This window comes from Bufo gargarizans, chromosome 3 (assembly GCF_014858855.1).
Source record: "Bufo gargarizans isolate SCDJY-AF-19 chromosome 3, ASM1485885v1, whole genome shotgun sequence".
Lineage (NCBI taxonomy): Eukaryota > Metazoa > Chordata > Amphibia > Anura > Bufonidae > Bufo > Bufo gargarizans.
Window position 1 is genome coordinate 118,439,882 of NC_058082.1, and position 133,224 is coordinate 118,573,105.

The 133,224-nt window shown below is 43.8% G+C and overlaps 1 protein-coding gene across 1 annotated transcript; it reads left to right on the forward strand.

The window, feature by feature from the left end:
* Nucleotides 1-33,687: 33,687 nt before the first annotated feature.
* Nucleotides 33,688-97,300, forward strand: LOC122931240 (retinol dehydrogenase 7-like). Its single transcript, XM_044285286.1, has 5 exons — nucleotides 33,688-33,824; nucleotides 59,679-60,010; nucleotides 62,659-62,914; nucleotides 96,708-96,871; nucleotides 97,013-97,300. The coding sequence occupies exons 2-5, from the start codon at nucleotides 59,698-59,700 to the stop codon at nucleotides 97,231-97,233; spliced, it is 954 nt and encodes a 317-aa protein (XP_044141221.1). The 5' UTR covers nucleotides 33,688-33,824; nucleotides 59,679-59,697; the 3' UTR covers nucleotides 97,234-97,300.
* Nucleotides 97,301-133,224: the final 35,924 nt, after the last annotated feature.

A 133,224-nucleotide genomic window follows, 5' to 3' on the forward strand; every position in this document is an offset into this window, starting at 1 on the left:
AGGAAGAAGTCTGCAAGGTAAGAAAAACATGATTTTCATGCAGGACAATGCTCCATCACACGCGTCCAAGTACTCCACAACGTGGCTGGCAAGAAAGGGTATAAAAGAAGAAAATCGAATGACATGGCCTCCTTGTTCACCTGATCTGAACCCCATTGAGAACCTGTGGTCCATCATCAAATGTGAGATTTACAAGGAGGGAAAACAGTACACCTCTCTGAACAGTGTCTGGGAGGCTCTGGTTGCTGCTGCACGCAATGTTTTTTTTTTTTTTAAATTTTTTTATTTATTTCTTTATTTAAATTTATCAAAACATTACAAAAATAAAGAAAAGAATACAATTCCCCCCCAACCCCCCCCCCCCTCCCCCCCTGCCTGTGGTGCGTCAAAATAGAACCCCTATAATAAAACAGTTTGACCTCAACTAATCAATCCTCCATCCACCCCATATCTTAATCCACTGGTCCTCAACTTCCCTCTGTTTGTACATAATTTTCTCATAGTTTTTTACCTTATCAATTAAATTTATCCATGTATTTATATCTGGAGTGGATCGGGCAAACCAGGTCCGACTGATCAAAACTCTAGCCAACATCAATATTCTGCTCAGGAAAATCTTTTGATACTTATGATTATTTAATTTGGAAAGATCACTAAGCACAAATACTTGTGGTTCAAAAGGGATTTGAATTTTTAGTTTATAGATAATACAATTATTGATACTATTCCAGTAGTTTATGAGTTCTGGACAAGTCCATATCATATGGAGAAAGTCCGCTCCTACAGTGTCGCATTTGGGGCAATTGGACGTGTCTCTTAACCCACATTTATTCATCCATAGGGGAGTAATATATAATCTATGACAAATATAAAATTGTATTAGAACATGGTTGAAGTTCTGGGATAGTGAGAGTAAGTTCCCAAAAATATTCTCCCACCCTTCTATTTGTAAATTCGGACAATCCACCTCCCATGCTTTTTGTCCTGGTGACTGTGTATCACTAAACCGTGCCTTAAGTAATAACTTATATATATTTGAGATTTTTATTCTAGAAAGTGTACCCCCTACCCAATCATTCAAAAAAGATGAATTATCTATATCCAACACCCATTTATCATCCAAGCTGGATAGTACTGAGCGCAATTGAAAATACCTAAACCATGAAAGGTTTCCTATATTATGTGTCATTTCTATAAATGGTTTAATTTCTCTATCTTTAACTACCTGTGAGATATATAAAATTTTATTCTTCTGCCAAAATGTGTCTGCTGCAATCTCCTCCAGCCTTTGTAAATATAAATTATGCCAGAGGGGCGTAAATGTGAGTGAACCCTTGACCTTCAACCATGTCCTAATTGTAGCCCACACTTTCAGGAGTAATTTTATAGTCTCTCTATAACCACGCTCATAACTCTTCAATAAACCAGATTCCAACAATGTAAAAATATTATTGTGGGCATGACTAGTTACCAACTTCCCCAGCAATGCACTGTTCTCTGATTCATAACACATCAATAACTGGGCTGCAATAAAATACCCTTTAAAGTAAGGGAGATTTAAGCCCCCGCACTCCACTGATTTGTACAAATATTCCAGCTTTATTCGAACTCGCTTTCTTCCCCATATTAAATCATTAATTATTCTTTCCATGAGTTTGAAATATTTATCTTGTATCCAGATAGGTGTATTCCTGAGCACGTAAAGAAATTGTGGTAGTATCACCATTTTAACTAGTGAAACTCGGTCAGCTCTAGATAGGGGAAGTCTCAGCCAGATCCCTATTTTAGCTCTAGTCTTTACCATTATGGGGATCAAATTGAGTTGTACAAAATTTTCAACCCGAGGCGATATAGTCAAACCCAAATATTGAAAAGTGTCAACAATGTCTAACTGTGTCACAAGAACCTCTTTCTGTGGCAGTGGGTCTATTGGCAACAAACTGGTCTTGGCCCAGTTTATAAGAAGACCAGACACCTCACCAAATGCTTTAACCATTTGAATAAGCCTAGGAAGAGTAGTATCCGTATGGTCTATAAAAAACAAAACATCATCCGCATATAGGGAGATACGGTCTTGTACTCCTAACGTACCAAATCCTTTGACCTGATCATCCTGCCTGATGGCCATCGCAAGGGGTTCGATATAAATATCGAATAACAAGGGGGATAGTGGGCAGCCCTGCCGCGTGCCTCTATTTAAGTCAAAACTACTACTCAAGATTCCATTAAGACTCAATTTTGCCCTTGGAGATCTATACAGGGAGTGCAGAGTTATTAGGCAAGTTGTATTTTTGAGGATTAATTTTATTATTTAACAACAACCATGTTCTCAATGAACCCAAAAAACTCACTAATATCAAAGCTGAATATTTTTGGAAGTAGTTTTTAGTTTGTTTTTAGTTTTAGCTATTTTAGGGGGATATCTGTGTGTCCAGGTGACTATTACTGTGCATAATTATTAGGCAACTTAACAAAAAACTAATATATACCCATTTCAATTATTTATTTTTACCAGTGAAACCAATATAACATCTCAACATTCACAAATATACATTTCTGACATTCAAAAACAAAACAAAATCAAATCAGTGACCAATATAGCCACCTTTCTTTGCAAGGACACTCAAAAGCCTGCCATCCATGGATTCTGTCAGTGTTTTGATCTGTTCACCATCAACATTGCGTGCAGCAGCAACCACAGCCTCCCAGACACTGTTCAGAGAGGTGTACTGTTTTCCCTCCTTGTAAATCTCACATTTGATGATGGACCACAGGTTCTCAATGGGGTTCAGATCAGGTATACCCTTTCTTGCCAGCCACGCTGTGGAGTACTTGGACGCGTGTGATGGAGCATTGTCCTGCATGAAAATCATGTTTTTCTTGAAGGATGCAGACTTCTTCCTGTACCACTGCTTGAAGAAGGTGTCTTCCAGAAACTGGCAGTAGGACTGGGAGTTGAGCTTGACTCCATCCTCAACCCGAAAAGGCCCCACAAGCTCATCTTTGATGATACCAGCCCAAACCAGTACTCCACCTCCACCTTGCTGGCGTCTGAGTCGGACTGGAGCTCTCTGCCCTTTACCAATCCAGCCACGGGCCCATCCATCTGGCCCATCAAGACTCACTCTCATTTCATCAGTCCATAAAACCTTAGAAAAATCAGTCTTGAGATATTTCTTGGCCCAGTCTTGACGTTTCAGCTTGTGTGTCTTGTTCAGTGGTGGTCGTCTTTCAGCCTTTCTTACCTTGGCCATGTCTCTGAGTATTGCACACCTTGTGCTTTTGGGCACTCCAGTGATGTTGCAGCTCTGAAATATGGCCAAACTGGTGGCAAGTGGCATCTTGGCAGCTGCACGCTTGACTTTTCTCAGTTCATGGGCAGTTATTTTGCGCCTTGGTTTTTTCACACGCTTCTTGCGACCCTGTTGACTATTTTGAATGAAACGCTTGATTGTTCGATGATCACGCTTCAGAAGCTTTGCAATTTTAAGAGTGCTGCATCCCTCTGCAAGATATCTCACTATTTTTGACTTTTCTGAGCCTGTCAAGTCCTTCTTTTGACCAATTTTGCCAAAGGAAAGGAAGTTGCCTAATAATTATGCACACCTGATATAGGTGTTGATGTCATTAGACCACACCCCTTCTCATTACAGAGATGCACATCACCTAATATGCTTAATTGGTAGTAGGCTTTCGAGCCTATACAGCTTGGAGTAAGACAACATGCATAAAGAGGATGATGTGGTCAAAATACTCATTTGCCTAATAATTCTGCACTCCCTGTATATATATATATATATATATATATTTTATTTTTTTATTTATTTATTTATTAATATAAGATGTACGGTATTTTGTTCTTTAAAATCTCTGCTCTCTCTGCTTAGGGGCCAAATGAGCTGTGCTACTCAGAGACAGACAACCTTCTCTGCCTAGCTGTGCACACAGAGGTATTTGTAAATCACTGGTACGATCACCCACTGTACCCCTATACATAGAAATACCAGATGCATAAGTAATATTTTATAACCGACCACATGTCCAGAGTTGTAGTTGTATAGAGTTGGAGAATCACCCACCTTACAAATGAGCTGAAGTTCTGCAGTGTTTCTATATTTAATCTGTAAGTAATTTGTGATTTTTTTTCCCCTCTTTTTATTGCCCACAGATGCCCAGGGCTTATTTTATCTAACTGGCACGGCCAGCAACAAACTGTACCATGTCACAGACTGTATGGAGCATGCCTTAACTGCTGTACATACCTGTACAAGATATTCCCCTGGCCTGTATAGCAAGCATTATTACATACCTCTGTCTTACCTACCTACTGTTTTATCTGATTATGTGATGTGTCTAGGGATGAGCGAACTCGAACTGTATAGTTCGGGTTCGTACCGAATTTTGGGGTGTCCGTGACACGGACCCGAACCCGGACATTTTCGTAAAAGTCCGGGTTCGGGTTCGGTGTTCGTCGCTTTCTTCGCGCTTTTGTGACGCTTTCTTGGCGCTTTTTGAAAGGCTGCAAAGCAGCCAATCAACAAGCGTCATACTACTTGCCCCAAGAGGCCATCACAGCCATGCCTACTATTGGCATGGCTGTGATTGGCCAGAGCACCATGTGACCCAGCCTCTATTTAAGCTGGAGTCACATAGCGCCGCCCGTCACTCTGCTCTGATTAGCGTAGGGAGAGGTTGCGGCTGCGACAGTAGGGCGAGATTAGGCAGATTAACTCCTCCAAAGGACTTGATTAACTGATCGATCTGCAGCTGTGGATCATTGAGCTGCTGATCCTCAATTGCTCACTGTTTTTAGGCTGCCCAGACCGTTTGTCAGTCACATTTTTCTGGGGTGATCGGCGGCCATTTTGTGTCTTGTGGTGCGCCAGCACAAGCTGCGACCAAGTGCATTTAACCCTCAATGGTGTGGTTGTTTTTTGGCTAAAGCCTACATCAGGGTGAAGCTGTCACACCAAGTGCATTTAACCAGCAATAGTCTGTTCATTTTTTGGCCATATACAAAATCAGGGGCAAGCTGCGCCTGTCACCAAGTGCATTTAACCCTCAATGGTGTGGTTGTTTTTTGGCTAAAGCCTACATCAGGGTGAAGCTGTCACACCAAGTGCATTTAACCAGCAATAGTCTGTTCATTTTTTGGCCATATACTAAATCAGGGGCAAGCTGCGCCTGTCACCAAGTGCATTTAACCCTCAATGGTGTGGTTGTTTTTTGGCTAAAGCCTACATCAGGGTGAAGCTGTCACACCAAGTGCATTTAACCAGCAATAGTCTGTTTATTTTTTGGCCATATCCCAGTCTAATTCTGTCACTAAATCCATACCGGTCACCCAGCGCCTAAATACTAGGCCTCAAATTTATATCCCGCTAAATCTGTCCTTAGTGCTGTAGCTGGGCGAGTTATTTAGTGTCCGTTCAAGCACATTTCTTGTTCTGGGTTGAAATACAATTCCCAATTTAGCAATTTCATAATTTAGTGGTTTCTGCTATATCAGAGCTATTTGAAATCTATCCCTAAAAGGGTATATAATATTCAAGGTGCACATTGGGTCATTCAGAATAACTTCACACACACCCGCTACTGTGTATTTCCAAGTCTAATTCTGTCACTAAACCCATACCTGTCACCCAGCGCCTAAATACTAGGCCTCAAATTTATATCCCGCTAAATCTGTCCCTAGTGCTGTAGCTGGGCGAGTTATTTAGTGTCCGTTCAAGCACATTTCTTGTTCTGGGTTGAAATACAATTCCCAATTTAGCAATTTCATAATTTAGTGGTTTCTGCTATATCAGAGCTATTTGAAATCTATCCCTAAAAGGGTATATAATATTCAAGGTGCACATTGGGTCATTCAGAATAACTTCACACACACCCGCTACTGTGTATTTCCAAGTCTAATTCTGGCACTAAACCCATACCTGTCACCCAGCGCCTAAATACTAGGCCTCAAATTTATATCCAGCTAAATCTGTCCCTAGTGCTGTAGCTGGGCGAGTTATTTAGTGTCCGTTCAAGCACATTTCTTGTTCTGGGTTGAAATACAATTCCCAATTTAGCAATTTCATAATTTAGTGGTTTCTGCTATATCAGAGCTATTTGAAATCTATCCCTAAAAGGGTATATAATATTCAAGGTGCACATTGGGTCATTCAGAATAACTTCACACACACCCGCTACTGTGTATTTCCAAGTCTAATTCTGGCACTAAACCCATACCTGTCACCCAGCGCCTAAATACTAGGCCTCAAATTTATATCCCGCTAAATCTGTCCTTAGTGCTGTAGCTGGGCGAGTTATTTAGTGTCCGTTCAAGCACATTTCTTGTTCTGGGTTGAAATACAATTCCCAATTTAGCAATTTCATAATTTAGTGGTTTCTGCTATATCAGAGCTATTTGAAATCTATCCCTAAAAGGGTATATAATATTCAAGGTGCACATTGGGTCATTCAGAATAACTTCACACACACCCGCTACTGTGTATTTCCAAGTCTAATTCTGGCACTAAACCCATACCTGTCACCCAGCGCCTAAATACTAGGCCTCAAATTTATATCCAGCTAAATCTGTCCTTAGTGCTGTAGCTGGGCGAGTTATTTAGTGTCCGTTCAAGCACATTTCTTGTTCTGGGTTGAAATACAATTCCCAAAATAGCAATTTCATAATTTAGTGGTTTCTGCTATATCAGAGCTATTTGAAATCTATCCCTAAAAGGGTATATAATATTCAAGGTGCACATTGGGTCATTCAGAATAACTTCACACACACCCGCTACTGTGTATTTCCAAGTCTAATTCTGGCACTAAACCCATACCTGTCACCCAGCGCCTAAATACTAGGCCTCAAATTTATATCCCGCTAAATCTGTCCTTAGTGCTGTAGCTGGGCGAGTTATTTAGTGTCCGTTCAAGCACATTTCTTGTTCTGGGTTGAAATACAATTCCCAATTTAGCAATTTCATAATTTAGTGGTTTCTGCTATATCAGAGCTATTTGAAATCTATCCCTAAAAGGGTATATAATATTCAAGGTGCACATTGGGTCATTCAGAATAACTTCACACACACCCGCTACTGTGTATTTCCAAGTCTAATTCTGGCACTAAACCCATACCTGTCACCCAGCGCCTAAATACTAGGCCTCAAATTTATATCCCGCTAAATCTGTCCCTAGTGCTGTAGCTGGGCGAGTTATTTAGTGTCCGTTCAAGCACATTTCTTGTTCTGGGTTGAAATACAATTCCCAATTTAGCAATTTCATAATTTAGTGGTTTCTGCTATATCAGAGCTATTTGAAATCTATCCCTAAAAGGGTATATAATATTCAAGGTGCACATTGGGTCATTCAGAATAACTTCACACACACCCGCTACTGTGTATTTCCAAGTCTAATTCTGGCACTAAACCCATACCTGTCACCCAGCGCCTAAATACTAGGCCTCAAATTTATATCCAGCTAAATCTGTCCCTAGTGCTGTAGCTGGGCGAGTTATTTAGTGTCCGTTCAAGCACATTTCTTGTTCTGGGTTGAAATACAATTCCCAATTTAGCAATTTCATAATTTAGTGGTTTCTGCTATATCAGAGCTATTTGAAATCTATCCCTAAAAGGGTATATAATATTCAAGGTGCACATTGGGTCATTCAGAATAACTTCACACACACCCGCTACTGTGTATTTCCAAGTCTAATTCTGGCACTAAACCCATACCTGTCACCCAGCGCCTAAATACTAGGCCTCAAATTTATATCCCGCTAAATCTGTCCTTAGTGCTGTAGCTGGGCGAGTTATTTAGTGTCCGTTCAAGCACATTTCTTGTTCTGGGTTGAAATACAATTCCCAATTTAGCAATTTCATAATTTAGTGGTTTCTGCTATATCAGAGCTATTTGAAATCTATCCCTAAAAGGGTATATAATATTCAAGGTGCACATTGGGTCATTCAGAATAACTTCACACACACCCGCTACTGTGTATTTCCAAGTCTAATTCTGGCACTAAACCCATACCTGTCACCCAGCGCCTAAATACTAGGCCTCAAATTTATATCCAGCTAAATCTGTCCTTAGTGCTGTAGCTGGGCGAGTTATTTAGTGTCCGTTCAAGCACATTTCTTGTTCTGGGTTGAAATACAATTCCCAATTTAGCAATTTCATAATTTAGTGGTTTCTGCTATATCAGAGCTATTTGAAATCTATCCCTAAAAGGGTATATAATATTCAAGGTGCACATTGGGTCATTCAGAATAACTTCACACACACCCGCTACTGTGTATTTCCAAGTCTAATTCTGTCACTAAACCCATACCTGTCACCCAGCGCCTAAATACTAGGCCTCAAATTTATATCCCGCTAAATCTGTCCCTAGTGCTGTAGCTGGGCGAGTTATTTAGTGTCCGTTCAAGCACATTTCTTGTTCTGGGTTGAAATACAATTCCCAATTTAGCAATTTCATAATTTAGTGGTTTCTGCTATATCAGAGCTATTTGAAATCTATCCCTAAAAGGGTATATAATATTCAAGGTGCACATTGGGTCATTCAGAATAACTTCACACACACCCGCTACTGTGTATTTCCAAGTCTAATTCTGGCACTAAACCCATACCTGTCACCCAGCGCCTAAATACTAGGCCTCAAATTTATATCCCGCTAAATCTGTCCTTAGTGCTGTAGCTGGGCGAGTTATTTAGTGTCCGTTCAAGCACATTTCTTGTTCTGGGTTGAAATACAATTCCCAATTTAGCAATTTCATAATTTAGTGGTTTCTGCTATATCAGAGCTATTTGAAATCTATCCCTAAAAGGGTATATAATATTCAAGGTGCACATTGGGTCATTCAGAATAACTTCACACACACCCGCTACTGTGTATTTCCAAGTCTAATTCTGGCACTAAACCCATACCTGTCACCCAGCGCCTAAATACTAGGCCTCAAATTTATATCCAGCTAAATCTGTCCTTAGTGCTGTAGCTGGGCGAGTTATTTAGTGTCCGTTCAAGCACATTTCTTGTTCTGGGTTGAAATACAATTCCCAATTTAGCAATTTCATAATTTAGTGGTTTCTGCTATATCAGAGCTATTTGAAATCTATCCCTAAAAGGGTATATAATATTCAAGGTGCACATTGGGTCATTCAGAATAACTTCACACACACCCGCTACTGTGTATTTCCAAGTCTAATTCTGTCACTAAACCCATACCTGTCACCCAGCGCCTAAATACTAGGCCTCAAATTTATATCCCGCTAAATCTGTCCCTAGTGCTGTAGCTGGGCGAGTTATTTAGTGTCCGTTCAAGCACATTTCTTGTTCTGGGTTGAAATACAATTCCCAATTTAGCAATTTCATAATTTAGTGGTTTCTGCTATATCAGAGCTATTTGAAATCTATCCCTAAAAGGGTATATAATATTCAAGGTGCACATTGGGTCATTCAGAATAACTTCACACACACCCGCTACTGTGTATTTCCAAGTCTAATTCTGGCACTAAACCCATACCTGTCACCCAGCGCCTAAATACTAGGCCTCAAATTTATATCCCGCTAAATCTGTCCTTAGTGCTGTAGCTGGGCGAGTTATTTAGTGTCCGTTCAAGCACATTTCTTGTTCTGGGTTGAAATACAATTCCCAATTTAGCAATTTCATAATTTAGTGGTTTCTGCTATATCAGAGCTATTTGAAATCTATCCCTAAAAGGGTATATAATATTCAAGGTGCACATAGGGTCATTCAGAATAACTTCACACACCCGCTACTGTGCATTTCCAAATCTAATTCTGTCACTAAACCCATACCTGTCACCCAGCGCCTAAATACTAGGCCTCAAATTTATATCCCGCTAAATCTCTCGTTACCGCTGTCCTGTTGTGGCTGGGAAAGTTATTTAGTGTCCGTCAAAGCACATTTTTTGTTCTGGGTTGAAATACAATTCCCAATTTAGCAATTTCATAATTTAGTCGTTTCTGCTATATCAGAGCTATTTGAAATCTATCCCTAAAAGGGTAGATCATATTGAAGGTGCACATAGGGTCATTCAGAATAACTTCACACACACGCTTCTGTGCATTTCCAAGTCTAATTCTGTCACTAAATCCATACCGGTCACCCAGCGCCTAAATACTAGGCCTCAAATTTATATCCCGCTGAATTTGAATACAATACATTGGGCCAAATAATATATTTGTTGTTGTGGTGAACCATAACAATGAGAAAAACATCTAGTAAGGGACGCGGACGTGGACATGGTCGTGGTGGTGTTAGTGGACCCTCTGGTGCTGGGAGAGGACGTGGCCGTTCTGCCACATCCACACGTCCTAGTGTACCAACTACCTCAGGTCCCAGTAGCCGCCAGAATTTACAGCGATATATGGTGGGGCCCAATGCCGTTCTAAGGATGGTAAGGCCTGAGCAGGTACAGGCATTAGTCAATTGGGTGGCCGACAGTGGATCCAGCACGTTCACATTATCTCCCACCCAGTCTTCTGCAGAAAGCGCACAGATGGCGCCTGAAAACCAACCCCATCAGTCTGTCACATCACCCCCATGCATACCAGGGAAACTGTCTCAGCCTCAAGTTATGCAGCAGTCTCTTATGCTGTTTGAAGACTCCGCTGGCAGGGTTTCCCAAGGGCATCCACCTAGCCCTTCCCCAGCGGTGAAAGACATAGAATGCACTGACGCACAACCACTTATGTTTCCTGATGATGAGGACATGGGAATACCACCTCAGCATGTCTCTGATGATGACGAAACACAGGTGCCAACTGCTGCGTCTTTCTGCAGTGTGCAGACTGAACAGGAGGTCAGGGATCAAGACTGGGTGGAAGACGATGCAGGGGACGATGAGGTCCTAGACCCCACATGGAATGAAGGTCGTGCCACTGACTTTCACAGTTCGGAGGAAGAGGCAGTGGTGAGACCGAGCCAACAGCGTAGCAAAAGAGGGAGCAGTGGGCAAAAGCAGAACACCCGCCGCCAAGAGACTCCGCCTGCTACTGACCGCCGCCATCTGGGACCGAGCACCCCAAAGGCAGCTTCAAGGAGTTCCCTGGCATGGCACTTCTTCAAACAATGTGCTGACGACAAGACCCGAGTGGTTTGCACGCTGTGCCATCAGAGCCTGAAGCGAGGCATTAACGTTCTGAACCTGAGCACAACCTGCATGACCAGGCACCTGCATGCAAAGCATGAACTGCAGTGGAGTAAACACCTTAAAACCAAGGAAGTCACTCAGGCTCCCCCTGCTACCTCTTCTGCTGCTGCCGCCTCGGCCTATTCTGCTGCTGCCGCCTCGGCCTCTTCCTCCGCCTCTGGAGGAACGTTGGCACCTGCCGCCCAGCAAACAGGGGATGTACCACCAACACCACCACCACCACCTCCGTCACCAAGCGTCTCAACCATGTCACACGCCAGCGTTCAGCTCTCCATCTCACAAACATTTGATAGAAAGCGTAAATTCCCACCTAGCCACCCTCGATCCCTGGCCCTGAATGCCAGCATTTCTAAACTACTGGCCTATGAAATGCTGTCATTTAGGCTGGTGGACACAGACAGCTTCAAACAGCTCATGTCGCTTGCTGTCCCACAGTATGTTGTTCCCAGCCAGCACTACTTCTCCAAGAGAGCCGTGCCTTCCCTGCACAACCAAGTATCCGATAAAATCAAGTGTGCACTGCGCAACGCCATCTGTGGCAAGGTCCACCTAACCACAGATACGTGGACCAGTAAGCACGGCCAGGGACGCTATATCTCCCTAACTGCACACTGGGTAAATGTAGTGGCAGCTGGGCCCCAGGCGGAGAGCTGTTTGGCGCACGTCCTTCCGCCGCCAAGGATCGCAGGGCAACATTCTTTGCCTCCTGTTGCCACCTCCTCCTTCTCGGCTTCCTCCTCCTCTTCTTCCACCTGCTCATCCAGTCAGCCACACACCTTCACCACCAACTTCAGCACAGCCCGGGGTAAACGTCAGCAGGCCATTCTGAAACTCATATGTTTGGGGGACAGGCCCCACACCGCACAGGAGTTGTGGCGGGGTATAGAACAACAGACCGACGAGTGGTTGCTGCCGGTGAGCCTCAAGCCCGGCCTGGTGGTGTGTGATAATGGGCGAAATCTCGTTGCAGCTCTGGGACTAGCCAATTTGACGCACATCCCTTGCTTGGCGCATGTGCTGAATTTGGTGGTGCAGAAGTTCATTCACAACTACCCCGACATGTCAGAGCTGCTGCATAAAGTGCGGGCCGTCTGTTCGCGCTTCCGGCGTTCACATCCTGCTGCTGCTCGCCTGTCTGCGCTACAGCGTAACTTCGGCCTTCCCGCTCACCGCCTCATATGCGACGTGCCCACCAGGTGGAACTCCACCTTGCACATGCTGGACAGACTGTGCGAGCAGCAGCAGGCCATAGTGGAGTTTCAGCTGCAGCACGCACGGGTCAGTCGCACTACAGAACAGCACCACTTCACCACCAATGACTGGGCCTCCATGCGAGACCTGTGTGCCCTGTTGCGCTGTTTCGAGTACTCCACCAACATGGCCAGTGGCGATGACACCGTTATCAGCGTTACAATACCACTTCTATGTCTCCTTGAGAAAACACTTAGGGCGATGATGGAAGAGGAGGTGGCCCAGGAGGAGGAGGAGGAGGAGGAGGAAGAGGGGTCATTTTTAGCACTTTCAGGCCAGTCTCTTCGAAGTGACTCAGAGGGAGGTTTTTGGCAACAGCAGAGGCCAGGTACAAATGTGGCCAGCCAGGGCCCACTACTGGAGGACGAGGAGGACGAGGATGAGGAGGAGGTGGAGGAGGATGAGGATGAAGCATGGTCACAGCGGGGTGGCACCCAACGCAGCTCGGGTCCATCACTGGTGCGTGGCTGGGGGGAAAGGCAGGACGATGACGATACGCCTCCCACAGAGGACAGCTTGTCCTTATCCCTGGGCAGCCTGGCACACATGAGCGACTACATGCTGCAGTGCCTGCGCAACGACAGCAGAGTTGCCCACATTTTAACCTGTGCGGACTACTGGGTTGCCACCCTGCTGGATCCACGCTACAAAGACAATGTGCCCACCTTACTTCCTGCACTGGAGCGTGATAGGAAGATGCGCGAGTACAAGCGCACGTTGGTAGACGCGCTACTGAGAGCATTCCCAAATGTCACAGGGGAACAAGTGGAAGCCCAAGGCCAAGGCAGAGGAGGAGCAAGAGGTCGCCAAGGCAGCTGTGTCACGGCCAGCTCCTCTGAGGGCAGGGTTAGCATGGCAGAGATGTGGAAAACTTTTGTCAACACGCCACAGCTAACTGCACCACCACCTGATACGCAACGTGTTAGCAGGAGGCAACATTTCACTAACATGGTGGAACAGTACGTGTGCACACCCCTCCACGTACTGACTGATGGTTCGGCCCCATTCAACTTCTGGGTCTCTAAATTGTCCACGTGGCCAGAGCTAGCCTTTTATGCCTTGGAGGTGCTGGCCTGCCCGGCAGCCAGCGTTTTGTCTGAACGTGTATTCAGCACGGCAGGGGGCGTCATTACAGACAAACGCAGCCGCCTGTCTACAGCCAATGTGGACAAGCTGACGTTCATAAAAATGAACCAGGCATGGATCCCACAGGACCTGTCCGTCCCTTGTCCAGATTAGACATTAACTACCTCCCCATAACCATATATTATTGGACTCCAGGGCACTTCCTCATTCAATCCTATTTTTATTTTCATTTTACCATTATATTGCGATGCTACCCAAAGTTGAATGAACCTCTCCTCTGCCTGTGTGCTAGGCCTAAATATATGCCAATGGACTGTTGCAGTGGTGGCTGACATGAAGCCTGATTCTCTGCTATGACATGCAGACTAATTCTCTGCTGACATGAAGCCAGATTGTCTGTTACGGGACCTCTCTCCTCTGCCTGGGTGCTGGGCCTAAATTTATGACAATGGACTGTTGCAGTGGTGGCTGACGTGAAGCCTGATTCTCTGCTATGACATGCAGACTAATTCTCTGCTGACATGAAGCCAGATTGTCTGTTACGGGACCTCTCTGCTCTGCCTGTGTGCTAGGCCTAAATATATGCCAATGGACTGTTGCAGTGGTGGCTGACGTGAAGCCTCATTCTCTGCTATGACATGCAGACTGATTCTCTGCTGACATGAAGCCAGATTCTCTGTTACGGGACCTCTCTCCTCTGCCTGTGTGTGTGCTGGGCCTAAATATATGCCAATGGACTGTTGCAGTGGTGGCTGACGTGAAGCCTGATTCTCTGCTATGACATGCAGACTAATTCTCTGCTGACATGAAGACAGATCCTCTGTTACGGGACCTCTCTCCTCTGCCTGGGTGCTGGGCCTAAATATATGACAATGGACTGTTGCACTGGTGGCTGACGTGAAGCCTGATTCTCTGCTATGACATGCAGACTGATTCTCTGCTGACATGAAGACAGATTCTCTGTTACGGGACCTCTCTCCTCTGCCTGGGTGCCGGGGCCTAAATATCTGAGAATGGACTGTTCCAGTGGTGGGTGACGGGAAGCCAGATTCTCTGCTATGGAACCTCTCTCCAATTGATTTTGGTTAATTTTTATTTATTTAATTTTTATTTTAATTCATTTCCCTATCCACATTTGTTTGCAGGGGATTTACCTACATGTTGCTGCCTTTTGCAGCCCTCTAGCTCTTTCCTGGGCTGTTTTACAGCCTTTTTAGTGCCGAAAAGTTCGGGTCCCCATTGACTTCAATGGGGTTCGGGTTCGGGACGAAGTTCGGATCGGGTTCGGATCCCGAACCCGAACATTTCCGGGATGTTCGGCCGAACTTCTCGAACCCGAACATCCAGGTGTTCGCTCAACTCTAGATGTGTCGATTATCACCCAAACCAGTACATGGCCTTATATAATCACCTTCCCACCATTTTTCTATTGGAGATAAACTATTATGATGACTCAATCAACCATGAGATTAAGGTCACATAGGTCCAGGTGATTTGAATCTAGAATCATGTTACTCTATGAAATCAGCCCTTCATTCGGAACATTAGAGGAGTCCATATTTGTCTCACCCCACTGATGTCATCATTATGATGTTTATGTTTGTCATAAAAGTTTACCATGGGGGAAAATAAAAAACTTTAAATGATGGACACCTATGATGTGTTAAAGATTATTTTAGTGATTACCTTCAATAAAGAAAAATATGTTTAATTCAGAAAACTTCATTCCTTCATTCATTTTCAGACTCCTTCCAATATTCAGTTTGCAACCTGCTCCTAGTTTTATCATTTTTCTCATGTATATGTGTCCCTCCCAGTAATACATGCTGTGCCTGTGTGTCCAGGATGCTGCTGCTATTTCCCTGCACACTGTTTTAAGTGTGCCCTCTTTCCTACCCACAGCGTGTGATCTGCCCTGTCTCCACACACTTCTGCCCTGTAAAACCTACTGATGCTACGTCTAAGACTTCATGCACAAAACTGTATATTTCATCCATGTGCCAGTAGTATTTTTTCTGGATAGTACACTCATACCCATTCATTTCTATGAGGTCATGCACACATTCATATTTTTTGCGGTTCCATATGGCTAAACTGCAAATTATTGAACATGCTCCATCATGGTCCATATTGCAGACGGGAAATGACCGTTTCTATTGGTGGGAGTGAGAAAAGGGTTAATTACTCTTACTGGTAATTGGATTTTTCCAAAAGCCTCCACAACAGCACTGACAGGAGGGTGTCCCCGCCTCCCCAGGACAAGAAACAATGTAGGAACTCAAGTTTAAAAGACCCCTCCCTTTTAGTTAATGAGATGGGAATCGGTAGTTATGCAAAGTGAATGTATTGAAGAAAAAAACAAATTACATACATTACAATTACTGGTCATAATACATAAAAGGGTGGGAAACCCCAGTGCTGGTTTACTGCAAATCATCCAGGTATGTGGTGATAAGAGATGTAGAGAGCTTGTTACTTCTGCCATAATTTTAGAGAATATACCTGGGGCTGGTGAACCCGAAAGCGAGAGCTTGAAAGTGACGAATCTGGCCTTTCAGGTATAGTGCAATTCTGAGGTATCTCTGAAAATTCTTGTGAATAGGAACATGGTAATATTCATCTGAGAGATCCATGGTTACCACATAGCAATCCTGAGATTTTCGTTGGACCTGACTGCATCCATTTTAAATTTCTTGTAACTGATGAACTTGTTTAGGAGTTTTAGATTTATTATCAACCTGTATGATCTGTTTGCTTTTTTAACGAGAACCCTTCCCTGTACTGATCTTCTGTAACAGGAATTAATACTTGTTTTTAAGGTAGAGTAAGTAAGTATTTCTGATTCTAGGGTTAACTGTTCTCTGTGAGGGGAAGTGGTCTGTTCAATATGAAGTGTTTTGTAGGTGTTAAAATAAACTCTAGTTTGTAGCCTTCTCTTATGGGTTTTGAATAAATGGAGAAGTTGTAATATTCTCCCAGACTGAGGAAAAATGTTTGAGTCTGCCCCCCACTTGAAGCCTGGCACCATTATGTGGATTTTGAGGAGCTTTCTAGATTAAAGAGAAACCCCTTTTTCCCTTTCCTCTAGAAGACTGCCACCTTCCTGTACCTTCTTTTTTTTTTCTGGTGTGGTCTTAATTTTCTTTGGTACTGAAAGGAGCATCTCATTGTAACATGGTAACATTGTTTATAAGGCTGAAAAAAGACGTCTGTCCATCCAGAAAGCCTGTTATCCTGCAAGTTGATCCAGAGGAAGGCAAACAATAAATAAACTGTGAGGTAGAAGCCCATTTTCCTCATTATAGGGGAAAAAATTCCTTCCCGACTTTAATCAAGCAATCAGAATAACTCCCTGGATCAACAACCCATCTCTAGTAGCTATAGCCTGTAATATTATTACACTCCAGAAATACAGCCAGGCCCCTCTTGAACTCTTTTGGTGAACTCACCATCACCACCTCCTCAGGCAGAAAGTTCCATAGTCTCACCGCTCTTACCATAAAGAATCCTCTTCTATATTTGTGTACAAACCTTCTTTCCTCCAGAGGCAGAGGATGTCCCCTTGTCACAGTCACAGTCCTGGGTATAAATAGATGATGGGAGAGATCTCTGCACTGAATAACCCTAATTTTGATAATCTTTCAGGGTACTGTAGTCCACCCATTCCAATTATTAATTTAGTTGCCTTCCTCTGAACCCTCTCCAGCTCTGCTATGTCTGCCTTGTTTATAGGAGTCCAGAACTGTACACAGTACTCCATGTGTGGTCTGACTAGTGATTTGTAAAGTGTCAGGACTATGTTCTCATCAGGGGTATTTATGCCCCTTTTGAAGCAACCCATTAATATTATTGGCCTTGGCAGCAGCTGCCTGACACTGGTTTCTACAGCTTACCCTGTAGTTTTCGGTTCACTAAAATTCCTAGGTCCTTCTCCATGTCAGTGTTACCCAGTGTTTTACCATTTAGTATGTACTGGTGACTTGCATAATATCTTCAATTTGCATAACATTACATTTGTCAGTGTTAAAACCTCAACTGCCAATTCTCTGCCCAAGCCTTCAATCTATCCAGATCCCTCTGTAGCAGTATATTGTCCTCTTCCATGTTAATTACTTTACACAGTCTAGTGTCATCTGCAAAAATTTATATTTTACTGTGCAAGCCTTCTACCAGATCATTAATAAATATATTGGAGAGAATAGGGCCCAATACTGACCCCTGAGGTACTAGTGACAGTGACCCAATCTGAGTGTGTATCATTAATAACCACCCTCTGTTTTCTATCATTGAGCCAGTTACTTACCCAGATAGACATTTTTCCCCAGTTCAAGCATTCTCATTTTATATACTAACTTTTTATGTGAAGTGCAGATATACGACATCCATTGATTCTCCGCGGTCCAGTCTAGAACTTACCTCCTCATAGAAACTGATTAAATTGGTTTGACATGAACGATCCCTCATGAAGCCATGCTGATATGGCGTTATATGCTTATTTTCATTGAGGTACTCCAAGATAGCATCTCTTAGAAAACCTTCAGTTTACCCACAACAGATGTTAAACTTACCGGTCTATAGTTTCTGGGCTCTGTTTTTGGACCCTTTTTGAATATTGGCACAATATTTTCTATGTGCCAATCCTGTGTAACACTCCCTGTCATTACATATCAGAAATAAGGGTCTGGCTATGACATTACTTAATTAGTTTAGGATACGTGGGTGTATGTCATCTGGTCCCAGTGATTTGTCTATTTTAAAAGGAAATCTGTCACCAGGATAATCGCTATTGAAGTAAAGGCATATCCTAATAGCACTTAGTACCTCATTTCTAGATGTGCCTTTGTTTCAGCAATAGATGTTTTCTATCTTCTGAAAATCCAGAGGGGCGTCACTCTTGCAGTGCCCAAGCCCGCCCTCATGCTGGTATCAGAGAAAAAGGAGGCAGAGTTATGGCTTGAATGTGATGTAGGAGGGATGGGTGGACACATTGTGGCATATTTAATAGCTTTGCTTTCTCTTTCGCTCTCTGCAACTCCCTCCTCATTACTCTGTAAAGGGCCGACACCTTCAGATGTATACTTTTTACCATTTATATAATAGAAGAACATTTTCTGTCTCATCTTTATCATCTCTGTTGATAAAAACTAGATTTTGAGGGAAAGCCTTTTTTCTTATCTGATGCCTTGTCTAGAAGATGATCTAGCACAGGGCCAAAAAGCCCTGAACTGGCATCTCTTCACACGACCTAAAAGTTTCTTTTTTCAGGGTCTCTCCATTCTCAGGCAATAAAGGGCTTCTGTCACCCCATTAAACCGTTTTTTTTTTTTTTTTCTTTACTAATAATCCCTACACTGCGATCTCATCATACATAAGCTAATTAATGATTTTGGTTCAGTAGAATTTCTTAAAAATCGATTTTTATAATATGTAAATTACCTTGCTACCAGCAAGTAGGGTGGCTACTTGCTGGTAGCAGCCGCATCCTCCGATGGTAATGACGCCCCCTCTGCTTGTTGATTGACAGGGCCAGGGAACGGGATAGTTCTCTGCTGGCCCTGCCTGTTTTGATTCAATATCTTGCGCCTGTGCCGCGGCCGTACCTCTCTTCAATCTGCGCAGGCGCACTGAGAGGCGGCCACTCACTCGGCCGCTCCATCCTCAATGCGCCTGCGCCGGGTGTAGATGTGACCTACACCCGGCGCAGGCGCATTGAGGATGGAGCGGCCGAGTGAGTGGTCGCCTCTCAGTGCGCCTGCGCAGATTGAAGAGAGGTACGGCCGCTGCGCAGGCGCAAGATATTGAATCAAAACAGGCAGGGCCAGCAGAGAACTATCCCGTTCCCTGGCCCTGTCAATCAACAAGCAGAGGGGGCGTCATTACCATCGGAGGATGCGGCTGCTACCAGCAAGTAGCCACCCTACTTGCTGGTAGCAAGGTAATTTACATATTATAAAAATCGATTTTTAAGAAATTCTACTGAACCAAAATCATTAATTAGCTTATGTATGATGAGATTGCAGTGTAGGGATTATTAGTAAAGAAAAAAAAAAAAAGGTTTAATGGGGTGACAGAAGCCCTTTAACATTTAAATGTTATTATGGACTGGAAAAACTATTTTCCTCTCCCCCAACCCCTGGAACATCATACCCTGCATAGATTGAGACTCTTTAATGTCGTCAATTTTTATGGTGGCTCTTATGGTCTTTAATAACCTTTCAGTATCCTCTGGAAGACAGAGAGGTTTACCAGAAGTATCTTCTGAGGATTTAACATCTGATAAGATTTCCCCTTCATCTGAGTCAAATTCACCCAAATATTCAGAAGTCTGTGACTTGTGGGAGGTAGATGGCTGAGGAGAGGATGGAGGTAATCTTGTAATGACCGGCAACACGCACAGGAAGGAAAAAGGGAAAGTCCTGCCCAAGGGAGAGGGAAAGGTGGTGACCCCTGACTCACCTTGCGGCTGGCACCTGACTGCCCTGACGTCCCTAGATGGGTTCCTCACCCGTGCGGCGATCATGTGCCTAAACCCTGGCTTTCCCTGAAATGAACCCTAGATAATGAACGGCCGGTGGGATCGCTAGTTCTCACCACTGCACTAAGAGGGAAACACCAGGGAGAGGACAGACAAACACAGACAAACACAAACACCCAGGTGGACTGTCGGGTATATAAAGCAAATGAAAAAGCACAACAGGACGACAACAACAGTCCACAAAGGTCCAACAGAGATCCGGAGGGTAGCGTTCTAAAGCAACAATCAGAGAACGCAGCAACACAGCTCCAGTGGGTCAGAATAGATGTCCACGGCACTCAATATTAGATTATCAAAAATAGTTCATTTATTAATTGTCCATCCCAGGTAGGATCATTTATAATGCAAATGGCCAACAATATCGTTTTCGGTCCAGATAGAATATCCAGATAAAAGGATATTCTATCTGGATATTTTGTTAATTTACTAGATTTATATATTGCCCATCCATGCTATGTAATATGTCCTTACTTATGATGTACCAAAACACTAAATTATGATGTACTTATTTCAGGCCGTGAACAAGGTCCTGCTGGACCGAAACGATATTGTTGGCCATTTGCATTATAAATGATCCTACCTGGGATGGACAATTAATAAATGAACTATTTTTGATAATCTAATATTGAGTGCCGTGGTTTCTATATATTTTGATTGACCCTTTCCACTGAGCACCAACAGCGACACATAAGGAGTGCCATCCACTATAATTTCTCAGAATAGATGTCCAGGCAGGAAGCTCTATATCTGGCAACCAGAGAAGTGTGAGAGGGGAATATAAGGAGGATTGGGAGTGCTGGACAAGGAACAGCTGAGAGAAGGAGCTACGGATCCCTGAGTGAGCCAAAAGGGTTTGCAAAGCAAACCCAGAAAGCTACAATAAGGAAACATCCCTATCTTACATAGAGCGTGCAGCCAACCGCTGCGACCTCCTGACCCCGGGTACAACGGAGTCAGGCGTGGCTCTTGACACCCTCGTGACAAATCTTAAGTCCACTATAGCTTTTACTTTTTCCTTTAGACTCTTTATGGAATCTAAGAAGAAAGAAGACTCCTCCATAACTAGTTTTTCTGTACGTCTAGGGCATAATGGCTAGAGATGTCGCGAACATAACATTTTACGTTCGCGAACGCGAATTTCCGCAAATGTTAACGAACGTGCGAACCGCAATAGACTTCAATAGGAAGGCGAATTTGAAAACCCACAGGGACTCTTTGTGGCCACAAGGGGACTAACACCTGTACTGTGCTGGAGGGGGATCCATGGCAAAACTCCCATGGAAAATTACTTAGTTGATGCAGAGTGTGGTAAATTGAAATTGCAATGTGATTTATAGAACTTGAATTATTCGCATTGCGATTTCAACTTTCTCAAATCCGACAGTACATTCTAGCATGGAGTCATTCCCATGGTGTCACAAAGTTGTAATCGCAATGCGATTAATACAGGTTATATTAATCGCATTGCGATTACAACTTAGAGCTGGGTTCCTAATGGTTATATTGATAGAATATAACGAAGATTGAGAATATAGTGCTATATTCGTTGTCAATTCTAGCAATACAACCATTAGGAACTCAGATCTAAGTTGTAATCGCAATGCGAATAATGCAGGTTATCTTAATCGCATTGCGAATTCAACTTAGAGCTAAGTTCCTAATGGTTGTATTGCTAGAATTGACGAATATAACGAATATAGCACTATATTCTCAATCTTCGTTATATACTAACCTGCATTAATCGCATTGCGATTACAACTTTCTCAAATCCGACAATACATTCAAGCATGGAGCCGTTCCCATGGTGATGGGGACACTCCATGAGCACGGAAGTCGGCAGAAGCTCTAAGTTGAAATCGCAATGCGATTTATAGAACATAATTAATGGTTCCTAATGGTTGTATTGCTAGAATTGACAACGAACATAGCACTATATTCTCAATCTTCGTTATATTCTATCAATATAACCATTAGGAACTTAGCTCTAAGTTGAATTCGCAATGCGATAAATATAACCTGCATTATTCGCATTGCGATTACAACTTAGATCTGAGTTCCTAATGGTTGTATTGCTAGAATTGACAACGAATATAGCACTATATTCTCAATCTTCGTTATATTCTATCAATATAATTATTAGGAACCCAGCTCTAAGTTGTAATCACAATGTGATTAATATAACCTGTATTAATCTCATTGCGATTACAACTTTGTGACACTGCAGCTTTAGAATTAATCTAAGATGGATGCTGTCCTTGCTTTTTGATAGGCGGTGGGAGGGTCTGGGAGGGAGGGTCTGCTGCTGATTGGCTGGAATGTGTCTGCTGACTGTGAGGTACAGGGTCAAAGTTTGCTCAATGATGACGTATGGGAGGCGGACTGAACATCGCATATGTTTGCCCGCCCTGGCGAACGCGAACATTCGATATTCGCCGGTAACTGTTTGCCGGCGAATAGTTCGGACATCTCTAATAATGGCCGAGATTCTCATCTGGGGCAAAGAACTGGCCGTACGGTAACAAAATTTGCTGGCATGTGCAGGAGAAGCTTCAATGTGTATCCCAAGGACAGGAAACAGCAACTGAAGCAGGTAAAGGGAGGGAGTCATTGAAATTTGAGCTTCTACATTGTTTCCTGTCCTGGGGAAGCAGGGACACCCTCCTGTCAGTGCCATTGTGGAGGTGGGAAATGCGGAATGCACATGGAAGATACAGTATCTGAATTTTGTGGATCAGTGGTTTGCAGACTGAAATACCTATATGGTCTAGCGCATGACGAGAATAGAGGGAGAGAGCAGAGACTGCAGACAAAGACAGAAGCCGTCTAAGATTCTGAAGCATCACCAGCTAAGAAAATGGCTCACACAGACTCTACAGAAACAAAATGGTAGGACATTTTCAATTAAAGCCAGCCATGAACATGATTCATTGATTGGGTATGTTGCAGCCAACCAGGGAGTCAGGTTTAAAAAAAATAAAAAAAACTCCCTGGTTATTGCACAGATTGAATAATCAAGATGGTGGTGCCCGCCGATAGCGAGCAAATAGAGGAGGTGGTACATATGATTTTTTGGGTTTTTACACCATTTCAGGTTAAATAGATTCGGTACTACGAAGCACGAGTAAATTCTGCTTCGCGGAAATCGAATTTATCCAGAAATTCGTATCGAATTCCACTTCGTTGGATTTGATTGCTCATCTCTATTAGCATTTAAAAAAAAATCACAGTATGCAAACATTAGATGCTAATTCTCAGATAGTACTGCTTCTGAGCTTATACCTGTAGCTAGGAATTAGGCTTAATATACCACACATAAATTGGAATACTACAGGCCATAATATGGTATGAGATTTATAGCATTTTTAAATCCACCGAAGCTGTATCACTGGGACACTGAAACAAAAATACATATATTTTTTCTTAAAAACGACACCAATCCTGATTTGGAAATTTACAGTATGATATTGCAGCTTGGCCATAATCATATCTGAGGCAGCAATACCATACATGGCGCCAAAATTTTATAGGCTTCTCTACAGGATAAAAATACAAGTAAAATATTGTATGAATAAGAAACTCCATCCACAAGAAAAAAAATCCTTGGGAAAACCACAGAAATGTTATGCCTTTGTTTGTCATTTTAAATCCATTGCAGGTGAATTTACATGTAGGTGACATTTCTTCAAATCTCATCCACTTGGCTGGTACTGTAAAATGCTGTGGATTTGCTACATACAAATCTGTGGTGGCAGCTTCCCAGCCTTTTCATCCCATGTGGCCGTACCCTTATAGTGGAATTCCTGGGGAAATGTGCACTACCCTAGTGCAGGGGATATCTGCAAATGGGTTTGTTCCTAAACGTTATGTCATGTATTGTATTACCATGTTATGCATTACACCCAATATAGTGTTTATGGATGGCACACTCAGGGTTAAAAACCCTGACTCAGCCCTCGTAGTAGGTTAGATGTGGACTGCCTCCCCAACCCACCAATCTTTTCGAGAGAGTATATTGAGACTTCATAAAGGGCGGAAGCAAGTTTATGTGGTCCTTCTCCTTAGGCCTGAGGATCCAGAGACTAACCAATCTCTGTGAAAGTTACTGCTTCTGCTACAAGAGCAAAGTGAGAAAAAAAGTACAACTTGGAATCTGCATGGCGAAGCATAGGAGTCAGCAAGGCAACCTGTGCCTATAGCTAACCAGACTTTGCTGCTTGTGAGGGAATACTTGTCACACTTAACCACGTCATGTGTCTCTAAAGACCTGCACTCGGACACCACAGCCATAACTGTCAGTAACCTGTCAGAGATTCTATTGAGAGAGGACCTTTCAAGCTAGAGAGGAAAGAGGGCCATAACTCTCATCCATGACAAAATCCATACACTACTATCTGGGAGAGAATTGCACTGTGTACCTTTGGAACTGTGTTCTTGCTCTAGTTGGATGTACTACTACTCCTATTTTGCACTGCATTAAAGAGATGTTTATATTTCCAACTCTGCTCTGATTTTCCTGTACCTAACATTACAGGCACCCCAGCTATCATAAGGAAGGAGCCCCAGAACCAGGGTATGAGCTGAACTGGCCCTACGGAGCAACTGTGATAAACTGTTATGACAAGAGCCAGTACAACTCCCATCCTCAACTCCAGCCCCTCAAGGGCTCACTGTAAATGTAACAGCTGTCCATGTGATGCAAGGACACGCTGGGTCTGCCAGTGGAAGAGGGTGTTTTGCTGATAAGAGCAAGACTTCAAGCTTGGGTACTCTTTAGGGGGAGACTCTTAACTGCTAGTATACTTCAAACGAAGGTTAATATGATTTTATGAAATATAATGGTATATACATATATGGATATACCATAATGTCCTTCTTTTGGAAATTAAGTATATACGAAGGATAAAGAACTTACATCACCGATTGAGTAAACATCATCTGACAGGAACACATCAGCTGGGAAGCCCTATCAGCGAATACATTCAGAGTCTCTATCGGGAAAACCACCAGTTCCTACACAAGGTGTCCTATCGTGAGCTTCAACTACCCCTGAAAAGTTCCAACTTATATACTGTGTAAACCAAGAGTTTCATTCCCTAGTGTAATGTAGCCAGTGCTTACGCTCTATAATGGTCACAGTGTACGTGTTGTTTATCTGTTATCACCCCAGACCTTTTCCTAGATCCACAATGAATCAGAATCCCTAAAGAGACTTGAAAAAATATGCAGACAAAGCCTCACTCCCTTGCACAAGCAATTTCAATTCTGTAGGTTTAAAAGTGCTTGGTATTTTTTAGATTCAGCACATTTGACAATGCTCACTGCCCTATGATGCAGACTATAGAAAGCGGAGATAATGTTCTTTTTCTGTTGCAAATTCTAACATTAGTGACTGATGGGTCAACAAGTTGAGCAGCTCTGTGGCACCATCCTCTACTCCCTAAATGACAGTAGGGTTCATTTGAGGAAACTGTACCTGTGAAGCAAAGTTCTGCTCAACACTGTTCATGTCAATATCATGTGACATCACCGACAAAATAAAATGCTGAGTGAGACATTCTGCAATTGCTAAACATATAATCCAAGGGCATTATGGACCCAACAGCTGTAAAGCTAGCAAAAGAACAGCAGTGGTTAATGAAACTTATCTTCTGCTCTGGGTTGCTCACGATGAGAGGCAGTTCTATGAAAACATTAGCCAAGCACCAAATTAAAACACAAAGTGGGATATTCGGCAATATTGTGTAAAGGAAAACTGGTTTAGTTGCCAATAGCAGAGCTCCTCTGGAAAATGAAAGGTGGAATCTGATTGGTTATTATGGACAAGTAAGACAGTTTTCCTTTACACCAGTTTGACAACTCTCCCCCCAAAATTTGAAGATTTTGTATTTGTATTAAAGCAGATAGGTTGGCTTCTAGATTAAAAATGTCTGATGACTGACTTAGGCTACCTGCATACATGAACATTAGGGTGTTTCATTTTGTACTGGAAAAATTAAAATGTAAAATTTTTGCAGACTTTGCTTACGCCCCGAGTCTCAGTGATGTAAAAGATATACAGTATATGCCAAATTTCAAGAAGACTGGATAATATTTAGAGGTTGCACACTTTGATCAGTTTTGTAAAAGTAGGCCAAAAAAAAAAGTTTTCAATGTTAATTACCGTATTTTTCGCCCTATAAGACGCACCGGCCCATAAGACGCACCTAGGTTTTTAAGGAGGAAAAAAATAAATAAAAAAATTTGAACCAAAAGGTGTGCCTAATGGTGTTATGTGGGATCTGGGGATGGCACTGTTATGGGGGGGTCGGTGGATGGCATTGTTATGGGGGTCTGTGGATGGCACGGTTATGGGGGGTCCGTGGATGGCACGGTTATGGGGATCTGTGGATGGCACGGTTATGGGGATCTGTGGATGGCACGGTTATGGGGATCTGTGGATGGCACGGTTATGGGGATCTGTGGATGGCACGGTTATGGGGGGCACTGTGGATGGCACGGTTATGGGGGGCACTGTGGATGGCACGGTTATGGGGGGGACTGTGGATGGCACTGTTATTGGGGACTGTGGATGGCACTGTTATGGGGGATCTGTTGATGACACATAAATAGCATTTTACGCTATGTGTCCACAGACCCCCATAACAGTGCCATCCATAGAATGACCCCCAATAGGGATGAGGGGCCGGCATCCAGCTCTGTAATTACAGTGGGCCCGGTGCAGTCACTGTATTCTGCTACACCGGGCCCGCTCACTGTAGGAATCCTAACTGCAGGCAATGCTAACAGTCTTTTATCCAGCCTGTACTTACGATACTAACTTTCCGGCAGGCAGCGGGCAGGAGCCTGAACTGGCGGGCGGGCGCTTACAACGTAACTCACTATGTCATGCGCCGGCTCTCCCTTCTTCATTCATAAAGTGGGCGGAGCTGGCGTGTGACATAGTGAGTTACGTTGTAAGCGCCCGCCCACCAGTTCAGCCTCCTGCCCGCTGCCTGCCGGAAAGTTAGTATCGTAAGTACAGGCTGGATAAAAGACTGTTAGCATTGCCTGCAGTTAGGATTCCTACAGTGAGCGGGCCCGGTGTAGCAGAATACGTAGTTACAGACCTGGATGCCGGCCCCTCCTCCCTCATCCATGCCCACTAATACACCCGCCACCGCGCTGCGCAGCATGCGGTCGGCGGTATACAAAGTCAAGTATTCGCCACATAAGCCTTTCCCCCCAGTATACAAAGTCAAGTATTCGCCACATAAGCCTTTCCCCCCACAATTTTTTTGGGGAAAAAGTGCGTCTTATAGGGCGAAAAATAGGGTACTTTTATTGGGAAAACTAGAAATCACAAACTTAAAAAAATATTAAAACTAGACACTAAGAATAATAGGTAGTATGATAGGCAAATCATGTGTTATATTAATCAACTTTTAACGATGCAATCCCTTCTTTTGTCAGCTTGGTGATGACTTTTCTGTGATGCTCGACTACACTAAACAAGAATTGTTTTTGTTGTTTGTCCCTGACTGATTCGTGAAACTTTTTTATCAGAGCAATTCCTCTTTCTGCGGTATCATTGACCACCTTAAGAGTGTTCGGATGGCTTATTAGAGAATCACTGCAGTATTCTGTCACGTCGTGGATCCCAAACAATTCAAAGAACGTCTTTGTTTTTTTAGTAATGAAATGGCATAGGTCTTTTCCTTCAAAAACTAGGTTTTTACCCTCTAATCGTTTCATTTCCTTTTTCTTTGCAGGTTTAGTTTGTAATTTTTTGGTCATATTTTCCTTAACAGCCTGAGTAATACAGTTGTGTTAAAAATAATAGCAGTGTGTTTAAAAAAGGTGAATAAAGCTCAAAATCCTTCTAATAGCTTGTATTTCCATACACACAAATGCATTACTGAACACTACACATTCTATTCCAAATCAAAACATGAAGAAAAATATATCAAATTTGTGTTGTTCCTCTAAAAAATTGAAGAAAAGTGAATATTAGACTATTTAAAAAATTAGCAGTGTTTGTATTCTTCTTTACAAACATTATCTTTATGTAACATATGTTGGCAGGTCGACAACACTGCTCAAAAATATCTCTCCCAGTTTACATACATGAAACTGTGTCCATGATAATATTGGATACAGTTTCAATAAAGTAACAATACACCATCACATTATATGGATACTTTTGATCTTTTGATCTCAGGAGGATATTGTCCTGGTATTTCCCTCATCCTCTACCAGAATGAGAAACTATAAAATAAAATATATACATATACATACATATACATATAAAATAATATAAAGTAAAACAAAATAACATCTGCAAACTCCCACTGCACCCATCACTGTGGGGTATTCGACAGATGTGCAATGAGGCAAGGAACGCACCTAATATTAATAGTAATAATAATGATAAGACTACACAGTAATTTTACACTGTATATACACATCCCTACTCCCTATCTTTTAGTCTTATCCATTATTATTACTATTATCTTTATCCCTATTTTAATAGTCATTGTGACCATCTATTATCCCCTATATACTAGTTTTTAACCATTTGATATTCCTTTGGTCAATCCCCTGTAACCCTCTCTGAATGCAAAATAAAATAAAATAAACCACCATGCTTTACACTACGCTGGCCCCTGGCAATAAAGCAGGAGTATGAGATCCATCCTCTCGCAAACATCCGATAATAAGGTCATTCTGAACCCCTCTAGCCCCGTCATCTTCCAATATATACTAGAATATAACCACACGTTTGTTGTAACATATTTTACTAGCAAATAGGTCTGTAGGAAGCTAAACACCATAAGACTTTATTCTCCATTGTCTGGTACACACGCGCATCCCCCGCCCTCTCCCCTCCCCATTCCCCACCTCTTTTGTTCCTTACGCGCCTTTTTTATGTTTAAATAATCGCTACTTGTGAATGCCACTTTATGTTGTATACTGTCCTGATGAAGGGGGTTCTCCGCCCCGAAACGCGTAGACTGAAAATAAAAAGTATTGTTTTATCAATACCTACCTGTTATCTGACTCCTGCTGACAGCGCCATCAAAAAAGGTTCAGTTGTTTTCTCTTCTTCTGCACTCTTTACAAACTCAAACATTCACTATATAAACTGTAAAATGTTTGAAGATTTTGCTTTCCTTTGAATTGCTTAACTAATATTTAGTTGTATAACCACTGTTTCTGAGAACTGCTGTACATCTGTGTTGCATGGAGTCAACCAACTTCTGGCACTTATGAACAGATATTCCAGCCCAGGATGATTGTACTACATTCCACAGTTCTTCTCTATTTCTTGGTTTTGCCTCAGAAACTGCATTTTTTATGTCACCTCACAAGTTTTCTATTGAATCAAGATCTGGGGATTGGGCTGGCCACTCCATAACGTCAATCTTGTTGGTCTGGAACCAAGATGTTGCACGTTCACTGGTGTGTTTGGGGTCGATGTCTTGTTGGACCACCCATTCCAAGGGCATTTCCACCCATTTCAAGGGCATTTACTCTTCAGCATAAGGCAAAAAACATGACCTCTTCAAGTATTCTGATGTATTCATGATCCCTGGTATGCGATAAAGAGGCCCAACACCTTAGTATGAGAAACATCCCAATATCATGATGCTTGCGCCACCATGCTTCACAGCGTACTGTGGCTTGAATTCAGTGTTTAGGGGTCATCTGACAAACTGTCTCCGGCCACTAGACCCAAAAAGAACAATCTTACTTTCATCAGTCCACAAAATGTAGGCCAGTCAATGTTCTCTTTGGCAAATTGTAACCTCTTCAGCACATGTCTTTTTTTTCAACAGTAGGACTTTGCGGGGGCTTCTTGCAGATAGCTTGGCTTTACATAGGCGTCTTCTAATTGTAACAGTACTAACAGGTAACTTTAGACCTTCTTTGATCTTCCTGGAGCTGATTGTTGGCTGAGTCCTTGCCATTTTGGCTATTCTTCTATCCATTCAAATGGTAGTTTTTCGCTATCTTCCACGTCTTTCAGGTTTTGGTTGCCATTTTAAAGCATTTGCGATCATTTTAGCTGAGCAGCCTATTATTTTCTGCACTTCTTTGCATGTTTTCCCCTCTTCAATCAACTTTTTAATCAAGGTACACTGTTCTTCTGAACAATGTCTGGAACAACCCATTTTCCTTAGAATTTCAAGAGACAAAGAAAAAAAAAAGAGGGAGTGTTGGTGAGGAGTGAGCAAAGGCAGGGAGGGGCGCCAAACGATGCCTGAAAAAAGGGGGAGGGGCTAGAGAGTCAGAGAATAGGTACATGAGGCTGCTTCACACTGGACAACGGTCTGACAAGCAGGCCATAGTGTACAGAATTTGTTGAAAAAAAGGGAAAATGAGGGTGGTGGAGCGCCAGGAAGAGGTCAGAGTAATAGATGCTGAAGAAACTAGATCAGTCGGAAGGACTCCCTGATATCAAAATAGAGACCTTAAAATTCCCAGGTTGTGTGGTTAAACAGTTATTAGGCACCTGTTGTTAGACAATTGTTAAACACCCACTAAAGAGTGATAGATGCCAATTATCCATGTACTATCAGAGGTGGGGTACATTACACAAGATAAAATAAAATAAAAAAATCACTTACAGAGTTATTAACAATAAAATGAAAGTTTATCTGTATGTTCAGATCACAAAAGGATCCATACACACTTAAAGAGGGACTCACTTCACCAGGGAGGGAGGCGCAAGATAAACTCAAGACACTTGACGCCGTACCCTCCCTCGCCCAGATCACAAGTAAATTGTCTAACAACACATGCCTAACAACTGTTTAACCACACAACCTGGACATTTTAAGGTCTCTATTTTTGACATCAGGGAGTCTTTCTTTCAACTAATCTAGTTTATTCAGCAACTATTACTCTGACCTCTTCCTGGCGCTCCACCACCCTCCTTTTCCCTTTTTTTCAACAAATCCTCTGAATTTCTGAGAGAAATGCACTGTAACCAGCATGTACAACATTTGCTGCCTTCCTTCCTTAAATAAGGGCAATAATTGCCACCTGTTTTTCAAAGAATGAATGGCCTCACTCATTGAACTCCACACTGCTATTATTTTGAACATGCCCCTTTCAATAAGTGATTGAATTACAGAGAATCAGCAGCATGCATGTCATGACTGTTGGGTCTGTTGGGTTTCTATTACTTTACTACACCTGCTAGTCATTTATTTGCCATGTAGAAATATAATTTCTACCAAAAACAGTGATTGATCAGGTTAGTGATGTCTGACTGCTATTATTTTGAACACGACTGTATGTTCCTCCAAAAAAGCCAATCCTACGCTTGTTTGACAGATACCAAAGGTGTCTTTTAGCAACTGTGAGAGCACTTTTTTTACATCTGCATCTGGGTAAGTGCTCAGAAGCTGTAGCATATCCAAATCATTCTTTGGAGCCCATCGACTCACAATTGCCTCATGCAATAAGGAAACATATATGAGGCTGACAAAATGTGCAACCCGTTTCATTCCTTTCAATTCTCGTTGAGGAATATTCAACTGTTTAGTGAAGAGGACAATTTTAAGTGCATATATTGCCTTCGCCATTCACCTTGCTTGATGCAGAGCCCATGGGATCCTGAAACTGAAGTCATTTTTAGACCAACCTCCTAGGTACAGGAGTAAGAGTAGTAATAAAAGTGATCAATGTGTGCAACCCCTAAATATTATCCAGTGGATCTCAAAATCTGCACCACAGGTCAGTTTTGAGTGGTACATTTCTACATTGTGTAGATCAGATTCTCAAAATCTCAGCTACTTAGGTACTATATTAGACTGTGGATTTGTCACACTATAGTTCATGTATTATCTACGCATAATATGCACTGTGTGTGGGTACCAATAGGCAGGGTGCTGTTTTGCAAACAGAAAGTGGATTTTCGTGCTGATTTCTCTGTTTCTACACCAAATCTGCACTAAAATTTGCATGTTTTACTTCCAGATTTTGGGCAAAGGCTGCATACAGGGTTGCATCTGGCCTTTCTGCTGCCTTAGGCAAAAATTTAAATTGTGCCCCCCCCCCCATGCCAAATTCTCAACCTAATCCCTTTCCTCTTAACATTACATACAGCGCTACAAAATATAAAAACATACAGGGGTATACAGTGTCATGTACCCCTTACATCTAGTGGCATCTATTCTGATATAGATGTTCTCTATCCTCATCTTCTCCATTTGGACCAGAGCGCCATGATGCCTTCTTACAGCTGTGTCTTATGTCTGCAGAGTTTGACAATAAGACATCTTAGTTATCTACTTTTCCATCATCCTCCCACCTTCTGAACATCCCATCCTGCCGCCCCCAATACTGTGCCCACTGTGCTCCCCAATACTATACTACAGACACAGATAATCTCCCTGTAAATACTAGTACCACACAGATAGTGCCTCCTTCAACAATTATTGGCACATAGGGGTCTGACTGCTCTCCTTATATAGAGGTTCTAGCTGAACTAGAACCTTCTAGCGGGAGGGGTGAAGCTGGATATTCACAGCCTTAAATGAAACAGTGTTACAGTTTCTTTCATAAACTTGTATAGAGCTTCAATTCAAGTCTATGGGTAATGAATAAGCATTTTTTTTTAACTCCCACGGTGAATGGAGGGTGACCACGCATGTGTGGCTGTTCTCCGTTCACTTTGGGACCCTTGATCTAGCTATTTATTTCCTTTAAAAAAAAATCTTTTGTGGACTGTTAGGGTACCTGCACAAGGGTGTGGGCGAACGCACAGAAGAACCACACAAATTTCCATATTTCTGCACCCAGGCCACAACAAAAACTTCAAATTCAGTTTTTTTTTTGGTGAGGATGTGACGTGGTTTTGCTGCAGATCTCACCCTTCATTAGAAATGGGTGAAACCCGCAGCTAAAACCACAAGTATAATTGACATACTGAGATTTGGAAATCCTTACGGCAGGTCAGTTTCTGCACAGAACATGAGATTTGTGTAATCTCATACACCACGTACTACACTGTGGATTTTCTACACGAGAATCTGCACTGAAAAACCACACATATTCCGTAACATGTGCAGGTACCCTTAGTAGTACAGAGGATTATTTTACCAACATAGTAGATGCACTTGTGAAGGCAGCATCTATTAGGGCTCATTCACATGACCGTATATATTTTGCGGTGCGCAAAACACAGATCCACAAAAAATACGTATAACATCCATGTGCATTCCATATTTTGTGGAACGGAACAGCTGGCCCTAATAGAACAGTACTATCCTTGTCCGTAATGCGGACAATAATAGGACATACAGAAACTGAATGCACACGTAGTATCTTCAGGTTTTTTTTTGGGGGGGGGGGGGACATTGAAATGAATGGTTCCGCATACGGTCCGCAAAAAAAAAAAAACGGAACGGACGCAGAAAGAAAATACTTTCATGTGCATGAGCCCTTACTGGCGAGGTACTGAAAACCGACATTATATCAAAAAGCCACCATATGGTTACTCCCCACAATGTTCTTGATCCCGATTGGGCCCCCCAACCTCTGGGCCCCATTGCAAGTTCTGTAGTACAGTTACACCCATTGTAAACAGTAGTTTTCAGCCCCTGAAGTAAAATATATATTACTTTCACAGTTATATTTGATCTGGCCAGGTTTCAAGCCACAGCTTGGATCTCTCTCCACCCATTCCTGCTGCCAGTAATGTGCTAGTTTTTAGGAAGCAGCACACCCAGCTCTATCCCTTTGAGCGTGTTCTGTACGTTTTCTTCACAGGATCACCTGAAGCATCTTCAAACTATTCAAGGTGAGTGATCACACCTTAATTGCGGGTTAATGACGTCAGGTAAAGCATTTCACAATACAAAGCTTTTTAAAAAGGCTTTATGCAATAATGTACAATGCAGCTCCTTTGTCATTTTCTTAAAGAATCAAGTTCATGTTTATTCCAAGCTAGTCTAAACCCGTCTGCACCATGTTATATAAAGTGTGATTTAATGGCTATGCATTTGTCCCCACAGCACATACTGTAGCTTTATCATTCAGACACTTAGGATACACCTAGCCTTAGGAAGTACAAGGCAGGCTATATTCCAGCACTGATAGTAAACGCAGGTACCTCTCCTGTCCGTACCAATGTGGCATTACAGCTGCTAGGATTTTTACTGCCTTGTATTTGTCTGACTCCATCAATCGCTGTAATAGAAATGAAGGTCCTCAAACCTACAGTTTTTAATGCAGAGATCTACTTTCTTCTACGGGTTTCTCAGGTCTCTATCTCTTTTTCACCCAAACTTGTAATGGATTTAAACAGGATGATGATGATAGAAAACCTTTTTCCTCGTGCTGGAATACAATCCAAAAGTGACTCCTTGAACAAGCCCAGAGGCATAACTAGAGAAGGATGGGCTCCCCAACTCCTGCCCCTGAGCATAAACATTTACGACGATGCTTCTGACAGATACCATTCAGCGACATTTAAAGGGGTTGTCCGAGTTACCATCCTGAACCCCCCCTGTTCCAGGGACATACCCATATATCGCTCATAATGGCAGCAGGCACTCAGTGGCCTCAACAGTATATGGCATAAAACAACTGAGGCCAGTGATCGGCTGTAAAAGTCACATGCGGTATATGGACATGTCATTGCTGTAGACAGAGCAGCAAATCCCAGCAGAACTGAGGGCGTTTGGGACAGAATATATTTTTTTAAAATTTATTATAAAATTTGCTGACAATTAAAAAAAAAATGTTATATCACCCCTTTAACTGTTGTATGAAATGCTGACATACCTCAGCAAGACAGGGTCCAAAAGGACACTCTGTTGACCTAGTTTTAGTATAACCCTATGAACATGTGTACTGTGTACTATGGGCAGCTTTCCCAGCTTATACACTAAGCACACATCACAAACAAGCCTATAACTATGAGACCAGTGTATTCTTTCGCTGCTGCTGATTCAGTGTTTGTTATTTAACCCCTTCAGGATCCTGCCATTTTTCATCTTAAGGACCAGGCCATTTTTTGCAAATCTGACATGTGTCACTTTATGTAGTGATAACTTTAAAACACTTTTACTTATCCAGGCCATTCCGAGAATGTCTTCTCATCACATATTGTACTTCATGACAGTGGTAAATTTGAGTCAAAATATTTCACTTTTATTTAAAAAAAATATATACAAAATTTACCCCAAAAATCGTAATTTCAATTTCACTGCTTTTAAAACAAATAGTGATACCTCCTAAAATAGTTATTACTTTCCATTTCCCATATGTCTACTTCATGTTTGAATCATTTTGTAAATGACATTTTCTTTGGACGTTAGAAGGCTTAGAAGCAAATCTTAAAATTTTAAAGAAAATTTCCAAAACCCAATTTTTAAGGATCAGTTCAGGTCTGAATTCCCTTTGTGGGACTTACAGAATAGAAACCACCCATAAATGGCCCCATTTTAGAAACTACACCTCTCAAGGTATTCAAAACTGATTTTACTAACTTCCTTAACCCTTTAGGTGTTCCACAAGAATTAAAGGAAAATGTAGATTAAATTTCAGAATTTCACTTTTGGGCAGATTTTCCATTTTGATCCATTTTTTCCAGTAACAATGCAAGGGTTAACAGCCAAACAAAACTCAGTATTTATTGCCCTGATTCTCTAGTTTACAGAAACACCCCATATGTGGTCTTAAACTGCTGCACATGCACACGGCAGGGCACAGAACGAAAGGAACGCCATATGGTTTTTGTAGGGCAGATTTCACTGGGATAAGTTGTCATGTCACATTTGGAGACCCCTGATGCACGACTAGAGTAGAAACTCCCAAATATTACCCCATTTTTTTTAACTACGGGATAAGGCTGCTTAGGTGGCAGTTTTGTTGGTACTATTTTAGGGTACATATGATTTTTGGTTGCTCTATATTAAACTTTTTGTGAGACAAAGTAAAAAAAAATAGCTGTTTTGGCACAGTTTTTCTATTTTTTGTTATTTACAACGTATATCTGACAGGTAAGATCATGTAGTATTTTTATAAAGCAGGATGCAAAATACCAAATAGGGTAACTTTTTTTGGTTTGTTTGTTTTAGTTTTACATAATAAGGCATTTTTGAAAAAAAATAAAAAATTTTAGTGTTCATATTCTGAAAGCCAGTTTTTTTTATTTTTTGGGCAACTCTGTTATTTAGGGGCTTATTTTTTTTCAGTATGAGATGACGGTTTGATTGGTACTATTTTGTGGTGGATATGACTTTTTGATCGCTTGGTATTACACTTTTTGTGATGTAAGGTTACAAAAAATGGCTTTATTTACACCGTTTTTATTCACCTAAGGGGTTAGGTCATGTGACATTTTTATAGAGCAGGTTGTTATGGATGTGGCAATACCTAATATGTATACTTTTTTATTTATTTAAGTTTTACACAATAATATAATTTTTGAATCAAACAAAAAAAATCATGTTTTAGTTTTTCCATAGTCTGAGAGCCAAAGTTTTTTTTGGGGGGGGGGGCGATTGTTTTAGGTAGGGGCTATTTTTTTGTGGGATGAGGTGACGGTTAGGTTGGTACTATTCTGGGGGGCATACATCTTTTTTATTGCATGGTGTTGCACTTTTAGTGATGTAAGGTGACCCCCCAAATTTTTTTTAGCATTTTTTATTTTTTTTTATGGTGTTCACCTGAGGGGTTAGGTCATGTGATATTTTTATTTTTATAGAGTCGGTCGATATGGACGCGGTGATATTTAATATGTCTACTTTTCTTGAACTTTTTTCCCAATTTTTTTTTTACCTTATTTTGGGAAAAGCACACTTTTTTTATTTTTTTACTTGAAACGTAATTTTTTGGAAAACTTTTTTTAATTTTTTTTTCTCACTCTGGGAATTCAACTTTTGGGGGTCTGATCCTCTTTACAATGCACCACAATACTTCTGTATTGTAATGCATTGGCTGTAAGTGTATTACTGAATGTAATACACTTACAGCTTTCTGCCTGTGAGATCCATGGGGCTGGATCTCACAGACTGTCACGGAAGGCAGCAACGATGCTTAAGGAAGGCATCGGGCTGCCTTCCCTGCCACCGGGTCCCTTTCACAGCAGCGCGGGGTCCCGATGGCCACACCGCACCCGGCATGATCCAGCACATGCCGCGGTCAGCGCTGACCGTGGCAGTGCGAAGGTTAATGTGCTGGCATCTGTGTTTTCACCGATGCCGGCGCATACAGTAGTGGTCCAGCTATCAGTGACTGCCGAACCCCTGCTGCTGATTGGGTGGGCACAGCTCCTGCACCCGCCCGATCAGCCCGCTGTACATATACAGCTCTGGTCCTTAAGTCACGTCCACCAGCGCCATACATGTAACGGTGAGGGTCCTTAAGGGATTAATGTTATGTAATGTTATTTTGTGTACTCTGACTCTGTCCCTGTAGGAGGCTCGGAGATGGACCTAGATCCGCCCCTAGTTTCATCTAGTATTAGCTCAAATCCGAGCATCAAAATCATAAAAAAATAAATAAAAAATAAATATATAAAAAATTTAAATAGAAAAGTTTAAATCACACCCCTTTCCGTAGATTAATAAATAGCGTACATAAATAACAGAAAAATATAAACATTATGGGTATCACCGTGATCAAAAACACCTGTACCATTAAAGTAAAAAAATATTTTTCCAATATGGCGAATGGCGTAACTGAAAAAAAGGGTAAAAATGGCCAATTTGCAACTTTTTCATTGCTTCTCTTACCCCAATTTTTTTAAATAAAATGTGATAAAAAAAAATTGCACACATCAGAAACGTGATAAGACCCAGCCTATATAATAATATATTTATATATTTTTTTATGGCCAGCACGTGGGGTTGACAGGACGCTGAGTCCAGGGAGCCCACGTTTATACATGGTGGGTATCCCAGGTTTGCAGCGATCTAGACCCTTATATTATAATAGGATTTCCTTAAATCCACTATCAGGATAAAAAGCTATTGTTGTAATCACTGTCATCCACTCACATGACTGCGATCATGTGATGACTGATGGGAGGCCCCTATCTCAGCCTGGACATGCGCACACTGGCTGTTAGGTTGTTTCAGCCATCTTTGATGTGGTTAGCAGGCAGTCTCTAGACGTTACTTGATCTTCTCGCGCATGCGCAGTCACTGAATGGGAACGCCGCGGTGACCGTGATGCCGGCTCCATACAGTCCCCCAGCTGACCGTGAGTTTTAATTTCACGTCAATTAGGGGATACACCTGCACTTATGAATATCAGTTTGTATGTAATAATTGATGTCAATTTATGTATGATTGATGTACCTTTATAATGCCAGTTTGTAACACATGTGCACTGGGCTTGAAAAAGACAGCAACAAGCTGTTGAAACGTCGCTGCTGACTCTGGGTGAATAAACCACACGCTTTTTTGAACCTTTTGGAGTGCTGCTGGCCTTCTTTCTTCTCTCTCTCTCTCTCTATATTTTTTATTAATTAATTAAAACATTTTTGTAGATTTTCATGGAGACAGCAGGTTTCAAAGTCCAAACTGTGTTTTATTTGGTCATGTCAGCATATCAAATTAGCATCCAAGTTATAGCGTAAGGGCCCTTTCACACTTGCGTTGTCCGGATCCGGCGTGTACTCCACTTGCCGGAATTACACGCCGGATCCGGAAAAACGCAAGTGTACTGAAAGCATTTGAAGACGGATCCGTCTTCAAAATGCTTTCAGTGTTACTATGGCACCCAGGACGCTATTAAAGTCCTGGTTGCCATAGTAGGAGCGGGGAGCGGGGGAGCGGTATACTTACAGTCCGTGCGGCTCCCGGGCGCTCCAGAATGACGTCAGAGCGCCTCATGCGCATGGATCATGTGATCCATGCGATCACGTCATCCATGCGCTTGGGGCGCCCTGACGTCACTCTGGAGCGCCCCGGGAGCCGCACGGATGGTAAGTATGCTGCTCCCCCGCTCCCCACTACACTTTACCATGGCTGCCAGGACTTTAGCGTCCCGGCAGCCATGGCAACCATTGAGAAAAAGCTAAACGTCGCATCCGGCAATGCGCCGAAACGACGTTTAACTTAAGGCCGGATCCGGATCAATACCTTTCAATGGGCATTCATTCCGGATCCGTCCTTGCGGCAAGTGTTCCGGATTTTTGGCCGGAGCAAAAAGCGCAGCATGCTGCGGTATTTTCTCCAGCCAAAAAACGTTCCGTTCCGGAACTGAAGACATCCTGATGCATCCTGAAGGACGGACTGTCCATTCAGAATGCATTAGGATAATCCTGATCAGTATTCTTCCGGCATAGAGCCCCGACGACGGAACTCTATGCCGGAAGAAAAGAACGCAGGTGTGAAAGAGCCCTTACTTAGGGAAGTGAAATGACAGCACTAGCATAACATAACATAAAGCAAAATAAATACCTGCGCGCCTGTGCTCTACCTAATACACAGGTGATTCCTGTCTTACCTACTGATTTCTGTTCACACCAAAGAAGATCAGGCTTCACTCAGCCTCATGGTCAGCCAGTCTCCAGGCTTCAATCAGCCTTTTGGTCCAACAGCCCTCCTGGCTGTGACCACATAAAGCCTCTCAGGTTTCCTTTAGGCCTCATGCACACGACCGTTGCTCTGGTCTGCATCCGAGCCGCAGTTTTTGCGGCTCCGGTGTGGACCCATTCACTTCAATGGGGCCGCATAAGATGCGGACAGCACTCCATGTGCTGTCCACATCCGTTGCTCCATTACGTAGCCCCGCAAAAAAAATATAACATGTCCTATTCTTGTCTGTTTCTTCGGACAATAGGCATTTCTACAATGGGCCGCCTGTTCCGTTCCACAAATTGTGAAAGGCACATGGGCGGCTTCCGTGTTTTGCGGATCCGCAATTTTCGGACCGCAAAAAGCGGAGCAGTTGTGTGCATGAAGCCTTAGGCCCCCTGCACACGAATGTGTGCACCCCGTTGCTGTATTGCGGACCACATTTGCGGATCTGCAATACAAGGGTGCCGTTCCCTGGGCATTCCACATCACAGATGCGGACCCATTCACTTGAATGGGTCTGCAAATCTGGAAATGCGGAATGGTGCAGAACGGAAGCAAGGAACGGAACCCTACGGAAGCACTACGTGGGGTTTTGTCCAGTACTTCCGTTCTGCAAAAAGATAGAACATGTCCTATCTTTTTGCGGAACATCTGGATAGCGGACCCATTCAAGTGAATGGGTCCGCGATCCGCTGTGGCTGCCCCACGGACTGTGTTCATGCATTGCGGCCCGCAGCACGACCACGGGGTGCACACGTTCGTGTGCAGGGGGCCTTAGACTGACATTCTGAGGTCTGCTTTATTCCCCAGTGATGATCCCAGCAGATCTCACCTGAGATCACCTCGGGCTAGGGGATAAACCTGCGATAGAATGGTGTGGACTGGGAAATCCGTCTGCCTATCTTATCTCCCAGTCCGAAGAAATCCAGCCCATACAAATTTAGAGTACATGCACACGAACGTTGTTTTTTTCCATGTCCGTTCCGTTTTTTTTGCGGCTAGGATGCAGACCCATTCATTTCAATGGGTCCGCAAAAAATGTGGACAGCACATCGTGTGCTGTCCGCATCAGTATGTCTGTTCTGTAGCCCTGCAAAAAAAAAAAAGAAAGATAGAACATGTCCTATTCTTGTGCGTTTTAGGCATTGTTACAATGGAGCCGCAAAAAAACAAAAACAAAATGGCATAAGGATGTCAGCCGTTTTTTTGGCGGACCGCAAAACACATATGGTCGTGTGCATGTAGGATTAAACAAAGAGCTCCAGCAGAATATGCTCTGCTGAAGCAAAATGCATCCCTCTGGATTTCATCTGTCTTACCCAGCTGAGGTATAAGAGCGAGCTATACACTCTCTCCAGCACTTTACTAATATACTGTATATATATATATATATATATATATATATATACACATACACACACATATATATATATATATATATATATATATACACAGTCATGGCCAAAAGTTTTGAGAATAACCAAATATTAGTTTTCACAAAGTTTGCTGCTAAACTGCTTTTAGATCTTAGTTTCAGTTGTTTCTGCGATGTAGTGAAATATAATTACACGGACTTCATACGTTTCAAAGGCTTTTATCGACAAGTACATGACATTTATGCAAAGAATCAGTATTTGCAGTGTTGGCCCTTCTTTTTCAGGACCTCTGCAATTCGACTGGGCATGCTCTCAATCAACTTCTGGGCCAATTCCTGACTGATAGCAACCCATTCTTTCATAATCACTTCTTGGAGTTTGTCAGAATTAGTGGGTTTTTGTTTGTCCACCCGCCTCTTGAGGATTGACCAAAAGTTCTCAATAGGATTAAGATCTGGGGAGTTTCCAGGCCATGGACCCAAAATTTCAAAGTTTTGGTCCCCGAGCCACTTAGTTATCACTTTTGCCTTATAGCACGGTGCTTCATCGTGCAGGAAAATGCATTGTTCTTCACCAAACTGTTATTAGATTGTTGGAAGAAGTTGCTGTTGGAGGGTGTTTTGGAACCATTCTTTATTCATGGCTGTGTTTTTGGGAAAAATTGTGAGTGAGCCCACTCCCTTGGATGAGAAGCAACCCCACACAAGAATGGTCTCAGGATGCTTTATTGTTGGCATGACACAGGACTGATGGTAGCGCTCACCTTTTCTTCTCCGTACAAGCCTTTTTCCTGATGCCCCAAACATCGGAAAGAGGCTTCATCGGAGAATATGACTTTGCCCCAGTCCTCAGCAGTCCATTCACCATATTTTCTGCAGAAGATCAATCTGTCCCTGATGGGGGTTTTTTTGAGAGAAGTGGCTTCTTTGCTGCCCTTCTTGACACCAGGCCATCTTCCAAAAGTCTTCGCCTCACTGTGCGTGCAGATTTCTACACAAGCTCTGCACTGGTGGAACTCTAATCCCGCAGCTGAATCCTCTTTAGGAGACGATCCTGGCACTTGCTGGACTTTCTTGGACAGCCTGAAGCCTTCTTAACAAGAATTGAACCTGTTTCCTTGAAGTTCTTGATGATCCTATAAATTGTTGATTGAGGTGTAATCTTAGTAGCCACAATATCCTTGCCTGTGAAGCCATTTTTATGCAACGCAATGATGGCTGCATGCGTTTCTTTGCAGGTCACCATGGTTAACAATGGAAGAACAATGATTTCAAGCATCACCCTCCTTTTAACAGGTCAAGTCTGCCATTTTAACCCAATCAGCTTGCCATAATGATCTCCAGCCTTGTGCTCGTCAACATTCTCACCTGAGTTAACAAGACGATTACTGAAATGATCTCAGCAGGTCCTTTAATGACAGCAATGAAATGCAGTGGAAAGGTTTTTTGGGGATTAAGTAAATTTTCATGGCAAAGAAGGACTATGCAATTCATCTGATCACTCTTCATAACATTCTGGAGTATATGCAAATTGCTATTATAAAAACGTAAGCAGCAACTTTTTCAATTTCCAATATTTATGTAATTCTCAAAACTTTTGGCCACGACTGTACATATACAGTGGATATAAAACACACCCCTGTTAAAATGTCAGGTTTCTGTGATGTAAAAAAATGAGACAAAGATAAATAATTTCAGAACTTTTTCCACCTTTAGGCCCCTTTCACACGGGCGAGTTTTCCGCGCAGGTACAATATGTGAGGTAAACGAATTGCACCCGCACTGAATCCAGACCCATTCATTTCTATGGGGCTGAGCACATGAGCTTGCGCGTTGCATAAAAATCGCAGCATGCTTTATATTGTGCGTTTTTCATGCAACGCAGGCCCCATGGAAGTGAATGGGGCTGCGTGAAAATCGCAAGCATCCGCAGGCAATTGCGGATGCGGTGCGATTTTCACGCATGGTTGCTAGGTGACGATCGGGATGTGGACCCGATATTTATTATTTTCCCTTATAACATGGTTAAAAGGGAAAATAATAGCATTCTTAATACAGAATGCTAAGTAAATTAGGGACAGAAGGGTTAAAAGAAAATTAAAAAATTAAACTCACCTCTTCCACTTGTTCGTGCAGCCCGGCTTCTCTTCTTTCTTCTTCTTTAAGGACCTGGGAGAAAAAGGACCTTTGGTGATGTCACATGGTCCATCACATGATCCATCACCAACATATTTTTTTAACCCCTCCATCCCTAATTTACTTAGCATTTTGCATTAAGAATGCTATTATTTTCCAATTATAACCATCTTATAAGGGAAAATAATAAAATTTACACAACACCGATCCCAAACCCGAACTTCTGTGAAAAAGTCTGGGTTCGGGTCTGGGTACCAAACAAGCCGATTTTTCTCACGCGCGTGCAAAACACATTAAAACGCTTTGCACTGGCGCTGAAAAATCACTCATTTTCCTGTGACGCATCCGCATCCTATCAGGCCCTCACACGCAACGCCCGTGTGAAAGAGGCCTTAATGTGACCTATAAACTGTACAACTTAATTGAAAAACAAACTGAAATCTTTTTGGTGTGCACACCCTTAAACTAAAACTTTGTTGAAGCACCTTTTGATTTTATTACAGCACTCAGTCTTTTTGGGTATAAGTCTATCAGCATGGCACATTTTGACTTGCAAGATTTGCCCACTCTTTTTTGCAAAAACACTCAAAATCTGTCAGATTCCGAGGGCATCTCCTGTGCACAGCCCTCTTCAGATCACCCCACAGATTTTCAATCGGATTCAGGTCTGGGCTCTGGCTGGGCCATTCCAAAACTTCCAAAACTTGAATCTTCTTCTGGTGAAGCCATTCCTTTGTTGATTTGGATGTATGCTTTGGGTCGTTGTCATGCTGAAAGATGAAGTTCCTCTTCATATTCAGCTTTCCAGCAGAAGCCTGAAGGTTTTGTGCCAATATTGACTGGTATTTGGAACTGTTCATAATTCCCTCTAGCTTAATTAAGGCCCCAGTTCCAGCTGAAGAAAAACATCCCCAAAGCATGATGCTGCCACCACATGCTTCACTGTGGGTATGGTGTTCTTTTGGTGATGTGCAGTGTTGTTTTTGCGCCAAATATATCTTTTGGAATTATGGCCAAAAAGTTCAACCTTGGTTTTATCAGACCATAACACCTTATCCCACATGCTTTTGGGAGACTTCAGATGTGTTTTTGCAAAATGTAGCCTGGCTTGGATGTTTTTCTTCGTAAGAAAAGGCTTTAGTCTTGCCACTCTACCCCATAGCCCAGACATATAATGAATACGGGAGATTGTTGTCCCATGTACCACACAGCCAGTACTTGCCAGATATTTCTGCATTCTTTAATGTTGCTGTTGGCCTCTTGGTAGCCTCCCAGACCAGTTTTCTTCTCGTCTTTTCATCAATTTTTGAGGGACATCCAGTTCTTGGTAATGTTACTGTTGTGCCATATTTTCTCCACTTGATGATGACTGCCTTCACTGTGTTCCATGGTATATCTAATGCCTTGGAAATTCTTTTGTACCCTTCTCCTGACTGATGCCTTTTAACAATGAGATCCCACTGATGCCTTGGAAGCTCTCTTTGCTGTGGGATGTGACTAAGAAAATTTCAGGAAAGACCAACTAGAGCAGCTGAACTTTATTTGGGGTTAATCAGAGGCACTTTAAATGATGGCAGGTGTATGCTGACTATATTTAACATGATTTTTAATGTGATTGCTTAATTCTGAACACTGCTACATCCCCAGTCCCACACTTATGCAACCACATTATTTAGTTTTTGTTTTTCTTCTTCCCTCCACCTAAAAGATTTCAGTTTGTTGTTCAATTGAGTGGTACAGTTTATAGGTCACATTAAAGGTGAAAAAGTCCTTTGTCTCATTTTTTAACATCACAGAAACCTGACATTTTAACAGGGGTGTGTAGACTTTTTAAATCAACTGTATATATACAGTATATGTATATAGCAGAAAAAAACACTGACAGCACCACCCAAGAAAAGTATTGAGAAAGGCTCATATTTGAGCCGAAACGTTGCTATTTGCCACCATATGGGAGAATAAATATACACTATTTTACTGAAGATACGCTTTGGAGTGCAGTCCGATTTTTGCTCTATATATGTATATATATAAAAAAGCAAAAAAGGGGGAGCGCATGCGCGTGGCTTGCCGGGAGGACATGCCTGTGTGAGCTCCGCACCGTCCACCGCCTCAATCCCATGATAATCGCCGTCATCACGGCTCCACTACATTAGTGTACTCATGCAGGGGACGCAGAAAACATCTCATGGCAAAGGGAAGTCCAAGTTACCGGCTACTCCCGCTCCGTCCCAGACAATACCGGAGATATTCAGAGCTACGCGCCAATCCATCATGGCGGACCAGGCCGCAATGCCGGCAAGCCCTGCCTCATCCACAGAAAGTGAGCAAAGGCCAGCGTCAGAAGAGGTACAGTCGAACCCGTCTGACCTATATAACAATATAGCAACGCTTTTCCGCACCGAGCTGACTCAAGCGGTGGCTGAATTTACCCGGCAACTACAAGACCTGGGCAACAGGGTGTCTGACATGGAGTCTAGAGCCGATGACTTTGCTGACGCCATTGGAGCAGATAGAACGGACATCGACTCACATACAGCTCAGCTACAGGAGCTCGAACTTAAAATTGAGGATCTTGAAAATAGATCCAGGAGAGGCAACCTACGGGTCAGAGGGTTACCAGAACTCTTCCAAGATCTGCCTACGACAATGGCGAATCTGTTCACGGAGCTACTGCCGGACACCGAGCCCGAATATCTGAAGATGGACAGAGTCCACAGATCCTTGGGAAAACCGAGATTACCTGATACACCGAGAGATGTGGTGCTCCGTATGCATCATCCTGACATGAGAGATAAGATCCTTAATGCTGCCCGGAACCTGTCCAACTTACCTGGACTCCCGTCGTCGGTCCATCTTTATGCCGACTTGGCTCCGTCTACGCTACGGAAACGTAGGGAAATGAGGCCTGTGACTCAGGCTCTCCAAGAAGCGCAGGTGAAATACAGATGGGGATTTCCCTTCGCTCTTTCCTTCCAGCTGAACTCTCGCAGTCACACCATCCGCACACCGGCTGAGGGAATTGAAGTGCTACAGAAGGCCGGCATTCAGCTAGATCACCCAGAAGGGCCATCCTCGCACCCTAGGCCGCAACGCCCGACAAGGGAATGGTCCAGAGTCGTTTCATCTCCAGCCTCAAGAACCAGGCAATAGACGACCTGGAAGCCATTTTAGTTGGTCTCTGGAGTACTGGATTAGCGGAGACTCATTTATTTTGGGTAACTCTCGATATATCACGTATTTCCTAGCTTTGTTTTTTGCACTTGTCTGCCCCTCATGACACACGGGTTTACCTAACGGGACGCGGTGGATCGGACATGCTTGTTGCTCGTCCATAGGGGACAATTGTTTATTGCGGAATCAGGTTTATCCCTGTTTTACCTGATGATCGCAATTCACCCGTTTAAATTGCATTGTATGGCATCTTATGATGCATTTCTTTTATTATCTGTTATGTTCTTTTTCTTTATTATTTTCGTTATCGAGATCCTACATTGAGCCGAATGAGATGTTTGGTACTGCGCATGGTAACTTGCCTTAACCACATCATGCTTTATAATCAGCCATGTGTAAGGTTTTAACGCATAATGTTCGGGGTTTTAATTCCCCGAGAAAACATAACACAGCATTCTCTACTTATTACAGAAATAAACCCGACATAATATGTCTTCAAGAGACTCATTTCACTGCAGTGTCTCACCCTAAATATTTTCATCCCCAATACACTAGATATTTCACGTCTACATTTCAATCCAAGTGTAGGGGGGCTATAATCCTGCTCAGGAATAACTTTCCTTTTCAAGTCACCCGCTCCATTGTGGATAGGGATGGTCGTTACGTCATTTTACTGGGTGAATACTGCGGTGAAGTATGGTGTATAGTCAGTACATATGCCCCTAATATTGAGTCAATCTCATTCTTTTTTCATATGCAACACACCCTTGACTCCCTCACTTATGACAAAGTTATCTGGTGCGGAGATTTTAACTTTGTGATGGACCCTGTGTTGGACTGTTCTGCTCCATCCACTATGTCACGCTCGGCCTCTTGTAAGGTCACTATTAAGAAAGTAATGGAATCCCTTGCAATAGCGGACTCGTGGAGGGAGCACAACGGTGGACAGAGGGGTTATACATATTATTCCCCAGCTCATAAGGCTTATTCACGCATTGACCATATTCTGCTGTCCAACTCTATGCTCCCCTATATGGCTTATAGCAGACATATGGTGTCTTCCTGGTCGGACCACGATATGGTGATGATAGAGTTGGCCCCAAACACGCCCACAAACCGTCTGTTCTCTTGGAGACTTAATGAATCCCTTTTGACAAGACCAGAGGTTCGTGATAGGATTCAGGAGGACATGAAATGTTTTTTTGCAGAAAATGTTCAACCAGATGTTGACCCTTTGCTCACATGGATCACGCATAAGGCCTACATGAGGGGAAGATTAATTAGGGAAGCATCTCGATTAAAGAGGGGGAGACAGGCGGCCCTTTTGGCGCTTGAAGCTAAACTGAATAGATTGGTACAGGCGCACCAGCGGTCACCCTCACTATATCTGCTTAAAGCGGTCAAGGACACCAAGATGCAAATAAATATTATATTATCAAATAATACAGAAAAGGCACTACGATGGACCGCATCGTATTTCTATAGATACGCTAATAAACCCGATAAAATGCTAGCTCGGCAACTGAAGGCTAAACAGAAGATCAACCAGGTTTTCCAAATCCGTTCACATACAGGTCAGATAACATCCAACCCTAAAACCATCTATGATACGTTCCATGCTTTTTATCGGCAGCTATACAGAGGTTCAGAGGATGGGCAAGCACAGCCAAGAGATAATTTTTTGTCTTCTATACCACTCCCCCAAGTGTCTTCCGATGCATCACGGGAATTGGGTAAAGTTATCAGTCCAGAGGAAGTAATTTATACAATTAACTCATTGAAACTGGGGAAGGCCCCGGGTCCTGATGGACTGTCTGCATTGTACTATAAAAAATATGCCACGATATTAATTCCACACATAGTTCAATTCTGCAATCATTTACTATCAGGCCATACTCCTCATCCCGATTTTCTTTTTGCTAACATCACCGTACTGCCCAAACCTGGAAAAGACCCCTTGTCTACCACTAACTATAGACCGATTTCCCTGCTAAATTTAGATACTAAACTTTTTACATCTATACTAGCTAGACGCCTTAATACACTCCTCCCTGGACTTATCCATAAAGACCAGGTAGGTTTTATACCAGATAGAGAGGCTCCAGATAACATCAGAAAGGTTCTGAACGTAATACAGATAGCCAACACTAAAAAGACCCCTCTGGCCATTCTGGCACTGGATATAGAAAAGGCCTTTGACTCTATTAGCTGGGATTACTTATATAAAGTGTTGCATAATATGGGCATCACGGGTCCCTTTGTTAAAGCGATTCAGGCAATATACTCGGCCCCAGTGGCTTACCTTAAACTCCCAACAACTCATCCCTCACCAATTCATATTTCTAGAGGCACTAGACAGGGCTGTCCACTCTCTCCTGCATTATTTGCCTTGGCCATGGAACCCCTCGCGATCGCTATCAGGAATAACCCCAATTTATCAGGTATTAAAGTGGGAAACACTGAATATAAATTGAGCTTATTCGCCGACGACCTCCTATTATCCCTGACTAATCCCCTCATCTCACTCCCGAACCTCTTAAAGCTATTAAATACCTTCTCCTCAGCTTCGGGGCTCAAAATTAACCAAAAAAAATCAGAGCTTTTGCTGTGTAATTCCCCATTGTCCCTTCAAACTTCAATCGCCCAAAACTTTCCTTTTACCCAACAAACCAATCACATCCAATATCTAGGAACACAAATAGCTAAAAAGCTGTCTTCAGTCTACAAACTAAACTATATACCACTATACCGTAGAATCAGGGAGGATTACAAAACATGGAGCAAACTACCAGTATCATGGGTAGGGAGAATACATATTGTTAGGATGGTGGTACTACCTCGCATCCTATACCTATTCAGAACCCTCCCAGTTCGGATCCCCATTAGGGACCTCCGAAATTTGCAAGCAGACACCATGAAATTTATCTGGGCAGGAAAGAGGGCTAGGATCTCCAGGTCCACAATGTGTAGACACAAATCCCAGGGAGGTCTCTCTGTTCCTGATTTTGTCAAATATTACAAATCAGCAGGTTTAGCTCAATTGTTCTTGACACACTTAAAGCCAGATTCATTCCCCTTATGGGTCTCTTTGGAACAAACCCTGTGTGCACCCTGGACTTGGAGATCCCTCATCTGGAACAATATACCCCTGCCCTCAGCTATTCGTACAGCCTCACCGTTGTCGCATCACTCTCTGATCCTTTGGAGATCTGTTAGATTCAAGGCAGGCCTTCAATCTAAACATTCACCACTATTTCACCTATTTGGGAACCCAGCATTTCAACCTGGCCTCAGGCTGGAAACTTTTAGATGGTGGATTTCCAATAATTTCACTACCCTTTATAAATTCCTAGCTAGGGGAAAGCTTATGTCCATAACTGACTTTAAGAACAAATACAACCTACCAGATGTGAGTCATTTAATGCATTACAGATTTTTTCGTGTCTCCAATCCCTAAAGATTAACGACACAAATGTGGAATTTACACCTTTTGAAAGATCTGTCACTTACTCAATATATAAACAAGGGTTGTTATCTAGGATGTATGGTTTTCTTAATACCCTGCCAGAGGGATTTAAACTACCATATATGTTGGAGTGGGAGGGGGATATCCAGGAAGACCTTTCAATTACAAAATGGCGTCAATGCTCACAGACTTTAAATAAGACCTCCTGGCAAGTTACATTGGCGGAAACCTCTATCAAGGTTCTCCACAGGACATATTTAGTCCCCTCTAGACTTCACCGTATCTACCCTGAGGTTTCTCCTCTTTGTTTTAGGGGATGCGGGGGGAATGGCACGGTCTTTCACATTTGGTGGTCCTGCCCAGTGGTACAGAGATTCTGGAGTAAGATTTGTGACTTGGCCTCCTCTGTGCTGGGCTGTGCCCTTCCCAGGATACCTACCTTATGCCTTTTAGGCGATAAACTCTCTAGAATGTCTTACTCCAAATTTAAGTTATCCCAATATATGTTATTAGCAGCCAGGATTCACATTGCATATAAGTGGCGGTCAGCAGACCTTAGCTTCCAAGCAGTTATTGATAGAATCAACAAACTATTATTATACGAGAGACTGAACGCAATTCGTCAAGACACATACGAAGCCTTTGAAAAGTTGTGGGGGCCCTGGATATCTTCCTCATATTCTACAGCTTCACAGCATAGCTTGACTCAGTATTGAACCCAATCATTAGAACACGTGTCACGATGCATTTACATTGTAGGGAAGTTATGTGCATCTGAATATTTCATAACATCACATTGGTCTAAATTGGCTCTTCAACACGATCTTCGTATGTTGGTTTATTTTATGTTATTTAATTTGGCTTTTTATGTTGTATTTTTTCTTTTCTTTTTTATTGCATACTTATCACCTCAATCCATTCGGATGTATTGCATCCTGCTATACATATAGGTCATGTTCATCGTGTGGCATCTGTTTCACACACCATTGTATGTATTTTGCGTGATATGTGCAATTATGTTTATTCTGAATAAAATACTTTGAAACTAAAAAAGCAAAAAAGGAAGGCAGCACTCCAAGTAGTGAAGAAAAGTGGACGGTTTATTCACCCAACCAGCAGCTGCTGGTTGGGTGAATAAACAGTCCACTTTTCTTCACTACTTGGAGTGCTGCCTTCCTTTTTTGCTTTTTTGTCTACATCTGGGACCTTGGTCTCCGGTCCCTCAGGAGGATTTTTGCACCCCCATACAGTTTTGTGTGCTGCTTCTTTTCTTTTCTTCCTCTATGTATATATATATATATATATATATATATATATATATATACACACACACAGGCACATATATACAGTCTGACATACACGCAGGCACTAGAGTGGCCACTTGCTTCACCACTAACAGCCAGACATTATAGTCCATGCCCCCAATCCATCTAAGCCAAAGAAGAATAAAAGTACTAAAGGACCTGATGGTGAGCTTCTCAGGGCAGAAGTGCTTCTCTCCCCGTCAGTCAGTCACAGAGTGACATGTTTGCCGGCTCTAGTGACTGACTGAAGGTGAGACAAGCCTATCAGTCTGTCAGTTTGTGCCTTCAGCTCACGCTTAGAAAGTGCAATGCTACTGCCTCAATGTGAGCTACTGAAAAAAGAGGACATCCCTGAGTAAGTCCAGGCCTTGAACTGGACAGAGGACAGGGAGCCAGAAAACCGGACTGTCCAGCCTAAAGCTGGATGTCTGGTCATCCTAACAAGCACATACTGTATATACAGTCTCATATATATAGTCTCCTACACACACAGCATGTACCATACAGTAAGCACTTACCTCCTCTCTTGACAGACAGACGGTTCCCCTCCTTCCCGTTCTGACTGAACAGCTTATTTTACAGGAATTTGTGGACCAGTATGGGGAGTGGGACACAAAGGCCACTCAGTTAGCCAGCTCCACAGAAGGTCCCGAGCTGGGGGGCCTCCAGTCTGTGGGGAGAAAGAAACTTCATCCCCGGGTTTGTAATCCTGTGCCCGGGTACAAGCCTTTCTCAGACCCGGGCACATGATACATTTGAAAACTGCAGTGCAGACTGTCTGACTTGCTCGCTCATGGTCTTGACAGCTGTCGGTGAATGAGCGGCGGCGAGCTGTCAGTGGCCGGCACTCCAGGATGGGCTTGAACCTGAAGAGGATGAGGCCACCGGTCAGGATGGATTGGAAGCCGGAGAGCTGGGGGCTACGGGTGGTCAGGAGTAGGAGCACCAAGACGCCCCACAGCATGGCGGCCGCACTGGAACTGCCGGCGCTCCTCCTCCTGTCCCTGGCTCTTCTGCTGCGCTCCTTTCCTATCACGACACCTCCCCTCTCCCCCAGTCTCCGTTACCACGCCTAGGAAAGCTGCCAGACTCTCACACAACACTCTACAGTCAGTGTGCCGGCCCTGAGTGACGGTTCCCGGGGGATGTGGGCCAAATTACTGTAACTGGGGGTCACTAATGGGGGAATTATTCTTAATGGGTGTCACTAATGGGGGCATTACTCTTACTGGGGGCATTATTCTTACTGGGGGGACACTAATAGAGGGCATCATTTATTTGGGGGGCGCACTAATACGGTCATTACTCTTACTGGGGCCCACTAATGGGGGCATTACTATTACTGACTACTAAATCTGTGACACAAACGCTGACAGCAGTAACTCAGGAACTGTAAGGCCTCTTTTACATGAGCGTGACTGATTAGGTCCAGATGCGTTCAGTGAAACTCGCACCATTTTGCAAGCAAGTTCAGTCAGTTTTGTCTGCGATTCCATTCAGTTGTTTCAATGCAGAGAGCTGTTTCAAGTGTTCTAAAAAAAAATAAAAAATAAAAACTGGCACATCCACATGTCATGCATTTATCTGTTATTGCTTCTCAGCACAATTCACACTTCTCAGCGTATCTAGTAGTATACAATGTCATAAACTACATACTATACAAGAGCCATTAGTGCATGTTTTGAATAAAATGCATAGGCCCACTCACCACGTCAAGGTTTCCTCTACGAGTGGGTTCCTACTACTACTCTACATGGCTGGCAGTATGATAGAAAATGCCACAATTGCAGACAAGAATAGGACATGGTTAATCTTTTTTGTGGGGCTGCATCTTTTGTTGCACAATAAAAATTAATGAGGATGGATAAGGACCCATTCGTACAGTCGTCTGAATTAGCCCTAAGGCCCCTTGGAACTTGGCCGCACCAACGCACAGGCACAGCAACGAGAGCAAACATGCAGTATTACACCATGTGAACGGATGTCAAAAGTTCACCTTTCCATGTGGTTTAAGGAACTACAACTGAGACCAAGTAGGAGTTTATTAACCCTTATGCAGTCTCCTGCTGATTAAAATTATCCCTGCCAAGTAGGAGAAGTGCTGATACCATGGGAGAAATCCAGTAATAAAATTCCAAAAAAGAGAACATGGATTGCACCTCTACATACCATGCATGCCTTCTCAGAAAGGCATTAGTATACATTGGGTACCTACTGTAAATTGATGCAGCACCATATGGTATCCACCACTGTCATGTAGAATATAGAGCAGTGTGTTTGGATGACATGGGGAGATGCCTTTGATCTAGGATTCAAGTGGTACTGTTTCTCCTTGTGGAGAATGCCAGAAGTGGTGTAGGGAATCAAATAGGTCATGCAATACTCTCTGGGAAATATGGCTGGTGTGGGAAAGGTACTTTCTTTAGCTGTGGCTTCCCTCCAATAACCCAGACTTCCAGTACCTGGATCTTGGTCAGTACTTTGCAACCAAAGGGAAGGGAAAATGTATTAGGCCTGGAACCTAGGGAAAGGGAACTGGTCACACCTAGTGAGTCCCTATGCCGAGCCGTGACTGCTATCAGTATGAACAGACCTGATGGTAGTAATGTTCACACGCAGGAACCTAAGCCCAATCTCACCCTAACAGGGCCCTGCAAATAGTGTCAGGACACGGATGGCCTATTCCTTCCCAGATAAAGGAATAGCTGATCCCCTCAGGCTCAATATCAGCAGGTAGGGGAAAACAACAGACAACAAAGAAGATCAACTTAACTTTCAGAAGTATGCGGTCGAGAGGGAACTCAGAGAGAACCAACACCAGGACTTCCACAAACAAGGAGCTATCAACCGCATAGCAAGAAGGAATGACCACTTAACCTCTTCAGGACACATGACGTACCGGTACAGCATGTTGTCCTGGTACTTAAGGACACATGACGTACCTGTACGTCATGTGTATTTCCGATCACTGCCGCCCGGCGGGCCCTTGGTCGGAACAAGGTGCCTGCTCAAATCGGAGATCGCCGCAAACCGCAGGTCAATTCAGACTTTTCAGCTTTTACCTGCGGTTGCGGCGGCGGGCGGTGCCATTGGGTCCCCAGGCGGCTGTAGGGGGGACCCGATGGCATGGAAGGCAGCGCGATGCCTAAGGAAGGCATTGCGCTACCTTCCGGTGACGAGCCTGTGAGATCCAGCTCCTGGATCTCACAGGCCAGAAGCTGTATGAGTAATACTCACTGTATTACTCATACAGCCAATGCATTCCAATACAGAAGTATTGGAATGCATTGTAAAGGGATTAGACCCCCAAAAGTTCAAGTCCCAAAGTATACATATTAGGTATCGCCGTGTCCGTATCGACCAGCTATATAAACATATCACATTATCTAACCCCTCAGATGAACACCGTAAAAAATAAAAAATAAAAACTGTGCTGAATAAACTATTTTTTTGTCACCTTACATCATAAAAAGTACAACAGCAAGCGATCAAAAAGGCGTTTGCCCACCAAAATAGTACCAATTTAACCGTCACATCATCCCGCAAAAAAAATTAGCCACTACCTGACACAATCGCCCAAAAAATAAAAATAAATATGGCTCAGAATATGGAGACACTAAAACATCTATTTTTTTTTGTTTTAAAAAAGCTGTTATTGTGTAAAACTTACATAAATTTAAAAAAGTATACATATTAGGTATCGCCGCGTCCGTATCGACTGACTCTATAAAAATATCACATGACCTAACCCCTCAGAGGAAACCGTAAAAAATAAAAACTGTGCTAAATAAACCATTTTTTGTCACCTTACATCACAAAAAGTGTAATAGCAAGCGATCAAAAAATCATATGCACCCCAAAATAGAGCCAATCAAACAGTCATCTCATCCCACAAAAAATGAGACCCTACCTAAGATAATTAAAAATATTAAAATGGAAAATCTGCCAAAAAAAGTTACATTTTGAAATTGTATTTCTATTTTCCATAAATTCTTGTGGAACACCTAAAGGGTTAACAAAGTTTGTAAAAATCAGTTTTGAATACCTTGAGGGGTGTAGTTTCTTAGATAGGGTCACTTTTATGGAGTTTCTACTCTAGGGGTGCATCAGTTGGGCTTCAAATAGGACATGGTGTAAAAAAAAAAAACTGTCCAACAAAACCTGCCTTCCAAAAACCATATGGCATTCCTTTCCTTCTGCGCCCTGCCGTGTCCCCATACAGCGGTTTACGATCACATATGGGGTGTTCTTGTAAACTACAGAATCAGAGCCATAAATATTGAGTTTGCTTTGGCTGTTAACCCTTGCTTTGTAACTGGAAAAAAATTATTAAAATGGAAAATCTGCTAAAAAAGTTTGAAATTGTATCTCTATTTTCCATGAATTCCTGTGGAACACCTAAAGGGTTAACAAAGTTTGTAAAATCAGTTTTGAATACCTTGAGGGGTGTAGTTTCTAGAATGGGGTCATTTTTGGGTGGTTTTTATCATGTAAGTTTTGCAAACTGACTTCAGACCTGAACTGGTCCCTAAAAATTGGGTTTTTGAAAATTTGTGAAAAATGTCAAGATTTGCTTCTAAACTTCTAAGCCTTGTAACATCCCCAAAAAATAAAATATAATTCCCCAAATGATCCAAACATGAAGTGGACATATGGGGAATGTAAAGTAATAACTATTTTAGGAGGTATTACTATGTGTTATAGAAGTAGAGAAATTGAAACTTGGAAATTTGCTATTTAAAAAAAAAATTGGGGTAAATTTTTTTTTTTTCATAAATAAAATTATTATTTTTTTACTTCATTTTAGCAGTGTCATGAAGTACAATATGTGATGAAAAAACAATCTCAGAATGGCCTGGATAAGTCAAAGCGTTTTAAAGTTATCACCACTTAAAATGACACTGGTCAGATTTGCAAAAAATGGCCTGGTCCTTAAAGAGGACCTTTCACTACAATAAAAAATCAAAACTAAGCATACAAACATAGAGAACGGCGCCCAGAAATCTCCCTGCACTTACTATTATCCATGGGCGCTGCTCCCTTCTCCTGGTATAGGCTCCGGTATCTTCATATGTTCGGTTCAACTGGGTGGAGCCTGCTGGCGTCTCCTTCTCCCAGGCTGTAGCGCTGAGCTGAGCGCTGTGATTGACCAGCACTCCAGCCTGGGAGAAGGAGACACCGGCAGACTCCACCCAGTGGAGCCGAACGTATGAAGATACCGGAGCCTATACCAGGAGAATAGAGCGGCTCCCAGGAATAATAGTAAGTGCAGGGAGATCCCTGGGCGCCGCTCTTCATGTCTGTCTGCTTAGTTTAGTTTTTTTATTCTAGTGAAAGGTCCTCTTTAAGGTGAAATAAGGCTGTGTCCCAAAGGGGTTAAGCTACACCTGAGACAAAAGGTGTGGTCATCCCCAGCAACAGCACAGAAAAGATAAATGAATAGCTGATCCCCTCAGGCCCAATATCAGCAGGTAGGGGAAAACAACAAAGAAGATCAACTTAACTTTCAGAAGTATGCGGACGAGTGGGAACTCAGAGAGAACCAACACCAGGACTTTCACAAACAAGGAGCTATCAACCGCATAGCATGATGGGTGACGCCAAACTAAATAGAGGAGAAGGAATGACCACTTAAGCTACACCTGAGACAAGAGGTGTGGTCATCCCCAGCAACAACACAGAAAAGTAAAATCCAAGAGGCTGTCAATCACGTGCAGCTAATCTCCTCGATCTTTTAGTCCCTGTCACAGGCATGAGCACCGTGACACACACAGAAAACTATTGGGGCCACACCACACCACTTGGCACTCCTATAAACCTGGGACACGATTGGCCCTCGGGGACGGCACGTAGCACAAAGCAGAACAGAATTTAAGTTCAAGACTTCTCTAGCACCAGTATGGATTATGGAGGCAGGTTGGATGGTGGCAATTTAGCAATTAAGTTTTACTGGCCTAGTGATGATGGGTATCTTAGCCGTAGTCCCTCACCTCACAGCAGTGTCTTTATATGCTGGTTAAAGGGGTTATCCGAGACTAAAAAATCTTCCCCATATGCCCGGGCCCCTCACACTGAATCTACTTACCTGGCTCCCTGGTCCCCGCACCACCGCAGCTGCTTCTCCCCGTGCGTGGATGAAAACATCCAGTGTTGGGGGGTAGCAGCCAATGCAGTGATGGGGACAAGCCTTCCTAGCATCGCGGGTGATGCTAGGGAGGCTCATCCCCGTCATCACCTGCCATTGGTGGCTCACCCTAGACACCAAATGTTTGTATCCACGCACGGGGAGAAGCAGCAGTGGCAGAGGGGGGACCAGAAGTGGAGTTGGGAGCCAGGTAAGTAGATTCAGTGTGAGGGGCGGGGCATATGGGGGACATTTTTTAGTCTCGAATAACCCCTTTAATGCAGTTAAACCTCAAGACTTTATCTGAGGCTCAGACAAACAGCCAGAAACATAATAAATAACACATAACATTACAATATAAAATATAAAGCTATTTACAAAACTATAGTACACCCAGGTCTGGATCAGTACAATATCACCACTGGTGGACAAAGGGACAGGTATGCACTAACTTAATTTTTCTTCCACATGATAGTACAGTCATGGCCAAAAGTTTTGAGAATGACACAAATATTAGTTTTCACAAAGTTTGCTGCTAAACTGCTTTTAGATCTTTGTTTCAGTTGTTTCTGTGATGTAGTGAAATATAATTGCACGCACTTCATACGTTTCAAAGGCTTTTATCGACAATTACATGAAATTTATGCAAAGAGTCAGTATTTGCAGTGTTGGCCCTTCTTTTTCAGGACCTCTGCAATTCGACTGGGCATTCTCTCAATCAACTTCTGGGCCAATTCCTGACTGATAGCAACCCATTCTTTCATAATCACTTCTTGGAGTTTGCCATGGATCCAAAATGTCAACGTTTTGGTCCCCGAGCCACTTAGTTATCACTTTTGCCTTATGGCACGGTGCTCCATCGTGCTGGAAAATGCATTGTTCTTCACCAAACTGTTGGATTGTTGGAAGAAGTTGCTGTTGGAGGGTGTTTTGGTACCATTCTTTATTCATGGCTGTGTTTTGGGGCAAAATTGTGAGTGAGCCCACTCCCTTGGATGAGAAGCAACCCCACACATGAATGGTCTCAGGATGCTTTACTGTTGGCATGACACAGGACTGATGGTAGCGCTCACCTTTTCTTCTCCGGACAAGCCTTTTTCCTGATGCCCCAAACAATCGGAAAGAGGCTTCATCAGAGAATATGACTTTGCCCCAGTCCTCAGCAGTCCATTCACCATATTTTCTGCAGAAGATCAATCTGTCCCTGATGTTTTTTTTGGAGAGAAGTGGCTTCTTTGCTGCCCTTCTTAACACCAGGCCATCTTCCAAAAGTCTTCGCCTCACTGTGCGTGCAGATGTGCTCACATCTGCCTGCTGCCATTCCTGAGGAAGCTCTGCACTGGTGGCACTCCGATCCTGCAGCTGAATCCTCTTTTGGAGACGATCCTGGCGCTTGCTGGACTTTCTTGGACGCCCTGAAGCCTTCTTAACAAGAATTGAACCTCTTTCCTTGAAGTTCTTGATGATCCTATAAATTGTTGATCAAGGTGCAATCTTAGTAGCCACAATATCCTTGCCTGTGAAGCCATTTTTATGCAACGCAATGATGGCTGCACGTGTTTCTTTGCAGGTCACCATGGTTAACAATGGAAGGACAATAATTTCAAGCATCACCCTCCTTTTAACAGGTCAAGTCTGCCATTTTAACCCAATCAGCCTGACATAATGATCTCCAGCCTTCTGCTCGTTAACATTCTCACCTGAGTTAACAAGATGATTACTGAAATGATATCAGCAGGTCCTTTAATGACAGCAATGAAATGCAGTGGAAAGGTTTTTTTGGGATTAAGTTAATTTTCATGGCAAAGAAGGACTATGCAATTCATCTGATCACTCTTCATAACATTCTGGAGTTTATGCATATTGTTATTATAAAAACTTAAACAGCAACTTTTCCAATGTCCAATATTTATGTAATTCTCAAAACTTTTGGCCACGACTGTACAAAGTATGGATTACCTAGAATCTGTAAAATGCTCCAAAGCACCTATTCAAAAAATGTTTAAATTATTGTATATTTTAGATTAGAATCGGCTTTATGATCATTGTACAAGTATCATACAGTACATAATCAACGAAACAATAATAAATATCCAAACATAAATATTGAAAGGCTATAATACAGTAGTTAAAAAAAAAAAAATTCTTACTTGCAAGACTACATTTTTCCAGAATAGCCTTATATCTGGAAAGAAGCGTTTATATTCAGTGGAGTAACCAGAACTGACTCGGCCACACAGCACATTTTTGAACAGGTCTACCCAACAACCTCTGCTCCCGTGAAACCCTCACTCCAGCAGTTAGTCAAGCTGCTCCGTCTGTTTCCTACATGTATATTCTGTATATACTGGCACTGTATATAATGTCACTGTACACTGGCCCCCTAACAAAACAATATTTCATCCCTCCTCCCAGACGGGACCCTTCTGAGCTTGGGCCCCATAGCAGCTGCTTCCCCTGCTTCAACTATAGCTACGCCCCTGGCACCTGCTATGTGAAATATTATTTACAAATCATTTTACTTGCATCTTTTCCTAGGCTGCGGTAAGGTCCTGTCATGTGGCTCCCCCTGCTGGTGGTGTTAGCTCTTATTCTCCTGTACAGATGGTACAGACAGAGTCAGATCCTAGAAAATCTCACAGATAAATATGTCTTCATTACCGGATGTGACACTGGATTTGGAAATGTGCTGGCCAAGCAACTGGACCAACGTGGAATGAAAGTGCTGGCGTCATGTCTAACAGAGAAAGGGGCTGAGAACCTGAAGAAAGAGGCATCAAGTCGACTACAAACAGTAATTCTAGATGTTGCAGACAGTCAGAGTGTCAGCTCAGCTGCCAAGTGGATTGCTAGTATTGTTGGAAATCACGGTGAGTAGCAAAGAAAAATATTTGAATAAATATACTTTATATTAGAATGCCGCTAATTTCATATAGAAATGTGGAGGTTTCTTCGTCAGATTCAGTATGAACCTAATGTGAAAATATATGGAGAGCGTTGTATTAGACTACATGCACAAGTCAGTTTTTACGGCCATTTTTCAACCACTTGTGCATCAATTTTATGGCCATCTGTCCATTTTTAATGGCCATTTTCCACCTGTTTTAATCCTTAAAAATGGCTATTAAAGGGATTCTGTCACCAAGTTTTAGGCTATAGAGATGCGGACATGCACAGCTGTGTGGTTTTATTTTCTTTAAAAAAGGATTTTAGAGATATGTAAATTAGTCTTGTAGGTGTCCAAGGGGCTATACGAACCTTCCTGGTGCCCAGCCACGCTCGCCTATGAAGGAGCCCAGCACCGTCTATGTCGTCCGAATCTCCTCCTTTCATCAACGATAGATTGCTGTAATCTCACTGTGCGCGAGCTCGCGCAAGCGCAGTTCTTTCCCTGAGGCTGATGCCAGCACAGGGAAGGAACACTAGCTCGCGCATGGCAAGAATACGGCAATCTATCGTTGATGAAAGGAGGAGATTTGGAGGACATAGGCAGTGCTGGGCTCCTTCACAGGCGGGCGTGGCTGGGCACCAGGAAGGTTCGTATAGCCCCTTGGACACCTACAAGACTAATTTACATATCTCTAAAATCCTTTTTTAAAGAAAATAAAACCACACAGCCCTATAGGACAGGTATATTGCGGACATGCTAGTGGCGATCTAGCCGTGCATGTCCGTATCTCTATAGCCCAAAACTTGGTGACAGAATCCCTTTAAATACGGATGAATTAAATTGGCTTTCATTTTTTTAAATCCTAACCCATGCAGTGCCCTCAAGTTTACTGTTCCGCATAGTGCCCCCAGTACAAACAATAGCTCCTATGATACCCTTAGTATAAGTAATGGGCACCCAGTTCCCCTGGTATATATCATTTTAACCCCTGGATGACTTTTCTATCACACTCTACCCGGATTCAACAGCTGTTAGACAGGTGCATGTCTTATAAACAGTCCCATTTATTATAATGGGGTCTGTCTGGCTGTGAAAATGGCCAAAAATATGACATATTAAAAAAACGGCCATGTAAATTAGTCCTTTAGACTTATGGTTTTAAAAATAACTGTGACGGCCATTGCTTAGAACATTACTTAGAACCTGGACATATCCCCATCTTCCCCCTCCAGTTCCCCTCATATGAGCATTTCATGCTCCGATGCCCTCCTTTGCCCTGTACTGAATCGCGCAGGACAAAGGCATTTTTTGGAGATCCGGTGACTTCACCGGCACTAATAAGTGCTACCCTAGCCCGTAAAATGGCTAGGACTGCGCTAAAGTCCACCCATCAGAGCCGGTGACGTCACTAGGAACACTGCTGGGTGGAAGCCTCCTCCTAGCAGTGTACCAATGTAAAGAAAAAAGCCCTTGCCCTGTGCGATACTGCGCAGGGCAAGGGAAAGCATTGGAGTATGAAATGCTCCAATGCTCATATGTAGGGGGCCAGAGGGGTGACAATGGGGATATGTCCGGGGTCTTCTCTGAACCCAGACAACCCCTTTAAAGGGCCTGTTCGTGCACATGTACCCTTACAAAAGTAACTCTCCACTTGAATCATCTGTCAGACCATACAAAGTACCTTTAAATCTGTAGGGACTCTGTATTCCACCATGCATGCCCACTAACAGCATATATAACTAATCTACATGATACTTAACCTCTTCCTCACTGCCTAATGTAAATTTACATATGCGGTTGAGTATTTAAAGATGGTGCCCGCTCATGAGAGCAGCGGTTGCTATAGCCGCCGGCTGCCTTTTGTTTTAAACAGCAGGCACCATGGGCTAATGTAAGTGCAATTGACAATAACATTGATCGCACACATTTAACTCCTCAGATTCTGTGGTTGCATGTGAGGTTAAAAAAACGGGTGCTTGTGCTCCCGGCGGTGCACCAGCTCCCCCTACGGAGGATCAGGGCAATCAGATGGTGTGTGCAGCAGCCTCAGTCCTCCTGAATTAGTCGTGGCTGCCGCACATACCGGTAGGTTCCTATGGAGACCATGACTGTGGCAGGGCTCCATAGGAACATAGTGAAATTCTCATAGACTCCAATGCTAATGCACTGTAGTCTATGAAAGAACCAATCCAATGATTGCTTGTTCAAGTTTACTAGATTAACTATTAAAAAGAATTAAAAAAAAAAAAATATAAAAATCAAATCACTCCCTTTCCCAAAATGAAAATAAAGCTAAATAGAAAATATAAAAAATAAACATCATGGTTATTGCTGCGTGTGAAACGCCCATAGTATTCAAATATTTTAAAAAACTTATCCCATACAGCAAATAGCGAAATAAAATTGAAAAAACTGACAAAATAGCCGATTTTACGCTTTTTAGTCGCTTGACCTTCCAAAAACAAATTGAATAAAAAGTGATCAAAAAGTTATGCACACCCCATAATGGTATTAATGAAAAGTACAGTGCTTTTATTATCTGAGCATTTATGTGTCTTAAACTCTCAATAGCTTATTAAACAGTTTTATTAAGCAAATTGTTAATCATTTATCTCCAATGTTTTCCAGGTTTATGGGGTCTTGTGAACAATGCTGGCTTTGCATTCACAGGGCCTAATGCATGGCAAACAAGAGCAGATGTTGAGAAGGTGCTGAACATAAATTTAGTTGGACTCTTTGATGTGACAGTGAACTTGTTGCCTCTCATCATAAAGGCAAGGGGGAGAATTGTCAATGTCTCCAGCTGTGGTGGAAGACTACCTGTTTTTGGGGGAGGATACTGTCCATCCAAATTTGGCGTTGAAGCTTTATCTGATAGTCTCAGGTAACCATCATGTATTTTCTTGTTTTCCAAAAGTGTAGGCAATGTATAATTAAAATATGAAATGGCAAACAGACTTTTAAAAATATAGAACAGTCAAATGGTAAGATCCCTCGAAAATATGGGAACACCAAGTCTGTGAAAACTACACTTATTTCATGTTCATAGAAGGACCACAAAGACATGTAGTTTTAGAGTGAAGAGAGAGACAGACTAACCTGTCCAGCAAACTGTGCACCCACTGCCAGACTTGGCACTAGCTACCCGTTTCAACAAAGCTGGCGACACTATATGACCCTGCCCACAATGGAATAGCTTCCCTGATAAGAGCAATCCCACTATCAGAAACCTATCTACTTAAAGGCTTTCTCCGGGAATTAAGAGAATGAAAATACTTAATTACTATTTATTATAATAAATATATTCCCAAATATGTTTCATTAGTTAGAGTGGCTAGTTTTGTCTATGGAGCAATCACTAGGAGAAATAAAATTGCCACCATCCTACCAGTACACACAGAACCTGTCCTAATCACACAGGAGGACAAGTTACTTCACAACACTGAGCTAAATAGCTGCCTCATCCTCCTGTCTGGTTCTGTGGGAATGGAAATGATGAGGAGACATGACTTACAGAGAGGAGGGTGGTGGCAATGAGCAGCAGCACTTGTATGCAGTCTACATTACCACAGCTCCATATCACCACAGTCTGTCCTGTCCATACTCTCTATACTTCATGTCTCCCCTGAACTAAATTCCCCAGAGATTCAGCTAACGTTCTTATTAGCTGTATTCAGGATTAGTGATGAGCGGCAGGGGTCATATTCGAATTCGCGATAATTTGCAAATATTTTGTAGAATATTCAGTGAATATTCACAAATTCGAATATTTGTTATATTCTACGATATTTTTTTACTCGAAAAATCGAAAAGGCAATGATCGCGTAATATGCGAATTTTCGCAATGCAAATTTTTATCGCAAATTCTTCAATTGCCGAGCAAAAACATGATTCCTCCCTGCTTGTTGCTTGTGGGCCAATGAGTCATAGCACTATATCGAATATATTAGTTTTTTCGAATATTTGTAATATTCTAAAACAAGAATATAAAGCGAATATTTGGGGAAAAAAAGAATATAGAGCAATTTAGCTAATATTGTGCTATAATCTTTATTTTCAATAGTTGACACTTTTTTCCAATCTGAACTTCAGATAAGAAAAAAATTACAACTATTAGACAAAGAAGATTATAACACTATATTAGCTAAATTGCTCTATATTTGTTTTTTTTGTTAAATATTGGCTATATTGCTATATATTCTTGAATTGGATTGCGCGTCACTCAATATCAAGCAACCATAGACAAGTTGGATTATATCAGATAAACTTTATATATCGCTCTCAAAATCATTTACAACATGTTGCATAAAACATATACATTAAAAACAATTATTTAAAATCTAGACTAAAACTCTATGGTACTGAAAATCCTTGAGAGGGGCTAGTAGTCGCAAATAGTCAGTGCTTGAGTGGCCCCAAGCATTATAGTCCAAAGGCACTTGTAACTGTTTATGCAAAAGTCATTAATACATCCACAAATTATAGCAGTAGTTAAATGCTGTACTTTGTACAGGGTACTTTACCGCTCCTATATTTGGTCCGCTTGTACACCAGGTTGTCAAGTGCAGTGCTCTATTGTGAGCCTTAAGGACCTATAGATGGAATCTATGTGTGAAGTTCCCCGCGCTCCTGGGTAGCGGTGCCGTTTGCTTTCACTGTTTGCTTTCAGGACCAGTGTGGCATCCCACGTGGTTTGCTGGGCGGTCAGGTGACTTGTAATTCCAGACGGGGTTAATTAATTAATTTATTTTATGCACTTATATAGCGCTACTATATTCCGCAGCACTTTACAGACATTAGCATCCAACTGTCCCCAATGGGGCTCACAATCTAAGGTCCCTATCAGTATGTCTTTGGAGTGTGGGAGGAAACCGGAGTACCCGGAGGAAACCCACGCAAACACGGGGAGAACATACAAACTCCATGCAGATGTTGCCCTTGGTCGGATTTGAACCCAGGACCCCAGCGCTGCAAGGCACCAGGGCTAACCACTGAGCCACCGTGCTGCCCTCACTGTCTTTACTATACGCGTTTCGGGGTAAAGGGACCCCTTCCTCCTTTCACTCTATCAGCAACAGGGAGTGCTGTGGGGCAGTGCACCTTTTCATTAGTGGAACAGGGCGTGAGCCACCAATTTCTACAACTACATGCTATATATTCTTGTTTTACAATATTAGAATATTCGAAATAACGAATATATTCGATATAGTGCTGTATATTTGTTTTTTAGAATATTCATCATTTTTCCCATTTAAATACATGATTCCTCCCTGCTTCTTGCTTGTGGGCCAATGACTCATTGGCCCACAAGCAAGAAGCAGGGAGGAATCATGTTTTTACTCGGCAATTGAAAAATTTGCGATAAAAAAAATCTAAATTACGAATATATATATATATCACTATATTCTAAATATTTTTTTTTTCGCAATAAAAATTCACAATTCGAATATTCGTGATCAACACTATCAGGATCATAATCACTGACAAGAAGAGCAAAGAGGAGGATGAGGCAGCTCTTTACCTCAGTGTTGTGAAGTAACTTGTCCTCCTGTGTGATTAGGACAGGTTTTGTGTGAACTAATAGGACAGCAGCCATTTTGTTCCCCCTGATGATTGCTCCCTCAAAGTAATATTTAAGTATTTTCATTTTCTTAAGTCCGGGAGAACCCCATTAACCTTGAGTGGTCTCTGCGGGTGGTGTGGAATCTGTTCTTGCATTCAGTAGGTGGCCTCTGGCAGCTGGAGCGGACAGGTTGAGTAGTCATACCAGCAAGGATGAAAAGAAGGATAATGGTCACAGGATAGTCCAAGATCAAACACAGTAGCAAACAAGAAAAATTCAATGAGTAGTTGCTTAAACAAACCAGGCATAAAAATACAAGAATACTTACTACAAGCAGAGCTAACAAACGCACACGAACAAGGTAGCATGTGCAATAACAGGCAAAGAACAGTTCCAGAGCAGGATTTAAATAGAGCACATATCTCACTAATTGGCTCTCCAGACAAGCCTCCTTCTGCTTCTCTGCTCCAGAACAGATGAACTCATCCGGCTACAGTCTTTCCTACCTGTTTGCCTGACTTCTGGAGCAGAGTTTGTTACAAGAGTTACATTTATTTCAATGGGGAATGTAATCTGCACATGAATCTACAACACAATCTTCACAGAGTGACATGTGAGTCACAAGTGAGAGGAGTATCCCTTTATATAAACTTTACTATGCCATTCTGGGCATATGTAAAAATAAAAATTATTGGCTTCACAATCCCTTTAATAGAAAATAATGCCTCATGTGTCAAGTAAAATGATGGAATGCTGTTTATAACTTAGTTGCACTAGAATGAATGGAACGGTAACTTCTTTAACCATATACTTTATGTATCAGTGCAATTAAGCCCTAATTTGCATACAGAATAAAACTATGCCATACAATATTGCTTTTATCAGTAGGATCATCTATAAAACACAATATAACTGATTAAATGGGGTTGATGTTGCTGACATGCCCTCTTTAAGACAATTGTATCCGCAGAGCTCCTTAATGTCCTACTTACTGCTATTGGTAATTACCATATTTTTTTGTTTTTTCAAGACACACCTGATGATAACACATGTCTAGGTTTTAGAGGAGGAAAATAAGAAAAAAAAATGTAAATAAAAAGATTTGGTAAAATATGTAATAAGATAACATAATAATATTTCACAATGTTATGGGGCATCTTCAGCTGATACACTTATAGGGGTTTTTGTTGCTGACACACTGTTATGGGGGGATCTGTGAATGGCACACTGTTATGTGGGATCTGCTGCTGATACACGTATGGGGGGGATGTGCTGATGACACAATGTTTTGGGGGAACTACTGCTTATACCACACATCCTCAAACTGCAGCCGTCCAGCTGTTGCAAAACTACAACTCCCAGCATGCCCGAACAGCCCGCAGGTATCAGCTTACAGCAGGGCATTGTGGGAGTTGTAGTTTTACAACAGCTGTAGGGCCGCAGTTTGGGGATGCGTGGCTTTTACACTTATGTGGGAATCCATAATACATTGTAATGGGGAAATCTTCTGCTGACACACTGTTATGGAGGCATCTGTGGTCAACACACTGTTATGGGGATCTATGGATAACACAATGTAATGGGGATCTGCTGCTGACACACTGATGTGGGGGTCTGCTGCTGATGCACTGTTAAGGGGGGGATCTGCAGATTAAATATTGTTATGGGGGATCTGTGGATGATGTACTATTATAGGGGGATCTGCTGCTAACACACTGTTATGGGGGGATCTTCGGGTGACGCTGTCACCGCCAGCTCTGTGAGAAGATCTGGCAGACATTCTTCTCTACCTGTTGTGTGATGTTATTTGTTTTGGTTTCAATTTCTATCTCCTTTCCTTCTCCCAGCTGTCACCTATTTGCACTGATTGTCTCCCTTTATATTCCCTCCCATACTGCCTCACTTTGCGGTTTATACTTCTTCCTGGATTGTGTTCACTGCTGGATGCTGCTTCTCCTGATTCCTCAGAGAAGTCTGTTTCCTCTATTTGTGTTTTCCTGCTGGCTTGATTGTAGGTGACCCTGACTCCGTCCGTATTAAGTGCAGGGAGCCGGTGGTCGTGTCCCCTCACTATTGTAGGGTTTTCAGGTGTCACATAGTATTAGGCACGAGGACATGCAACTGTCTACCATTAACCCCTTAAGAACACAGCCTTATTTCACCTTAGGACCAGGCCATTTTTTGACTAGTGTCACTTTAAGTGCTGATAACTTTAAAACGCTTTGACTTATCCAGGCCATTCTGAGATTGTTTTTTCGTCACATATTGTACTTCATGACACTGGTAAAATGAAGTCCAAAAAATATTTTTTTTGCACAAAAAATACCTAATTTAACAAAAATTTTGAAAAATGTGCAAATTTCTAAGTTTCAGTTTCTCTACTTCTGTAATACATAGTAATACCCCCAAAAATTGTGATGACTTTACATTCCCCATATGTCTATTTCATGTTTGAATTATTTTGGGAATGATATTTTATTTTTTGGGGATGTTATAAGGCTTAGAAGTTTAGAAGCAAATCTTGAAATTTTTCTGAAATGCACAAAAACTAAATTTTTAGGGACAAGTTCAGGTCTGAATAGATTTTGCGAGGCTTACATAATAGAAACCACCCAAAAATGACCCCATCTAAGAAACTACACCCCTCAAGGTATTCAAAACTGATTTTACATACGTTGTTAACCCTTTAGGTGTTGCGCAAGAGTTATTGGCAAATGGGGATGAAATTTGAGAATTCAAATTTTTTGTCTAATTTTTCATTTTAACCCATTTTTCCACTAACAAAGCAAGGGTTAACGGCCAAACAAGACTGTATCTTTATTGCCCTGACTCTGCCGTTTACAGAAACACCCAATATGTGGCCGTAAACTACTGTACGGCCACACAGCGGGGCGTAGAGTGAAAGGTGCGCCGTTTGGTTTTTGGAAGGCTGATTTTTATGGACTGGTTTATTTACACCATGTCCCATTTGAAGCCCCCTGATGCACCCCTAGAGTAGAAACTCCCTAAAAGTGACCCCATCTAAGAAACTATACCCCTCAAGGTGTTCAAAACTGATTTTACATATGTCGTTAATAGAGTTGAGCGAACACCTGGATGTTCGGGTTCGAGAAGTTCGGCCGAACATCCCGGAAATGTTCGGGTTCGGGATCCGAACCCGATCCGAACTTCGTCCCGAACCCGAACCCCATTGAAGTCAATGGGGACCCGAACTTTTCGGCACTAAAAAGGCTGTAAAACAGCCCAGGAAAGAGCTAGAGGGCTGCAAAAGGCAGCAACATGTAGGTAAATCCCCTGCAAACAAATGTGGATAGGGAAATGAATTAAAATAAAAATTAAATAAATAAAAATTAACCAAAATCAATTGGAGAGAGGTTCCATAGCAGAGAATCTGGCTTCCCGTCACCCACCACTGGAACAGTCCATTCTCAGATATTTAGGCCCCGGCACCCAGGCAGAGGAGAGAGGTCCCGTAACAGAGAATCTGTCTTCATGTCAGCAGAGAATTAGTCTGCATGTCATAGCAGAGAATGAGGCTTCACGTCAGCCACCACTGCAACAGTCCATTGGCATATATTTAGGCCCAGCACCCAGGCAGAGGAGGGAGGTCCCGTAACAGAGAATCTGTCTTCATGTCAGCAGAGAATTAGTCTGCATGTCATAGCAGAGAATGAGGCTTCACGTCAGCCACCACTGCAACAGTCCATTGGCATATATTTAGGCCCAGCACACACACAGGCAGAGGAGAGAGGTCCCGTAACAGAGAATCTGGCTTCATGTCAGCAGAGAATCAGTCTGCATGTCATAGCAGAGAATGAGGCTTCACGTCAGCCACCACTGCAACAGTCCATTGGCATATATTTAGGCCCAGCACACACACAGGCAGAGGAGAGAGGTCCCGTAACAGAGAATCTGGCTTCATGTCAGCAGAGAATCAGTCTGCATGTCATAGCAGAGAATGAGGCTTCACGTCAGCCACCACTGCAACAGTCCATTGGCATATATTTAGGCCCAGCACCCAGGCAGAGGAGGGAGGTCCCGTAACAGAGAATCTGTCTTCATGTCAGCAGAGAATTAGTCTGCATGTCATAGCAGAGAATGAGGCTTCACGTCAGCCACCACTGCAACAGTCCATTGGCATATATTTAGGCCCAGCACACACACAGGCAGAGGAGAGAGGTCCCGTAACAGAGAATCTGGCTTCATGTCAGCAGAGAATCAGTCTGCATGTCATAGCAGAGAATGAGGCTTCACGTCAGCCACCACTGCAACAGTCCATTGGCATATATTTAGGCCCAGCACACACACAGGCAGAGGAGAGAGGTCCCGTAACAGAGAATCTGGCTTCATGTCAGCAGAGAATCAGTCTTCATATCATAGCAGAGAATCAGGCTTCACGTCACCCACCACTGTAAGAGTCAATTTTCATAAATTTAGGCCCAGAACCCAGGCAGAGGAGAAAGGTCCCGTAACAGACAATCTGGCTTCATGTCAGCAGAGAATCAGTCTTCATATCATAGCAGAGAATCAGGCTTCACGTCACCCACCACTGCAACAGTCCATTGGCATATATTTAGGCCCAGCACACACACAGGCAGAGGAGAGAGGTCCCGTAACAGAGAATCTGGCTTCATGTCAGCAGAGAATCAGTCTGCATGTCATAGCAGAGAATGAGGCTTCACGTCAGCCACCACTGCAACAGTCCATTGGCATATATTTAGGCCCAGCACCCAGGCAGAGGAGGGAGGTCCCGTAACAGAGAATCTGTCTTCATGTCAGCAGAGAATTAGTCTGCATGTCATAGCAGAGAATGAGGCTTCACGTCAGCCACCACTGCAACAGTCCATTGGCATATATTTAGGCCCAGCACCCAGGCAGAGGAGGGAGGTCCCGTAACAGAGAATCTGTCTTCATGTCAGCAGAGAATTAGTCTGCATGTCATAGCAGAGAATGAGGCTTCACGTCAGCCACCACTGGAACAGTCCATTCTCAGATATTTAGGCCCCGGCACCCAGGCAGAGGAGAGAGGTCCCGTAACAGAGAATCTGTCTTCATGTCAGCAGAGAATTAGTCTGCATGTCATAGCAGAGAATGAGGCTTCACGTCAGCCACCACTGCAACAGTCCATTGGCATATATTTAGGCCCAGCACCCAGGCAGAGGAGAGAGGTCCCGTAACAGACAATCTGGCTTCATGTCAGCAGAGAATCAGTCTGCATGTCATAGCAGAGAATCAGGCTTCACGTCACCCACCACTGCAACAGTCCATTGTCATAAATTTAGGCCCAGCACTAGTGTTGAGCGGCATGTCCCATATTCGAATTCGCGAAATTTTGTGAATATTCGAAAGAATATTCGTAAAATATTCGCGATTATTCAAATTCGTTATTATTTCGCATATGCGATAATTCGAATTATCGCATAATACATATGCTATGCAAAATTCACATGTGCGCTAATGAAATCGCCTTACGAAGATTCGCAACTCAATTCAATCACTAATGTATGAATGCAATGCCCTTTGCCTCTGTTCTGGGACAAGTGTAGATATTCGCATGTGCGCTAATAAAATCGCCTTACGAAGATTCGCACCTCAATCACTTTCTAGGGAATGTGAGACTTTTGGGAATCAATCGAGATACAGTGGGGGGTGATGACAGTAGTTGACAGAGTACAGATCAATGTAATCTGTAAGGTGGAAAGTAAAATAAAAAATACGAATATTCGTAAATCGACTTTTACGAAGTTCTACGTATTCGCGAATATGGTGCTATACTATATGAATGCACAGGCCTTTGCCTCTCTGTTCTGGGGACAAGTGTAGATATTTGCATTTGCGTTAATAAAATCGCCTTACGAAGATTCGCAGCTCAATTCAATCACTAATGTATGAATGCAAAGCCCTTTGCCTCTGTTCTGGGACAAGTGTAGATATTCGCATGTGCGCTAATAAAATCGCCTTACGAAGATTCGCAACTCAATTCACTAATGTATGAATGCAAAGCCCTTTGCCTCTGTTCTGGGACGTGCCGATATTCGCATGTGCGCTAATAAAATCGCCTTACGAAGATTCGCGCCTCAATCACTTTCTAGGCAATGTGAGTAAGATCTGAGCTGTTGGACCTTTGGGAAACAATCAATTATATGTGTACTGTAATTTTGTGGGGGGGGGGGGGGAAACAAAAAACGAATATTCGTTTTTACGAATATATAGCACTATATTCGAAATATTCGCGAAATCGCGAAGTTGCGATATTCGCGAAAAAAATTTGCTTTTCGAATATTCGCGCTCAACACTACCCAGCACCCAGGCAGAGGAGAGAGGTCCCGTAACAGAGAATCTGGCTTCATGTCAGCAGAGAATCAGTCTTCATATCATAGCAGAGAATCAGGCTTCACGTCACCCACCACTGTAAGAGTCAATTTTCATAAATTTAGGCCCAGAACCCAGGCAGAGGAGAAAGGTCCCGTAACAGACAATCTGGCTTCATGTCAGCAGAGAATCAGTCTTCATATCATAGCAGAGAATCAGGCTTCACGTCACCCACCACTGCAACAGTCAATTGTCATAAATTTAGGCCCAGCACCCAGGCAGAGGAGAGAGCTCCCGTAACAGAGGATCTGGCTTCATGTCAGCAGAGAATCAGTCTGCATGTCATAGCAGAGAATGAGGCTTCACGTCACCCACCACTGCAACAGTCCATTGGCATATATTTAGGCCTAGCACACAGGCAGAGCAGAGAGGTCCCGTAACAGACAATCTGGCTTCATGTCAGCAGAGAATCAGTCTGCATGTCATAGCAGAGAATGAGGCTTCACGTCACCCACCACTGCAACAGTCCATTGGCATATATTTAGGCCTAGCACACAGGCAGAGCAGAGAGGTCCCGTAACAGACAATCTGGCTTCATGTCAGCAGAGAATCAGTCTGCATGTCATAGCAGAGAATGAGGCTTCACGTCACCCACCACTGCAACAGTCCATTGGCATATATTTAGGCCTAGCACACAGGCAGAGCAGAGAGGTCCCGTAACAGACAATCTGGCTTCATGTCAGCAGAGAATCAGTCTGCATGTCATAGCAGAGAATGAGGCTTCACGTCACCCACCACTGCAACAGTCCATTGGCATATATTTAGGCCTAGCACACAGGCAGAGCAGAGAGGTCCCGTAACAGACAATCTGGCTTCATGTCAGCAGAGAATCAGTCTGCATGTCATAGCAGAGAATGAGGCTTCACGTCACCCACCACTGCAACAGTCCATTGGCATATATTTAGGCCTAGCACACAGGCAGAGCAGAGAGGTCCCGTAACAGACAATCTGGCTTCATGACAGCAGAGAATCAGTCTGCATGTCATAGCAGAGAATGAGGCTTCACGTCAGCCACCACTGCAACAGTCCATTGGCATATATTTAGGCCTAGCACACAGGCAGAGCAGAGAGGTCCCGTAACAGACAATCTGGCTTCATGACAGCAGAGAATCAGTCTGCATGTCATAGCAGAGAATCAGGCTTCACGTCAGCCACCACTGCAACAGTCCATTGTCATAAATTTAGGCCCAGCACCCAGGCAGAGGAGAGAGGTCCCGTAACAGAGAATCTGGCTTCATGTCAGCAGAGAATCAGTCTTCATATCATAGCAGAGAATCAGGCTTCACGTCACCCACCACTGTAAGAGTCAATTTTCATAAATTTAGGCCCAGAACCCAGGCAGAGGAGAAAGGTCCCGTAACAGACAATCTGGCTTCATGTCAGCAGAGAATCAGTCTTCATATCATAGCAGAGAATCAGGCTTCACGTCACCCACCACTGCAACAGTCCATTGGCATATATTTAGGCCTAGCACACAGGCAGAGGAGAGGTTCATTCAACTTTGGGTAGCCTCGCAATATAATGGTAAAATGAAAATAAAAATAGGATTGAATGAGGAAGTGCCCTGGAGTCCAATAATATATGGTTATGGGGAGGTAGTTAATGTCTAATCTGGACAAGGGACGGACAGGTCCTGTGGGATCCATGCCTGGTTCATTTTTATGAACGTCAGCTTGTCCACATTGGCTGTAGACAGGCGGCTGCGTTTGTCTGTAATGACGCCCCCTGCCGTGCTGAATACACGTTCAGACAAAACGCTGGCTGCCGGGCAGGCCAGCACCTCCAAGGCATAAAAGGCTAGCTCTGGCCACGTGGACAATTTAGAGACCCAGAAGTTGAATGGGGCCGAACCATCAGTCAGTACGTGGAGGGGTGTGCACACGTACTGTTCCACCATGTTAGTGAAATGTTGCCTCCTGCTAACACGTTGCGTATCAGGTGGTGGTGCAGTTAGCTGTGGCGTGTTGACAAAAGTTTTCCACATCTCTGCCATGCTAACCCTGCCCTCAGAGGAGCTGGCCGTGACACAGCTGCCTTGGCGACCTCTTGCTCCTCCTCTGCCTTGGCCTTGGGCTTCCACTTGTTCCCCTGTGACATTTGGGAATGCTCTCAGTAGCGTGTCTACCAACGTGCGCTTGTACTCGCGCATCTTCCTATCACGCTCCAGTGCAGGAAGTAAGGTGGGCACATTGTCTTTGTAGCGTGGATCCAGCAGGGTGGCAACCCAGTAGTCCGCACAGGTTAAAATGTGGGCAACTCTGCTGTCGTTGCGCAGGCACTGCAGCATGTAGTCGCTCATGTGTGCCAGGCTGCCCAGGGATAAGGACAAGCTGTCCTCTGTGGGAGGCGTATCGTCATCGTCCTGCCTTTCCCCCCAGCCACGCACCAGTGATGGACCCGAGCTGCGTTGGGTGCCACCCCGCTGTGACCATGCTTCATCCTCATCCTCCTCCACCTCCTCCTCATCCTCGTCCTCCTCGTCCTCCAGTAGTGGGCCCTGGCTGGCCACATTTGTACCTGGCCTCTGCTGTTGCCAAAAACCTCCCTCTGAGTCACTTCGAAGAGACTGGCCTGAAAGTGCTAAAAATGACCCCTCTTCCTCCTCCTCCTCCTCCTCCTCCTGGGCCACCTCCTCTTCCATCATCGCCCTAAGTGTTTTCTCAAGGAGACATAGAAGTGGTATTGTAACGCTGATAACGGTGTCATCGCCACTGGCCATGTTGGTGGAGTACTCGAAACAGCGCAACAGGGCACACAGGTCTCGCATGGAGGCCCAGTCATTGGTGGTGAAGTGGTGCTGTTCTGTAGTGCGACTGACCCGTGCGTGCTGCAGCTGAAACTCCACTATGGCCTGCTGCTGCTCGCACAGTCTGTCCAGCATGTGCAAGGTGGAGTTCCACCTGGTGGGCACGTCGCATATGAGGCGGTGAGCGGGAAGGCCGAAGTTACGCTGTAGCGCAGACAGGCGAGCAGCAGCAGGATGTGAACGCCGGAAGCGCGAACAGACGGCCCGCACTTTATGCAGCAGCTCTGACATGTCGGGGTAGTTGTGAATGAACTTCTGCACCACCAAATTCAGCACATGCGCCAAGCAAGGGATGTGCGTCAAATTGGCTAGTCCCAGAGCTGCAACGAGATTTCGCCCATTATCACACACCACCAGGCCGGGCTTGAGGCTCACCGGCAGCAACCACTCGTCGGTCTGTTGTTCTATACCCCGCCACAACTCCTGTGCGGTGTGGGGCCTGTCCCCCAAACATATGAGTTTCAGAATGGCCTGCTGACGTTTACCCCGGGCTGTGCTGAAGTTGGTGGTGAAGGTGTGTGGCTGACTGGATGAGCAGGTGGAAGAAGAGGAGGAGGAAGCCGAGAAGGAGGAGGTGGCAACAGGAGGCAAAGAATGTTGCCCTGCGATCCTTGGCGGCGGAAGGACGTGCGCCAAACAGCTCTCCGCCTGGGGCCCAGCTGCCACTACATTTACCCAGTGTGCAGTTAGGGAGATATAGCGTCCCTGGCCGTGCTTACTGGTCCACGTATCTGTGGTTAGGTGGACCTTGCTACAGATGGCGTTGCGCAGTGCACACTTGATTTTATCGGATACTTGGTTGTGCAGGGAAGGCACGGCTCTCTTGGAGAAGTAGTGCCGGCTGGGAACAACATACTGTGGGACAGCAAGCGACATGAGCTGTTTGAAGCTGTCTGTGTCCACCAGCCTAAATGACAGCATTTCATAGGCCAGTAGTTTAGAAATGCTGGCATTCAGGGCCAGGGATCGAGGGTGGCTAGGTGGGAATTTACGCTTTCTATCAAATGTTTGTGAGATGGAGAGCTGAACGCTGGCGTGTGACATGGTTGAGACGCTTGGTGACGGAGGTGGTGGTGGTGGTGTTGGTGGTACATCCCCTGTTTGCTGGGCGGCAGGTGCCAACGTTCCTCCAGAGGCGGAGGAAGAGGCCGAGGCGGCAGCAGCAGAATAGGCCGAGGCGGCAGCAGCAGAAGAGGTAGCAGGGGGAGCCTGAGTGACTTCCTTGGTTTTAAGGTGTTTACTCCACTGCAGTTCATGCTTTGCATGCAGGTGCCTGGTCATGCAGGTTGTGCTCAGGTTCAGAACGTTAATGCCTCGCTTCAGGCTCTGATGGCACAGCGTGCAAACCACTCGGGTCTTGTCGTCAGCACATTGTTTGAAGAAGTGCCATGCCAGGGAACTCCTTGAAGCTGCCTTTGGGGTGCTCGGTCCCAGATGGCGGCGGTCAGTAGCAGGCGGAGTCTCTTGGCGGCGGGTGTTCTGCTTTTGCCCACTGCTCCCTCTTTTGCTACGCTGTTGGCTCGGTCTCACCACTGCCTCTTCCTCCGAACTGTGAAAGTCAGTGGCACGACCTTCATTCCATGTGGGGTCTAGGACCTCATCGTCCCCTGCATCGTCTTCCACCCAGTCTTGATCCCTGACCTCCTGTTCAGTCTGCACACTGCAGAAAGACGCAGCAGTTGGCACCTGTGTTTCGTCATCATCAGAGACATGCTGAGGTGGTATTCCCATGTCCTCATCATCAGGAAACATAAGTGGTTGTGCGTCAGTGCATTCTATGTCTTTCACCGCTGGGGAAGGGCTAGGTGGATGCCCTTGGGAAACCCTGCCAGCGGAGTCTTCAAACAGCATAAGAGACTGCTGCATAACTTGAGGCTGAGACAGTTTCCCTGGTATGCATGGGGGTGATGTGACAGACTGATGGGGTTGGTTTTCAGGCGCCATCTGTGCGCTTTCTGCAGAAGACTGGGTGGGAGATAATGTGAACGTGCTGGATCCACTGTCGGCCACCCAATTGACTAATGCCTGTACCTGCTCAGGCCTTACCATCCTTAGAACGGCATTGGGCCCCACCATATATCGCTGTAAATTCTGGCGGCTACTGGGACCTGAGGTAGTTGGTACACTAGGACGTGTGGATGTGGCAGAACGGCCACGTCCTCTCCCAGCACCAGAGGGTCCACTAACACCACCACGACCATGTCCACGTCCGCGTCCCTTACTAGATGTTTTTCTCATTGTTATGGTTCACCACAACAACAAATATATTATTTGGCCCAATGTATTGTATTCAAATTCAGCGGGATATAAATTTGAGGCCTAGTATTTAGGCGCTGGGTGACCGGTATGGATTTAGTGACAGAATTAGACTTGGAAATGCACAGAAGCGTGTGTGTGTGAAGTTATTCTGAATGACCCAATGTGCACCTTGAATATTATATACCCTTTTAGGGATAGATTTCAAATAGCTCTGATATAGCAGAAACCACTAAATTATGAAATTGCTAAATTGGGAATTGTACTTCAACCCAGAACAAAAAATGTGCTTTGACGGACACTAAATATCTTGCCCAGCAACAACAGTACAACGGTGGGTAACGAGAGATTTAGAGGGAATTAAATTTGAGGCCTAGTATTTAGGCGCTGGGTCACCGGTATGGATTTAGTGACAGAATTAGACTTGGAAATACACAGTAGCGGGTGTGTGTGAAGTTATTCTGAATGACCCTATGTGCACCTTCAATATTATATACCCTTTTAGGGATAGATTTCAAATAGCTCTGATATAGCAGAAACCACTAAATTATGAAATTGCTAAATTGGGAATTGTACTTCAACCCAGAACAAAAAATGTGCTTTGACGGACACTAAATATCTTGCCCAGCAACAACAGTACAGCGGTGGGTAACGAGAGATTTAGAGGGAATTAAATTTGAGGCCTAGTATTTAGGCGCTGGGTCACCGGTATGGATTTAGTGACAGAATTAGACTTGGAAATACACAGTAGCGGGTGTGTGTGAAGTTATTCTGAATGACCCTATGTGCACCTTCAATATTATATACCCTTTTTGGGATAGATTTCAAATAGCTCTGATATAGCAGGAACCACTAAATTATGAAATTGCTAAATTGGGAATTGTACTTCAACCCAGAACAAAAAATGTGCTTTGACGGGCACTAAATAACTTTCCCAGCTACAACAGGACAACGGTAACGAGAGATTTAGAGGGATTTAAATTTGAGGCCTAGTATTTAGGCGCTGGGTGACAGGTATGGGTTTAGTGACAGAATTAGACTTGGAAATACACAGTAGCGGGTGTGTGTGAAGTTATTCTGAATGACCCTATGTGCACCTTCAATATTATATACCCTTTTTGGGATAGATTTCAAATAGCTCTGATATAGCAGAAACCACTAAATTATGAAATTGCTAAATTGGGAATTGTACTTCAACCCAGAACAAAAAATGTGCTTTGACGGACACTAAATATCTTGCCCAGCAACAACAGTACAGCGGTGGGTAACGAGAGATTTAGAGGGAATTAAATTTGAGGCCTAGTATTTAGGCGCTGGGTCACCGGTATGGATTTAGTGACAGAATTAGACTTGGAAATACACAGTAGCGGGTGTGTGTGAAGTTATTCTGAATGACCCTATGTGCACCTTCAATATTATATACCCTTTTTGGGATAGATTTCAAATAGCTCTGATATAGCAGGAACCACTAAATTATGAAATTGCTAAATTGGGAATTGTACTTCAACCCAGAACAAAAAATGTGCTTTGACGGGCACTAAATAACTTTCCCAGCTACAACAGGACAACGGTAACGAGAGATTTAGAGGGATTTAAATTTGAGGCCTAGTATTTAGGCGCTGGGTGACAGGTATGGGTTTAGTGACAGAATTAGACTTGGAAATACACAGTAGCGGGTGTGTGTGAAGTTATTCTGAATGACCCTATGTGCACCTTCAATATTATATACCCTTTTTGGGATAGATTTCAAATAGCTCTGATATAGCAGAAACCACTAAATTATGAAATTGCTAAATTGGGAATTGTACTTCAACCCAGAACAAAAAATGTGCTTTGACGGACACTAAATATCTTGCCCAGCAACAACAGTACAGCGGTGGGTAACGAGAGATTTAGAGGGAATTAAATTTGAGGCCTAGTATTTAGGCGCTGGGTCACCGGTATGGATTTAGTGACAGAATTAGACTTGGAAATACACAGTAGCGGGTGTGTGTGAAGTTACTCTGAATGACCCTATGTGCACCTTCAATATTATATACCCTTTTTGGGATAGATTTCAAAGAGCTCTGATATAGCAGGAACCACTAAATTATGAAATTGCTAAATTGGGAATTGTATTTCAACCCAGAACAAGAAATGTGCTTGAACGGACACTAAATAACTCGCCCAGCTACAGCACTAGGGACAGATTTAGCTGGATATAAATTTGAGGCCTAGTATTTAGGCGCTGGGTGACAGGTATGGGTTTAGTGACAGAATTAGACTTGGAAATACACAGTAGCGGGTGTGTGTGAAGTTATTCTGAATGACCCTATGTGCACCTTCAATATTATATACCCTTTTAGGGATAGATTTCAAATAGCTCTGATATAGCAGAAACCACTAAATTATGAAATTGCTAAATTGGGAATTGTACTTCAACCCAGAACAAAAAATGTGCTTTGACGGACACTAAATATCTTGCCCAGCAACAACAGTACAGCGGTGGGTAACGAGAGATTTAGAGGGAATTAAATTTGAGGCCTAGTATTTAGGCGCTGGGTCACCGGTATGGATTTAGTGACAGAATTAGACTTGGAAATACACAGTAGCGGGTGTGTGTGAAGTTATTCTGAATGACCCTATGTGCACCTTCAATATTATATACCCTTTTTGGGATAGATTTCAAATAGCTCTGATATAGCAGGAACCACTAAATTATGAAATTGCTAAATTGGGAATTGTACTTCAACCCAGAACAAAAAATGTGCTTTGACGGGCACTAAATAACTTTCCCAGCTACAACAGGACAACGGTAACGAGAGATTTAGAGGGATTTAAATTTGAGGCCTAGTATTTAGGCGCTGGGTGACAGGTATGGGTTTAGTGACAGAATTAGACTTGGAAATACACAGTAGCGGGTGTGTGTGAAGTTATTCTGAATGACCCTATGTGCACCTTCAATATTATATACCCTTTTTGGGATAGATTTCAAATAGCTCTGATATAGCAGAAACCACTAAATTATGAAATTGCTAAATTGGGAATTGTACTTCAACCCAGAACAAAAAATGTGCTTTGACGGACACTAAATATCTTGCCCAGCAACAACAGTACAGCGGTGGGTAACGAGAGATTTAGAGGGAATTAAATTTGAGGCCTAGTATTTAGGCGCTGGGTCACCGGTATGGATTTAGTGACAGAATTAGACTTGGAAATACACAGTAGCGGGTGTGTGTGAAGTTACTCTGAATGACCCTATGTGCACCTTCAATATTATATACCCTTTTTGGGATAGATTTCAAAGAGCTCTGATATAGCAGGAACCACTAAATTATGAAATTGCTAAATTGGGAATTGTATTTCAACCCAGAACAAGAAATGTGCTTGAACGGACACTAAATAACTCGCCCAGCTACAGCACTAGGGACAGATTTAGCTGGATATAAATTTGAGGCCTAGTATTTAGGCGCTGGGTGACCGGTATGGATTTAGTGACAGAATTAGACTGGGATATGGCCAAAAAATGAACAGACTATTGCTGGTTAAATGCACTTGGTGTGACAGCTTCACCCTGATGTAGGCTTTAGCCAAAAAACAACCACACCATTGAGGGTTAAATGCACTTGGTGACAGGCGCAGCTTGCCCCTGATTTTGTATATGGCCAAAAAATGAACAGACTATTGCTGGTTAAATGCACTTGGTGTGACAGCTTCACCCTGATGTAGGCTTTAGCCAAAAAACAACCACACCATTGAGGGTTAAATGCACTTGGTGACAGGCGCAGCTTGCCCCTGATTTTGTATATGGCCAAAAAATGAACAGACTATTGCTGGTTAAATGCACTTGGTGTGACAGCTTCACCCTGATGTAGGCTTTAGCCAAAAAACAACCACACCATTGAGGGTTAAATGCACTTGGTGACAGGCGCAGCTTGCCCCTGATTTTGTATATGGCCAAAAAATGAACAGACTATTGCTGGTTAAATGCACTTGGTGTGACAGCTTCACCCTGATGTAGGCTTTAGCCAAAAAACAACCACACCATTGAGGGTTAAATGCACTTGGTCGCAGCTTGTGCTGGCGCACCACAAGACACAAAATGGCCGCCGATCACCCCAGAAAAATGTGACTGACAAACGGTCTGGGCAGCCTAAAAACAGTGAGCAATTGAGGATCAGCAGCTCAATGATCCACAGCTGCAGATCGATCAGTTAATCAAGTCCTTTGGAGGAGTTAATCTGCCTAATCTCGCCCTACTGTCGCAGCCGCAACCTCTCCCTACGCTAATCAGAGCAGAGTGACGGGCGGCGCTATGTGACTCCAGCTTAAATAGAGGCTGGGTCACATGGTGCTCTGGCCAATCACAGCCATGCCAATAGTAGGCATGGCTGTGATGGCCTCTTGGGGCAAGTAGTATGACGCTTGTTGATTGGCTGCTTTGCAGCCTTTCAAAAAGCGCCAAGAAAGCGTCACAAAAGCGCGAAGAAAGCGACGAACACCGAACCCGAACCCGGACTTTTACGAAAATGTCCGGGTTCGGGTCCGTGTCACGGACACCCCAAAATTCGGTACGAACCCGAACTATACAGTTCGGGTTCGCTCATCCCTAGTCGTTAACCCTTTAGGTGTTGCACAAGAGTTATTGGCAAATGGGGATGAAATGTGAAAATTTCATTTTTTTGCCTTATTTTCCATTTTAACCCATTTTTTTACACTAACAAAGCAAGGGTTAACAGGCAAACAAGACTGTATCTTTATTTCCCTGACTCTGCTGTTTACAGAAACACCCAATATGTGGTCGTACACTACTGTACGGCCACACAGCGGGGCGTAGAGTGAAAGGTGCACCGTTTGGTTTTTGGAGGGCTGATTTTTATCGACCGGTTTATTTACACCGTGTCCTGTTTCAACCCCCCTGATGCACCCCTGGAGTAGAAACTCCCTAAAAGTGACCCCATTTTGGAAACTACGGGATAAGTTTGCATTTTTTGGGGGACTATTTTTAGGGTAAATATGATTTTTGGTTGCTCTATATTACATTTTTGTGAGGCAAGGTTACCAAAAATTGAAATTCTGAAATTTCATCTCCATTTGCCATTAACTGTTGAGGAACACCTAAAGGGTTAATAAAGTTTGTATAATCAGTTTTGAATACCTTGAGGGGTGTAGTTTCTTAGATGGGGTCACTTAGGGAGTTTTTACTCTAGGGGGGCTTCAAAAGGGACATGGTGTCAATAAAAAAGGCCATCAAAATCGGCCTTCCAGAAACCATGTCGGTCCTTTCCTTTTGCGGCCTCCCTTTTACTAATACAGCAGTTTACGACCACAAATGTGGCGTTTCTGTAAACTGCAGTATCAGGGTAATACATTTTAACTTTTGTTTGATTGTTAACCCTTGCTTTGTTACCAGAAAAAACGGATTGAAATGGAAAAGTGCCAAAAATAGCGGTTTTGGCACCGTTATTATTTTTTTTTAACCGTGTTAATCTGGGGGGTTAGGTCATGGGATATATTTATAGAGGAGATTCTTACGGACGCGGCTATACCTAATAAGTCTACTTTTTTTTTACAATTATTTAGGTTTTTGACTATATTATCTTTTTTGATACAATTTTTTTGGGGGGTATCTCTAAAGTCTAAGTGTCATTTCTTTATATTTTTTTGATACAATTATCTTATGTGGGGGCTCATTTTTTGGGGGATGAGCGGACAGTTTTATTGGCACTATTTTGGGGGCTATATGACTTTTTTATCGCTTGCTATTAAACTTTTTGTTATGTAAGGTGACAAAAAAAATATTTTTTTGCACCAATTTTTTTTTTTTTTTGACCGTGTTAATCTGGGGGGTTGGGTCATGGGGTATTTTTATAGAGGAGATTCTTACAGACGCGGCGATACCTAATAAGTCTCATCCTTTTTGATACCAAAAGTTTTTGGGGGATCTCTAAAGTCTAAGAGTCATTTATTTTTATTTTTTTATCCGATTATCTTATAAGGGGGCTAATTTTTAGCGGGATGAGACGACTGTTTTATTTGCACTATTTTGGGGCTATATGACTTTTTGATCGCTTGCTATTGAACTTTTTATTATGTAAGGTGACAAAAATAAACTTTTTTGCACCTTTTTTTTTTTTTCTGGACCGTGTTAATCTGGGGGGTTAGGTCATGGGGTATTTTTATAGAGGAGATTATTACCGACGCAGCGATACCTAATATGTCTACTTTTAATAAATTATTTTAGTTTTTTTGGGTGTCTCAAGTCTGAGAACCATTTGTTTTTATCCGATGTCAGTGCTAAATTGGGATATAAATTTAGTACTCCATGGAAGTGTGATACTCCCTGAAGCAACCGTCAATGCAGAGGCCCGGATAATCGGGGCACGTGTCGCACTGAGTAGTCGTGTCCTACTGTATCCCCCTCCTGCGACACACTCTGCGCTTTTTTGGGGTTCGTCCCTTCTTTCCAGTATGGGGGACCACACCTGGAAAGTGTTGGCCAGGGACGATCCGAGGTACTCTGGCCTGCTCTTTCCCGGTCTGAAAAGATCAGGGCCTTGAGGACTGCCTCATAGAACTGGAGGAATGTCCCTGTGCTGCCAGTGCTTCGGGATAGTACAAAAGAGTTGTACATGGCAACCTGTACCAAGTAGACCGCAACTTTTTTGTACCATGCCCGCGTTTTGCGCATGGCGTTATATGGCTTGAGGACTTAATCCGAGAGATCAACTCCTCCCATATACCGATTGTAGTCGATGATACAATCGGCTTGAGGACCGTTGCCGCAGTACCTCGCACTGGGACAGGGGTGATGCCGTTACCAATAATTGTGGACAGCACAAGGACATCCCTCTTGTCCTTATACCTGACCAGCAACAGGTTTCCAGTGGTGAGGGCACGGGTCTCACCCCTGGGGATAGGTACCTGGAGGGGGTGGGCAGGGAGGCCGCGTTGATTTTTCCGCAAGGTCCCACAAGCGGACGTGGATCTGGCGGCAAGGGACTGGAACAAGCGGATACTGGTATAAAAGTTATCCACGTAAAGGTTGAAACCCTTATCCAGCAGTGGGTACATAAGGTCCCACACAAGTTTCCCTGTAACACCCAGAGTGGGGGGACATTCTGGGGGTTGAATCCGGGAATCTCGCCCCTCGTATACCCGAAATTTGTAAGTGTACAAATTTTGTATAGCTTTTTTTTTTTTTTGATGATGAACTTTTTATTGAAAGAATTTCCAAAAAGTACAGACTTTTTCACAAGAAAAACATGGACAAATCAAAATCAAGTACAATCAGGTACAAATTAGTGCCACAGGAATCTGAGATTATTCTCAAACTTGGGGACAAATGCAAGTTCAGCCACAGTCTTTGAGTCCGTGAAACAGTAAATTAGAGCATCCGACAGGATAACATTGTAAAGCTTGTATATCTAAATTAATGCTATATTATGTCTGGACAAGCATATAAAAGCATATAGCAGCTAGTATCATAGAGGCAGCGTCCAGGTGCGGGGGAGGCAATTAATCGTATTTCCTAAAAGACGACCATTGTGACCAACATTTCTTGTAAGCAATTATACTTCTGTTTTCCCAAGATGCCAGTTCCTCAAATCTATAAATTTGATCAACCTTGGCAAACCACCTAGGGATGGGTGGTGTTTCTGTTGAAAGCCAATAGCACGGTATCAGGAGACGGGCCGCGTCCTAAACAGGGGAGGAATGGAAGTCCTACTATCGGAGATGTGTGACCCTAGAAGGGCTAGGTCTGGGGAAATGGGGATGGACAGATTACAGATCTTGTTGCATTGTTCAAATATATCTCCCCACCATATTTTAATTTTGGGACAGGACCACCATATGTGGAAGAAAGTGCCTTTTTCTACTCCACACCTCCAGCACCTGTCTGAGAGCGTAGGATTAAATCTACAGGTAATTTCCGGGGTTTTGTACCACCTAGTTAAAATTTTATAGGCATTCTCCTGGATACGTACACATTTCGAGGCTTTATGGGGTCTAATCAGTAGTCTGGATATCGTTGCCTGGGTGAACGAGGAGTCAAGGTCTCTCTCCCACATACCAATGAATGCCGGCTTTACTATTGGCTTAGGAGAAATTAGGTTTTTATAAATCAAGGAAATCAGTTTAGGTTGTGGATTAGGCTTATTTAAAAGGTTCTCAAACCATGTGAGTGGACGCTGTAGGGAGTTTTTGTTAATGAACTTGTTAATAAAGGACTGTAGGAAGGAAAAGAAAGGGATGGGAAATTTGCAATCTGGGAAAAGTCTAGTGACAGAATCTAGGCTCGTTAGTTTACTGTTATCGTCTAGCAGCGAGATCACCAACTGATCGGAGTCTCTAATAGATTTTGGGAGACTGTCCAACAAAGCTTTAGGTGCCAATCCCACTACATCTCTCAATTGAACCAGGGGGGACGGTAATGGGATCGCGTGAGAAGATGCTTGGAACCAATCCCAAGCTCTTAGTGTGGATTTGACTATAGGGTTGTTGTTTGTGGTTCTTTGTTGGGGAATTTCCCTACTTATCAGAAGCCCTCTAAAAGGAGTGCCATGATGTGTCTGTTCAAGATCGACCCAGGGTTCCTTCGAAATACCTTTAATCCATCCTACAAACCTAGCAAGGAGGACTGCATTGTTATATAATTCAGGGTCAGATAGAGCTATCCCACCAAAGGGTTTGGGCTTCTTCAAGGTTGTGAAAGATATTCGAGCTTTCTTGCCAGCCCAAATAAATGTCCTAATCATCCGATTGAATGAGACATAGAATGATTTGGGTACTGGGATTGGTAAGACTTGTTGGAGATAAGTCATTCTGGGAATAATGAGTGAGGTCACTATATTTTTCCTGCCAAACCAGGACAGAAGAAGATTGTTAAGGGAGGACAATTGATCTTGTATTGAATTTAAAAGCGGAACATAGTTTAGACGGAATAATGTGTCTGGGTCAGGACCTATTTTAACTCCCAAATATGTAATGTGTGGATGATCCCAATTAAATGGAGATTTCGACCTGAGTTTATTGACCATGGATGAGGGAAAGCCAACATTAAGGACATGTGATTTTGTGGTGTTTATTTTAAAATTAGAGAGTCTACCAAAAAGTCCAAGTATACGTTCAATATGTGGGAAAGCTACGGTCGGGTTCGTAAACATAATAAGCAAGTCATCATCAAATGCCGCGACTTTGTGGTTGTGACATCCAGCCCTGATCCCTTGAATCCCCTCCTCATTCCTGATGGCCTGTAGCAGTGATTCCATCACTAGAACAAATAAGAGAGGGGAAAGGGGGCAACCTTGTCTAGTCCCGTTGTGAATGTCAAAGGGAGAGGATAGTGAGTTGTTTACGATTACCGAGGCCGATGCATTAGAGTACAGGGAAAAGATTGCATTCAAGAACAAATTTTGTATAGCTTCACGCCATACCTCGCCCGCTTGGAGGGCATATACTGGAGGAAAATGAGTCTCCCCTTGAACGCAATGAGAGACTCATCAACCACGACCTCCCTTCCAGGTACATAGGTATCCATGAATTTGGCCCCAAAGTGATCGATGACCGGCGTATCTTATACAGACGGTCATGGGCAGGATCACCTCGGGGGGGGGGGGGGAGACATGCTGCATTATCGGAATAATGCAGACATTTCTGGATGGCCTTAAACCGGGAGCGTGTCATGGCCGTACTGTAAAGTGGGGTCTGGTATAGGACGTCCCCACTACAGTACAGCCTGGCACTGGGTTTCTTGACTAGGTCCATATGCAGCACGAGGCCCCAAAATGTCCTCATTTCTGCTGCACTGACCGGCGTCCAGCCACCGGGCCTGGCCAAAAAGGAGCCCGAGTGTTGGGCGTACAGATTCGTCTGCTCCACTATCAGATTTACCAGTGAGTCACTGAAAAAATGACAAAAAAAGTCATATTCAGTGAATTGACCTGCGGTTTTCTGCGATCGCATACATGGGGGGTCACCGGACCCCCCGGCGCATTTGCCCCAAGTGCCTGCTCAATGATTTGAGCAGGCATGTACGCCCTGTGTATTTTCGATCACCGCCCGCCACGCGGCGGTGATCGAAAATACGAAGGGCGTACATGTACGCCCTGTGTCCTTAAGTACCAGGGCACAAGGGCGTACCTGTACGCCCTGTGTCATTAAGGGGTTAAGACCTTTGCATGGGCATAGCAGTCAGGGAGAGCTCTAGGGGTTTTATAGGGCTCACCCATATGCTTCTTAGTTTGGGATCAAGCCAGTCGGATGTTTATTTATAAGTTCTAGCTTTCTGCAACACCATCCGTGACATTATAAACCGCCATAACCGTCTTAAGCACGGATCCGGTTTCAGCCTTGATTGACTGCATACAAGCTCTTTCACTGGAGGTAGCAGATCTCCGTAAAACTGTGTCTCAGTTTCAGGTGACCGGTTCTGCTTGCGTTCATGGAGTTTGTTCCGAGCCTAAGATCTCGCTTCCGGATACGTTCTCCGGGGGTAGTGAGAATTTTGTTCGCTTTAGAGAGGCTTGCAAACTCCATTTTCGCTTACTTCCCCATTCCTCTGGTGATGAGGAGCAGAGGGTGGGGATCATCATCTCACTGCTCAGGGATAACGCTCAGTCTGGGGCCCTTTCGCTGCCGGTCGGGGCACGGCCCCTCCGATCGGTGGATGAATTTTTTGTAGCCCTGGGACAGATATATGATGACCTGGATCGTATTGCTCTGGCTGAATCTAAACTGCGTCTTTTATGCCAGGGTAAACAGTCCGCAGAGATATATTGTTCAGAATTTCGGAGATGGGCAGCTGATACTGGTTGGAATGATGCTGCACTCCGAAGTCAATTTTGCCATGGTCTTTCGGAAAGATTGAAAGATGCATTTGCTTTTCATGAGAGACCAGCCTCGTTAGAATCTGCCATGTCTCTAGCTGTTCGTATTGACAGGCGTCTTAGAGAGAGAGAGAGGAGACTACTTCTTCCTGTCATATTCAGTCCAAGGACAGTGGGGCTGTCTCATTCAGTGTGCAGGGGTCTCAGTCGGTCTCAATCCCCTCTGAGAAGGAGGCCATGCAGCTGGGTTTGCTTGCCTCTGATAGTAGAGGATTCAGTTCTCAGAGGAGGGTTTGTTTCTCTTGTGGGGGTATAAATCATTTGGCTAATGTTTGCCCCTCTAGGAGATTCATGGAGTTTTCTGAGGGTAATAAAAGAAAAACAAAAAGAAAAAAAACCCTCTAAAAACTTTCCATTTGCTACTATTGGCAAGGTTGATGCGGAAATTGAAGGTTTGCCATTTACTTGTAGTTCCTGTTTTCTCCTACCTGCCATGGTGGCGCTAGACAGCAAGAACATTGTTTGTGAGATTTTTGTAGATAGTGGAGCAGCTGTCAATCTCATTGATAATCAATTTGCAATAACGCATGGTTTCCAGGTATGCACTTTGGAAAAGGATATACCTGTTTTTGCTATCGATTCCGCTCCACTTTCTCAAAGATCGTTAAAGGGCATAGTTCACAATATCTGTTTGACTGTGGGTGACGCTCATTTTGAGTATATGTCATATTTCGTCTTAAGCGGATTACCTACTCCTCTAGTGTTGGGGTTACCCTGGCTCACTAAACATAACCCCACCATTGATTGGCAAGCAAGACAAATAAATGGTTGGAGTGAGTTTTACAGAGAGAATTGCCTCACGGCGTCTCTTTCAGAGATTTCTACCAAGACTGTGCCATCTTTTCTCTCTGAATTTTCGGATGTGTTTTCCGAGAGTGGTGTTCAGGAGTTGCCCCTGCACCGGGAGTAAAACTGCCCTATTAATCTCATCCAAGGCGCCAAACTGCCAAAATCACGTTTATACAATCTCTCCCAACCTGAAAGAGTCACTATGTGTACTTATATCTCTGAGAGCCTGAGAAAGGGACATATCTGACCCTCGAAGTCACCTGTTGCCGCTGTTTTTTTTTTGTTAAGAAAAAAGATGGTTCTTTAAGACCTTGTCTGGATTTCAGGGAGCTAAACTGTATCACGGTTCGTGACCCTTATCCGCTTCCTCTGATCCCGGACCTGTTTAACCAGATTGTTGGGGCTAAGTTTTTTTCTAAGTTGGATTTAAGAGGGGCATACAACCTAGTCAGGGTCAGGGAAGGGGACGAATGGAAGACGGCCTTCAATACCCCTGAGGGTCATTTTGAGAATTTAGTTATGCCCTTTGGTTTGATGAATGCTCCGGCCGTCTTCCAACATTTTGTGAACAGCATTTTTATCATTTAATGGGGAAATTTGTACTGGTGTATCTGGATGACATTTAGCATTTTTCTCCCGATTTCAAATCTCATCGGGATCAGCTACGTCAGGTATTGCTGATTCTGCGGGATAATAAATTGTACGTTAAACTGGAAAAATGTGTGTTTGCGGTTCCGGAGATTCAATTTCTTGATTTTCTTCTCTCTGCTTCTGGTTTTCTCATGGACCCTGAGAAGGTCCGCGCTGTGCTTGATTGGGAGCTTCCTGAGAATCAGAAGGCGCTGATGCGGTTTTTGGGTTTTGCCAATTATTACAGAAAGTTAATTTTGAATTATTCCTCTATTGCTAAGCCACTCACTGATATGACTAAAAAGGGCGTAGATTTTACTTCGTGGTCGGTAGATGCGCTTAAAGCCTTTTCTACTATCAAAGAGAGTTTTGCTTCCGCTCCCATTTTGGTAAGCCCTGATGTCTCTCTTCCTTTTATTGTTGAGGTGGACGCTTCTGAGGTGAGTGTGGGTGTGGTCTTATCTCAGGGTCCCTCTCCTGCCAAATGGTGACCGTGTGCCTTTTTCTCAATAAAACTCTCCTCTGCAGAGAGAAATTACGATGTGGGAGATAGGGAGTTGTTGGCCATCAAATTAGCTTTTGCGGAATGGTGCCATTGGTTAGAGGGAGCCAGACACCCTATTACCGTGTTTACAGACCATAAGAATCTGGCCTACTTGGAATTGGCCAAGCGTCTGAACCCAAGACAGACCAGATGGTCTTTTTTCTTTTCTAGGTTTAATTTTGTTGTTAAGTTCCGCCCTGGGGTTAAAAATGTGAAGGCAGATGCCCTGTCACGTTGTTTTCTGGGAGGGGGGAACTTTGAAGACCCGGGTCCCATTTTGGCTGAAGGGGTGGTCGTCTCTGCTCTTTATCCTGATTTGGAGGCAGAGGTTCAGGCAGCCCAGGCAGAGGCTCCTGATCTTTGTCCCCCTGGGAGGTTGTTTGTGCCTCTCGCTTTACAACACAAGGTTTTTAAGGAGCACCATGATACTGTTCTTGCTGGGCATCCAGGGAGCAGAGCCACAGTGGATCTCATTGCTCGGAGATTCTGGTGGGCGGCTCTTCGTAAGACGGTTGAGGGTTTTGTGGCAGCCTGCAAGACCTGTGCTCGTGCCAAGGTCCCTCATTCACGGCCATCGGGTTCTCTCCTCCAGACTGTGATTCTGGTGGTAGTGGACCATTTTAGCAAAATGCCGCATTTCATTCCCTTTCCTGGGTTACCTAATGCTAAGACGCTGGCGCAAGCGTTTGTTGATCACATTGTTAAATTGTATGGCATTCCTTCAGACATCGTTTCTGATAGGGGCACGCAATTTGTTTCCAGATTCTGGAAGGCCTTCTGTTCTCGCTTGGGGGTTCGGTTGTCGTCTTCTGCTTTTCACCCGCAGTCGAATGGTCAGACCGAACGCGTCAATCAGAATCTGGAGACATATCTGCGCTGTTTTGTGGCGGAGAATCAGGAGGATTGGTGTTCTTTTTTGTCTCTTGCTGAGTTTGCTTTAAATAACCGTCGCCAGGAGTCCTTTGATAAGTCACCATTTTTTGGTGCATATGGGTTTCATCCGCAGTTTGAGACATTCTCTGGAGAGGGGTCTTCTGGTTTACTTGATGAGGAGAGATTTTCCTTGTCTTTGTCATTTATTTGGCAAAAGATTCAGGGTAATCTGAAGAGGATGAGTGAGAGATATAAGCGTGTGGCGGATAAGAGACGTGTGCCTGGTCCAGACCTGAATGTGGGTGATCTGGTGTGGTTGTCTACAAAGAGTATCAAACTGAAGGTTCCCTCCTGGAAGTTGGGACCTAGGTTTATTGGGCCTTATCAATCCCGTTACCTTCCGTCTTGATCTTCCTCAGACTTGGAAGATCCATAATGTTTTCCACAGGTCCCTATTAAAACATTATGTCCAACCCACTGTTCCCTCCTCTTTGCCTCCTCCTCCAATTGTTGCTGATGGTAATCTTGAATTTCAGGTCTGTAGGATTGTGGATTCTCGCATTATCCACGGTTCTCTCGAGTACCTCGTTCATTGGGAGGGTTATGGTCCTGAGGAGAGGATGTGGGTCCCAGTGGCAGACATTAAGGCCACTCATCTCATCAGGGCTTTCCATAGGTCTCATCCTGAGAAGGTGAGCTCTGAGTGTCCGGAGTCCACCCATAGAGGGAGGGGTACTGTCACAGCCAGCTCTGTGAGAAGATCTGGCAGACGTTCTTCTCTACCTGTTGTGTGATGTTCTTTGTTTTGGTTTCCTTTTCTATCTCCTTTCCTGCTCCCAGCTGTCAGCTATTTGCACTGATTGTCTCCCTTTATATTCCCTCCCATACTGCCTCACTTTGCGGTTTATACTTCTTCCTGGATTGTGTTCACTGCTGGATGCTGCTTCTCCTGATTCCTTAGATAAGTCTGTTTCCTTTATTTGTGTTCTTGCTGGCTTGATTGTAGGGGACCCTGACTCTGTCCGTATTAAGTGCAGGGAGCCGGTGATCGTGTCCCCTCACTATTGTAGGGTTTTCAGGTGTCACATAGTATTAGGTACGAGGACATGCAACTGTCTACCATTAAGACCTTTGCATGGGCATAGCAGTCAGGGAGAGCTCTAGGGGTTTTATAGGGCTCACCCATATGCTCCTTAGTTTGGGATCAAGCCAGTCGGATGTTTATTTATAAGTTCCAGCTTTCTGCAACACCATCCGTGACAGACGCACTCTTATGGGGGAATCTGCGGATCGCGCACTGTCATAGGGGGATCTGTGGATGAACAATTGTTATGGGGGGGATCTGAGGATGATGCACTGTTATGGGGAGGTCTGCTGCCGACACACGGTTATGGTGGGGATCTGCTGCTGACACACTGTTATGGTGAAATCTGCTGCTGACACACTGTTATGGGGAGATCTGCTGCTGACACACTGCTATGGGGGGATTTGCTGCTGACACACTGTTATGGGGGATCGGTTGCTGCCATACTGTTATGGGGGATATGTTGCTGACATACTGTTATGGGGTATCTGTCGGTGACAAACTGTTATGGGGGAATCTGCAGATGATGCACTGTTATGTAACTATTACTCTCCCGACTCTACAGTACATGGATACATTCTTAAGGATGAGATGGGAAATTATCACATTTAATATAAACACTCTCTTATATATCATCTTTAAAGGAGTATTCTGTTTAGACCAAGTTATCCCCTATCCACAGGATAATGTAATGATTAGATAATTACATTAGATAGTTAGTTTGTTAGCTTATATATACACTACGTGCAGAATTATTAGGCAAATGAGTATTTTGACCACATCATCCTCTTTATGCATGTTGTCTTACTCCAAGCTGTATAGGCTCAAAAGCCTTCTACCAATTAAGCATATTAGGTGATGTGAATCTCTGTAATAAGAAGGGGTGTGGTCTAATGACATCAACACCCTATATCAGGTGTGCATCATTATTAGGCAAATTCCTTTCCTTTGGCAAAATGGGTCAAAAGAAGGACTTGACAGGCTCAGAAAAGTCAAAAATAGTGAGATATCTTGCAGAGGGATGCAGCACTCTTAAAATTGCAAAGCTTCTGAAGCATGATCATTGAACAATCAAGCGTTTCATTCAAAATAGTCAACAGGGTCGCAAGAAGTGTGTGGAACAACCAAGGCGCAAAATAACTGCCCATGAACTGAGAAAAGTCAAGCGTGCAGCTGCCAAGATGCCACTTGCCACCAGTTTGGCCATATTTCAGAGCTGCAACATCACTGGAGTGCCCAAAAGCACAAGGTGTGCAATACTCAGAGACATGGCCAAGGTAAGAAAGGCTGAAAGACGACCACCACTGAACAAGACACACAAGCTGAAACGTTAAGACTGGGCCAAGAAATATCTCAAGACTGATTTTTCTAAGATTTTATGGACTGATGAAATGAGAGTGAGTCTTGATGGGCCAGATGGCTGGATTGGTAAAGGGCAGAGAGCTCCAGTCCGACTCAGACGCCAGCAAGGTGGAGGTGGAGTACTGGTTTGGGCTGGTATTATCAAAGATGAGCTTGTGGGGGCTTTTTGGGTTGAGGATGGAGTCAAGCTCAACTCCCAGTCATACTGCCAGTTTCTGGAAGACACCTTCTTCAAGCAGTGGTACAGGAAGAAGTCTGCAAGGTAAGAAAAACATGATTTTCATGCAGGACAATGCTCCATCACACGCGTCCAAGTACTCCACAACGTGGCTGGCAAGAAAGGGTATAAAAGAAGAAAATCTAATGACATGGCCTCCTTGTTCACCTGATCTGAACCCCATTGAGAACCTGTGGTCCATCATCAAATGTGAGATTTACAAGGAGGGAAAACAGTACACCTCTCTAAACAGTGTCTGGGAGGCTGTGGTTGCTGCTGCACGCAATGTTGATGGTGAACAGATCAAAACACTGACAGAATCCATGGATGGCAGGCTTTTGAGTGTCCTTGCAAAGAAAGGTGGCTATATTGGTCACTGATTTGTTTTTGTTTTGTTTTTGAATGTCAGAAATGTATATTTGTGAATGTTGAGATGTTATATTGGTTTCACTGGTAAAAATAAATAATTAAAATGGGTATATATTTGTTTTTTGTTAAGTTGCCTAATAATTATGTACAGTAATAGTCACCTGCACACACAGATATCCCCCTAAAATAGCTAAAACTAAAAACAAACTAAAAACTACTTCCAAAAATATTCAGCTTTGATATTAATGAGTTTTTTGGGTTCATTGAAAACATGGTTGTTGTTCAATAGTAAAATTAATCCTCAAAAATACAACTTGCCTAATAATTCTGCACTCCCTGTATATATATATAATACAGATAGTTAGTGGGAGATAGTCAGTGTAGGTTATATCCTGATATAGTGTAGCTAATAGGTTCTGCTGTCCATACAAACATGCTACAGACATAGTGCTGTGATGTCACACGTTAACAACAATACTTAGTGCACCAATTAGTAATATGTAGCAGTGGAGTGCCTAGGGTGTTTGGCACCCAGGGCGGGTCCTTTCTCTGGCACCCCTCCATACTTGGCCACATACCTCTTACATCCAGGGACATCTCCTCATGTAGACCTTCTCTTTCCTCTTCTCCTCCGTTAGACCGCCATGACAAATTCTTTCAGCCGCATCTCATCTCTACAGAGTTTGTAACACAGACATGTTAGATTTCTCACTTTTTCCATCAGCCCCCCCGATCCTGGTGTCCCCACAGTGTCATCCTACTGCCACCCCCAATACTGTGCCTGTTGTGCCTCCCAATGCCCCAGGTACTATACTGCTGAAAAAATAGTGACCCCAGTAGACATAATTGGGGTAATTTATCAAACTGGTGTAAAGTAGAACTGGATTTCCAAAAGAGCTGTCAAATATGAAAGTAATCCCTCCCATAATAATTTGCCCCCACACAGTATCCCACCATAATATTTTCCTCCCGTGTCCCCCAAAGTTGGCAAAATAAGAAAAAAATGAAATAAAAATAAATACTCACCTATGTCCAGGTGCTTGCCCGCAGAGGAAGGCGCGCACACTTCACTGTGCTGCTGCGCCCCGATGCAAGCAATGCAACGGGATTTCACTAACGCATAGGCCTCAGGCCTACTGGGCCTGAAGCCTATGGCGGTGATCAGCGGCGGGGCAGGGAACTATTCGCTCCCATGCCCCGACGCAGTATGTGGGTGTCAGCGCTCCAACAATGAGTGCTTCAATCTGTATTGATGGAAGCGCTTATTGCTTCTGGCACTCCCCTGAGGGCTGGTACCTGGGACAGACAGCCCCCTGCCCCCTACCACAGATATGTAGTCAGACCTGCTAAAATGTGAAGATGCACGTATTGCACCAAAATATGCTCATCATTAATTGCGCAATCACAAATATATTGGAGCACTCTATCTGCATATAAAGCTATTGTAATGCTCTGCCATGTCAACCATTTTCTCCGGTCTCAGGAAACTTCTAGCAGCTTGAAAAATGTAGCAAAAGTGACCCACGCCTGTATTGCGCGAGCAATGCACGCATATTACATTGCTGATTTTCGCAATCAAAAAAATGATGGCGAATTCTCGAATTTGCGAATTTATGACGAATATTCACCCAAATATTCGAGAAATATTGCAAATTCAAATATTGCCCCTGCCACTTATCACTAGTAAGGACATGCAGGATGGCGGCATTCAGCTTTGCTAAATGCTACACTGCCTGCTGCTGCCCACCCCACACTACAGAGTGCCTTACTTCTGCTGCCCTCCTCACACTTCTTCCTTTTAGGTGGTCAGCTCACTTACTTCCGCTGCCCTCCTCACACTTCTTCCTTTTAGGTGGTCAGCTCACTTACTTCCGCTGCCCTCCTCACACTTCTTCCTTTTAGGTGGTCAGCTCACTTACTTCCGCTGCCCTCCTCACACTTCTTCCTTTTAGGTGGTCAGCTCACTTATTAAAGCTCCTGCAATGTGCCGGCCAGCATGATTTTGGCATATTCGCTTTATAAGACAAGTTGACTTTTCCCCCCACTTTGAGGAGAAAAAAGTACATTTTATAAAGTGAAAAATACTGTACATAACACTGATAAATATCTGTATACAAAACTATATAATTTATAAAAAAAAATATTAATATGCTTATTTATTTGTATAGTGACCATATGTCATACAAGGTCAGTGTGCAGGGAAATGTTGTTATATCTGCATCTAGCTTAATAGCATAAATGTTACCTGCCTGTGATGATAATAAGATGACTATTGAGAAGTCAGATGTACAGAACAGGAAGTGTCAGCCTAATGTGACCTCAATGTTCAGTATGAAAACTGCAAGATTTCAGGATTATTTTTTCATTTGGATAATAAGATGGGAAAACTTGGAAAAAAAACAACAATGATTAACATGAAAACATTATTTAAAGGTCATTCTCTGCTAAGAAATTATCTTAACAATCCACAAGGATCACTTGAATATTTTCCTCATCTTAAAGGGGTTGTGCAAGAATGGCTAGACCTGTAAAGGAAAGATGATTCACCTGCTTCCAGCTGCCGGCTCCCTGCTCCTGCTCCTCCAGGCCTGCCATGCTCCACCGGGCTCCCTCAATGTCAACATTCGATTTGACATTGCCGCAGCTAATTACTGGCCGAGGTGGAGACCATATTCCCTTGCATCATGTGACTATTTGTCATGATGTAAGAGGAGCCGGTTACCGCTGTCGCATTGTTGACATTGAGGGAGCCCGGAGGAGCATCACAGGTCTGGAGGAGAAGGAGCAGGGAGCCAGCACTGGGAAGCTGGTAAGTCATCTTCCCTTTACAGGTCCGGCCAAGATGAAGGTATGCCAAAACCATTCTTTCACAACCCCTTTAATGAAAATTCGAGCCCCCCAACAATGACTCCTGTTAACACTATATATTCTGTTTTCTATACAGAAGGGAGCTTAGAGACTTTGGAGTGAAGGTTTCTATAATTGAACCGGGTGCCTTTAAAACAGAAATGGGGACAGCAGAACCTCACTTGAAGAATCTAGAGCGTATGTGGTCAAATCTTCCTACACAAATGAAAGATTATTTTGGACAACAGTACTATTATCAATGTAAGTCAACATGTTCTTCTTTAAGGGAAAGCTAATCTATCTTAAGCTCTTAAAGTGATATGTCTAACAGCTAATAAATATATTTCCATCAATAACATGTAGATTATGTTGATTTCTATATATGTTTTCTTATGTATACAGGTGCCCAGGGCTTGGCTTCTCTAATTGGCATCGGCAGCACTAAACTCAACCTTGTCACAGACTGCATGGAGCATGCCCTGACTGCTGTTCACCCATGGACAAGATATTCCGCTGGCCTGGACACCAAACTTTATTACATTCCTGTGTCTTACTTACCTACTGTCTTATCTGATTATCTGCTGTGTCGATCATTACCCAAACCAGCACATGTCCTGATGTAAACATATGTAAGAATATGCTGAGTATATAGTGTGACATTGAATGGTAAACTTCATTAAGTAATATCGATTCCAATCTGTTTATTTTATTTTTTTACCTTTAAGATGTTCCGCCAACAGTTCTGATATATAACATGTAATTGGTTTTGCTAAAACTCTATGGGGTGCCAATCTTGGGATTTCCACTATTATCTCTATGGTCCCATTTACACTGGCCTTTTCTCCCAGTGATGAGTATCTCTCAACGACATAGCAAATTGAATGGCGCTCATTTTGCTTAGTTTACATGGAGCAATCACATCTACTTTATGAGACTGAACTGTTGTTTATGGGATTGTTTGCTCATGCAGTTTCATTATTGTTGGCACCACATCCCTGTTTACACAGGTCTATGCGCTGTTGACCAACAATAATTTGAATCTGCGCATGAAAGATGAAATCAACCAAAATAGGAACGTTCACCCATTCATCAGCTTGTGCTAATGTTTTGTTTTTTTTTTTTTGTTTTTTTTTACCTTTTTAACTAGCCCCAGTAGCATGCTGTGCCTAGTGAAAAAATGATACTCACTTGCTCACCGAAAAAGTCCTGTAACAATGTAAAGTGAGAAAGTTGCGATTTCCAGCTCACCATGAACGAGGATGCACGGAACAAGACCGGACCAACCTTCAATGTAACATACAAAAGAAAAAAACGTCCCAGCATCCAAAGCTTCAGAAGGTTGCTTTGCCTTTATTCAGATTCATAAAAAGAATACATCCAGTACACACCTCACCCACCACCGTAGTTGGCTGACATGTTTCGAACTATTAAGTTCTTAATCGTAGCCTGGTGGAGTGCTCGCACACCAGGGTATAAAAATACTCCAGGCTATGATTAAGAACTGAATAGTTCGAAACATGTCAGCCAACTACGGTGGTAGGTGAGGTGTGTACTGGATGTATTCCTTTTATGAATCCGAATAAAGGCAAAGCAACCTTCTGAAGCTTTGGATGCTGGGACGTTTTTCTTTTGTATTTCACTTGCTCACCCCCTACTCCATTCCACCTCCCTGGCTCTATTCCATGATCTTCTGTTCCTGGGCCTGTAAACTTGAGGACAGGGCCAAATGTGCCACTGCAACCAATGACTGGCCTCAGCAGTGATGTGTCCCTGGGAGGCACATCATTGCTGGGTCATGTGCTGCCTGGGTAAAAATCACCACTGCTGACCATCTTGGGCTACGGTGGCGCACATGGAACAGTCAAGACATTTAGTGGGGACTGGAAGCTCGGAGAACAGTGCCATGAAGCTGGAATGGAATGGCAAGGAACAGGGGGGTATGATTTTTTTTTCACTAGGTACAATGCACTGCTAGAGCTATTTTAAAACGGCCAAAAGGCTGGACAACTCTTTTAACAGACACTGTGCTGATGACTCCCAAAGCTCCAAGAACCTTACATCTCTGAATAGTTTCTGAATGAATTTGTAAAACCTCACATAGTACCATAATGTAGGGAAAAGTTGATAAACTGGTGAATATCTCAAAAGCCAAACCCAGTCAAAAATAAAACAACAATGCAATGCCAGGTATGATTTTTTGTTATGAAATGCTGATTACCATATTAATTACTATTTAGTTTTGTGTGGTTACATTCACACAACCATTAAAAAGAGGACCTTCCATGGTTTTGTATTAACTGAGACAAATACCTTTACTTGCGGAGTACCCCCCCCCCCCCCACTGATGCTGCCACCCTGCCTGATTTTTTAAAATATCACTCCTGCGCCCCGCTGTGCCCCCCCGCAGTTTTCCCGCTCAGTATGCGAATACTGAGCATCGGTACAGGGAGGAGGAGACACCAGGGTTTCTCAATGGGTGTCTCCTTCTCCCTGGCTGTACCGCGATCCAATCACAGTTAAGAGTGTCACAGCCAGGGAGAAGGTGAGTTTTTTTTCTCCCTGGCTGTGACGCTCTTTGCCGTGATTGGATCGCGGCACAGCCAGGGAGAAAGAGAAGCCCATTGAGAAACCCTGGCGTCTCCTCCTCCCTGTACCGATGCTCAGTATTGGCATACTGAGCAGGAAAACTACGGAAGGCACAGCGGGGTGCAGGAGTGATATTTTAAAAAATCAGGCAGGTATTTATCTCAATTAATACAAAACCATGAAAGGTCCTCTTTAAGAACAATTGGGGTTATTCACACTGGCCATGAATAACGGCCGTCAAATAATAGGACATGTTTTAACAAACTAACAGCCCCCATAAATATGAAGAGGACCGTTTTTACAAGTCTGTTAAAAATGGACCATTTTGCTGTTTTTAATAGACATTTTTTCACTGTGTGAATGTAGCTTTAAAGGGGTTGTGGCACTTCTGTAAATGGCATTTATCATGTAGAGAAAGTTAACGCAAGGAACTTACTAATGTATTGTGATTGTCCATATTGCATCCTTTGCTGGCGGGATTAATATTTTTCCTCACATTATACACTGCTCATTTCCATGGTTACGAGCACCCTGTAATCCAGCAGTGGTGGACGTGTTTGCACACTATAGGAAAAAGTACCATCCTATGTGTGCTCCCAAATTCCTGGCCACCAGAGAGGCCGACATGTTTTCCGATAGTGTGCATGCACGTCCATCGCTGCTGGATTGCAGGGTGGTCCTAACCCCTGGAAACGAGCATAGTATAATATTATAACCGAACAAGTCCTCAAAAATTTAGAAATCATATGTGAGTCAAACTCATTGTAACCAATAACGAACACACATGAATATGAAATGCAAAATATTTTATTAATATGTCACTTAAAAACGACACTAATACAATCAATAGTAGATATAATATATAAGGTGCAGTAATGTGGTGGCGCTACAGAACAACGCCCCACCATGGATAGGCAAGGAATGTTATATATACCCAAAGCCCTTGTCTCTAATCAGCCCAAAATTGAACAAGATAAATGATCTCAGCATAGGCTCAGAGGAGACACGGGCTATAATCAAAAATGCAGGTGCTGGCATGTTTGTAAAGAGATGTGAATCAATCAGTAGGAGCAGTGTGTAAGTCCCACATCCACTAAGGATGTCATGATATATAACCTGCATCCACTACATATCACATCAACACAAGCTGAGCCAGTACATATAGATAACGCATAACAAATGATACTGGGAAACAAACCTTCGATCCCTGGTGAGCGGACCCCTGACGCGCGTTTCGCCAAGCTTTTTCGAAGGGGCGTGTCTATCCTGTCAATTACTCAGCCTTAAATCTAGCCCCAGATGGAAGAGAACCAATCCGCTGCCTCATTAGCTAAAGAAACTCCGCCCATTGCTCACCTCCGGATGTCAAATCCTGCCCTCACTTCCGCCCACATCTTCCCCTACATCATGCAAACACACCGCGCACTTGACTTCCGCCCACACCGCAACCAAATGACCGAAGCGTCACGTCACTTCCGCCTCTGACGTGGGCGAAACAGCTCCTCCGTGATGAGTCCTGTCATGCTAGATCAATATAGACGATATATGCGGCGGAAAAATTAATATAGCCAGCAAAGGACACAATATGGAGAATCACAATACATTAGTAAGTGCCTTGTATTAATTAATTTCTGAAGTGACACAACCCCTTTAATATATGTTCTTTTATTAAAACAGCTGTAGAAAAATTCCTACAAGTTAGGGCTCATCCACACGAACGTTGTTTGGGTCCGCATCTGAGCCGCAGTTTTTGCAGCTCAGTTGCGGACCCATTCACTTCAATGGGGCTGCAAAACATGCGGACAGCACTCGGTGTACTGCTCACATCCGTTGCTCTGTTCTGTGGGCTCCCCCCCCACAAAAAAATAGAACATGTCCTATTGTTGACCATTTTGCGGAAAAAAATATAGGCATTTCTATTATGGGTGTCCTGTTACACAAATTGACCAAAAGATTGGACACACCTTCTCATTCAAAGAGTTTTCTATATTTTCAGGACTATGAAAATTGTAGATTCACACTGAAGGCATCAAAACTATGAATTAGCACATGTGGAATTATATACATAACAAAAAAGTGTGAAACAACTGAAAAGATGTCATATTCTAGGTTCTTCAAAGTAGCCACCTTTTGCTTTGATTACTGCTTTGCACACTCTTGGCATTCTCTTGATGAGCTTCAAGAGGTAGTCACTAGAGATGAGCGAACCCAAACTGTATAGTTCGGGTTCGTACCGAATTTTGGGGTGTCCCTGACACGAACCCGAACATTTTCGTAAAAGTTCGGGTTCGGGTTCGGTGTTCGTCGCTTTCTTGGCGCTTTTTGAAAGGCTGCAAAGCAGCCAATCAACAAGCGTCATACTACTTGCCCCAAGAGGCCAACACAGCCATGCCTACTATTGGCATGGCTGTGATTGGCCAGTGCAGCATGTGACCCAGCCTCTATTTAAGCTGGAGTCACGTAGCACCGCACGTCACTCTGCTCTGATCAGTGTAGGGAGAGGTTGCAGCTGCGACGTTAGGGCGAGATTAGGCAGTGATTAACTCATCCAAAAGACTTCATTCAGTGATCGATCTGCAGCTGTGGATGATTGAACTGCTGCTATTCAACTGCTCACTGTTTTTAGGCTGCCCATAGCGTTTTTCATTCACTTTTTTCTGGGTTGATCGGCGGCCATTTTGTGTCTTGTGGTGCGCCAGCACAAGCTGCAACCAAGTGCATTTAACCCTCAATAGTGTGGTTGTTTTTTGGCTAAATCCTACATCAGGGTCAAGCTGTCACACCAAGTGCATTTAACCATCAATAGTGTGTTTATTTTTTGGCCATATACTACATCAGGGTCAAGCTGTCACACCAAGTGCATTTAACCATCAATAGTGTGGTTATTTTTTGGCCATATACTACATCAGGGGCAAGCTGAGCCTGTCACCAAGTGCATTTAACCCTCAATAGTGTGGTTGTTTTTTAGCTATATCTTACATCAGAGTCAAGCTGTCACACCAAGTGCATTTAACCAGCAATAGTGTGGTTATTTGTTGGCCATATAATACATCAGGGGCAAGCTGAGCCTGTCACCAAGTGCATTTAACCCTCAATAGTGTGGTTGGTCAAGCTGTCACACCAAGTGCATTTAACCATCAATAGTGTGGTTATTTTTTGGCCATATACTACATCAGGGGCAAGCTGAGCCTGTCACCAAGTGCATTTAACCCTCAATAGTGTAGTTGGTCAAGCTGTCACACCAAGTGCATTTAACCATCAATAGTGTGGTTATTTTTTGGCCATATCCCAGTCTAATTCTGTCTGTAAACCTATACCTGTCACCCAGCGCCTAAATAATAGGCCTCAAATTTATAGTCAGCTAAATCTGTGGTTATTGCTGTGGTTGGGCAAGTTATTTAGTGTCCGTCAAAGCACAGTTTTTGTTCTGGGCTGAAATACAATTCCCAATTTAGCAATTCTCTAAATTAGTGGTTTCTGCTGTATCAGGCCTACTTAAAATTTATCCCTATTAGGTGCTGATAGGGTCATTCTCAATAACTTCACACACACGCTACTGTGCATATCCCAGTCTAATTCTGTCCGTAAACGTATACCTGTCACCCAGCGCCTAAATAATAGGCCTGAAATTTATAGTCAGCTAAATCTGTGGTTACTGCTGTGCCTGTATTAGTGTAATACGGTACCTAAATAGATAGCCAGATAGTGTTAGGTGTCTGTAAAAAAAAGGCCTGAATTTGAATTCAATACATTGGGCCAAATAATATTTTTGTTGTTGTGGTGAACGATAACAATGAGGAAAACATCTAGTAAAGGACGCGGACACGGACATGGTCATGGTGGTGTTAGTGGACCCTCTGGTGCTGGGAGAGGATGTGGCCGTTCTGCCACAGCCACACGTCCTAGTGTACCAACTACCTCAGGTCCCAGTAGCCGCCAGAATTTACAGCGATATTTCGTGGGGCCCAATGCCGTTCTAAGGATGGTAAGGCCTGAGCAGGTACAGGCATTAGTCAATTGGGTGGCCGACAGTGGATCCAGCACGTTCACATTATCTCCCACCCAGTCTTCTGCAGAAAGCGCACAGATGGCGCCTGAAAACCAACCCCATCAGTCTGTCACATCACCCCCATGCATACCAGGGAAACTGTCTGAGCCTCAAGTTATGCAGCAGTCTCTTATGCTGTTTGAAGACTCCGCTGGCAGGGTTTCCCAAGGGCATCCACCTAGCCCTTCCCCAGTGGTGGAAGACATAGAATGCACTGACGCACAACCACTTATGTTTCCTGATGATGAGGACATGGGAATACCACCTCAGCACGTCTCTGATGATGACGAAACACAGGTGCCAACTGCTGCGTCTTTCTGCAGTGTGCAGACTGAACAGGAGGTCAGGGATCAAGACTGGGTGGAAGACGATGCAGGGGACGATGAGGTCCTAGACCCCACATGGAATGAAGGTCGTGCCACTGACTTTCACAGTTCGGAGGAAGAGGCAGTGGTGAGACCGAGCCAACAGCGTAGCAAAAGAGGGAGTAGTGGGCAAAAGCAGAACACCCGCCGCCAAGAGATTCCGCCTGCTACTGACCGCTGCCATCTGGGACCGAGCACCCCAAAGGCAGCTTCAAGGAGTTCCCTGGCATGGCACTTCTTCAAACAATGTGCTGACGACAAGACCCGAGTGGTTTGCACGCTGTGCCATCAGAGCCTGAGGCGAAGCATTAACGTTCTGAACCTTAGCACAACCTGCATGACCAGGCACCTGCATGCAAAGCATGAACTGCAGTGGAGTAAACACCTTAAAAACAAGGAAGTCACTCAGGCTCCCCCTGCTACCTCTTCTGCTGCTGCCGCCTCGGCCTCTTCTGCTGCTGCAGCCTCAGCCTCTTCTTCCGCCTCTGGAGGAACGTTGGCACCTGCCGCCCAGCAAACAGGGGATGTACCACCAACACCACCACCTCCGTCACCAAGCATCTCAACCATGTCACACGGCAGCGTTCAGCTCTCCATCTCACAAACATTTGAGAGAAAGCGTAAATTCCCACCTAGCCACCCTCAATCCCTGGCCCTGAATGCCAGCATTTCTAAACTACTGGCCTATGAAATGCTGTCATTTAGGCTGGTGGACACAGACAGCTTCAAACAGCTCATGTCGCTTGCTGTCCCACAGTATGTTGTTCCCAGCCGGCACTATTTCTCCAAGAGAGCCGTGCCTTCCCTGCACAACCAAGTATCCGATAAAATCAAGTGTGCACTGCGCAACGCCATCTGTGGCAAGGTCCACCTAACCACAGATACGTGGACCAGTAAGCACGGCCAGGGACGCTATATCTCCCTAACTGCACACTGGGTAAATGTAGTAGCAGCTGGGCCCCAGGCGGAGAGCTGTTTGGCGCACGTCCTTCCGCCGCCAAGGATCGCAGGGCAACATTCTTTGCCTCCTGTTGCCACCTCCTCCTACTCAGCTTCCTCCTCCTCTTCTTCCACCTGCTCATCCAGTCAGCCACACACCTTCACCACCAACTTCAGCACAGCCTGGGGTAAACGTCAGCAGGCCATTCTGAAACTCATATGTTTAAGGGACAGGCCCCACACCACACAGGAGTTGTGGCGGGGTATAGAACAACAGACCGACGAGTGGTTGCTGCCGGTGAGCCTCAAGCCCGGCCTGGTGGTGTGCGATAATAGGCGAAATCTCGTTGCAGCTCTGGGACTAGCCGGTTTGACGCACATCCCTTGCTTGGCGCATGTGCTGAATTTGGTGGTGCAGAAGTTCATTCACAACTACCCCGACATGTCAGAGCTGCTGCATAAAGTGTGGGCCGTCTGTTCGCGCTTCCGGCGTTCACATCCTGCCGCTGCTCGCCTGTCTGCGCTACAGCGTGACTTCGGCCTTCCCGCTCACCGCCTCATATGCAACGTGCCCACCAGGTGGAACTCCACCTTGCACATGCTGGACAGACTGTGCGAGCAGCAACAGGCCATAGTGGAGTTTCAGCTGCAGCACGCACGGGTCAGTCGCACTGCGGAACAGCACCACTTCACCACCAATTACTGGGCCTCCATGCGAGACCTGTGTGCCCTGTTGCGCTGTTTCGAATACTCCACCAACATGGCCAGTGGCGATGACGCCGTTATCAGCGTTACAATACCACTTCTATGTCTCCTTGAGAAAACAGTTAGGGCGATGATGGAAGAGGAGGTGACCCAGGAGGAGGAAGAGGGGTCATTTTTAGCACTTTCAGGCCAGTCTCTTCGAAGTGACTCAGAGGGAGTTTTTTTTGCAAAAGCAGAGGCCAGGTACAAATGTGGCCAGCCAGGGCCCACTACTGGAGGACGAGGATGAGGAGGAGGTGGAGGAGGATGAGGATAAAGCATGGTCACAGCGGGGTGGCACCCAACGCAGCTCGGGCCCATCACTGGTACGTGGCTGGGGGGAAACGCAGAACGATGACGATACGCCTCCCACAGAGGACAGCTTGTCCTTACCCCTGGGCAGCCTGGAACACATGAGCGACTACATGCTGCAGTGCCTGCGCAACGACAGCAGAGTTGCCCACATTTTAACGTGTGCGGACTACTGGGTTGCCACCCTGCTGGATCCATGGTACAAAGACAATGTGCCCACCTTACTTCCTGCACTGGAGCGTGATAGGAAGAAGCGCGAGTACAAGCGCACGTTGGTAGACGTGCTACTGAGAGCATTCCCAAATGTCACAGGGGAACAAGTGGAAGCCGAAGGCCAAGGCAGAGGAGGAGCAAGAGGTCGCCAAGGCAGCTGTGTCATGGCCAGCTCCTCTGAGGGCAGGGTTAGCATGGCAGAGATGTGGAAAAGTTTTGTCAACACGCCACAGCTAACTGCACCACCACCTGATACGCAACGTGTTAGCAGGAGGCAACATTTCACTAACATGGTGGAACAGTACGTGTGCACACCCCTCCACGTACTGACTGATGGTTTGGCCCCATTCCACTTCTGGGTCTCTAAATTGTCCACGTGGCCAGAGCTAGCCTTTTATGCCTTGGAGGTGCTGGCCTGCCCGGCGGCCAGCGTTTTGTCTGAACGTGTATTCAGCACGGCAGGGGGCGTCATTACAGACAAACGCAGCCGCCTGTCTACAGCCAATGTGGACAAGCTGACGTTCAAAAAAATGAACCAGGCATGGATCCCACAGGACCTGTCCATCCCTTGTGCAGATTAGACATTAACTACCTCCCCTTAACCATATATTATTGTACTACAGGGCACTTCCTCATTCAATCCTATTTTTATTTTCATTTTACCATTATATTGCGAGGCAACCCAAAGTTGAATAAACCTCTCCTCTGTCTGGGTGCCGGGGCCTAAATATATGACAATGGACTGTTACAGTAGTGGGTGACATGAAGCCTGATTCTCTGCTATGACATGAAGTCAGATTCTCTGTTACGGGACCTCTCTCCTCTGCCTGGGTGCCTGGGCCTAAATATATGACAATGGACTGTTACAATGGTGGGTGAAATGAAGACTGATTCTCTGCTATGACATGAAGCCAGATTCTCTGTTACGGGACCTCATCTTTACTCTGCCTGGGTGCCTGGGCCTAAATATATGACAATGGACTGTTACAGTGGTGGGTGACGTGAAGCATGATTCTCTGCTATGACATGCAGACTGATTCTCTGCTGACATGAAGCCAGATTCTCTGTTACGGGACCTCTATCCTCTGCCTGGGTGCCTGGGCCTAAATATATGACAATGGACTGTTACAGTGGTGGGTGACGTGAAGCATGATTCTCTGCTATGACATGCAGACTGATTCTCTGCTGACATGAAGCCAGATTCTCTGTTACGGGAACTCTCTCCTCTGGCTGGGTGCCTGGGCCTAAATATATGACAAAGGACTGTTACAGTGGTAGGTGACGTGAAGCCTGATTCTCTGCTATGACATGCAGACTGATTCTCTGCTGACATGAAGCCAGATTCTCTGTTACGGGACCTCTCTCCTCTGCCTGAGTGCCCGAGGCCTAAATATATGATAATGGACTGTTACAGTGGTGGGTGACGTGAAGCCTGATTCTCTGCTATGACATGCAGACTGATTCTCTGCTGACACGAAGCCAGATTCTCTGTTATGGGACCTCTCTCCTCTGCCTGGGTGCCTGGGCCTAAATATATGACAATGGACTGTTCCAGTGTTGGGTGACGTGAAGCCTGATTCTCTGCTATGACATGCAGACTGATTCTCTGCCGACATGAAGCCAGATTCTCTGTTATGGGACCTCTCTCCTCTGCCTGGGCCTAAATATATGACAATGGACTGCTACAGTGGTGGCTGACGTGAAGCCTGATTCTCTGCTATGACATGCAGACTGATTCTCTGCTGACATGAAGCCAGATTCTGTTACGGGACCTCTCTCCTCTGCCTGGGCCTAAATATATGACAATGGACTGTTACAGTGGTGGGTGACGTGAAGCCTGATTCTCTGCTATGACATGCAGACTGATTCTCTGCTGACATGAAGCCAGAATCTCTGTTACGGGACCTCTCTCCTCTGCCTGGGTGCCGGGGCCTAAATATCTGACAATGGACTTTTCCAGTGTTGGGTGACGTGAAGCATGATTCTCTGCTATGACATGCAGACTGATTCTCTGCTGACATGAACCCAGATTCTCTGCTACGGGACCTCTCTCCTCTGCCTGGGTCTAAATATATGACAATGGACTGTTACAGTGGTGTGTGACGTGAATCCAGATTCTCTGCTATTGGACCTCTCTCCAATTGATATTGGTTAATTTCTATTTATTTTATTTTTATTTTTATTCATTTCCCTATCCACATTTGTTTGCAGGGGATTTACCTACGTGTTGCTGCCTTTTGCAGCCCTCTAGCTCTTTCCTGGGCTGTTTTACAGCCTTTTTAGTGCCGAAAAGTTCGGGTCCCCATTGACTTCAATGGGGTTCGGGACGAAGTTCGAACCCGAACATCCAGGTGTTCGCTCAACTCTATTAGTCACCTGAAATGGTTTTCACTTCACAGGTGTGCCCTGTCAGGTTTAATAAGTGGGATTTCTTGCCTTATAAATGGGGTTGGGACCATCAGTTGCATTGTGGAGAAGTCAGGTGGATTCACAGCTGATAGTCCTACTGAATAGACTGTTAGAATTTGTATTATTACAAGAAAAAAGCAACTAAGTAAAGAAAAACGAGTGGCCATCATAACTTTAAGAAATGAAGGTCAGTCTGATAAATTGGGAAAACTTTAAAAGTGTCCTCAAGTGCAGTCACAAAAACCATCAAGCACTACAAAGAAACTGTCTCACATGCGGACCACCCCAGGAAAGGAAGACCAAGAGTCACCTCTGCTGCGGAGGATAGGTTCATCCGAGTCACCAGCCTCAGAAATCGCAGGTTATCAGCAGCTCAGATTAGAGACCAGGTCAATGCCACACAGAGTTCTAGCAGCAGACACATCTCTAGAACAACTGTTAAGAGGAGACTGTGTGAATCAGGCCTTCATGGTAGAATATCTGCTAGGAAACCACTGCTAAGGACAGGCAACAAGCAGAAGAGACTTGTTTGGGCTAAAGAATAGTGTTGAGCGCGAATATTCGAATATCTATTTTTTTCGCGAATATCGGCACTTCGCTAATTTGCGAATATTTCGAATCTAGTGATATAAATTCGATATATTTCGAATATTCGTTTTTTTGTTTTTTTCTTATTGTTATATTTTTTTTCTTTCCCACTTCCCTAAAGTTGTTCTTACCTGTCCTTTGGATTCCTGGCTTCCTGGCTTCTCCAGTTAGTGCCCATTGCCGCTTCTGCCGACTTCCGTGCTCATGGAGCGTCCCCATCACCATGGGAACGTCTCCATATACTAGAATGTACTGTCGGATTTGAGAATTACGTTGAAATCGCAATTCGATTATTTCAAGTTATAATAATCGAATTTTGATTTTAACTTAAAGGCTACTCTCCTATTTAAATAGCAATGCGATTAATTCAAGTTATAATAATCGAATTTCGATTTTAACTTAGCACTGCTATATTCCATATTCGTTAATTCTAGCCTAATATGGAATATAGCAGTGCTAAGTTAAAATCGAAATTCGATTATTATAACTTGAATTAATCGAATTGCGATTTCAACTTGGACCTGGTTTACTATGGTTGGCTTGGTAGAATTAGCGAATATGACGAATGTATTCGTCATATTCCATAAAACGAAGATAACGAAGTATTCTGCATCTTCGTTTTAGCTACCTATTCATCAACTTCGCTAATTCTAGCAATCATATAGGAAAGTTTACTATAGAGACAGCTAAGTTTAATTCGCTATGCAATTATATTACTTAGCTTTCCTTTTTTTTATAAATATAATAATTATAATAATTATCAGGTATTATAATTATTAAATTTTTAGCGAATTAAACTTAGCTGTCTCTATAGTAAACCTTCCTATATGATTGCTAGAATTAGCGAAGTTGATGAATAGGTAGCTAAAACGAAGATGCAGAATACTTCGTTATCTTCATTTTGTGGAATATAACGAATATATTCATCATAATCGCTAATTCTACCAAGCCAACCATAGTAAACCAGGTCCAAGTTGAAATCGCAATTCGATTAATTCAAGTTATAATAATCGAATTTCGATTTTAACTTAGCACTGCTATATTCCATATTAGGCTAGAATTAACGAATATGGAATATAGCAGTGCTAAGTTAAAATCGAAATTCGATTATTATAACTTGAATTAATCACATTGCTATTTCAATAGGAGAGTAGCCTTTAAGTTACAATCGCAATACGCTATTATTTAAATCGCATATTAATCGCGTTAACAAGAATAATGATGAATATTCGTTTTTGACGAATATTCTATCGAATATTCTCAAATTTCGTCGAAATCGAATATGGCACCTGCCGCTCATCACTACTAAAGAACACAAGGAGTGGACATTAGACCAGTGGAAATCTGTGCTTTGGTCTGATGAGTCCAAATTTGAGATCTTTGGTTCCAACCACCGTGTCTTTGTGCATCGCAGAAAAGGTGAACGGATGGACTCTACATGCCTGGTTCCCAACGTGAAGCATGGAGGAGGTGTGATGGTGCTGGGGTGCTTTGCTGGTGACACTGTTGGGGATGTATTCAAAATTGAAGGCATACTGAACCATCATGGCTACCACAGCATCTTGCAGCGGCATACTATGCCATCCAGTTTGCGTTTAGTTGGACCATCATTTATTTTTCAACAGGACAATGACCCCAAACACACCTCCAGGCTGTGTAAGGGCTATTTGACCATGAAGGAGAGTGATGGGGTGCTGCGCCAGATGACCTGGCCTCCACAGTCCCTGGACCTGAACCCAATCGAGATGGTTTGGGGTTAGATGGACCGCAGAGTGAAGGCAAAAGGGCCAACACGTGCTAAGCATCTCTGGGAACTCCTTCACGACTGTTGGAAGACCATTTCAGGTGACTACCTCTTGAAGCTCATCAAGAGAATGCCAAGAGTGTGCAAAGCAGTAATCAAAGCAAAAGGTGGCTACTTTGAAGAACCTAGAATATTACATATTTTCAGTTGTTTCACACTTTTTTGTTATGTATATAATTCCACATGTGTTAAGTCATAGTTTTGATGCCTACAGTGTGAATCTACAATTTTCATAGTCCTGAAAATAAAGAAAACTCTTTGAATGAGAAAGTGTGTCCAAACTTTCGGTCTGTACTGTATATAAATATATATATATATATATATATATATATATATATATATAGATCTCTAACAGAAATGGCTCAAGCAGATGCCAAATGCGCATAGCTGATGCACAGGATCCTGTTCTTTTTATGTTCTTCTGAAGTGTAAAAAAATAAAAATAAACGGAAAAATAACAGTTCAACAAAAATATCAAGCACCTAACTTTATCCATAAACAGAGTAAAAGATGCACTGTTTTCAGGACTATACTTGGAAAACCTTTGGTAGCTGCCCTTGAAAATGGTTACCCTGGAAGATGTCTACGAGCTACCACTAGTGGCTCTGACATAATATCCTCAAAGTCCTTATACATTTCTGTATTTCAGGTGCAGTGTCCCACTGCAAATGTTACCATCGCTGTATTCCATGTACTCAGGGGCGTAGCGTGGGGGGGCGTTGCCCCGGGTGCCAAATTGTAGGGGGCGCCAGGCAGAAGGCAGTAAAATGAGGGCCTGGCCTGAAGCTTTAAGAAGCAGCAGAACGGCAAAGGAGTCCAGGAGATCGCAATTATATCACCAAGACCTCCTGTGTCGGGTCTTGCGAGATGACGCGATGATGCGGCGCAGGAGGGCAGGGTGATGTGTTCCTGACCGCCTGCGGCGGGACGCCCAAGCAAAGACTACAAGAGGTGATGAAGAGAGGTGAGTATTATTTTATTTTTTTATGTAAGTACTCGGGGCCATACTGGGGGCACTGTGGAGGTGGGCAGAAGAGATACAAAGGAGGCCAGTATATTTAGAAAGAATGGGCATCGTTTTATATTATACAGAGGGGCCATGATATATTATAGTTATACAGTGGGGCCATAATATATAATAATTATACAAGGGGGCCATTATATATTATAATTAGGGATGAGCGAACTCGAACTGTATAGTTCGGGTTCGTACCGAATTTTGGGGTGTCCGTGACACGGACCCGAACCCGGACATTTTCGTAAAAGTCCGGGTTCGGGTTCGGTGTTCGTCGCTTTCTTCGCGCTTTTGTGACGCTTTCTTGGCGCTTTTTGAAAGGCTGCAAAGCAGCCAATCAACAAGCGTCATACTACTTGCCCCAAGAGGCCATCACAGCCATGCCTACTATTGGCATGGCTGTGATTGGCCAGAGCACCATGTGACCCAGCCTCTATTTAAGCTGGAGTCACATAGCGCCGCCCGTCACTCTGCTCTGATTAGCGTAGGGAGAGGTTGCGGCTGCGACAGTAGGGCGAGATTAGGCAGATTAACTCCTCCAAAGGACTTGATTAACTGATCGATCTGCAGCTGTGGATCATTGAGCTGCTGATCCTCAATTGCTCACTGTTTTTAGGCTGCACAGACCGTTTGTCAGTCTCATTTTTCTGGGGTGATCGGCGGCCATTTTGTGTCTTGTGGTGCGCCAGCACAAGCTGCGACCAAGTGCATTTAACCCTCAATGGTGTGGTTGTTTTTTGGCTAAAGCCTACATCAGGGTGAAGCTGTCACACCAAGTGCATTTAACCAGCAATAGTCTGTTCATTTTTTGGCCATATACAAAATCAGGGGCAAGCTGCGCCTGTCACCAAGTGCATTTAACCCTCAATGGTGTGGTTGTTTTTTGGCTAAAGCCTACATCAGGGTGAAGCTGTCACACCAAGTGCATTTAACCAGCAATAGTCTGTTCATTTTTTGGCCATATACAAAATCAGGGGCAAGCTGCGCCTGTCACCAAGTGCATTTAACCCTCAATGGTGTGGTTGTTTTTTGGCTAAAGCCTACATCAGGGTGAAGCTGTCACACCAAGTGCATTTAACCAGCAATAGTCTGTTCATTTTTTGGCCATATACAAAATCAGGGGCAAGCTGCGCCTGTCACCAAGTGCATTTAACCCTCAATGGTGTGGTTGTTTTTTGGCTAAAGCCTACATCAGGGTGAAGCTGTCACACCAAGTGCATTTAACCAGCAATAGTCTGTTCATTTTTTGGCCATATCCCAGTCTAATTCTGTCACTAAATCCATACCGGTCACCCAGCGCCTAAATACTAGGCCTCAAATTTATATCCAGCTAAATCTGTCCCTAGTGCTGTAGCTGGGCGAGTTATTTAGTGTCCGTTCAAGCACATTTCTTGTTCTGGGTTGAAATACAATTCCCAATTTAGCAATTTCATAATTTAGTGGTTCCTGCTATATCAGAGCTCTTTGAAATCTATCCCAAAAAGGGTATATAATATTGAAGGTGCACATAGGGTCATTCAGAGTAACTTCACACACACCCGCTACTGTGTATTTCCAAGTCTAATTCTGTCACTAAATCCATACCGGTGACCCAGCGCCTAAATACTAGGCCTCAAATTTAATTCCCTCTAAATCTCTCGTTACCCACCGCTGTACTGTTGTTGCTGGGCAAGATATTTAGTGTCCGTTCAAGCACATTTTTTGTTCTGGGTTGAAGTACAATTCCCAATTTAGCAATTTCATAATTTAGTGGTTTCTGCTATATCAGAGCTATTTGAAATCTATCCCTAAAAGGGTATATAATATTGAAGGTGCACATAGGGTCATTCAGAATAACTTCACACACACCCGCTACTGTGTATTTCCAAGTCTAATTCTGTCACTAAATCCATACCGGTGACCCAGCGCCTAAATACTAGGCCTCAAATTTAATTCCCTCTAAATCTCTCGTTACCCACCGGTGTACTGTTGTTGCTGGGCAAGATATTTAGTGTCCGTCAAAGCACATTTTTTGTTCTGGGTTGAAGTACAATTCCCAATTTAGCAATTTCATAATTTAGTGGTTTCTGCTATATCAGAGCTATTTGAAATCTATCCCTAAAAGGGTATATAATATTGAAGGTGCACATAGGGTCATTCAGAATAACTTCACACACACGCTTCTGTGCATTTCCAAGTCTAATTCTGTCACTAAATCCATACCGGTGACCCAGCGCCTAAATACTAGGCCTCAAATTTAAATCCCTCTAAATCTCTCGTTACCCACCACTGTACTGTTGTTGCTGGGCAAGATATTTAGTGTCCGTCAAAGCACATTTTTTGTTCTGGGTTGAAGTACAATTCCCAATTTAGCAATTTCATAATTTAGTGGTTTCTGCTATATCAGAGCTATTTGAAATCTATCCCTAAAAGGGTATATAATATTGAAGGTGCACATAGGGTCATTCAGAATAACTTCACACACACGCTTCTGTGCATTTCCAAGTCTAATTCTGTCACTAAATCCATACCGGTGACCCAGCGCCTAAATACTAGGCCTCAAATTTAAATCCCTCTAAATCTCTCGTTACCCACCGCTGTACTGTTGTTGCTGGGCAAGATATTTAGTGTCCGTCAAAGCACATTTTTTGTTCTGGGTTGAAGTACAATTCCCAATTTAGCAATTTCATAATTTAGTGGTTCCTGCTATATCAGAGCTATTTGAAATCTATCCCAAAAAGGGTATATAATATTGAAGGTGCACATTGGGTCATTCAGAATAACTTCACACACACCCGCTACTGTGTATTTTCAAGTCTAATTCTGTCACTAAACCCATACCTGTCACCCAGCGCCTAAATACTAGGCCTCAAATTTAAATCCCTCTAAATCTCTCGTTACCCACCGCTGTACTGTTGTTGCTGGGCAAGATATTTAGTGTCCGTCAAAGCACATTTTTTGTTCTGGGTTGAAGTACAATTCCCAATTTAGCAATTTCATAATTTAGTGGTTTCTGCTATATCAGAGCTATTTGAAATCTATCCCTAAAAGGGTATATAATATTGAAGGTGCACATAGGGTCATTCAGAATAACTTCACACACACGCTTCTGTGCATTTCCAAGTCTAATTCTGTCACTAAATCCATACCGGTGACCCAGCGCCTAAATACTAGGCCTCAAATTTAAATCCCTCTAAATCTCTCGTTACCCACCGCTGTACTGTTGTTGCTGGGCAAGATATTTAGTGTCCGTCAAAGCACATTTTTTGTTCTGGGTTGAAGTACAATTCCCAATTTAGCAATTTCATAATTTAGTGGTTTCTGCTATATCAGAGCTATTTGAAATCTATCCCTAAAAGGGTATATAATATTGAAGGTGCACATAGGGTCATTCAGAATAACTTCACACACACGCTTCTGTGCATTTCCAAGTCTAATTCTGTCACTAAATCCATACCGGTCACCCAGCGCCTAAATACTAGGCCTCAAATTTATATCCCGCTGAATTTGAATACAATACATTGGGCCAAATAATATATTTGTTGTTGTGGTGAACCATAACAATGAGAAAAACATCTAGTAAGGGACGCGGACGTGGACATGGTCGTGGTGGTGTTAGTGGACCCTCTGGTGCTGGGAGAGGACGTGGCCGTTCTGCCACATCCACACGTCCTAGTGTACCAACTACCTCAGGTCCCAGTAGCCGCCAGAATTTACAGCGATATATGGTGGGGCCCAATGCCGTTCTAAGGATGGTAAGGCCTGAGCAGGTACAGGCATTAGTCAATTGGGTGGCCGACAGTGGATCCAGCACGTTCACATTATCTCCCACCCAGTCTTCTGCAGAAAGCGCACAGATGGCGCCTGAAAACCAACCCCATCAGTCTGTCACATCACCCCCATGCATACCAGGGAAACTGTCTCAGCCTCAAGTTATGCAGCAGTCTCTTATGCTGTTTGAAGACTCCGCTGGCAGGGTTTCCCAAGGGCATCCACCTAGCCCTTCCCCAGCGGTGAAAGACATAGAATGCACTGACGCACAACCACTTATGTTTCCTGATGATGAGGACATGGGAATACCACCTCAGCATGTCTCTGATGATGACGAAACACAGGTGCCAACTGCTGCGTCTTTCTGCAGTGTGCAGACTGAACAGGAGGTCAGGGATCAAGACTGGGTGGAAGACGATGCAGGGGACGATGAGGTCCTAGACCCCACATGGAATGAAGGTCGTGCCACTGACTTTCACAGTTCGGAGGAAGAGGCAGTGGTGAGACCGAGCCAACAGCGTAGCAAAAGAGGGAGCAGTGGGCAAAAGCAGAACACCCGCCGCCAAGAGACTCCGCCTGCTACTGACCGCCGCCATCTGGGACCGAGCACCCCAAAGGCAGCTTCAAGGAGTTCCCTGGCATGGCACTTCTTCAAACAATGTGCTGACGACAAGACCCGAGTGGTTTGCACGCTGTGCCATCAGAGCCTGAAGCGAGGCATTAACGTTCTGAACCTGAGCACAACCTGCATGACCAGGCACCTGCATGCAAAGCATGAACTGCAGTGGAGTAAACACCTTAAAACCAAGGAAGTCACTCAGGCTCCCCCTGCTACCTCTTCTGCTGCTGCCGCCTCGGCCTATTCTGCTGCTGCCGCCTCGGCCTCTTCCTCCGCCTCTGGAGGAACGTTGGCACCTGCCGCCCAGCAAACAGGGGATGTACCACCAACACCACCACCACCACCTCCGTCACCAAGCGTCTCAACCATGTCACACGCCAGCGTTCAGCTCTCCATCTCACAAACATTTGATAGAAAGCGTAAATTCCCACCTAGCCACCCTCGATCCCTGGCCCTGAATGCCAGCATTTCTAAACTACTGGCCTATGAAATGCTGTCATTTAGGCTGGTGGACACAGACAGCTTCAAACAGCTCATGTCGCTTGCTGTCCCACAGTATGTTGTTCCCAGCCGGCACTACTTCTCCAAGAGAGCCGTGCCTTCCCTGCACAACCAAGTATCCCATAAAATCAAGTGTGCACTGCGCAACGCCATCTGTAGCAAGGTCCACCTAACCACAGATACGTGGACCAGTAAGCACGGCCAGGGACGCTATATCTCCCTAACTGCACACTGGGTAAATGTAGTGGCAGCTGGGCCCCAGGCGGAGAGCTGTTTGGCGCACGTCCTGCCGCCGCCAAGGATCGCAGGGCAACATTCTTTGCCTCCTGTTGCCACCTCCTCCTTCTCGGCTTCCTCCTCCTCTTCTTCCACCTGCTCATCCAGTCAGCCACACACCTTCACCACCAACTTCAGCACAGCCCGGGGTAAACGTCAGCAGGCCATTCTGAAACTCATATGTTTGGGGGACAGGCCCCACACCGCACAGGAGTTGTGGCGGGGTATTGAACAACAGACCGACGAGTGGTTGCTGCCGGTGAGCCTCAAGCCCGGCCTGGTGGTGTGTGATAATGGGCGAAATCTCGTTGCAGCTCTGGGACTAGCCAATTTGACGCACATCCCTTGCTTGGCGCATGTGCTGAATTTGGTGGTGCAGAAGTTCATTCACAACTACCCCGACATGTCAGAGCTGCTGCATAAAGTGCGGGCCGTCTGTTCGCGCTTCCGGCGTTCACATCCTGCCGCTGCTCGCCTGTCTGCGCTACAGCGTAACTTCGGCCTTCCCGCTCACCGCCTCATATGCGACGTGCCCACCAGGTGGAACTCCACCTTGCACATGCTGGACAGACTGTGCGAGCAGCAGCAGGCCATAGTGGAGTTTCAGCTGCAGCACGCACGGGTCAGTCGCACTACAGAACAGCACCACTTCACCACCAATGACTGGGCCTCCATGCGAGACCTGTGTGCCCTGTTGCGCTGTTTCGAGTACTCCACCAACATGGCCAGTGGCGATGACACCGTTATCAGCGTTACAATACCACTTCTATGTCTCCTTGAGAAAACACTTAGGGCGATGATGGAACAGGAGGTGGCCCAGGAGGAGGAGGAGGAGGATGAGGAAGAGGGGTCATTTTTAGCACTTTCAGGCCAGTCTCTTCGAAGTGACTCAGAGGGAGGTTTTTTGCAACAGCAGAGGCCAGGTACAAATGTGGCCAGCCAGGGCCCACTACTGGAGGACGAGGAGGACGAGGATGAGGAGGAGGTGGAGGAGGATGAGGATGAAGCATGGTCACAGCGGGGTGGCACCCAACGCAGCTCGGGTCCATCACTGGTGCGTGGCTGGGGGGAAAGGCAGGACGATGACGATACGCCTCCCACAGAGGACAGCTTGTCCTTACCCCTGGGCAGCCTGGCACACATGAGCGACTACATGCTGCAGTGCCTGCGCAACGACAGCAGAGTTGCCCACATTTTAACCTGTGCGGACTACTGGGTTGCCACCCTGCTGGATCCACGCTACAAAGACAATGTGCCCACCTTACTTCCTGCACTGGAGCGTGATAGGAAGATGCGCGAGTACAAGCGCACGTTGGTAGACGCGCTACTGAGAGCATTCCCAAATGTCACAGGGGAACAAGTGGAAGCCCAAGGCCAAGGCAGAGGAGGAGCAAGAGGTCGCCAAGGCAGCTGTGTCACGGCCAGCTCCTCTGAGGGCAGGGTTAGCATGGCAGAGATGTGGAAAACTTTTGTCAACACGCCACAGCTAACTGCACCACCACCTGATACGCAACGTGTTAGCAGGAGGCAACATTTCACTAACATGGTGGAACAGTACGTGTGCACACCCCTCCACGTACTGACTGATGGTTCGGCCCCATTCAACTTCTGGGTCTCTAAATTGTCCACGTGGCCAGAGCTAGCCTTTTATGCCTTGGAGGTGCTGGCCTGCCCGGCAGCCAGCGTTTTGTCTGAACGTGTATTCAGCACGGCAGGGGGCGTCATTACAGACAAACGCAGCCGCCTGTCTACAGCCAATGTGGACAAGCTGACGTTCATAAAAATGAACCAGGCATGGATCCCACAGGACCTGTCCGTCCCTTGTCCAGATTAGACATTAACTACCTCCCCATAACCATATATTATTGGACTCCAGGGCACTTCCTCATTCAATCCTATTTTTATTTTCATTTTACCATTATATTGCGATGCTACCCAAAGTTGAATGAACCTCTCCTCTGCCTGTGTGCTAGGCCTAAATATATGCCAATGGACTGTTGCAGTGGTGGCTGACATGAAGCCTGATTCTCTGCTATGACATGCAGACTAATTCTCTGCTGACATGAAGCCAGATTGTCTGTTACGGGACCTCTCTCCTCTGCCTGGGTGCTGGGCCTAAATATATGCCAATGGACTGTTGCAGTGGTGGCTGACGTGAAGCCTCATTCTCTGCTATGACATGCAGACTAATTCTCTGCTGTCATGAAGCCAGATTGTCTGTTACGGGACCTCTCTGCTCTGCCTGTGTGCTAGGCCTAAATATATGCCAATGGACTGTTGCAGTGGTGGGTGACGTGAAGCCTCATTCTCTGCTATGACATGCAGACTGATTCTCTGCTGACATGAAGCCAGATTGTCTGTTACGGGACCTCTCTCCTCTGCCTGTGTGCTAGGCCTAAATATATGCCAATGGACTGTTGCAGTGGTGGCTGACGTGAAGCCTCATTCTCTGCTATGACATGCAGACTAATTCTCTGCTGACATGAAGCCAGATTGTCTGTTACGGGACCTCTCTCCTCTGCCTGGGTGCTGGGCCTAAATTTATGACAATGGACTGTTGCAGTGGTGGCTGACGTGAAGCCTGATTCTCTGCTATGACATGCAGACTGATTCTCTGCTGACATGAAGCCAGATCCTCTGTTACGGGACCTCTCTCCTCTGCCTGTGTGTGTGCTGGGCCTAAATATATGCCAATGGACTGTTGCAGTGGTGGCTGACGTGAAGCCTCATTCTCTGCTATGACATGCAGACTGATTCTCTGCTGACATGAAGCCAGATTCTCTGTTACGGGACCTCTCTCCTCTGCCTGTGTGTGTGCTGGGCCTAAATATATGCCAATGGACTGTTGCAGTGGTGGCTGACGTGAAGCCTCATTCTCTGCTATGACATGCAGACTAATTCTCTGCTGACATGAAGACAGATTCTCTGTTACGGGACCTCCCTCCTCTGCCTGGGTGCTGGGCCTAAATATATGCCAATGGACTGTTGCAGTGGTGGCTGACGTGAAGCCTCATTCTCTGCTATGACATGCAGACTAATTCTCTGCTGACATGAAGACAGATTCTCTGTTACGGGACCTCTCTCCTCTGCCTGGGTGCCGGGGCCTAAATATCTGAGAATGGACTGTTCCAGTGGTGGGTGACGGGAAGCCAGATTCTCTGCTATGGAACCTCTCTCCAATTGATTTTGGTTAATTTTTATTTATTTAATTTTTATTTTAATTCATTTCCCTATCCACATTTGTTTGCAGGGGATTTACCTACATGTTGCTGCCTTTTGCAGCCCTCTAGCTCTTTCCTGGGCTGTTTTACAGCCTTTTTAGTGCCGAAAAGTTCGGGTCCCCATTGACTTCAATGGGGTTCGGGTTCGGGACGAAGTTCGGATCGGGTTCGGATCCCGAACCCGAACATTTCCGGGATGTTCGGCCGAACTTCTCGAACCCGAACATCCAGGTGTTCGCTCAACTCTAATTATAATTATACAGAGAGGCTATTAATAATGGGCCCTTTGTCTCTGTATAATTCTAATATATAATGGCCCCCCTGTATAATTATAATATATTATGGCCCCACTGTATAACTATAATTTATAGTTATACAGTGGGGTCATAATATATAATAATTATACAGGGGTGCCATAATATATAATAATTATACAGGGGGGCCATTATATATAATAATTATACAGGGGGGGCATTATATATTAGAATTATACAGAGAGCCCATTATGAATAGCCTCTCTGTATAATTATAATATATAATGGCCCCCTCTGTATAATATATAATGGCCCCTCTAATATTAGGATATATAATGGATTCTCTGTATAATTACTTTATATAATGACCTACCCTCTATTATTATAATATATAATGACCCCCTCTGTATTATTAGGATATATAATGGCCCATTATATATCCTAATATTACAGAGGGGGCATTATATATTATACAGAGGGGGCCATTATATATAATAATAACTAATAATAATAAAACTCTGCATAGATGAGACGCGGCTGAAAGAAGGTGTCATGGCGGTCTTATCTCCGAATGAAGACGCTGAGGAAAGTCTACATCACAGGAGATGTCACTGGATGGATGAGGTATGTGGTGCTCTATTATATTGTATATTTTGTAGTGATGTATGTAATGTCCAAACACATATTTGTTTCACAGTAGGGTTGGGGGGTGGATTGAGAATTTGGCCCACCCTGCCGCATCCTGGCCCCAGACTTCAGGTCACACTGTGCGTGTTCTGAATACTGGGGCCTTATACCCATCTACTACATCATCTGTACTTAGAGAGTTACCACCATGTTATCTGTGGTGTTATATAGGACTGCTACATTATCTGTAAAAGGGGCGGTTCCACAGGTTGGGAGGGGGGGGTGCAATACATGGCTCGCCCCGGGTGCTGGCAACTCATGCTATGCCACTGAATGTACTGTAAGTCGCAAAGGCTGCATATCGATAGAGCAGGAGGTTACTAGCTACTGTTGCTAGGCAGGGCTGGCACCACCCCTTTCTCTAGGAGGAAGTCATTCAGTCTAGTGTGAGCTGTGGATGTGTGTGCAGCAAGAGGCCAGCCCTTGAGGGAAAGGACTGCTAGATTGTACAGAATATACACATAAGGGAAAGTGTAGAGCATTTGTCAGAGAAAGGTGACACATTTATATTGTTGCTACAGACTTCTCTGCATACTGGTGAGAGCAATTAGCTTCAGGGCCCTCTGTGTAGAGAGTGTATTGCACTGAAGATGCTGCAGAGACACCATATATTGAGAGTAGAGAGGTCATTTGTACCCTTTAAGCTGGGAAAGGAGAGATTGTACAGTGTGATGAAGAAAGAGAAACCAGCCCCCATGCACAGCCTTGGGAATGGCATATGTCAACTGTAAAGACTGTGCTTAATGTGTACAATGCCTGTATGAACCATCTATTCATATGCCTCAGTAAAGTACAGTGGACTTGTTGTATAAAACCTGGCCTTTTCATTGCATGCACTAACACCTGCGTTGCTGTCACATCGTTCATGGAGCCTACCTTCCACCTCAAAGCTCATCTACCCTAAGGGCACCCCACCTAACATCACACAGAAACCCCAAAACCAGGGTGTGCCCTAAAGGGAAGAAAAAATGTGTCATTCCTATCATTGCACGGCCCAGGGGACTGCCACCACAAGGACAACTACTCCTATCCTCTCTACCTCCCATGCGGCTCACTGCACAGGCAAGAAGTGGCAGTTTACATAGCAATATGTTCCAAGAAGCCGATACATACTCTGCAATGCAGGCTTGTGTTAGCACTGATTGGACAGAGTCAGAGTATGACACACTCCATTGACAAAGAGGAATAGTAACACCCAGTTGTCTCATTTATTCATACAGTTCCAGGCAGAATAACAAAAAAACAGCATCATTTTAGGAACGGATGCCTCTAATGGTTAGCAAAGAATGTCATCTGTGTATTTAATTCCAGGTCCTCTTATACTGTGCCTTATTATGCAACTGTTATTACATGTAATCTGCATGGTTGCCCAGAAGGTGGCAGTGTATCTGGCAGAGATCTTTAGTCAGAATGGAACTTACCATTCCATTCTTATTATTATAATTCTTTATGCAGTTATATAGCGGTACTATATTCTGCATCGCTTTACAGACATTAGCAACCAACTGTCCTCAATGGGGCTCACAATCTAAGGTGCCTATCATTATGTCTTTGGAGTGGGGGAGGAAACTGGAGGAAAACCACGCAAACACGGGGAGAACATACAAACTCCACGCAGATGTTGTCCTTGGTTGGATTCGAACCTAGGACCCCAGCGCTGCAAGGCACCAGTGCTAACCACTGAGACAGCGGAAGATACGGGTGTACTCGATGACATCATTGGCGCAGGCGCATTGAGGATGGAGCGGCCGAGCGAGCGTCAGCCTCTCAGTGCGCCTGCGCCGACTGAATACCGCTACGGCGCAGGTGCGAGATCTTGATAGCAGACAGGGCTAGCCAGAGGACGATCCTGTTCCCTGGCCCTGTCAATCAACATGCGGAGGGGGCGTCTTTAGGATAGGAGGATGCGGCTGCTACCAGCAAGTAGCCGCCCTACTTGCTGGTAGCAAGTTAATTTGCATATTTTAAAAGTACATTTTTAACAGAATCTACTGAACAGAAATGATTAATTAGATTATGCATGCATAAATCGCAGTATAGGGATTATAAGTTAACAAAAACTATTAGGACCACATCCCCACTCTGAATTCCTAAACACTGGGACCCGATCACCCTGGGGCCCACCTGTTGCAGATGCTTCAGAATTATAATCTCATGGAGAACACAAGCATTTACGAAAATCAAGATTTCAGGAGAGCACAATATAGTATAATATAAATACAGTATGAACAGAATCAGATACTCAAAGGTTTCAATAAAAGAAACATTTTTTTTGAAATATCAGCATTGGGTGGGGAGACTAAAGAAATGATTGTGGTTCAAAGCAATTTAACCTCTTCCCGACACATGACGTACTATTACGTCATGGAAGCCACTGCGTTCCCGCAATTTGATGTAATACTACATCATGGTGATCGGGCGGGCACCAGAGTGGTGTGCGCCCGATCACTGCAGGGACCCGGCAGTCCGCGCTTACCGTGATATAGAAAGGGTTTGTGTCAGGTGAGGGAGCGTATCGAGTCCCCGCGCTGCTGTGGCAAGGACTCGATGTCTCAGAAGGCAGCCCGATGCCGTGCAGAGGCTGCCCAATGCCTTGCACGGCATCAGGACCTGCCTTCTACGGGTGCCCAGGAGATCCAGCCTCAGGCTGGGTCTCCTAGCAACCTGTTAGCGTACTACTCACTGTAGTACACGAACAGGCAATGCATTACAATGCAGATGTATTGTAATGCATTGCAGAGGGGGATCAGACCCCCAAAAGTGAACATCAGAAATAAAGTAAAGAAAAAAAAAGGTAAAAAAAGTGTTTTTAATAAAAAAGAAAAACAAAAAGAAAAAAATGCCCCTTTCCCCTTATTTTATAATAAAAAACAGAAAAAAGATATATTAGGTATTGCCGCGTCTATAATGACCGGCTCTATAAATATATCACATGATCCACCCTGTCCGATAAACACCATAAAAAAATAAAAATAAAAACAGTGTAAAAAACAGACATCCTGCAAAACATGAGCCCCTACCTAAGACAATCGCCCCCCAAAAAAACAAAAAAAACAATAGCTCTCAGAACATGGAGACACTAAAACATCATTTTTTTGTTTCAAAATAGCTATTATTGTGTTAAAGTGAAATAAATTTAAAAAGTACATATATTAAGTATTGCCACGTCCGTAACAACCTGTTCTATAAAAATATCACATGACCTAACCCCTCAGATGAACACCGTAAAAAATAAATAAAAAAAAGCAATTTTTGTCACCTTACATCACAAAAATTGTAATACCAAGCGATCAAAAAGGCATATACCCCCAAAATAGTACCATTCAAACCGTAACCTCATTCCACAAAAAATGAGACCTTACCTAAGACAATCGGTCAAAAAATAATAAAACTATGGCTCTCAGACTATGAATACACTATACATCATTATTTCGGTTTCAAAAATGCTATTATTGTGTAAAACTTAAATAAATAAGAAAAAGTTGACATATTAGGTATTGCAACGTCCGTAACGATCTGCTCTATAAAAAAGTCACATGACCTAATCCCTCAGGTGAACGCTGTAAAAATAAATAAAAACTGTGCCAAAACAATAAATTTTTTGGTCACCTTGCCCCATAAAGTGTAATAATGAATGATCAAAAAATCATATGTACACAAAAATTGTACCAATTAAAACATCAACTCTTCCTGCAAAAAACGTCCTTGCACAAGACGATCAGCAGGAAAAAAAAAATAGGGCGTTCAGAAAATGGAGATACAAAAACATAATTATTGTTTTCAAAAATGCTTTATTATGTAAAACTGAAACAAAAATAGAAAGTAGACATATTTGATATCATTGCGTCCATACCAACCTGCTCTATAAAAATAGAGCATGATCTAACCTGTCAGATGAATGTTGTTAAAAATAAAAAATAAAAACTGTGCCAAAACATCAATTTTTTTGTTACCTTGCCTCACAAAAAAGCGTAATATAGAGCAATTAAAAATCATATGTTACCCAAAATAGTACCAATAAAACTGGCATCTTATCTCGTAGTTTCCAAAATGTGGTCACTTTTTTGAGTTTCTACTGTAGGGGTGCATCAGGGGGGCTTCAAATGGGACATGGCATCTAAAAACCAGTTCAGCTAAATCTGCCTTCCAAAAACCATATGGCGTTCCTTTCCTTCTGCACCCTGCCGTGTGGCCATACAGCAGTTTACGACCACATGTGGGGTGTTTATGTAAACTGCAGAATCAGGGTAATACATATTGAGTTTTGTTTGGCTGTTAACCCTTGCTTTGTTACTGGAAAAAATGGATTCAATTTAAAATGTAAAATATGCCCAAAAAATGAAATTCGGAAATTTCTCCATTAAATTATTGTGGAACACCTAAAGGGTTAACAAAGTTTGTAAAATCAGTTTTGAATACCTTAAACGGGTTTAGTTTCTAAAATGGGGTCATTTTTGGGTGGTTTCAATTATGTAAGCCCCACAGAGTGACCTCAGACCTGAAATGGTCCTTAAAAAGTTGGTTTTGGAAATTTTCTGAAAAATTTCAAGATTTGCTTCCAAACTTCTAAGCCTTCTAACGTCCCCAAAAAGTAAAATGTCATTTTCTAAATGATCCAAACATGAAGTAGACATATGGGGAATGTAAAGTAATAACTATTATATGAGGTATCACTATTTTAAAAGTAGAGACATTTTTTCACAAATAAAGGTGAATCATATTGACTCAAATTTATGACTATCATGAAGTACAATGTGTCACGAGAAAACAATCTCAGAATAGCTTGGATAAGTAAAAGTGTTCCAAAGTTATTACTGCATACAGTGACACATGTCAGATTGCAAAAAATGGCCTAGGCAGAAGAGCGAAAACTGGCCAGGGGTAGAAGGGGTTAAACAAACCTTTGGCAATGAATTACCTCTAAACAAATTATTTGGATCAGCAGGAAAACACAATTTGGGTGGTGACTAGCAATGTAATTCGCATTGCAATCTTATTTTCTCAACCTTGTGAGCCACACCTAAGCTGTTTCACAACCTAAGCTTGTCACCCGCAGTCATGTGCTACAGGACGTTAGATACAACAATCAAGTGCAGCGTATCTTTAAGACCTTTTCATATAAAGTACTTTTAATCCATATGCAAATAAGTTATTAAGTCCACTGAGGGTGGGCAAAAGTACCTCTATGCACCCTTGCTTCTCTGCCTTCCTTTGCCCGCCCTTCTCTCCCTTGATTGACAGGACCAGGCTCCTGCATAGTCATCTTACTTGGATTGTGAAACCTTTTTTTGTTTAAAAAGTTGCAAATACACCATAGGATGCTACTTTCTACCTAATCTGTGACTAATTCATCACCTGTCCTGCGCCTCATCATAAATACTTGGAAAGACACACACAGGCGAATCAAGTACGCCAAAAAAATAATAATAATCATCTAGCACCACGGCCTTTTCGCAGCTTTGCCTTGGCCATTTGACGTTGCGATCATCAATCACATGGCCTAGGCACAGCTCAGCCCCATTGATGTGAATATGGCTGAGCTTTGATACCAAGCACAGCCGCTATACAACGTACGGCGCTGTGCTTGGTGAGCTGAGAGAAGGCTGTGGCGCTACTGTGGCCCCATAGATCGGATACTGAGAATAGGTTATCAGTATAAAAATCTCGGAAACCGTGATTTGTGTGCCTTTTGTTCACTCTCTATCAGCATATGTTAAGCTGCATTTAAACGAGTCAATAATTATCCAGATTATCGGGAATGACTGTTCCTGCATACAACGGTTACCGACAATCTGCAGCGGTCTCCTTCACTTAACAAGCCGACTGTCAGCTGCAGAATCTTTCCATCTAAATCGACCTTTGGAGATAACGAACACTCCAACTCCTTTATTTGTGGAAATCAGAGTAAGGCCTCTTGCACACGACTGTATGCCCTCTGAGATATATGGATATACATTTCAGGCCGCCCGCGGGGCTATTATCCCACATTCATATGTTAATATGAGTGCGGGACAATAGCCGCGAGGGCGGCCCATCTTCCACGGCATCATTGCAATCTATGATGCTGCGTGCTCCCGTGTGCACGATCAATGCCGCTCTGGGACATATGGCCCACTCACAGACCGTATATCTCGGAGGGCATACAGTTGTGTGCAAGACGCCTAAGACATGATACATATGTTAAGCAATAGATACATAATTATGAAGTGTATAGCTTTGAGACATGAGGTACACCCATATTCCGGTGTCTCAATCTCTGATTCACACAAATAAATCCCTCATAATGTATACTATATTATGCAATATAATGCTACTGTGTAGAGGTGAGGTACCTCACTCACTCATGCTTTACACTTTGGAGTTGGACAACATTAGCAAGACTTGGTAGGACTCCAGCAGAAAACTATCTTCCAATTAACAGAAGACATCAACCCAATAGGACAACGGGGAACACAAAACGAGTAAGTAGAAGTCTTCCTTCACACACCATTTTTTTGCGGCTTGTGAAAAATAAAATGAAGTCTAAGACTGTTTACAAGTTTTTTTTCCTCGTGCCTTGGCATTAAGATGCATATTTTCAGGTTAATTTTTTTCATCTGAAAAAAATGCTACACCGTCCTATAGAGTACTGTTTGTTTTGAAAAAATAAAATAAATTATGCCATGAAGATTTTCATAAGTCCAGGGCTCCCCTTTGGTTACATGGCACCCTGTGCGAGAAGTCTTTTTGGCAACCCCCTCATCCAAACACACATACCTCCACAATGACTGCCGCTCCATTTACCTTATACATTGATTCGTTTCAGAAGTTCAATAGCAGTGAATAGAGAGGACGTTGTACATGCACAGTAATAGTGGTGCCATACTAAGCTTATTATATAAATACAGCACAAAAACCAAGTACAGTACATAAATACAGCACCAGAACCAAACACAGTAATTAAATACAGCACCAAAACTAAGCTCGTCACATATATACAGCACAGAACTAAGCTAATCACATAAGTACACCACAAGAACCAAGTAAGGAACATAAATACAGCACAAGGACCAAACTAGCAGTGAATAGAAAGGATGTTGTACATGCACAGTAATAGTGGTGCCATACTAAGCTTATTATATAAATACAGCACAAAAACCAAGTACAGTATATAAATACAGCCCCAGAACCAAGTTTATTACATAAATACAGCGGTATCCACACTTAACTGCTCACTTATCTTAGCAAGTTTAGAGATGTCACAAAATGTACAGCCGAACTAATTACAACACAATATATCAGCTTAACGAATAACAAATGGGCCTGCAATACAACTGTCCAGAAAGCAAGTGGTGCATAGTGTTACTAATACCCAAATACTGGGCATAAGGTTAAAGGGGTTCCGTAGTTTGTTTAAACTGATGATCTATCCTCTGGATAGATCATCAGCATCTGATTGGCGGGGGTCCGACATCCGACACCCCCTCCGATCAGCTGTTTGAGAAGGCAGCGGCGCACCAGGAGCGTTGCGGCCTTCTCACTGTTTACCGCAGACCCAGTGACGTCACAACTAGTATCAACTAGCGTGGGCGGGGCTAAGCTCTGTTCACTTGAACTGAGCTTAGCCCCGCCCAGGCCAGTTGATACTAGTCTTGACATCACAGGGCCTGTGGTAAACAGTGAGAAGGCCACGGTACTCCTGGAGCGCCGCTGCCTTCTCAAACAGCTGATTGGTGGGAGTCCCGGGTTATCGGACCCCCACCGATTAGATGATGATAAACTGCAGAACCCCTTTAAGAACTGTGCAGGTAATCACTACAATTCTATATTCTGTACACTATGATTTTGAAACATTTGGTATCAGTATACATTGTATCTCTAGCATTATATTCATTATGTGCAAAATAAACACCAACCCCAGTATTATGCAGAGATTATTATAATATTATATTCTTCAAACTGTTCCATTACATGTTACAGTTGTACATACTACAATTCAGATGCATCGGGTGTTAGTACAGTCGTGGCCAAAAGTTTTGAGAATTACATAAATATTGGAAATTGGAAAAGTTGCTGCTTAAGTTTTTATAATAGCAATTTGCATATACTCCAGAATGTTATGAAGAGTGATCAGATGAATTGCATAGTCCTTCTTTGCCATGAAAATTAACTTAATCCCCAAAAAATCTTTCCACTGCATTTCATTGCTGTCATTAAAGGACCTGCTGAGATCATTTCAGTAATCGTCTTGTTAACTCAGGTGAGAATGTTGATGAGCACAAGGCTGGAGATCATTATGTCAGGCTGATTGGGTTGAAGTGGCAGACTTGACCTGTTAAAAGGAGGGTGATGCTTGAAATCATTGTTCTTCCATTGTTAGCCATGGTGACCTGCAAAGAAACGCGTGCAGCCATCATTGCGTTGCATAAAAATGGCTTCACAGGCAAGGATATTGTGGTTACTAAGATTGCACCTCAATCAACAATTTATAGGATCATCAAGAACTTCAAGGAAAGAGGTTCAATCCTTGTTAAAAAGGCTTCAGGGCATCCAAGAAAGTCCAGCAAGCGCCAGGATCATCTCCTAAAGAGGATTCAGCTGCGGGATCAGAGTGCCACCAGTGCAGAGCTTGTTCAGGAATGGCAGCAAGCAGGTGTGAGAGCACAGTGAGGCAAAGACTTTTGGAAGATGGCCTGGTGTCAAGAAGGGCAGCAAAGAACTTTTCTCCCCAAAAAAATATCAGGGACAGATTGCTGTTCTGCAGAAAATATGGTGAATGGACTGCTGAGGACTGGGGCAAAGTCATATTCTCCGATGAAGCCTCTTTCCGATTGTTTGGGGCATCAGGAAAAAGGCTTGTCCGGAGAAGAAAAGGTGAGCGCTACCATCAGTCCTGTGTCATGCCAACAGTAAAGCATCCTGAGACCATTCATGTGTGGGGTTGCTTCTCATCCAAGGGAGTGGGCTCACTCACAATTTTGCCCAAAAACACAGCCATGAATAAAGAATGGTACCAAAACACCCTCCAACAGCAACTTCTTCCAACAATCCAACAACAGTTTGGTGAAGAACAATGCATTTTCCAGCACGATGGAGCACCGTGCCATAAGGCAAAAGTGATAACTAAGTGACTCGGGGACCAAAACGTTGACATTTTGGGTCCATGGCCTGGAAACTCCCCAGATCTTAATCCCATTGAGAACTTGTGGTCAATCCTCAAGAGGCGGGTGGACAAACAAAAACCCACTAATTCTGACAAACTCCAAGAAGTGATTATGAAAGAATGGGTTGCTTGCTATCAGTCAGGAATTGGCCCAGAAGTTGATTGAGAGCATGCACAAGTCGAATTGCAGAGGTCCTGAAAAAGAAGGGCCAACACTGCAAATACTGACTCTTTGCATAAATGTCATGTAATTGTCGATAAAAGCCTTTGAAACGTATGAAGTGCGTGTAATTATATTTCACTACATCACAGAAACTACTGAAACAAAGATCTAAAAGCAGTTTAGCATCAAACTTTGTGAAAACTAATATTTGAGTAATTCTCAAAACTTTTGGCCACGACTGTATATACATTTTTTGCATGACATTTATCATACTATGTAATAAACTATGTATCTTATCCTACCATGTGCCATACTGTCTGATTAGTTGTGTATCTAACCCTGTCATCTGTGATGCTGTCAGATGAGCTGTGAATCTAATCCCATCATGTGTGATACAGTCTTCTGAGCTGTGTGTCTAATCCTGTCATGTGTGATACTGTCTGCTGAGTTGTGTTTTTAATCTTATCATCTGTGACACTGCCTGCGAAGCTGTGTATCTAATCCTGTTCATACTGTAGTGTCCCACTAGGTAAATGTGGGCACTACACAAGGGTCAATTGGGCCACGTTGTCCTCCTACTCCTAAGGGACAGTGCAGTATATTTAACCGTCCATTTTAAGGTATTTTCTATATGCTTTTATGTGTATTGTCCCCCTGTGATGTGTGTAGCAGGCTTATTGGGGTGTAGTGTAGCATCCTAAACACTAGAGGGAGATAGAGAGCCCCTAGTATAAATGTTCAGGCCCAGACAGGGAGGGGTTAGTCAGCCAGAGACATGCTGAGGGCCCCCTCCTGAAATGCAGCTAGACAGCCAAGGCTTCTAGTTGCCACCAGGAGGCTAGTGCAGAAGTCTAGCCTGCCTGATGTCCCTGAGCCTATGTTAGCTCAGAAGAGTCACCCCAAGAGAAGAGTTGCCTCCTGGGAGAAACCTGCAGTTCCCACAAGACAAGCAGAGCCAGCTAACCAAGTAAGCTAAAGGGCAGAAGGATTATAAGTGTAAAGCAAGGATAAATACGGGAGGAAGATTTCTACCAAGGATAAAGCCAGTATTAGGGCATCCGGGCCTTGGGAAAAGAGCAGACAGGAGTTCTAATGCACAGTGTACACTATTTCTGAGGAGAAGGTACAGCCTGATCTGAGTGTGTTGTTGTTGCCCTCTGAGTATCTTGCAAGGAACAGTATACCTGCCATTATTGTGAAAGGCCTGCTTGTGAAGTGAACTTGATATATGGATATGTATTGACACCCAACTGTACAAAGTTGAACTGTTTCTCAGTAAAGCAAAGTTTGGTTCACCATACCATCGTGTTCCTCATTTACTACAACTATAAATCGGTTGGCACTGGCGTCACGAACCTTAAAGGGACCTTGCCCTAGGCACATTAAACACCTGCAACATCCAGGGCACCTCATCCACCATCAGGCCTGGTCCCTAAATACAGAGTGTGCCCCAGAGGACCCCTGTGCCAGCCTCTCTATCACTGCTGTACGCCTGCCCAGGGACTCCATACAAACTGTGAGTAACCCTCGTTTGCCCATTAACCGTGATCTCACATTGCAATATCCTGCAGGGCGGCGTACTGCAAATACCACTGGCGGATCCGGGGGGGGGGGGCTATTGCCCTCCCCCCCCCTCGAGAATATAGTGAGATTCAGGGCGAAGAGGGGATCGGGGGAGATGAGGGCTTCCATTGTGAAAGCGCTTATCTCGATAGTCATCTGTATTGCCGTCCTCAGGACAGCGATGCAGATAGCTGTGCTGTGGCGGGGCAGGGGAGGGAGAGGTGTCTCCCTTCCTTGTTACTCTGATAGGCTGCCGGAACAAGGCCCGCAGCCTATCACAGGCAGGTGTAGGCGGCGCGATGACGTCATCGTGCCTCCTGAGCCGTACAGCGTGGGACACAGGCCGGAAGAGGCCTGCATCGCATCGCTGCCATGGAAGTAAGTATAAGTGTTTTTTATACGGGACAATACTTGTGGCACATGATTGGGTGGGAGGAATGGAGAGGCACTTGTTACTGGCAAAGAATTGGGGGGGGGGGGCATGAAAAGGCACTTGTTACTGGCACATGATTGGGGGGGCATGGAGAGGCATTTGTTACTGGCACATGATTGGGGGGCATCTATGGGGGCACCTCTTACTGGCACATTATTGTGGGGCATCTATGAGGGCACTTCTTACTGGCACATTATTGTGGGGCATCTATGCGGGCACTCCTTACTGACACATTATTGGGGGGCACTATGGGGGCACTTCTTACTGGCACATTATTGGATGGCACTGTGGGACATCTACTGAGGCCACATAAAAGGGGTATTTTATATGGGGGAAGGGGGGAGAGGAACACTATGGGGGCTTCTACTGAGGCCACAGTAGAAGCCCCCAGTGAAAAATCTCTTTCTTCCATTTGAATTATAATAATAGGGGTCATTTATAATGACCTAAAACAGGCGTAGGAAATTATAAATGAGATGGGCCTGGTGGCCTGCCTCCTTCCCTGCCACACCACACCCCCTTTTTTTTTATACGTGGCGTAAGTGGGGAAAAGTCGCTGATTGCAGTAAAAATAACCTGGCGTATATCAGTTAGTAAATGACCCCCATAATCTTTATTTACTGTATATAGCACCAACATATTTATTCCATAGTATAGCACTTTACAATCAAAGGGTTCAAAAATGAAAATGAGAGATGAGGGCCCTGCTCGTAAGAGCTTACAATCTATGAGGAGATGGGGTGGCCATCTTAACAAAAATAAGGCAGTACATATAACGCTGCATGAGCCAGCTAGCAGACGATATCTGTAGTGCTCCTGAGTGCATATTGTGTTTTGAATAATGTGTGATGAAGAAACAAGTTCAGAAGAATGATATTAAACAGTTGGGGGGTAAATGGGGAAGGAGTAGATATGATAGGCCACCCTAAAAAGATGTGCTATTATTGAGTGCCTAAAACTGTGGACATTGTGCATTAACCTA

Coding starts and splice junctions, on each gene's coding strand:
- LOC122931240 (XM_044285286.1), top strand. CDS start 59,698: ATGTGGCTCCCCCTGCTGGTGGTGTTAGCTCTTATTCTCCTGTACAGA. Junction 62,915..96,707: donor GCTTTATCTGATAGTCTCAG/GTAACCATCATG, acceptor TTTTCTATACAG/AAGGGAGCTTAGAGACTTTG. Junction 96,872..97,012: donor ACAACAGTACTATTATCAAT/GTAAGTCAACAT, acceptor TTATGTATACAG/GTGCCCAGGGCTTGGCTTCT.